The following is a 115,563-nucleotide window of genomic DNA, read 5'->3' as shown; positions in this document are numbered from 1 at the left end:
CGTCACTCACCTGGGGCCATCTAACCCGCTTGGCCCCTGTAGGCCCTTGAGCGTGAGACCCTAATGGCACCCGACACCTCATTTTACAGGTGGGGAAACTGAGGGACAGACCAGGGAATGAGCCACAAACAGCATCGGCATGTTTGTACTCCCGCCCCCCTCCCGCCGCCCAGAAGGCTTTGCAGGTGTTAGAGGAAAAGGGAAGGAGCTCACGGCTGAGGTCAGGAACCCGTGCCCGCGCCCCGCGGGCGGAGGCGAGTGTGGGAGGCGTGGCGAGGAGAGGCCGCAGACACGGAGGGCACAGAGGGCTGTGACACCAGGACAGGGACGCGTGGCGACGAGATGGGAAGACAAGGCCCGCGCTGCTGACGGGAATGTACAACGGTGCCCCCCGCCGCACCCCGCCGGACCCCGCAGGGCCGCTCCCGGGGGAGGATTAGAACACGGTCCCCCAGAAACGGTGCGTGAGTGCGAATGACAGCCCTGATCACAAAGCTGGAACGTGGGAACAGCCCGATGTCCCGCGCTGACACGGGCAGGTCACAGAACGACACACGACACCCGCAGCGACGCAGCCGGGCCTCACCGGGGTGCTGCGCGAGAGGCCACGCTTCCCGCAGGGGAGCCCCCGGAACAGGCAAACCCACGGAGACGGAGAGGAGGTGGGGGAGGGGGCGGGGCGGGCCGGGGGAGGGGCGGAGGGTGCCGCCGAGATAGTGTCCACTGAGGCAGGCGAGAGTGGCCCGGCCCGGGAACATAATACACCCGGTGCCTCGTGTGCTTTTGGCGGTGAGTGCTGTGCAGGTGAATTACAGCTCAGAGAAAGGGGCGTGGGCAGCTCCCAAAATGCTTGCTTGGCGGTGGCGGTGGCGGTGGCGGTGGCGGTGGTGGTGGCGGTGGGGGCGCAGAATGACTCTGAGGCACGGGATGCTCATGGCTGACACTCATGGCATTCACATGACAGGCTCCGTGTTAAGGCTTTACAGGGATTAGCGTCCTCGAGATGGATGTGTGCAGTCAGGCCATGGTCAGAGCCCTTCCCCACCTGTGGCTCGGCCCAGACTCAAACCCGGAGCCCCTGCTCTGCCACTGTGGCAGCCAGCTTCGGTAACGCTGGGGCTGTGTGTGCATGTGGGCGTGCACATGTATGCGCGTGTGTGTGCACTTATGTGTGATTTGTGCGTTGTGTATGTGTTGTGCATATTTGTATATGCACGTGTGTACTGTATGTGCATGGTCCATGTGTGTGTACATGTGTTGCGTGTATGCACATGCCATGTGTGCCTGTGTGTGCGTGTCTCGCACACCCTCGAGAGGAGCCTGAGCACCTGCTAGGGAGGCTCTGGTCCTGGCTGCGCTGGGTGGTTCCGGGAGGGATGGAGCTGGCCGAGAGGATGACAGCTGGCCGAGAGGATGACAGGGCGAGATGGGCCGGAGACTGGTCAGGACCAGAAGCCCTCCCTGACAGCCCCTCCCCCTGAGCTTCCAGACCAGCCGAGGCCCAGCTCCGCCAGAAATCCCCACACACTCAGGCTGGCGCTCTCCACCCCTGAGGCTCCCCTGTCCTCGGCTCAGGCAGTGACAAAGCCTGGAGGCTGGAGGCTGAGGCCAGGTGAGGCAGCCTGGTCCTCCCCTCCCCCCCACCCCAGGCTGAGGCTGAGGCCAGGTGAGGCAGCCTGGTCCCCCCTCCCCCCCCCCCCCCCAGGCTGAGGCTGAGGCCAGGTGAGGCAGCCTGGTCCCCACCCCGCCCCCCAGGCTGGAGGCTGAGGCCAGGTGAGGCAGGCTGCCCCCCCCCCCCCAGGCTGAGGCTGAGGCCAGGTGAGGCAGGCTGGCCCCCCCACCCCCCCCAGGCTGGAGGCTGAGGCCAGGTGAGGCAGGCTGGTCCCCCCACCCTCCCCAGGCTGGAGGCTGAGGCCAGGTGAGGCAGCCTGGTCCCCCCCCCCCCCCCCCCAGGCTGGAGGCTGAGGCCAGGTGAGGCAGCCTGGTCCCCCCCCCCCCCCCAGGCTGGAGGCTGAGGCCAGGTGAGGCAGTCTGGTCCCCCCAGGCCTCTCTCCTTGGGTGTGGACGGCCGTCTTCTCCCGCCTTCCGTGTCCTCACATGGCCGTCCCTCCGGGTGTGTCTGTCCTCATTCCATCTTCTAAGGACACCCGTCGCATTGGATCAGGGCCACCCTAGTGACCTCATTTTAACTTAACCACCTCGCATCCCCAGCCGCAGCCGCAGCCTGTGGTCCGGGGTCAGGACTGGGACCTGTGAGGTTTGGGGGTGGGGTACACAACTCAGCCCGTGACACGGGAGAAAACAGCTTCCGAAGACGGCGTGGGCTCTAAGCCACACAGGCCGGGCCACACCTGGCGCTGGTCCCCTCCCTGCTGTGGGCCAGTCATTCCTCTCCCAGACCGGTCCCTCCTCTGAACGGTCAGTCACAGGAGAGTCCAGAGGGTGCCCTCAGGTTTTCTGCCACTGACAGCCCCCTGCACAGCACGCGCTGCATGAGGAACACGCCCGCGGGTGTGGATCTCCAGATGCCTCTCTGACCCCTGCACCCCCGCCCGGCCGTGCGAGTGAGGGAGGCACCCTAATAGCTGCACACTACCTGCAAGGAGACAGAGGCTTACCAAGGTCAAGTCCTTGCTCAAGGTCGCCTAGCTGGGAGGTGGGGGTGGGCAGCCGGCTGGGGGGGGGGTCAGGTATGTCTGTGCCTGCCCTCTGCCCTCTGAGCTCTGGGAGGGCAGAAACAGGCTGATTGTCGCCCCCAGTCCCAGCAAGGGGCCTTTGTGAAATAGCTTCTCCACCCTCTGCCTCAGGCGGGAGGTGGGGGTGGGGGTGAGGTGGGGGTGGGGGAGGGGGAGGGGGAGGGCCAAGACATTTGCTTTGTGCTCCGTGTCATCCTGGCCTCCAGAGGTTGTTTCTGAACCTCCGACAATGACCCCTGAGTGTGAAATGAAAACACTTTACTGGCAAAAGAAGCGACCGTTCGACTGTTCGACTGTTCGACTGTTCGACTGTTCGACCGTTCGACCGTTCGACCGTTCGAGGGAGCGGGAGGCTGGGCGGGATGGGCTGCTCCGCTCACATACAGCTGTTTCCCCACAGCTGGATGGTGCGGCCCCGTCACCTGCTCCTGATGCCACGGGGCGGCGGGTACGTCTCGGCTTTCGTCCCTGGAGCTTTTGCTGAGAATCAGACCAGCTCTCAGCCAGGAGCCCGGGGTGGCCCGGCTCGGGGGCTGCCCGCAGATGGGACCTCAGCGAGCCCAGTGTCCCCACGGTAACGGCAGGGCCCCTCGGGGTCCGGAAGCCAGCGTCCTCCAATGTCCGGTGTGGGGAGGGGGACCCCGTCTGCCTGGGGTTCACCAGTCGCAGGCGCTGTTCCCAGGGCACGTCCTCTCCCCCAGCCTCCACAGCTGGGCGGGGGGGGGGACAGGGGGGGGGGGGACAGCACTGCTGCCCCTCTTACAGCAGCGGGAAGTCATCAAACACAGATCTGAACCGAGCACAGCTCACCCCAAACCACGCTGTCCCCACCTCGTCCCACGGGCCCGACCCCCGCCCAGAGTTCAGAGACTGGAGGCCCCTTTCCCTCTCCGGAGACCCGACAGACAGCCCCCCCCCCCCCCCCCCCCCCCCCGCTTCCCGGAAACCTGCCCGCAGGCGCAGCCGCACACGCCTGCAGGGTGCGTGTTGTGTTGTCCCCGAGTGACTGGGGAAGCCACAGGACCTGCCGGGGGTCACCGGCCCGGGTCAAAGGGCAGACGCAAGAAAGCGTGGACTTGTTTCTACCGCCCTCAGCGCCGCTGTGCAATACACTCAGGGCGCTGTCCTCCCTCCTGGGGGTCAGGCCGGCAGCTTTAGGGAGCCTGGTACCCCCCTCCCCAGAGGCTCATAAATGTGATAGAGAATTTCCTACAGAGGGGGTCCCCCTGGGCCCCAGGACTGAGACTGCTTCCCACAGTCGGGCCTTAAGGCCAACTATTCCCCTCGGGGCCTCCCCCGCCCCCCCCCCCGCCCCGCCCCGCCTCTGCCCACCACGATCCGTGCCCAGCGACCCCATCCATGCCTGTCTCCGTGCAGGGGGCGAACAGAGCCAGGCCGTGGTGCAGCAGTGGGCGCGGGCAGCCTCCGCTCGTAGGTGTCTGGCGTCCAGTGGTGAGACAGGTCTGAAAACCAGGGAGGGCGGGACCGTGCCGCCTGCTCCGTGTCCCTCATGCTTTCCTGGGACACCGGTGAGAGCACTGATGCTGGGATGTCGTCAGCCCTCAGGAAGGAAATAAATGAGCAAGTGACGCCCTGTCTTACGCCCCGTCCTCCACGCTGGGGAGGAGAATGCTACCTGGTCAGGCTTCTGGGGGAGCATGGGGGGCTCAGGTGGGCGAATGAGCTTTGTGATCTGCCCGTGCTTTGAAAATGCAGGTGCCCAGGCCCCGGCTCTGCTCACGGTGAGGGCTATGCCGCCATCTGGTGGCTGGACGGAAACCCCACACGAAACAGCCAGCGCGGGGCTAGGTCTCCGGGTCAAGTGGAAAAGAGGGCACGTCTGTGGAGCCCCGCTGTGCGCTGTCTGCCACCCCAGAACTGTGCGGGCCTTCACCAACACGCCGGGCTGGAGGAGCGACGGCACTGTACGTGGGGACTCAGAGTGTCGATGTTAACACTTTTTCTGTTTAAAAGGAAAGACAATTTGCTACGTGAAAAGGCAAAGAAGTGACTGACAGTGTTTCAGCGGTGCATTGATTTGTGTCTGATCGGAGAGGCACCGTCTGGAAGGAAATACCGAGATGGAACAGAGCATCACCTCCCTGGGTGTTGAAGGGGGTCAACGAGAACGCACATGACACATCCGACAGTTCGCCGTCCCAGCCGGGCGCCCGCACACCCCCCAGCCTCGCCGTGGGAGGAGGGAGGAAGGAGGGACAAGTTCACAGGAGACCTAGGTTCTCCCCTAACTGGCTGCGTGGCTCTGTGCAAGGCGCTGTGCCCCTGACCTTGGGCTCTGTCTGCTGCCTGGGCCTCGCTGGGCTGAGTGCAAGGGCTGGTGGGAAAACCAAGAGTCCAACCTGAATCTGACGTCAAAGCTGGCACTCTCATCTGCAGCCATGCTGCTTTTCTAAGAAACCCCGCCCCCCCCCTCCCCCGACGTCTCACCGGTGGCCTGTAATTCTGAGTCAGAGCGAGAAATGACAGGGTTTGGGATGCTTTCATTCTGGTCCTTCGTGCAGCTTTACAGGCAAGCACCTTGCTTGTGCCACAGGTAATGCTTTTCACATGCAGGTCCTGTTTTGAAACCACAGGGCAGGACTCAGTCCCCCACAGGCAGCAGGTGTGCGGGGGGGGGGGGGGGGGGGCGGCGGGGGGAGGGGGGATGTGTTTAGGAAGCCGACAAGCGGCCGGACCTGGGCAGCAGAGCCGTGGGCGAGGGGTCATGGGACGCTTGGAGTTACGGAGACGCTCATCTCAGACTAGAAGAGAAAACCAGAGAAGGCGGAGGCTCAGAGCCCGCCACGGCCTGGCCAGCGAGGGGCAGCCAGGACGCGCTCAGTTCTGATGGCGTCTGAAGCCCACTGTCCCAGGATGGCCGGGCAGAACCAGGACCTGTCCTTAAAGGGGGAGCCCTTCCTTTTGTTACTACTACGTCTTTAGGTTAATAAAAATGCTGGAGGAAACACATTACATAGCAAGGCAAGTTTCATTTATTCCAATTAAATTATAGTATGAGTTTCATATACAAATAAAATCTGTAAATAGAAAATGCTATAAATTTCAATCACGTAAAAATACTTGTATTATACATATGTGTGTGTATATATATGTTTTCCCTTTAGCATGACCACAATGTACAGCAGCTGCCCCCAAGTCCACACGCCATCATGCCAACGAGTCAGTGGACGGCTCCCCAGCTCCCCTCTGGCGTCTGCTTCTACAGTGAGCCGGGCCTTTCCGCCCAAGCCCCACGCTCAGGCGGGTCCCAGTTACCGGCTGTCAGGAGGGACCCGCCCCCGTGCCAGGCTGTGAGAGGGCGGCGCAGGGGCGGCTGCCTCCTGGACACCGGCCTCCGGGACCAGCGTCCGCAGCTGAGCGGTGTCACAGTGTTGGTGTCACTGGCCCAGCGCCACGGCACCAGCGTCGCTGGCGTGGCAGCGAGGCGCCGGCATCACTGGTCCAGCTCGCCCTCGTTCTGCAGCGTCTTCATCGCCAGCCCCCACAGAGTCATGCTGGAGAAGAAGGGCCCTTCGGCGTTCCTGTGCGCCGCGCCCGACGCCCGGCTGCCCAGGGGGTCGCCACAGTGATTGTCCAGAGTGGCCAGAGACGGGCGGCCGATGGCCATGCTGTCCGTGGGCGGCGGCCCGTCGCCGGGGGAGGCGGCGGCGGCCGAGTGAGCGAAGGCCTGAGGCTGCGTGTGCTGCCCGGGGGCCTTGGCGAGTTTGCCAGGGTCCGCACTGAGCTTCCCCGGGTGGCCGAGCCCACGTGGCTGAGGCGTGGACCGGAACTTACAGTAGGGGCCGGCAGAGTGGCCGTCAAATTCTGTCTCGGGCTCGTCCACCGGGTGGATGGGGAGCTTCACAGACACGGGCATCAAAGCCACAGACACGTCCTGGGAGAAGGAGTCGGAGCCGGGAGCCCTGTCCAGGTTGGAGGCCTTGAAGGCGTGGGCGAGCTCCCGCAGCGCGTCCCGGCCCCCGTCGTCCGCGCGGCAGTGCATCCGCCGGTGCCGCCGCAGCACAGCCGAGCGGGTGAAGCACTTGTCACAGATCTCACACGTGTACGGCTTCTCCCCGGTGTGCGTGCGGACGTGCCTGCGGAGGTCCCCGGACCCCCCGAAACTTTTCCCTGCACAGAGAGAGGGGTCATCTCAGAGGTGGGCATTGGGACGAGAGTGGAGTGGAGCCTGCCACCACCCGCTCTGCCAGTCTCTCCCCTCTGCCCCCTGGGTGTGGGGCCTCTCAGTGCCAGCCTCCTGGACCCTATCTGCCTGCACAGGAGCCCCCGCTGGGCAGGCAGCGGCCCGCCCTGCCGGCTGGTGGGTGCTGGAAAACCCTGCCAGTCTCGTCTAAATTTCTGCGAACCTAGAGCAGCCGGTCTATCACAAGAAACACTCCCCTCACGGCATCTGTGCACGCAGCTCTCACTACAACTCTGCCCGTTTCCCCGGGTTCCAGTTCCTTTCCCTGCGCACAGCATCAAGGTGGGGATTTGTTCCCACAGTCAGAGTTGGTAAGGGGTCAATAACCTTACAGAAGTCATACGTCATTACAAAGGAGTGAACACTACGCACGTATGTACACGGATGTTTAACTGCTCCCTCGTCTGCATGTCACTATCTGAGTTCTCGGCTCTCCAGCCCTGGTCAAGCAAAGGTGGGCTATCTAAAAAAACTGCCTTTGAACAAAACTAGATGTCGATGCCCACGTGTTATATTCTGGGGGCTTTTTCTGTTAACCTAAAAATAAAAGGCCTTTCAAAGCAGGAGGCAACTGGCATTTAAGTGAGACCTGTTAAGAATTCAGGAAGCACCGAGAGGCAGAAGCCTGCCTGTGTTCTGATGGGGGACAGGCGATGGCGTGTACGAGAAAGGGAGGGGACAGGGACATCATGGAGGGAAGGCGCTGCTGCTGGTGCAGACCAGCTAACTCAGGGGCGCTAACTCTAAGCCAGGTTTTTAATTTTCAGTCCAGTGGTCACCAGACCAGCAGTTAGAACAACCGCGTCCTTGTCTCTGCAAACGGTTCCCTGGACAGTGTGGCCCTGGGCCCCGTCCAAAGTTACCACACGGGACGGGAGGGGAAGGGAGGGGACGGGACGGGACGGGACGGGACGGGACAGGCGGCCTGGTCTGTGCGTCACTCACCGCAGGCCGTGCAGCTGTAGGGCCGCTCCCCCGTGTGCCGGACCCGGTGCCTCACCAGCTTCCTCTGCATGTTGAAGGACTTCCCGCACTCGTCACAGGTGAACACCTTGTCAGCCGTGTGTGTCTTCTTGTGCTCCTTCAAGTTGCTGAAGTTACTAAAGCCTGGAGAGACCACGACAGGGTCAGCGCATGGCCCGCACCCTCCAGGCAGTGCCCCCGGCAGGAAAGGAAAGCGCAGCCATACCTCGGCCACAGGTGTCACACAGGTGCGGCTTCTCCCCCGAGTGGATGACGATGTGACGCTGGACGTCCCCCGAGGCTGCAAACCTGCAATGGATGTGAAATGCAGCTGAGAGCCTGGGCAGCGCGAGGCACGGAGGGCAGCTGCCCGCCTTCCTGGGTGTAATCAGAGCGCCTGACTTCATGGAAACGGGCATGAAAAGTATCTTTACCTTTCCCCCTTTAAAGGAAAGTGGTGAATAATGCAGGGTTGTGTTTGTAAAACACTTTTTCTACCTAGCTGCCTCCATCTCCTTCAGAGACGGCCACCGATGGCTCAGCTTAGGGAGCCATTCCCGCCCAGGCCTGGGACTGGAAATCCAGGCGTATTCCTTCCCACCACACTAGAGCAGTGGTCGGCAAACCGCGGCTCACGAGCCACATGTGGCTCTTTGGCCCCTTGAGGGTGGCTCTTCCACAAAATACCACGGCCTGGGCGAGTCTATTTGGAAGAAGTGGCGTTAGAAGAAGTTTAAGTTTAAAAAATGTGGCTCTCAAAAGAAATTTCAATCATTGTACTGCTGATATTTGGCTCTGCTGACTAATGAGTGTGCCGACCACTGGCCTAGAGGAATGACAACAGGGAGGCACGTGAGGCTGGGAAGGTTTGACTTCTTGGTTTCTACCACCTGCAGAGACACCCGTTTTCCTGGGACTGAGTCACAAGCAGCCCCCTGGTGTTCCCACCGCGCCCCACTTCCTGCACAGGCGACTGACTGGGCCAGGGCCGGCTCTCCCTCCCGGCCCCGAGCCTGCATGCTGCCGTCACACACTCACAGAGCAGGTGGCCGACAGGCGCTGCCTGGATGGACGGCGAAATGAACGGCTATAAAGCCATGTGACTGGTACGGTCCTGGCTGGTGCCTGGTGTCCAGCGTGACCATCAGGGGAGAGCAGTGGACTCCGATACCTGACCCCCTGAGCGGGGGGCCGGCCAGCGGGCGGCTGTGTGCACGCCGGAGGGACCCTCTCCTCACTGCACCTCCCACCACAGTGAGACTGCGCCAAGTGCCCTGGGCTGAGCTCCGCCTGCCTTCCTGCTGCCGGTTCCCACAGCCTGAGGCCGGGCTGGGCAGCCAGGCTGCAAGGCTCACGTCCCTGCTGGGCACTCACCTCTGTGGGCGTTCATCTGTTTTCATGGCCATTTTTAGAAAGAATGGACATTTCAGTGTAAAATCACTCTGTGTCATGTAAAATCCCATTTCTAAGACTTCTGTCCTGGGTGTTCCTTCTCTGAATGACCGTCCTTGCCCCTTTGTTACTCATGTGTCACATGCAAGGCTCCGCAGAGGGTCTGATGGGCCTGCGCTCCTCCGTGGAGCCCTACGCGGCTTGCGTGCGAGCACGCAGCGCACTGCCTTCCATGGAGACCAGAGCAGAGGGGTCCCTACAGGCGGGGGACAGCCCGGCACTGACCTCTTGCCACAGACTTCGCAGATGTAGGGTTTTTCACCAGAATGCCGACGCAAGTGAGTCTGCAAGTTACCTGCCTGCAACAAAAAGAAGCAAAAGCATGCCAGTAACGCAAGGGTTTTTGAAAAACAGGTCCCATCCATTCAAATGGAAGCCTGGCAGATCCAATAGGCCCCAGTCCACCTTCCAAGGGAGACTAGACACACCACTCAGAAGGAGCCACGTGCAAGAGGAAGGACTGCCCAGTTCTAACGGGGGGTCCGCCCCCCGTTTCCTCCCGTGCTCCTGGGCCAAGGGCTGCGTTGGCTGTCCCCTCGCGGGCCTGCCCTGGGCGCTTCTCTGAAACGGGCGACACAGGGCAGGGTGCTGTGGAGGTTGCCAAGCTTGTACTTTAAACAGACCTTGATGTATTATGTCACATAGTTTTAAACTTGGACCATCTATTTGCAGGTAGCGCTTGCACGTGGCTACTCCCTGCTCGCTGTTTCTCCCTGAGAAACATGCCTTGGTTATAAAGGTCAGAGCTCCCCGAGCAGCACCCCCGCTGCAGCGGCTGCTCTGCGTGGCGGGCTGTCACGCTGTCGTGTGCAGAAGTGCAATCAGGAGTCACTGCAGCCCTCCAGGGCGGGGACTCCAGGCTCCTGGTTTCTGACACCAGCCGGCTTTACCCAGACGCCTTGTTTAGGTGGAGGCCCGGAGCAGGCTGCCAGTGCTCAGCACAGGCCATCAATACGAAACTGCCCGCAGCGAGGCTGCGACTGCAGATGCCTCAGACGTTAAGCACTCGGGCTACTGCTTCCAACTCGGACGCGGAGGCAGAATTTCCCACTGCGGAGACTTCAGTTAGCAGTCTCGGTCTGTCACACCCCTACTTAATTTTTTATAGAGTCTGTTAAAAGTAAACACTGAAATAAGTGAGGATACCCACGGGAAACAAAGCTCGGGCATTATGCACAGAATAAGCCAAGAAGGGGGAGTGAACAGTAATACTGCACCCGGCTGGGTCTGGCTTTGTAAATCTGCATTTTTTTAAAAAATACTTTTTTACTAGAGGCCTCGTGCACGAAATTCAGGGCATGGGTAGGGTCCCTAGGCCTGGCGGGCGATCAGGGCCAATCAGGGCCAATCAGGGCCTTCCAGCTGCCAGCTGGGGCCTCCCTTTGTTCCGCACTGCCCCCTGGTGGTCAGCACATGTCATAGTGAGTGATGGAACTCCAGGTCTCCTGGTCGAACTCCCGAGGGGACAAATTGCTTATTAGGCTTTTATATATATATAGATTGATTTCAGAGAGGAAGGGAGAGGGAGAGTTAGAAACATCAACGATGAGAGAGAAACACTGATCTGCTGCCTCTTGCACTTGCCCTACTGGGGAGTGTGCCCTTAACAGGAATCAAACCCGGGACTCTTCAGTCCACAGGCCGACACTCTAGCCACTGAGCCAAACCAGCTAGAGCTAAATCTGCAGCTTTTTAAAAAAATTAAATGCAAAAGACAGTCCACGGTGACAGGTTTGAAAATGGGTCTGAAGTCCACCTGTGGGTGGAAACGTACAAACGTACAGGAACAGAAACTGGTCGGGATTTTGTTATGACACGGAAGTCTTTCTGTCTGTCAGACACTGAGAAACATGGTATCATACCCTACCTTTTAGAATATGATGCATATGGTTTACACAAACTCAGGTTTATTTTAGGTAACCAAAGAAAAAGAACTTGGCAAAATATTGGGCAATACCCAGCTTTTAACAGAATGACTATGAATAACAATAATAAAGTGACCGCCCAGCCAGTGTGGCTCAATGGTTGAGTGTTGACCTATGAACCAGGAGGTCACGGCTCAATTCCTGGTCAGGGCACATGACAGGGGTTGTGCAGGAGGCAGCTGATCAATGATTCTCTCTCATCATTGATGTTTCTATCTCTCTCCCTTCCTCTCTGAAGTCAATAAAAATATATTAAAAAAAATAACAGTATGAAGCGACAAATGCTAGTAGCAATATATATCTGGTCTACTTAGGCCTTCACACACATTATCATGTTACCCTTAGTAACTGGCACTGAAATCTATTTTCTAGATGAAAACGAGGTTCAGCTAAGGTGGGCGCTCGTTACTCGGCTGGGCCAGGAATTAATGCCGTGTGTGAGCTGCTGTCTTACCTGCGGGGAAACCTGAGGACAGCACATTTCTGTGGCTAAACTAGCTGGTGTTGAACACTCAGTGTGACAAAGTCACTTTGCCCTCAGGAAACAGCTTGCTGGAGTTACGATAACGATAACGCACCACTGGCTTTGTGAGATGAGTCACTTCCAAATTTCAGAAAAGCTCATCAGTCATGTAACAATTCAAACAGCACTGTCTGCTCAGCTGTTAAATGAGATCCCTCTTTTCCAGCTATTTTGTAAACTATGTATTAAGATGGAAATTGTCTCTGAATCATTCCTAGCAATGCTGCATGTTCCCTCTTTAAGTCAAGCATAACAATTGCTTATTTTCCAAGTAAATATAATAGAATGGTCTTCCACTCAATATTATAATAAGCAGAGTGAAAAAATTTTTAAATGTTTCTTTAGGTATTTAATAGTGGAAATGAATAATGGAAATAATTATCTTTCCCCACAAAAAGGAGCACATATTAGTCTAATAAATGATATAAAAGTACATTAAATAATGGAAAAATTCAGGCAAAAATGTCCAATAATGCATTCAGATAATTTATACCAAATTATGTGGCAACCTGGGGCCCAGATTGTTTGACCTTCGTTATGTTTTTAGTTGTAGTAAACTTTGCTATGCTCTAATTATATGCTAAGGACATAGATCACATCTTAGAAATTACCTATATATAGCTGGATCCATGAAAACTCTGGCAAGAGGTAATAACAATAATAGCTGTCAAGTGCTAAGATGCTACTATGAATGAAGCACTTGACTAAGTTGCAAGCAGTGTTTCATGTAATCATCACAATGTCCTTATAAAGGAGTGTTGTTCCCATTTTACAGAGCAAACTGGGAAGGACTGAGCTGCAGACAGCGTCAGGGCCCGGCATCCGAGGGTGAACAGTGATCTTGTTTCAGAAGGAAAAAGAGGTTCCCACAGCCTGCATTCAAAATGTCCTCCACAACATTGCACCTCTAGGTTCCCTTAGGCCTAGTGCCCAGGTCAGCACACAGCCCATCGGACACAATAAACATTGGCTGGATGAGAGATTTAATCCTCCATCTTAATAAACATCAGCTACAAGGTAGCAACAGCAGGACTGAAAACTGTTTGGTCTGTTGTCCAACATCCTAACATCTACAGTCCCAATGGGAAGGAGACTTCTGTCTGAATGCAGCTCAGCCTAATTTGCAGCCTCCAGATGCAGCACAACATGGTTACTGCATTCCTGAGAGGAGATACTAGGATGGCACCCCCCGGGGGAGGGGTGGGCTGTGCAGAGTCCTCACACTTATAAAAAATGGCATGTTTCCCCAAGGTACAGGGTTTTGTTTACTTGAAAATCATTTTCTCCTGATGTAGACTAGAGTCTTTAAGTTACAGATACCTTCAGAGGCTTCTCTCACAATTCCAATGCATGTCTTATCCTAGCTTATAAAGAGGAAATATGCAAATTGACCATCACACCATCACAAAGATGGCGGTGCCCACAGCCCACAGTCGTGGAGGACATTTTGAATGCAGGCTGTGGGAACCTCTTTTTCCTTCTGAAACAAGATCACTGTTCACCCTCGGATGCCGGGCCCTGACGCTGTCTGCAGCTCAGTCCTTCCCAGTTTGCTCTGTAACACAAAATGGATGCACCCACAATGGAGGCTGAGTTCCCATAACGAGCCTTAAGGAGCAATCAGCAGGGACCTGAGGTTGCGTGGCGCTGGGCCGGGGCAAGGGACCTGAGCCTGTGCCCCCTGCCTGGTGGGGCTTGACAGGGGACCTCAGGCCATGCCTACCGCCCCCAGCGCCAGGCCGGGGGACCTCAGGCCATGTCCCCTGCCCTATACAGGAAACCTGAGGCTGCACTCCCCACCCCGGTGCTGGGCCAGGAGATCTGAGGCCATGAACCCCCGCCCGGGGGGTTTGACAGGGGACCGCAGGCTGTACCCCCTGCTCGGCAAGGCTTGACAGGGGACCTCAAGGTGCGCCCCCTGCCCTGGTGGCTGGGCCAGGGGACCTCAGGCTGCTCCCTCCACCCCGGGCCGGGGGATCTCAGGCCGCGACCCCATCCCGGTGTCGGGGGACCTGAGGCTGCGCCCCCCTCCCAGCGGGGCTTGACAAGGGACCTGAGGCTGCGCCCCCCTCTCGGTACCAGGCTGGGGGACCTGAGGCTGCGCCCCCCTCTCGGTACCAGGCTGGGGGACCTGAGGCTGCGCCCCCCTCTCGGTACCAGGCTGGGGGACCTGAGGCTGCACCCCCCTCTTGGTACCAGGCTGGGGACCTGAGGCTGCACCCCCCTCTTGGTACCAGGCTGGGGACCTGAGGCTGCACCCCCCTCTCGGTACCAGGCTGGGGGACCTGAGGCTGCGCCCCCCTCTCGGTACCAGGCTGGGGACCTGAGGCTGTGTCCTCTGCCCGGCGGGGCTTGACAGGGGACCTCAGGCTGCGCCCTTCACCCCGGCGCCAGGCCAGGGGACCTTAGGTCATGCCACCCAACCTGGCGCCAGGCCGAGGGACCTCAGGCTGTGACCCCGTCCTGGCACTGGGGGACCTGAGGGTGCACTGGGGGACCCGAGGCTGTGCCCCCCGCCTGGCACCGGGCCGAGGGACCTCAGGTTGCATCTCCCATCCTGGCACTGGGGGACCTGAGGCTGCACTTCTCTCCCCCCACCCCCCGGCCCCGCGCCAGGCCAAGGGATCTGAGGTTGCAACCCTCGCTCGGCAGGGCTTGATGGGGTGGGGCCGGCGGGTCTGGATCTCGCCCAATGGGGGTGGGGCCGGTTGGGTCTGGGTCTCACGCGATTTTGAGGCACTGCGGGTGGGCATGGACTTGACTCTAGGTCCCACAGCATGCCTGACTCTGACAGGAGGAAGAGTTTCATATACATTTTACTAATTTTCTGTCATCTCTGACACTTCTATTATAGAGAAAGGGCAAATAACAATATTAAAATATTTCCTCTAATTAACCCCCCTTTAATGTGCACGAATTTCGTGCACCGGGCCACTAGTCTACACTAATAAAAGAGAAAGATGCAAATGGACCGTACCTTCACGATGCCTACCAGCCAATCAGGACTATGCAAATTAACCCAACAAAGATGGCAGGTTAATTTGCATACGCAGGCGCCAAGCGGCTGGGGGCAAGGCGGGATGCTTGTGTCATCGCCATGGCGACAACTTGTGTCATCGCCATGGCGACGACACAGGCATTCAGTACCGCCCCAGCCGCTCCGGGCCTCTGTGCAGCTTGGGAAGGTGGAGAGGCAGCTCTGGCTGGAGCGAAGGTGGTGCCGGCAGCCAGGGGAAGGAAGGCCCATTCTTGCACGAATCTTCGTGCATCGGGCCTCTAGTTTATAATAAAAATCAACACTACTAGGTTTCAGGTTTCCAATTATTAACAATAAATAAAAGTATTCCCACCTGAGAGAAATGTTTCCCACAAATGTTACATTCAAAAGGTTTCTCACCTAAAACAAAACAAAACAACAGCTGGTAAAATCATTTGTATTATCTGCACAACCATCTTCTGTTTAAAATGTTTAAACTATCCCGTGCCCACCATTCAAAGCAGAGACTACGCTCCTCGTCACGAGTGTATGAAAACAGGAGTCCACACCTCTTCCCCATCTCTCGTCCTTAGATAGTGGGCAGGGATGACACACTGAAATCTGTGATTAGTTTTCTCTAAAAAATCAAACTGTGCCTTAGCTGGTTTGGTTCAGTGTATAGAGCATCGGCCTGCAGACTGAATGGTCCCAGGTTCGATTCTAGCCAAGGGCACATTCCCAGGTTGTGGACTCGATCCCCCATGTGGGGCGTGCAGGAGGAAGCCAATCCATGATTCTCTCTCATCACTGATGTTTCTCTCTCTCTCTCCCTCTCCCTTCCTCTCTGAAGTCAATAAAAATATATTTTTAAAAAATAAAATTGTTCTCCAGATATAAACCTATGTTGAAGTCCAACTTAACTTGTTAGCATTCAAACCCTGCCTAGGTTTTGGGCTTGAAAATCAACCAGGTTTGCTGAAGGGCCCAAACCTGTTACAGTCCCTCAGCCCGACTCCTTACTTTCCCATCAGCTCTTAAGAGAACTGGAGTCTCGTTCACACGTGTGAGGTGTGGACATGGCCCAGACCGAGAGGGACCTCCTGAAGGTGGGACAGGGCAAAGCCCTTCCCCTGCATTTGGCCTTGGCTGACCATGCTCCCAGGGGAAAACAAGAGGACATTATGGGAGCCACGTCTGATTTTAGAAACTCTAAGTAATTACACTTTGGTATAGAATAACCTGTGGAGAATGGAACTCTGCCAAGAAACCACAGCAGCCCTGACTACAGTCTCTAGAAAATGACCATTTTAACAGTCTACTTCCAGGTGCCACCTTGAACCTAGGTAACTAATAAACAGGCTGGCAGACCAAGAACCTTCTGTTTCCCCTCCCCCTCCCACAAGTGGTTCACTCTCTTTTAACAATGACAACACCCCTTCCTTCTACATTGCTGGCTGCTAGCTTTCTGGGCTCCTGCCAGGCGACTTTTACTTTTGCTTTTTTCATGAAACTGTTTAATAGCTTCTTCAATGGCTTCTTTCTGGAGCAGGCAGAAAGCTTTTGACTGAATAATTATAATCATATTACTTCTGTATTTTGGGACAACATTTATGTCGGAAATTATGGGGAGAATGGATAATGTTAAGTTAAAGCCCCCATTATGCGATCCAAGAGTTTGAAAAAAGAGGCCACTGGTTATTAAGACTCCCAAGTGGCCAGAATTGATAACCTTCCTCCAGTGGTTCTCAAATGCTTTGCTCTCAGGATCCCTTCACACTCCTAACTGAGAACCTAGTGTGTGCTTATGTGGGCTACATCCGTCAGCACAGTCCATACTAGAAATGAAGACGGAGTGATTTTTAACCCGTGACTAGACATCTCACTGGCTACCCGAGTGATGACAGCCTTTAGCTGACTCCACTGCACTTGTGGGAGAAGACAGACAAGGCAAGTAACATCCTACATGGTGACAGAAATAGTCCGGCCTCACAGACCCTGCGAGAACTCCTCAGATAGTAAGTCGAGGACCACTGCTCTCTCAATAGAGTATTTACATCCATGTGAGCATTTCTGCCATAATGGATGACATTATTGTTCAAAAGAACAAACAATTTAATTTTTAAAGCTAAACAGACACGTTTCTCAAAAATTATACTGATCATGAGGCCCTAGGAAATTTAAGCAAATGGAATGACCTAAATTAAGTTTTTTTTCAGGGCAAAACTGAATCAGTGATACTGCCTTCATATGAAGAATACTTCTGAACTACTAGTAACAATAAAGGTAATACTTTATATATTCAAATACATTACAATTTATAAAGGGCTTTCATAAATATTTAAGTAAGTCTCTCTCCACAATGCACTGGGGTGGTAAACACCTAGACCAGTGATGGGCAACCTTTTGAGCTTGGTGTGTCAAACTTCGCCAAAAAACTGAGCATAACTCAGGTAGTGTGTCACTTTGAGGAAAAAACTAACTCCAAGACTCTAGTCGCAAATGTTTCATCCTCAGGAGCAGCAAATGTTTCATCCTCGGCATGCGGCCGCGTGTCATCAGAAATGGCTACGCGTGTCAGTGCTGACACGCGTGTCATAGGTTCGCCATCACTGACTTAGACACACCAGGAGTCAGTGACAGCAGAATGTCACATCAATAATTGCAAATGCACAAACATCTTAAAAGCAGTTACTCTGGAAGCATCTGTAGCCCCTCACTTCTCATGCCTATAAGGTAACTGCCAATCACCTGTTTAAGTGCAGGAAGTAATACATACGTACTGTATAAGGCAGGCGTCCTCAAACTACGTCCCGCGGGCCACGTGCGGGTGTTTTTGCCGTTTTGTTTTTTTACTTCAAAATAAGATATGTGCAGTGTGCATAGGAATTTGTTCATAGTTTTTTTAAACTATATTCCAGCCCTCCCACTGGAGGGACAGTGAACTGGCCCCTGTTTAAAAAGTTTGAGGACCCCTGGTATAAGGTAACGTGCATGTGCTGTATAACACTTTTAAAAAAGCTTTTGGAAAAAATAAACTTTTTGGAAAGGGGAGGAGGTATGAATTAAGGAAATAAAACTTTGAAAATTCAATGTTCAAAATGGAAGAACTTTCATTTGAAAATATCGAATGGTTAAAGCTGATCCTTATTAAAAAGCTTACCTCCCACCTTCCGAATCACAACCTTTAAAATCTGATATTCACACTACTTTCCAGAGAACTTTTAGAATTACTCAAAGTAAATTATTTTAATCTGAATTGACCTACATTACGTTTTTAAAGAATAAACTTAATCTAATTCTAAAGAGACATCTAAATATTGCTTATCTGTTTTAGAACTTGAAAATTTCAATCCATCAAAATAATTTACTCTACTTCTTTAGAGATGGAAAGTTTGTCATAAAAACCTAATTAAAATAAAAATGAAGTGTGACATCTTTTAAAACTGGCTCTATGAAAGTATCTATAGGTTACGCTTTAAGAGGCATCACCAAAAATATGAAAAAATAGTTAACTCTCAATCTTGATTATTTTTGTGTGCAAATGTCAACGCAACAGCAAAACTTCTTACAAAGAGGAGCAGGCACCGTGCGGTCTGCGCTCTTCCCTGGCCGGGCCCGCGGGCACCGGGTCAGTGTGCGTGTACCTGTATGGGACCGTTTGTGAAGCTCCAGGTTGCTCGGGTGTTTGAAAGGCTTCCCGCACAGGTCGCACGCGTACTGCCACGGGGACTGCGGCGTCGGGGACTGGTCCTCGGGAGGCTCCAGGGCTTCGGGCCGCTCCGTTTTGATAATGCAGGGAAAGCTGTCGGAACTGCCGGGCCCTTCGTGTTCCTTCTCCCCAGCGCTCTGACTGCTGGCTTTCTCTATGGTGTCACTAGCAGGGCCGATCCTCTGGGTTAGACCCTCACCCGACGTGGGTTCAGCAATGTGCTCTGCAGATGTCTGTGACTTCAGGAAATTGAGCTTCTTAAGGTGAATGGCCTTTTTGAGCCTCATCTGTTTGGTGGGCGGCTGGCACGTGCTGTCTGACTCAGGGTCTGGGGCAGGTTCAGCCAGAGGCTGGGCCGGGAAGCTGGGAGGCAGGTGCTCCGCGGACTGCAGGGCGCACTCGGAATGGCTGACAGCACAAGGCTGGTTTTCCACGGCGGCCGGGCCTGTGGGTGGGCTGACAGCGAAGGGCTGCTCGGTTACTCTCTCGTGACTGGGACAAGCGGCTTGTTTATAGTACTGCTTGCTGTACAAGTTCCTGAGTTTGTAGTAGTAATTTGGCTGCTTGAGTGGCAGTTCTGTGCAGCTGCCGTCTAAAGTGTCAGGGCCTAGTTTCGACGCTTCGCCTGCAGGGTGATGAAGGTGACCCGGCGGTGGCGCCTGAGAGGGCGGCTCGTCCAAGGCCTTACTGTGCTGCCCGTCCGCCGCACACGCCGGCAGTGAGTGAGGAGAGTAGCTTTCGCTGAGAGCACAGCTGGTGTCCGGAGCCAGAGCGCCCTGCGGGGAGAACGCACCACTACAAGACATGCCGGGGGGCTGCTCCACAGGGGCTGACTTTAAGAACGTGTGACACAGACTGAGAACGTTCTGGACCTGCAGACACTGTGCTGTGTCCAGCATCAGCTGCACATTGTCCTGGTTCAGGTCCAGGTGAGACGTGTACATGAAGTCCAGGATCTGCCCAATGCCGCTTACATTCTTAATATCCAAGTGAAAAACGTCATTCTTCTGGCCGGGAGAATTCTGGAAGAGGCTCCTGACAAAACAAAGATGCCTGTTTCAGTGTTAACAATTCATACATGCTCTTAACTTTCTCTTACAAATAACACTCATACCAATATTCAAAACTGCAACACTTCTATAAATGCCAGAATTTTTTAAGTAAGTGAGCTTTAACTCTTTTAAAAAAAATCTGGCAAGTCATCCAATAAAGCAATTCAGATAATTGAGTGTGATGAATATCCAAACTTCCAAGGAAGATTTTGCAATATACTCATGGCTCTTTTATCAAATGTAATTATCCAGATGCATTAATATAGAGTACAGAAAACTAAAGGACACACATTTTTCACTACTTCCTGTTTGTAGTCTGACAAATCATGTATTTTATTTTAGGCATAAAACACATATAAAAATATTTCCATATCTAAGTGCCTTAAAAAGTCTAAAAATAAAAATAGCTATAATAAACTAACCCTCAGTATACATTCATTTTGTTTATTAAATACATTTTTATTGATTTCAGAGAGGGAGGGGGAGATAAAAACATCAATGATGAGAAAGTATCATTGATCAGGTGCCTCTTGCACGCCCCCTACTGGGGATCAAGCCTGCAACCTGGACATGTGCCCTGACCAGGAATCCAACAGTGACATCCTAGTTCATAGGTCGAAGCTCAACCACTGAGCCACACCAGCTGGGCTACACTCGCTTTTTTAATCTTAATTTTTAATTGTGAAAAAATTACCTAATATTAAATATTTTATTATGGTTCAAATGGTAAATTCAGTGGCATAAAGTACATTCACGATGTTGTGCAACCATCACCTTTATGCATTCATTCTTAGAACCTTTTCATCATCCCAGAAACTCTGTTCCCATTAGACACTAACGCCCATTCTTCCTCCCCAACCCCTGGCACCACCATTCTGCTTCTGTCTCTCTGAATGTGACTGCTCTAGGACCCTGATACGCGCTCATTTCGCACTTAGTCATTCCTCTAGCTGTCTAGCAAGCCAATGCTCCATACATCAGCAGAGAGAAAAGCCCTATGAGTTAATGCAGGAAAAAAGGGCACATTTCCATAAAGCCCACACACTTTATTCTGGGCACAAGTCAATTCACCGGGGAAGGAATCTGTATGGTGTAAAATACCAAGCTAAGTTAGGTAAGTTGTCTTGCAACGTTGTGGGAGACGTTTTATCAGATGCAGTCACCTCTTCCCCAAACAGCCCAGGTTGTGGGTTTGATCCCCAGCTGGGGTGCATACAGGAGGCAAATGATAGACGTTTCTCTCTCTCTCTCTCTTCCTCTTTCTAAAATCAATAAAAACATACTCTCTGTACAGTGAGAAGAACAAAGTCTGACATCGCACCTGAAGTACTGGCTGAAGGCTGCGAGGACGTTCTTGTGTGCTTTGAAGCAGACGCCATTCACCACCAGCATGCAGTCACACAGCAGGCCTTGGATGCGCTGCTCGTGCAGCTGCTGCAGGAGGTGGCAGCTGTGCGTGGCCACCGGGTCCATGCTCGGGCATTCAGGACACCTGCACACGGACGCAGATAAAACATGAGCTTCGATGACAAGACTGGGAACTAAACGGCACCAAGTCCACGGATTGATCTGTGGTTCACTGTCATGAGTCCCTGTCACAGCAGCTTAAAAATCAAACATGCAAACAAACAAAAAAGTCGTTTCTTAAGCATCTTAACCAGTGCTGTTCAACGGAACTACCTGTGAAGATAAAAATGTCCCTAGAACGCTTCTGCTCCTCTTACTATGGCCCTAATCTGCCATACTTCCTCCCCGGCAAGCCCCCAAAGGTTACCGTCCCTTAACACTCAGCACTGAGCCGGCTTCGCTTTCCCTTGACAGTCACAACTATCTCTGGCCTTCATCTGTTCTAAGCAGACAAGTCCTAAATTTGAAACTTTAACTTTAACCACCAGTTGCAAATGTCCAACTTTCTGCTAAACATCTGTAACTGTGTGACCCCACAACTAAGAATCTCCAAAACCTATCCCCCATTATCTCGCCCTCAGCTCGGCACCTTGTTCTGACTCCCCTATTTCTTTATGGAAAGCTCAGTTTCTGTATGTGGATTGGGGTGCTGGCATGATCTCCTGGTTTGAGATCAGGGTGGCATTCAGAGGACACCGCGACGAGAGGCGATGTCATCTACAAAGAGCCCCACTGCCGCACAGGGCGTGGCTGTTTCCCAGAGGGGCACAGAAAGGGGGGCCTCAGCCAGGCGGTGGGCACTGTCCCTAGTGCTGAATCCTCCGAGGTACGGAGCAGCCAAATGGCTGAGTCATCAGTCACCCACCCTACCCCACTGGCTGCCAGGAAAGAAAAGGCGTCCTGCTTTACTATGATTAGTATCACTTATTGACCGCTACTACAGGCCGGGCACTGTGCTAAGCATATTATATACGTCAAATAATGCACTAAGAACCATTATCGCCATTTTACAAGTCAGGAAATTAAGAAATGGGAGTTTAAGCAACGTGCCTGTGATCATAAAACTTACGTTCCAACGCCAGCATTTAAATCCGGGTTCCTAAACCCGGCAGTCAGTGCTCGTGGGCGATGCTATTGCCCGTGAGAAAAAGGATGTTAGAAAACACAACACAAAACCTGCCTCCGGACTTCAATGCTGAAATGCAGCAAATGTTCTGAATGGACACTGGACGTTTTCTAGCTATACTGAGGTGACAAGGGGAACAATTCTTTGGAATGACCCTCAGAGTTATGATGATCTGCAAAATCATGAACTATTCCATAATTTACTTTGACAATAAAAATCATAATCAATCTGCCCTGGCCAGGTTTGCTCAGTGGATAGAGCGTCAGCCAGCAGACTGAAAGGTCCTGGTTTCGATTCCGGTCAAGAGCACATGCCTGAGTTGCGGGCTCGATCCCCAGTAGGGGACATGCAGGAGGCAGCCAATCAATAATTCTCTCTCATCACTGATGTTTCTATCTCTCCCTACCTCTCCCTTCCTCTCTGAAATCAATAAAAATATTTTTAAATCTAATAGTTTCACCATGTTAATCCTGTAAGTCCCTTATAAAAAGCCTCTAGAAAAAGAATTGGTAATTTATATTTCTTTTTTTTTTAAATATATTTTATTGATTTTTACAGGGAGGAAGGGAGAGGGATAGAGAGCTAGAAACGTCGATGAGAGAGAAACATCGACCAGCTGCCTCCTGCACACCCCCCTACTGGGGATGTGCCCGCAACCAAGGTATATGCCCTTGACCGGAATCGAACCTGGGACCTTCCAGTCCGCAGACCGACGCTCTATCCACTGAGCCAAACCGGTTTCGGCCGGTAATTTATATTTCTTACTAGAGGTCTGGTGCATGAAATTCATGCACAGGGGAGGGGTGAGGGGGGTGTTCCTCAGTTCGGCCTGCACCCTCTCCAATCCGGGAGTATGTTCAACTGCCTCTCGCAATCTGGGACTGCTGGCTCCTAACCGCTCGCCTGCCTGCCTGCCTGATCACCCCTAACCACCTCTGCCTGCCTGCCTGATAGCCCCTAATTGCTCCCCTACCAGCCTGATAGCCCCTAACTGCTCCCCTGCTGGACTGATCGCCCTTAACTGCCTCTGCCTCTGCCTCGCCCCGCACCCAGGACCCAGGATTCCCTCCTCCAGCTGGTCACAGGCACCGGGACCCAGGCTTCCCTCCCTCTGGCCAGGTGCAGGCACCCAGGACCCGGGCCAGCCACAGGGGACCATGGGCGGGCAGCTTCACCTGGGCCACAGCCGCTGGCGCCTGGGACTGCAGGGTGTGCAGCTTGTCCCTCCCAGGCTGCAGGCGCAGGCACAGCTGCTGGTGCCCGGGACCGCAGGGCGGGCAGCTTGTCCCTCTCCTGGGGCGCAGCCCGGCTGGTCCCCATTCCTCTCTCGTGAGCTCATCTGTGCCTGGCTGGTCCCCATTCCTCTCTCCCCAGTGTTGAGTGTCTGAGCCATTACGGCATGAGGGCGTGATGACCATTGCATATTAGCTCTTTATTATAGGATGTGTCTTATGTGTAACAACTATAAGTAACAATGTATATATCTAATAAAAATGATAACAAATATATATAAAATGTTTCCTGTATGCTACCAGGCACTATCCTAAGCCCTTTACAAGTCACCTCATTTAATGATCAGAGTCACAGTAAGAGAGGCTGAACTGTCACCCTCACTCTGTACATGGGGACAGCGAGGCACCTGCAGGTGGCAGATGGCCACAAGTCTTCACCCCTCCAAGGGAAGCGGCGGCTGTCTCCCGCCCTGGAATCTGCGCAGCCTCAGCCCCTAATCCACAGCAGTGTGTTTGCAGATGGGGGGGGGGGACCTTTAAAGGGGTGATTAAGTTAAAACCCTAATCCAGGCTGCCTGACGCCCTTAGAGGAGGAGGGAATGTGGACACAGAGCCCCCAGGGATGCTCCTGCCCAGGAAAGACCAGGGGAGGGCAGCACAGGGCGGGGGGCCCACGAGCCCAGAGGAGCAGCCTAGGAAGAAGGAAGAAACCACCCGGCCGAGCCCTGGGCCTTGGACTCCTCACTCCCAGTCTGTGGTTTCGGCCACCCAGGCTCTGGTGTTTTGTGAGGGCGGCTCTAGTCTCTTCCAGGCCCGGCACTTCGCTGCCGGCCAAACCCTCCTGGTCGCCCCCACACGCCCCCCTGGGGACATCTCTCACAGCCTCCGCTCACACCCCACTCAGCTTCCACACAGAGCGACCACCACGGCACGCCAGCCGGTCCGAGGACCGAGACCGGCTCAGGATCAGCGGCAGCCCCTCGGCGGAGCGCTCCGCTGCCGCCCGCTCCGAGAACCAGGCGGAGCGGGAGGCCGGCGGGGAAGCGGGCGGGGTTTCCGGGCCGAAGAAGCGGCACGAGGGCGAAGGCCCCGCTGCAGGGGCGACACCGGGTCTGAGTCCCGGAGCCAGCGCTCGGCGCCGCCGCGGCCGAATCCCGCACGACCGGCAGCTCTCCGCCGGCCCTCGCGGCGCCCGGGAGGCGGGGGCGGCGGCTCCATGCCCGGCCCTGCCCGCCTCCTCGCGGGCCGCTTCCCCCCGGCGGCACCCGCACGCCCTCGCCGACCGGCCCCGCGGCCACCTTACCCTCGGACGCCGCTCTCGGCCCCGCCGCCTTCTCCTCACCCGCCGCGCCGCCCCCAGAGCCGCTCGCGGGGCTCCCGGGGCTGCGGAACCATCCCGACAACGCCCCCTCGGTGGCCCGGACCCGCCCTCCGGCTTCCGGTATCGTCACTTCCGCCGGGGGTGTGTGGTCGCGGCGCGCATGCGCGGAGCAGCTCAGAAACGAATTCTGCGCCGGGAAGCGGAGGCGGGCGGCGGCGGCTGCGCTGGGCTGGCGGGCGGGCGGCCGGCGATCCCACGTGCTCCCCGCGGCCGGTTGAAACCGTTGGCGGACGCCGGCTGAGAGGTGAGGAGCGGCGACTCAGAGGTCCGGCCTGGGAAGCCGGGCTCAGAGAGTGAGGGGGCGGCGTGGCCGTGCCTGCGTTTTCGCCCTCAGGGTGCCTGTCCGCACGGGAGGAGGCCACCCCTTCGGATCCGATTCGTGCTCCGGGGAGTGGAAGGCGTCCCGGGCTTAGAAGGGCCGGCTCTGCCCGGTTTTAAAACCGAATCCCTCTCTGCTCGGGGCAGAGCAGACGCTGCCCCCGCCGGGCTGGGCTCAGGCTGGCTGCAAGCGGGGGACAGGCTCCTGTCTGCTCGGGGTCGGGGGGCTCGGTCCGGAGAGAGGCGGCCTCAGGGCGGGCGGGTGAGAGCTGGGACCTCGGGCCAGAACCACAGCGTGCGGATCCAGGTTCGCCGCCAACGGCACGCGAGACCCGCTGCGAGTTCCTTAGCCTCGCTGTGGCCCAGGGTCCTCGGCTGTCAAGAGGGAATAACGCAGAACTGGCTCCGGGCACTGTGTGCGGGTCACAGGAGCGCACGCGCGTTAAGCCGCTGTGGCGGGGCTTGGACCTGTGGTGCTCGTTCTGCGGCTCCTGCGTGTGGGGAAGGAGGTGGAGTGTGAGTATTTGCAAGGCTGACCTTCCTGCAGAGAGGGGCCCCCCGGGACTTGTTGACACAGCTCTCCCCCAGCCCCCCGCGCCCAGCACAGAGCCTGGCAGGTAGGAGACGTCCACGGACGGTTACTACACCAGTGAAGGGAGGCTGCTGAAAGCAGTACCGGGGATGTAGTGTGTGGGGCGGGCATGAGGTTGGGCTGGCTTCTCCTCGCCTCGGTTTACCCACCGGCGAAGTGGAGATGGGTGTGCCTACCTACTACCTGTGCGTTTTCTGCGAAGAGCAAGGGAGAGGTCCTGCGTGAATGCACCCCACATGCGGGGGCTTAGGTGGGACGGTGGACGGTGCCTACTCGATGGACAGCCCGTGCTCGCCTGGCCTTCCCTTGCACCATCCCGGTGGTTTCTTGGAATTCTCCTGAAAGGGGCTCAGGACGGTCTCGTTGGCCTGACCCCGTTTCACAGATGGGAGAACTTGGAAGTTCAGGGGAACAGTGACTAGCTGAGGTCACAGTGCTCGTGGGGACTGCTGAGGTTGCCAGCCTGGCCTGTCACAGGGCGCTTTTGGCGGTGGCGGTGGGGTTTAGGTCTGTGTGTATGTGTGAGAGAAACCCTATATAATAAAAGGCGAATATGCTAAGTGTCCGGTCCTCTGGTCAGCCCTTCAACCGATCAAAGTGTAATATGATAATGATATGCTAAGGCCGCTCAACCACTCGCTATGACATGCACTGACAGCTAGGGGGGAAGGAACTCCGACCAGTAGGTTAGCTTGCTGCTGGGGTCCGGCCCATAGGGACTGAGCAAGGTGGGCCGGACACGCCCTGGAGCCCTCCCGAGGTCCCTCCTCAGCTGGCCAATCTCCTGCGTCCCTCCCTGGCCCCGTGCACTGGTGGGATCCCTCAGCCTGGCCTGGGCCCTCTCGCAATCTGGGCTGAGGGACACCCCCCCCCCGCCCTCCCCCCCCCCCACCTCCAGTGCACAAATTTCATGCACCAGGCCTCTAGTGTTTTTTTTTGTTTTTTGTTTTAATATTTTTTTATTGAGGTATTATATGTGTACATATCTTACCATTACCCCCCCACCCCACACCCACACATGCCCTCCCCCCAGAGTTTTGCGTCCATTGTTTATGCTTATATGCATGCATACAAGTCCTTCGTTTGATTTCATAACTCCCCCACCTCTCCCTAACTTTCCCCCTGTAATTTGAAAGTCTGTTTGATGCTTTACTGTCTCTGTATCTATCTTTTTGTTCATCACTTTATAATGATCTTTACTATCCCTAAATGAGTGAGATCATGTGGTATTTTTCTTTCATTGACTGGCTTATTTCACTTAGCATAATGTTCTCCAATTCCATCCAGGTTGCTGCAAATGATGAGAATTCCTTCTTTTTTATGGCAGCATAGTATTCCATTGTGTAGATGCACCACATTTTTTTGATCCAGTCATCTGCTGATGGGCACCTAGGCTGTTTCCAAAGCTTAGCTATTGTAAATTGTGCTGCTATGAACATAGTGGTGCATAAATCCTTTCTGATTGGTGTTTCTAGTTTCTTCGGATATATTCCCAGGAGTGGGATTACTGGGTCAAATGGGAGTTCCATTTTCAGTTTTTTGAGGAAACTCCATACTGTTCTCCACAGTGGCTGCACCAGTCTGCATTCCCACCAGCCTCTAGTGTTTTAAGAATAGTGAATGTTGCTGAAACCGGTTTGGCTCAGTGGATAGAGCGTCGGCCTGTGGACTCAAGGGTCCCAGGTTCGATTCCGGTGAAGGGCATGTACCTTGGTTGTGGGCACATCCCCAGTGGGGGATGTGCAGGAGGCAGCTGATTGATGTTTCTCTCTCATCGATGTTTCTAACTCTATCCCTCTCTCTTCCTCTCTGTAAAAAATCAATAAAATATATTTTTTAAAAAAGAATAGTGAATGTCATTTTTTAAAAATATATTTTATTAATTTTTTTACAGAGAGGAAGGGAGAGGGATAGAGAGCTAGAAACATCGATGAGAGAGAAACATCGACCAGCTGCCTCCTGCACACCCCCTACTGGGGATGTGCCCGCAACCAAGGTACATGCCCTTGACCGGAATCGAACCTGGGACCTTTCAGTCCGCAGACCGACGCTCTATCCACTGAGCCAAACCGGTTTCGGCAGTGAATGTCATTTTTGTAAAAATGTAGGGGCGGGGGTTAAAAATCACCACAAATCTAATCCCAGAAGGAAACCTGCTATCAGGTAGAGTAGCACCCGTGGGGTGGGGAGTGAATTTATGAAGATAGATGGGGGGATTGAAGGTCATCTTTAAAGAAGTGTGGGTTTAGGTGGGGACCGGGTGTAACAGCATTGATGTGCAAATCAAATCCTACCATTGGGGAAGGATGAGTCTTTCATAGCTGGTATCTTATTTCACGTTCTGCACAATGCTCTTAAGATTTTATGGGTGAGCATTAAAGTTAGCGCACTTTGAGGTCATTTAGTTTTCGATTGGCAGGTGTGGGCTGCAGCCCAGATCAGTCCAGGCCCAGTTCAACAGGACATGGCTACATGCTGATCAGTTCCTCAGGTCCCAGCCCCTGGCAGATGCTGCCTTGGCCCCTCAACTCCGCACCATTTCCCCACACCCCCCCTCCTCCCTGTGACCCGGGTGGTTTGCTCAGTCCTCATATTTAAGATTTAAGACTTAGGGTCCTTATATTTTAAAGTGGAAGGTCATTTGTAGAACCTCTTGAGTTTTTGGGGATGAGGGCCTCAAGATCCCAGATGCCAAGGGATGGCCAAGGACAGGGCAAGTCATGGCGGAGAGACAGGGCAGGCGTCTCCAGGCAATCACAGCCGCCCGGAGTCTGGGTGGTGGTGCCGTTGTGATCACCAATGGGAAATGGCTTTGTGGAGAGCTAATGGTTGTGTTCGTCATTCCTCACCCTTTTCTCAGATCATAGCACGTGATGAGAACTCGGTAAATTGCCCAGTCAGACGAATAGACAGCAGAAGCTCACACAGAGGACCTGGTCCACATTTTTTGGGAGGGTTTGGGGGATACCTGGGTGTGGGTGGATCCCAGTGCACACTTGGCATTCAGTAAATTCTGCTGAGTTGAATTACAGCGACTTATCTGGGACGAGGACCCCCATGTGCTCAGCCAGTCCACTTGCCCTTCTCTAGAAGGAAGGACACAGCATCGCTGGCTGGATGGGGACCCAGCCTTGGGCCTGTGAGGCGCCAGGAAGGAAAAGCGGGCTCTGGGTTCTGGTTTAGGCTCAGCCCGTGGAGAATGCCATCTTTTTACACTTGGAGCTAAACACCGAGGGTTTGACGTCGAGCCCCGCAGACGGTGTCCCAACGTCTTCATGCAGCGTGTTTCCCGCTCCCCTAATTTCTGTGAGAAATTTACCATTTCTGTGTAATTACTTAAATTTCTCTAACATTTATTTCGTCTTGTGAAATGTTAATGAGTTTAATTTCTTGTTTTAGGCAATGCTTGCTATCTTCAGTTGGAGGGGCTGACTTTTCACATGGTGTATTTTTGTAAGTGTCACATTTGCACTTCTGAAATTGTTCCGCCTGCACGGACCTTGGCCTCCTTCCTGTCTGCTGTGCAGTTAGGGCGGCTTTCAGCTTGCTGTTCCTTGCAGCACCCCCCCACACACACACACACACACACACAGACACACACAGACACACAAGTGCGTCCTGCATAATGACAGGTGTTTCCCCAGGGGGCTGGGCGGGTACGAGGCCTGATCAAGGTGACCCTCAGCTGGTGCTGGGATGTCCTCCGGCTCTGAATAAGTGAGGGTAAGCTCCCTGCGGCCTCATTTATCTCCCTAGCAAGCAGGTGGCCATAGTGTCCCCATTGCATATCGAGTAAAAATGCAGCGTAGGTTCTGACTCACTGTGCAAGCCCCGCGCTCGGCCCTTAAAGGGAAAGGAGCACATCTCCAGATGCGGGCATTGGCTGTACAGACTGAGGGAAGGGGCTGGAGGTGTGTGTTTTGGTGGACACGTGATCAGACTAACCCCCTCCTGACTGGGGTTTACACTGCGTGTGGCTCATCCCCAGAGAGAGGACGTTTTGCACAGGTGTTCCCAGCATCTTTTTGTCAACGTCACGGGCTTCTTTCAGTCCAGCCGGTGTGTTTCCACCTGTCCTTCCCAGGCCTCTAACTCCGCACCTTCCGCGATGACAGACGGAGCCTCCCAATGGGATCGCACACTTGCCGAAGCCCGTCCCCCCTCTCCTCCCCTGTGATCAGAAAACAGGAGACCTCAGCAGGGAAGGCCAGAAAGCCCTTGGCCGTAGCTTCACGCTGAGGGAGTGTTTTTCATTGTTGAGTTTCGTTATGAAAGAGCTTACACATTTCCAGCAGATAAGTGGCTTATCGCTCTGCTTCTGCCTTGTGTATAATGGCCTTCGGTTTCTCGAGCCGAGTTGGTGGTTTGCCCTTGTCCTTGTACCAGAGTGCCCCTCCAGACTATTGATTCGGTTGGGTGGTGCTGGCTCTTGTTCCAGCCCTTGTTCTCCCTGCGGGGCGGGCAGCATCCGTCTGAGCATCCCTCTGCCGTGTGCACAGTGCTAAGCTCGGAGGAGCTGCGTCCTAGTCCACGTGATGCCAGCTCTCCAGGCGGGCAGCTGTGTCACACGTCTGCACCATAACCAGGTGAGAAGATGGTGTGGTTGCTGCACATCCTAGAACGAACAGCTGTGTTGCTTTCCTCTGGATTCGGTGCCAGGCTGTAGCTGACCACATGCCCTCCCTTGCTCACTGACCCGGATGGCGAGCTGAGGAGGGGACCCGGGACCAGGGCGTTTGCGCGTAGTCAGCAGGCACGCTGATGTCCGGCAGTGCCGGGGAGAGCCAGAGGCTTCCATGAGAGATCAGCTGGGCCTTTGTAAAGCCTGGAGCTGCAGCCAGGATGTACATTTCCATTCAAGGCTGAGCGGGCGTGAGCAGCCCTGATCTCTGCTCAGGAGTGACCGCGGCAGTGACCGGCAGGGCGGTGGAGGAGAGGGACGCAGGCACGGGCATGCCCTGGGAACCAGGAGGTGCGCCTTTGTGCTGAAGGATTTGGGAAGAAGTCTTGCCCTGAAGCGCATTGCACCCATTTACTTGATCTTTGCCTTAATTTTCACAGCGAGCAAGGAAGTGCCAGGTTCAGCAGTTCTCAGTCGTGTTGCTGTGGAGCTTAGATATAAAACAGCAGTCCTCTCAGATGGAAAGTTACTGGGACTCTGTCACCCTTGCAGATGGGTTTGTTTTTGGAGCACAGTAGCAGCTCCATGAATTTTTAAGTGGTTATGTATCTGTGCAGACGCAGGTCATGTTGACACAGTGCCGGGGACAGCAGGGTCTGTGACCGCCCTCCAGTGACCCAGTGCCCAGCAGTTAGCACAGCTGCAGGTTCCGTTTCCCCATCGATCCCACAAGGAGCCACAGAAGGAGGCCCCTCACCCTGTCTACTCAGCCTGAGGCACCTCCTCCTGTGTTAACACTGAGGACGCACAGCAGTGCCGCCGTGAATGTTTGTGTGCCCTGTAGAAATGATCTGTAGGCCTCTTCTCGACTCTAAAGCTCCCTGCCCTCCTCCTGTGTTAACACTGAGGATGCACAGCAGTGCCGCCGTGAATGTTTGTGTGCCCTGTAGAAATGATCTGTAGGCCTCTTCTCGACTCTAAAGCTCCCTCCCCTCCTCCCCTCATTATGCTCTTCCTGAATTTGGGGACCTGAGATAATTTGCAGGGCACACCTAAGTGTGAGAGAGGGAAGGAGGGACAGAGGGAGAGAGAAAGTTATTAGAAAATGTAAAATATTTTACTTAATGCCCCCAAAACTTCATCCTTAGAGACAGCCTGCCAAGTTTAAATCCTGATTCTACTGCTGTGTGACCTTGGGCAAGTTACTTAATCTCTCTCTGCTTCAATACCTCATGTAAAGTGTGAACAATAGCTTTTCCCTCATAGGGGTGCTGTGAGGATTAAATAAATTAATATGTGTAAAGCTCTTAGAGGGCCCAGCAAATGGTAAGCATGCACTCAACTTAGCCATTAGTATCACTGTTAATTATAATTTTGCTTACATGGTGGTAGAGTTGTATATAGATTGTTAATCAACTTTGATTTTGTTATTTATATTTTCATGTGAAATTATGGTTGAAAAGTTAGCTGTGTGATCATTTATTGGGAATAAAAACTTCAGATTATAATGAAAATTATCTTTTTTTTTTTCCTTTCCTTTTAATCTTTTTAGGACAAGACTTAAAGCCTATCTTGGATAGAGAATATTTAATCATTTAGCTAAAAATGGTATTTTTTACATGCAATGCATGTGGTGAATCAGTGAAGAAAATACAAGTGGAAAAGCATGTGGCTGTTTGCAGGAACTGCGAATGCCTGTCCTGCATTGACTGTGGTAAAGATTTCTGGTAAGTTCCAAGGAACTCCTGTATCCACAGGAAGGTCCAGGCCAGTTTTGGAAGCAGTTTCCACAAAGCTTTAAAAAACAGAAGCATGCCCTCTCTGGTGTGGCTCAGTGGATAGAGCGTCAGCCTGTGGACTGAATGGTCCCACGTTCCATTCTGATCAAGGGCACATGCCTGGGTTGCGGGCTTGATCCCCAGTAGGGGGCGTGCAGGAGGCAGCCGAACAATGATTCTCTCTCATTGATGTTTCTCTCTCTCTCTCCCTCTCCCTTCCTCTCTGAAATCAATAAAACTATATTTTAAAAAAAAAAATCAGAGGCAAATTTGAGGAAAGAAATTATGAAAAAAATTAAAAGTGGGTTACAAGTCCATCTGCCTGGTCTGGATGATTAAAAAGAAGACAGGAAGGGAATTGAGGTGATCAGAGCATCTGACCCATCAGTGGCGCTTGCTGTCATCTCGTTGCCACCATTCCAGACCCTGGGACGGAACCCTAGAGTGAGGTTTCAGGGTATGGGGTGCTGGTCACACTGAAGAGGGGGTTTATAAACCAGAAAGAAGTTTGCTGATTCACAGTGAGGGGGTGTCTGAGAGGGAAGCCTAAGTCCTTCCCAGGAAATTGGAGGTGATGCTGGGGTTCCACTGGGGGAGGGGATGTCTCTGGAAAGGTGAGGAACTGGGGGAGGGGCAGGACAGGCCTTGAGTGTTCATCTGGCTGCATCTCCAGGGTGGTCCGATGCTGGCTAACCTCCTCCATCTAACCCCCCTTAAGCCTCAGAGGCAGCCAGTCAAAAGGTGCACGTGCATTTGAGAGATGTTTGCTAACAGTCTGTTTTATTTTATTCTAGAGCAGTGATATTTATTTATTTTTATATTTTATTGATTTTTAAAAATATTTTATTGATTTTTTACAGAGAGGAAGGGAGAGAGGTAGAGAGTTAGAAACATTGATGAGAGAGAAGCATTGATCAGCTGCCTCCTGCGTGCCCCCTACTGGGGATGTGCCTGCAACAAAGGTACATGCCCTTGACCGGAATCGAACCTGGGACCCTTCAGTCAGTCCACAGGCCGATGCTCTATCCACTGATCCAAACCGGCTAGGGCTTGAGCAGTGATATTTAAAAACTGTTTTTGGAAATGACTAAAGTCTTTGCTTGTACCTGATCCTAGGAGGAAGATGGATGATAAAACAGGTTCTTTCCCTCCAGGGAGTTTGTGCCTGACCTTGCCCACACATTTCCTTGAGGGCCCCATACAGCTTCTGAAAGACAGACAGAATTGAGTTTTCTTTTTTCTGACTCTGAGACCCAGAACTTTTTAGTGACCGGATAATCCCTATTTAGAAAATATGTATTTATTGAAGTATAATTGACATATAACAAATTAGTTTCAGTTGTACATTATGATCAATATTCCTGTTGTTGAAAAAATGCATGGAAAGTTTGGTGGTGGGTTTCCTATTGAACACTTTGGAGCTAGGAAAATGTGTTTCTGCAGCAGGATGTGAGCACAGTAAGTGAAGTAGGTGGGGGGCGTGCGCAGTGGGCCAGCGTGGACTGCCGAAGGCAGGAGCAGCGTGCTGACATCACACAGCCTCCGCTGAGAGTGCACCTAACGGTGGGACCTCTGTCACCTCACAGGGGCGAGGACTATAAAAACCATGTGAAATGCATAAGTGAAGATCAGAAGTACGGCGGCAAAGGGTATGAAGGGAAAGCCCACAAAGGCGATATCAAGCAGCAGGCGTGGGTGCAGGTACGTTCTGAGTCATCTAGTGGTCTCAGCTGACCCTTCCATTTTTCTTTGGAAGCCTAAGAAACCAAGAATAAATGCCTCGCCAAGCAGACAAGACCCAGAAACAGCACGCCTTAGCTAGACAAAGGGTCGTGTTGATATCTTAATAAGGCTTCCAGCCCATGAACAGTTCCATTTATCTGTGTCTTCTTTCTTTCAGCAGTGTTCTGTAGTTTTAACTCAGTATTACATACATTCCTTGCTTAAGTTCTTAGTTTCCTTTTCAGATTGTCCGTTTGTAGAAATGCAGTTTGATTTTTGAGTGCAGTTCTCCTGAATTTGTTTATTGGTTCTAAAGGTTCTTTTTGAAGAATCTGTAGGGTGTTCCACATATAAGACCATGTTGGCTGAAAACAGAAATAATTTTACTTCTTTTCAAATTGGATGACTTTTATTTCTTCTCGCCTACTTGCTCTGGCCAGGGCTTCCAATGCTATGTTGGATTTATAAGAATAGACATTAATACAAAATCGGGACTTGACATGTGGATTCTGTAGTCCTGGCTACATGAAATGTATGTGTCAGTTGTTTATTATTTTTGTTTTGTCTGTCTTTTTTGTAGAAAGTTAATGAATTAATAAAAAGACCTAATGTCAGCCCCAAAGTGAGAGAACTTTTAGAGCAAATTAGTGGTTTTGACAACATTCCCAGGAAAAAGGCAAAATTTCAGGTATGTATTTGATATGGCTCCCTGACTGGGGACATGGGCCATCAGGGACAGCTGTGTTTACTGTTCAATGAGACTCCCCCCTCCCCCTTTTTTTTTTCTTATAGAATTGGATGAAGAACAGTTTAAAAGTTCATAATGAATCGATTCTGGAGCAGGTGTGGAATATCTTTTCTGAAGCTTCCAGCAGTGTAAGTCAGATCTAATTTTAGATTTGTCGTGTGGCAGACATGCTGAGTAAGAATGCAGTGGGAATTCTTATTTTTGGAGGTCAAGACAGCCTTCTCTTTCAGAGAGCCTCTTGGGCCTTCATTTATGGGAAGGAATAACTGAATGCCTTGCAGAGAAGAGTTCTTATTGTGCACAGAAAGGCATTTAATCCCCATATTTGACAATGGTAGCAGCTAACCTGGAACGATTTGCTTAGAAAGCAGGCGGTGGACGTATCGGAAAGAACAGGAGCTCTGGGTGTCTGACAGACCTGGATTGAATCCCTGCTGCTCTCTGCCATATGTTTGATCTTGGGCATGTCACTTACCTTGTGAGCCTCGGTTCCTTTTCTTTAAAAGGTGGATCATATTCATTCATTCATGTATTCATTCATTCAGTACTTATGAGTGCCTGATCTGTGCCAGGCCGTGAACAAAACTGAACTAGCTCAGGTGGATAGTGCCATGAAGGAAGAGAAGCAGGTGAGGACGGAGTGCCTAGGTGGTCTTCTAGGTAAGGGGAGAGGGGTCACCAGGGCCCGTACCTGCTGTCGCTTTAAAGTAGATGAGACTACAAAAGCACCCACCTTATGCCCACCTTTCAGCGGGCACTCGGTAAGCACGTATCTTCCCTTCCAGTGGAGGGAGAATTCTGTGGGTTTCAACTGCCTGTCAAAAGGTTGGAAATGCGAGTCCTCAGATGTGGATACAGGTGCAGGGAGTCTGGGTTTGATATTGTGTAGCCACAGTGTTGGTTACATTGCTAATTTGATTTTATCACCTTAATTCATTTGCACTAGCTTCCTTTTTGGAGCTTAATATCCCATTCAGAGAGTTATATCGTTAGTAGTTTTTTAAATGTGGAACGCTTCACGAATTTGCGTGTCCTCTTGCACAGGGCCATGCTGATCTGTGTCGTTCCAAGCTTAGTGTGCGTGCTGCCGGAGTGAGCACATCATTAGTAGTTTAAGAAACGACAACAGTGGGTCTGGCTGGTCTTTTACTTTGGTCACATTGTAGGGAGTTGATTTGCTTTATACAGAGAGAATAGTTTAGGCAGCAAATTTAGATAAAAGTGAAACTTTATCTTGGCAGTATATCTAGCATTTGTCTCAAAATACACACATTGGGCCTTTGAAATCTTATAACCAATCATTGAATTGGCCTTTATGTGGCACCTATTTTTTAAAGGTTATTGCCATTATTTTTACTAAAAATCAAAGATTGGAAATGACTTAGCTCAACTGTAGTTTGTTTTTTTTAAAGTTCTTTTGAAGCTGTGAACATATTAGGAATTAATAATCAGTAAACAGCTCCTGGTAACCCGAGCTTATTATTGGTTTGCCTATGTTCCATGAACAGCACATCCCAGTGTTTGGTGCAAAGCAAGGGGTCCTGAGGCCGTTAGTTCATGCCTGCAATTTTATCCCTCCCTTTACTCTGTGCTGGGCATTAGGTTGGCGGCTTCCTCTTCTACATGATACTTTTTATACCCAGCACAACTCACACCAGGTCACTGGATGCAGCTGTAATCAGTCCTGCCCTCATGCAGCTGTATTCTCGTGGGGGAGACAGACAACTATATGTGTGGGTTTTTGCTATAATATCAGGTTGTGATAAGCATTAGGAAGAAATAGAAGGCAGGAGGAGGGACAGAGAGCAAAGCAGGGTGCTCTGTTAGGTAAGAGCCAGTGAGGGTGGTACTGAGGAGACCACATTGGAGGAGAGCCTGGCATGAAGTAGAAGACAGAGAATGGATTGACCAGGAACTGTTGCGTGGGTGTGTGGCTCCTGCCTCCCCGCTCCTTCCCCTCTGTGGGTTGGGTGTGGAGGCAAAGCACCATCAGAGACTTGGTCTGGATTGGGCAGATGGCAGGCTGAGATCTGGGGCCGTTGGTGGTGATGATAATAACGGATACGCAGATGAACACAATTACAGGGCAGGAGGGAAGCTTCTTTGCCCCTTCCTCCTGAGAGTATCTGAACTCATTCTCTGCTCCTTGCCCCCCGCTCCGTGTGCCTGGACGACTTTATTTCTCTGAACTGCTACCGAGAAACCCCGATTTAGTTAACACTCTTCTGCCAGAGGGTGAGCATTGATGTCAGAGGGAAACATGACTTCCTATTGTACTTGAGTTAAAGCCAGTCCTTTATTTGGTGTGTCTTGGGGGACAGTAGCTCCCTTCTTGTGACCTAGTCTCCGGAGGGTGAAGACTGGAGGTGACTTGTTGAGTAAACTGGCTGGTAACTTACAGATGGAACTTGGGCCCGGTCTGCGGACTCATAAGTCTCAGGATTTCCCGGAGCTGCTGCCACTGGCCCTCTCCCTGCCTGACAGGCACCTTACGGCCGCGCAGTTCAGTAGGTAGCTCTGCGCCAGCTCGTGGGCAGGGCTGGCGTAGAGATTTCGAGTCACGGAGTATAGCAGATAGTGGACTTGCTCTGCTGAAGTTATTTTTAAAAATAGGATCCAGCCGTAGCCAATTTGGCTCAGTGGCTAGAGCGTCAGCCTGTGGACTGAAGGGTCCCGGGTTTGATTCCCGGTCAGGGCACATGCCCAGGTTGTAGGCTTGATCCCCAGTGTGGGGACGTGCAGGAGGCAGCTGATCAGTGATTCTCTCTCATCATTGATGTTTCTATCTCTCCCTCTCCCTGCCTCTCTGAAATCAATAAAATCATATTTAAAAAAAATTAAAATATGATCCATGTGCTGGTTTGAATAAGGGATGCAGTGAGTGGGAGGTTCTCCTGAACCCAGCGCATGTAGTCAGTTTTCCGTGATTCCTTAGCCACCATTCTATACTGCCCAGGTGTCCCTGCCTGCCTCTCGGGAGCCACCTAGTCTGAATGACGGTTCCATTGGGCCTCTGGCTGGCGCTTGCTCGTTTACAAAGCCCTTCTCGTGCGTTGGGCTGGCGCACTGAGTGCGTGGCGTTTCCAATTCTATCTGTCTTTGAACAGTATGAGGAAGGGTTCCTGCCTCCCATGTGCAGATGCGGGGACGGGTCCGGAGCAGGTAAATAATTTGCCCCGAGTCACCTGGTAATTGGCAGAGCTGGAACTTGAACCCGGGCCTGCAGGGACATAAACCTAGTTTCTGCCCCACGTGAGTGCTCTCCTTCATTGGAAAGAAAGGTGAATTGTGAGCCATAATTAAAGGTCTGGCGGAAGTGATTTAAGGATTCTTTCCTTTTCCAGCGGGACGAAATGCCTGTTAAGTGCAGAGAGGGGGCCCTAATTGGTTTGGCTCAGTGGACAGAGCATTGGCTGTATACCAAAGGAAACTGGGTTTGATTCCGGTCAAGGGCACATGCCCGGGGTGCAGACTCGGCCTCTGGTAGGGGGTACGCAGAGGGCAGCTGATTAATGATTCTCTCTCATCATTGATGTTTCTGTCTCATTCTCCCTTCCTCTCTGAAATCAATAAAACCATTTTAAAAAAATATAAATAACTAAAATGTTTTAAAAATGCAGAGAGGGGTGTGGGCTGGGGGAGTTCTTCTCATTTTGTGTATTTACTGCTACATTTTAACTGGGGGCGTCACAGTTCTAAAATGGTAAGTAATAAAGACTTTTTTCTTGGAACAGTGTGCTCAGTAGATACATGCAGATCGTGAACAGGTGTGTGTGGAAGATAATACTTACGTGTTTCTTGGTTTTGCTTCATAAAAAGGAACCAGCCAGTAAAGGGCAAGATCAACAGCCACTCAACCCAGTGGCAAAGCCACCTGCGGAAACCACCACCACGGTGGCACCTGCCAAAGCCAATGCCACCACGCCAGGACCAGCAGAGGCAAAGAAGAATAAGCGAGAAAGGAAGGAAGAGCGGCAGAAGAAAAGGAAAAAAGAAAAGAAGGAACTAAAATTAGAAAACCACCAAGAGAAGTCCAAGAGTCAGAAGTCTAAAAAGCGCAAACTGAGACCTGAGGCCGAGCCGGAGGCGGGAGGGGAGGGCGTCCCCGAGCCCACGGGCCCCGCAGGGAACAAGAGCCAGGGGCCGAGGAGCGCGGGCGAGTGTGGAGTGAACGGAGCCGTGGACAAGGAAGAGACAAACGCGGGAAAGAGGAAGCGGAAGCTTTCCGAAGGTGTGTGGCGTATGCTGCAGGGTTTGTTAAAATGGGCATGCTCTGAATTTGGGGTATGTAAAATCTGTTAGATCTTACATTTTGAACCAAGTAATGCAAAGAGCATAAGCTGTGGGGTCAGGGCAACCTGGGCGGAGTCCAGGCACGTGACCTCACCTCTCAACTCCCAGTTTCCCCACTGCCGGGAGGAGAAACCCCACGGGCTGGGTTGCTTGCCGGGCGGGGAGGGGGGGGGGGCGGGGATGAGCAAGATGATGGAAGGAAGGGGCTGGCCATGGACGATGCATTAAGTATAGATGTCATCAGAAATGCAAAATCTCTATTTTTTTTTTTTTAATCTCTACTTAGTTGAAGCGTATTCTAAGAAGAAGATTAAGTTCCCAGCACTGGCTGAGGGCGGAGAACCAGAAAACCATGAAGCTCCTGCAAAAGGTAGCACATTTGGAAAGCTCTGTTCTCTGGGTTGGGAGGAGGAGGTGAGCCAAGTTCTCTAGGGCGTGAGTGACTCCAAAGTACCCAGAGGGCTGAGAGTCACCATACAGCGTGTCTGTCTAGCTTTAAGGATAAAGGGAAAGCCGTCTGGATTGGAAATAGGCATTATCTTTGGAACTGTAAACCCGCGTGCTTTCCCAGACCCGGACCCCTTCCTGTCTTCCAGCCAGACCTGGCTGTTCCCCTCTCATCTCTGGTCTGTCCCTGGTGCCTCCTTGCTGGCATGTGTGTCCTTGTCACAATCCAGTCCCTGGCCTGGGAGGCGCCTCTTCAGGCTGCCTCCTCCACACAGCTGCTCCCGTTCCTTAGGCCCCAAGCAGCCCCCGGGGTCCTGCCAGTTACGAGATCCAAGGACTCCTGGGAACTGAGGCTTTATTGATGGAGGTTCAGTGACTGCCCGAGTTGGGTTAGATCTCTTAGCTTGGAATCTTCCCGCTCTCAACTTTAATTTTTTGAAGTATTTACTTTGAGGTAATTATAGATTCACATGAAGGCTGTGAGCCTTGTGGCCCATGTGTAGTGATGTTTGTGGCTGTCCCCTCTCGTTCAAGGTTAAACTTGTGCTCCCCTCTGTCTTGCTCACTGTGCTTAGCCCCACGATCTCCGTGGATGCTTAATGAATCTTGCTGAGGTCCTCTGAAGCAACTCTATCTTTTTACAGGAATTTGTAGTGGTGGTGCTGTTTATGTTGCCTGCTTAACCTGCTCACTCAGAACAAGAACGGTGAGGGTAGCGGTGCTTTTAGGCCACTGTGATTGGACAGTGTGATTGGAGCAGGCCCAGTGCCTGCTCCACGGTGTTCTGTACCCTGCCCATTCAGGACTCATTCCTTTCCCGGGCAGCAAATAGATGTTGCAGAAATCATTTCCTTTCACTTCTGGTAGAACAACAAAACACAGTGTTTTGCATGTTATTCTTTGTATTGTAGGTAAATTCAATTGGAAGGGGACTATTAAAGCAGTCCTGAAGCAGGCCCCAGACAATGAAATAGCAGTCAAAAAGCTAAGGAAAAAGGTATGCACACGAACCTAGGTACACCAGCTGGGGAGAATCGGTTCTTTATTTTAAAACCCCTAAAATACTGTAAATGTGTGTGTGTCTCACTTACAATGCCCTGGTGACCCCTCTGCTCTCGTGGGGAGGGAATGGGGCTGACTCCCATCACTCAGTCAGAGCAGTGCGTGCGTGGTTTTGAAAGTATTATTCTAGATAGTTTGCTATTATTCCAGAGCAGTGCTTTCTTCTTTAAAAAAAAAAAAAAAAATCTATCTTATTGAATTTTAGAGAGAGAGAGAGAGGGATAGAGTTAGAAACATCGATCAGCTGCCTCCTGCACACTCCCCACTGGGGATGTGCCCGCAACCAAGCTACATGCCCTTGACTGGAGTCGAACCTGGGACCCCTCAGTCCACAAGCCGACGCTCCATCCACTGAGCCAAACCGGTTAGGGCTGCTTTCTTGTTTGGTTTTGAGTTTTTTATCGACATCTGACCCACATGCAGCCAGGCGCTCACATGTGCCACGGCACAGATTTCACAAGCACAGCCCCTGTGCGGCCAGCACCTGGGCTGCTTTCATTTCTTACCGTCGCCCTCCTTCTGGGTTAAAGAACACGGTGGGTAGATCTTCAGGACAGTGACCCTGTTTGACATCGTTCTCCTTGGTGAAGGTTCTAGCTCAGTATTACGCGGTGACGGACGAACACCACAGGTCCGAGGAGGAGCTCCTGGCCATCTTCAACAAGAAAGTCAGCAAGAACCCCGCCTTCAGGTTACTCAAGGACAAGGTCAAACTTTTGAAGTGAACATTTTTATATTTAATAAACTGAGTCCATTCTGTTGATTTCTTCCTTTCACTGCTGTTTGTAAAACATGTAATAATAACAACTCAAATTGTGCTTTCTTACAAGAGAATATATATTTTTGGTAGATCTTTCATGAGAAAATAAACTATATATTGTCCTCAACCCTCCATAGCCTCGGTGCCTGCTGTTCTTGTTACCCTCTTGTCCTTGAGACCGTTCTCCATCACAAGGATGGAGGACACAACCCCAGAGTGCCCCGGGTGGGTGTGCGTTGTCTTTAGGGAGGGGACAGGCCACCTGAGGTAAGCGCGGTGAAGCAGCATGGGGGGGGGGGGGTGTGGTTGTAGTGTGCGCCCAGAAAGGGAGTGAGGCCTCCCGCCCGGAGTGGGGACAGAGGTTGTTAGGTTAAGGCCCCTGGATTGATTCTTGAAAGGTCTTACCAACTTGCTGTATTGGGGCGTCTTTCTCTTCCTCCTGCCACCTCACCCACCCACTTGCACCCGCAGACTCCCCGCCCCCCCCCCTCCACATACCCATGGGGGAGGCAGTGGGCAGTAATGGGCTCAGAGCAGGGCTCCACGGTACTACGGTGAGACGTGACCGTGAGTCTGGCTTTGGTTCTTCCATAGCCTCCCTGAGCCGCGGGGTTTCTGTCTGTTAGGCTGCCTTCCTGAGGTAACAGAGTGATGCGCACAGGCATCTGTAGGTAGGAGGTGTCTGGAATGTTCCCTCCTCACGTGCATGAGTGCGCACAGACTGCGGTTTACCATGGGCTGCGGCGCTGGCTGCAGGGAGGCCCATCCCCCAGACCCCTCGCTTTTCCGGCAGAGTGGCAGCATGCTTAGTGCAGAAATGCACTTCCGTTCTGAGGTGATCCTCCAGTTCCCAGTTAACGTGTAACCATTTCTCAGGACACTGGTCCAGTCATACGGTCCATTTTTCAGATGTAAACTTTCTGCTGAAGTATACATACAGAAATGTGTAAAAACCTAAATGGACAACTCGGTGCACACACCTGTGCCAAATCTAAGACACGGGCTCTTTGTAGCCCAGCGGCAACCGGATCCTCACCATGTCAGCGTGAGCTCTATGTGAATGGTGACACAGGGCACGGGCCCTTGGTGTGTGGCTTCTCTCTCAGCATTCCCGGGGTCCATCCACGTTGCTTTGATGCTGTCTTTGTACTGTACAGACTCACCCCTCTACTGTTGAGATGCTGGGCTGTTCCGAGGGTGGCTGGGTTTCTGAGGAAATGGACATCTGTCTCCTGTCCGTATGTGCTCTCATTTCTGCCGAGTGCATGCCTGGGCGTGGAACTGCTCAGTCACCGGGGGTGTCTCGGCTTTGACAGCCACAGCCACACGTTTCCCAGTGCTTTTACCTGTTTCCACGGCTGCCCTGTGTAGGAGGGTAGATGGGGTTTATGTTGCCCCCAAATGCACTGAAAGTTAATATTCCTCAAGTTTCCATCTGTATCTCTCAAGGTAGTTCTGTTTTTTGAAACTGTCAAGTAAACTTAACCACGGGGGCTTTGCACTAGACTAGATTATACAACTGGAAAATGGTACCTCCAGGTTTTCTCAGCAGATTGCCGTCTCAAGTGATGCTAAAAATAAGTTAGAATAGCAACTCCCCGGCGTCTTAGATACTCTACCATGTCCTTAACAGTGAAAGGAGCGCAGGTCTTGCTCAGCCCCCTTCTCATTAGATTTGTGGACTCCTGTAATTTGGGCTTGGAGCATCCTGTGTTGGTTACAAAGCAGCGAAGGCCCCTGGGAAAGCGGATGTGCTGGTGAATGAGCAGCTTTGTTTGAGTGCGAGGCTCCTGGAGCTACTTTTTGCTATGGGATCTAGGCGAGCTTTAATTTATTCCCTTTGATAGAAGCGATCAAGCTGTCCCTGCGGGAGAGCGAGTTGTAATTGCTGAGTAAATACATATGTCAGAGTTGAGAGGTCAGACACTGCTTGGAAGGCGAGGCCTTTGTTTGGCCACAGAGCGGGTACTGTGAGCTGCCGGAATCCTACTTTTGCCGCTCTGCCCACCTGGTGACCCCAGGCCGACTCCCGGAGGCCGGTGGTAGTGTGTGGATTGGGTTTCTCCATGGAGATCAAAGGCGGGGAGAGCCTCAGCTCTCCGGGTGCCTCCCCACGGCACTGCTCTTGGCATCTGCCGGCAAGTTTGCATCAGGCGCTAATGGAAACCTGACAGGACGGCCCGGCTCCAGCCCAGGGTATCCGAGCGGAGACATCTCATAGCTAACGGAAACGGCACTCTCTCCTGGTTTCAGGGAAGTTAAGGTAATAGGGTTGTCTCCGCATTAAGGGGTTTCTGCATAAAAGTTAACCCTCTTGGCACTTGTTGCTGTGCAATTCTAATTTAGATGCCATGGGAGTTGGCATCAACTTTTATAGCACTTGGTTGTTGTTTTTTTTCACTTAATTGATCCATATTCCATGATGTTCCACAGAAGTGCCCGATGCTCTGCCATTTGAACATGTTTGAGAACCGTGGGTCTGTACGGAGAGCCAGTGGTTCCAAACATTGTCATGACACGGTCACTGTGTCAGGAGGGCTCTCTGTGCCAGCTCATGGAGGGCCCTAATCCAGGCCTTCTGGCTTCTTCAGAGCCCTGACGCCATGATTGGCGGTGTGGCCGCTCCTCCCTCACAGCCATGCACTCTGCTCTCGGTTGCCAACCTTAAGGTCAGGTGTTTGCTCTCTCCTATTTTGTGGTTTTTAACTTGAGGGCCCATGGTTCCCTCAAGGGTTGTGTATCAGGGATGAAGTCCAGGGAAAGCTTGAGTCCAAGTGACCTGTGTGTGCAGGGATTCGCCCGCCAATACCACCTTGTGATGCCTCGATGTGCCTGAGGTTGGCAGGGGCTTTCCCTGTGGGCTCTGTTCAAAATGTGCATGTTTGCGTATTTACTTTTGTGATTTTTAGTACATTGAGCTGAGCAATGGAAGGACACACAGATTCTTTGTGGCATAAAAGCAATCCTGTCTGCACTTCTGTCCTGTTGCCTGGCGTGCCCTGAGCCCTCTAGCTGGGGACAGTGACTAGATGTTCTCTGACGTCAACTCCAGTCAACTGGGGGTGCTGTTCGTGATGCGGAGGCCCTGCTCCCGCTCTCAGGAGGGGAGACGTGCTGTCACTGATTGTGTGAAAAATCTGTCCACAGAGAAAAGAAAGTTAAAACAGCAGATTTTTCCTCAACCCAATGACGAACTGGGGAAAATTTACCAGAATGGGAAAGCCAGCTGTTGCACATGTTCCGGTGTCTCCTGCCGCCTGCTGGCGCGAATGGGAAGTACGACAGGGTACCCTTCCTGGTGTTGGTGTGAAGAGAGCAGTCAAAAGCCTTTCCGATGTTCAGATCTTTGCACCTAGAATTCCAGTTCTACAGCTTTTGTCAGTGAAGTGGGCTGTGTAAAAAGGGACGCATACCTCACTGTTATTTATATAATGACAGGGAGTTTTGAGAACTGGCTTTCTTCTTGAATGAAGGCCAGTGTCCCAGTGAGCGATAATACTTCCGAGCATGTCCCCTCTGCTGGGTGCTTTACTAAGGGCTTTGCATGTATGAACACATTTCTGCAGGTGCTCAAAGTCCAGCGGGGCACTGCGGGGGCAGCTGCCGGGCACAAGGAGAGAGGAGGGCTGCTGCAATCGGTCTGGCCTCAGGGTTGCAAGTGCAGGAAACAACTCTAATTAGCGTTAATTTGAGGGGTAAAAAAAAAAATCTTTTTTTTTTTTTTTTTTTTTTGCTGAGATATCTGTGTAGTCTTAACAATGGATAATAACAATGGTTGAGACTGAGAGCTTCCTACGGGCCGGGCACTTTGCATGTCTTAATACTGTTAACCTTCCAATCCTAGGAGGTAGGCACTATCCTCAGTCCCATTTTGCAAGTGAGGAAACTAAGGCAAAAAAGAGGGTAAGTGGCTTCCCCAAGGTTGAAAGGGCCAGTGATACAGACCAGCAATGACGGCCAGCCAGGCAGCTGGCTCCAGAGCTCAATCCTTACCTAGGAGACCTCGGCCTTAACTAGGTGGCTGGATTCAGGAGTTGAGACGACACTACCAAGACCTCTTGGCTTGGCTTGCTCCATGTGTCTCCATGGTGACAGCCCCAAGCCCACACTGACCTCACAGCTCACCATAGCAACAGAGAAGGTCATCCCAACTCCCACCCAAGTCCTGGGGCTGACAGATCTGGTTCAGGTCCTGTGCCCTCTCCCAGCCTCCTGAGAACTCTGCAGGACTCCTGCAGGAAGGAGGGAAAGTGGTTTCTCAGAGGAAGGATGCTGAGCAGACATAAGTATGGCCACACGGAAAGCCAGTCAATGGTGATCAAGGGCCAAAGTGAAAACCAGGTAATGGGGGGCTCCTACTACATGCAAGGCGCTGGGGAGATACTAAGACATGGCTGTTGCCCCATCAGCTCGGGAGAGAACAGGCAAAAGGGAACTTGCAACAAAGAGTCACTGGAGCCTGAGAGCAAGGCCTGGCAAGCCCAGTTCAAAGCCGTAATGAACAGCAGCTACCACCGCTTGAAGGCATACTGCATGCCAGGCACTATGCTAAGCAATCGCTATACATGTTGCTAAGGGGAGGCCAGCAAAGGTCATGGTCAAATTCATTTCCCCCCACAAGTAATGCACATGGAAAAGGAAAATTTCTTGGTTGGTAGCACGCTGATATCATGTACCTGTCGTTAAGGTGCACAGCGCACACATTTAAGAACTCATTCAAGGGGCCCCGACAATGAAGATGTGCTCATTAGATACTGGATTTTTTCCAGCCTGCTTTTAAGTGTCACCAATATGGCGTGCAAGTAGTGCCATTTAAAATAGCGGGGGACAAAGCTGGAAGGATTTCAGATCCAAATACAAAGGCCCTGGAACCACCAAAGGGGAAACCAGACCTGACTTGAGCACACTACATATGGAGACCCCGGGGCTGCTGCAATGCTCTGGGAGTATTCAGTTACCAGGGAGACCCGGCACTGACCTTTCTGCAGGGAGACAATCCACAGAAGACTGTTTGACAAGAGGAATGCGCTTCCTGTTAACAAGGCACTGCCCCTGTACAAAGGGGGGCAAAGACCCCGTTGGCTTTGAAGAGATGAACCCTGGTTCTTTAGGAGTCTGAAAAAAACAAAATAAGAAAGAGGAGGTATTGTGTAGAAAGGCCATATGAGCCACCCAGCTGTTAAATCCTTTGCTCCAGTGGGTTTGCTAGAGAGGCTGAAGAAATGATAGAAATAAACCAGTAAGAACTTGACATTCTTAATACATTTCTTTTGCAAATACCCACGGCATATAGAAGGTATGAGAGTGCCAACTGATTTAAATTTTACTTCCTGGGTGACTTTCTTTTTTTTTTCTTGTGACTAATGTGATTTTTTTTTAAATTTCTTTATTGATTAAGGTGTCACATATTTGTCCTCATCCCCCCATTCCCATCCCACCCCCCTCCCCACGCATGCCCCAACCCCCTGTTGAACTTAACCGTTGGATAGGCTCATATGCATGCACACAAGTCCTTTGGTTGAACTCTCCCCCTTTCCCCACCCTCCCCTATCCTCCCTCTGAGGCCCGATAGTCCGATCGATGCCTCCTTGCTTCTGGTTCTGTTCTTGTTCCTCAGTCTATGTTGTTCATCATTTCCCCTAGATGAGCGAGATCATGTGTCACTAGATATATACTTATGAGAACTGAATGTGAGACAAGCAATAATAGTTATGCTGACAGGCAAATGAATCAGTCTGTAGTGAGTTTCTTTCTGGACCAACAGTTCTTTTGAGACCCAATTTCAATGTCCACCAGTTCCTTATGTGTACATGTCAGCACTGACCCCTCAGCTATGGATGGTGGACAAATGGTGGTAACAGAGGTCCGACTCCCTCTGGTTTGGTCTCGGCCGGACCCAGGGGCACGGCTTCACCCGGACTAAGGGGCACGTGGCCTCACCCATACCCAAGGGGCGCGTGGCCTCACCCGGGCCCTGGGACCCAGCCTCACCCGGATGGATCCAGGGGCACACGGCCTCACCCGGACCCAGGATCTGGCTTCACCCGTACCCAGGGGCGCAAGGCCTCACCCGGACCCAGGGGCACATGGCCTCACCCGGACCCGGGGGCGCGTGGCTTCTCCCAGACCCAGGGGCACGTGGCCTCACCCGGACCTAGGTGCACGAGGCCTCACCAAGATCCAGGGACACGTGGTCTCACCCGGACCCGGGGGCGCTTGGCCTCTCCCAGACCATTCCTGGGTGACTTTCTAGGCTATCTGACACACCTCAAGCCACTTTTTTTAAAAAAACCTTATTTTATTTTAGCACACTCTATTTAATGTTCTCAAATAACATGATTTTAAATATAATTAGTGTAGAAATGAAATATAATTACAGTTTTGATTTAAAGACAATAAGCCCAGATATCTGAAGTCTTAATTGTGGGATGTTTTTAGTTTACTTTGTGTTGTTTTTCTTGCGTCTTTTTTTCAAAATTTATCTTTATTGTTGGAAGTATTACAGATGTCCCTCTCCCCTCCTCCCCAGGCCTACAGCACTCTTGTCTATGTCCGTGGGTTATGCTAATATGCATGTAAATTCTTTGGTTAATTTCCATGCTCCCCACACCCCCCAGCGGAATACACTACCCTTTATTCTGTGCTCCCATAGCCCTACCTAGTGCTCCTATTATGTGAAGTTGTCTCCTCTCGATTGTCACTTACGTCTGGCCTCAGCATTTTAGCAGCTGCAGCTGCTCAGAAAGTGTCTGCTGACTTCATGAACTGCTTCCATACATTTACCGACACTGCAGGACACTGCAGTACAGCTGTGGTCATCCTTGGCACAGGAGCTTCTCAAGTGCAACATATCTTACTCATCTCCCCCCTCCCTCACCCACCCCCTTGCCTAGCATGGTGCCTAACAGTTCCTAGCTCAGTGAACGTCTGAATGGTGAAGCGCATTCAACACATGGCAGGGTAGGAAGCGGGTAGGAGAGTAATAAATAGGATTCTTAACATAGAAAAACGTGTGAATTAATGACAGTCTTTTCCGGCTTATGAGCATGAACGATGGGAGACGGGAGTTTCCTGGGAAAGTATACATTCAGTTCCCGCATTCCCAGCTGGTGACATTTCTCAGAAGTTGGACAAAGGGGGTTAATAACAACATGCAGGTGCTTCGCATGTAAGCCCACAGGCAGGTATAAGCCCTGGTGCAGGGGAGGAAAGCGGGCCAGAGAGGTTTATTTCTGGCCCAAGTGCACCCAAATGGTGGCTGTCCTGGCCCTGCGGCCCTTCCTCCTCCGAGGCTGCGATCGACCCCGCTGGGCGCCACGCGAAGAGAAGAGAGAAAGGAGCTGGGCGCAGAGTCGGGGCCTGCACGGGGCACTCCTCCCGCACGGGCACTTCTCCTGCACGGGCACTTTTCCGCACCGGGCACTCCTCCCGCACCGGGCACTCCTCCCGCACGGGGCACTCCTCCCGCACCGGGCACTCCTCCCGCACGGGGCACTCCTCCCGCACGGGCACTCCTCCCGCACGGGGCACTCCTCCCGCACGGGCACTCCTCCTCACGGGGCACTCCTCCCGCACGGGGCACTCCTCCCGCACGGGCACTCCTCCTCACGGGGCACTCCTCCCGCACGGGGCACTCCTCCCGCTCGGGGCACTCCTCCCGCACGGGCACTCCTCCCGCACGGGGCACTCCTCCCGCACCGGGCACTCCTCCCGCACGGGGCACTCCTCCCGCACGGGCACTTCTCCTGCACGGGCACTTTTCCGCACCGGGCACTCCTCCCGCACCGGGCACTCCTCCTCAGGGGGCACTCCTCCTCACGGGGCACTCCTCCCGCACGGGGCACTCCTCCCGCACGGGGCACTCCTCCCGCACGGGCACTCCTCCCGCACGGGGCACTCCTCCCGCACCGGGCACTCCTCCCGCACGGGGCACTCCTCCCGCACGGGCACTTCTCCTGCACGGGCACTTTTCCGCACCGGGCACTCCTCCCGCACCGGGCACTCCTCCTCAGGGGGCACTCCTCCTCACGGGGCACTCCTCCCGCACGGGGCACTCCTCCCGCTCGGGGCACTCCTCCCGCACGGGGCACTCCTCCCGCACGGGCACTCCTCCCGCACGGGGCACTCCTCCCGCACGGGGCACTCCTCCTCACGGGGCACTCCTCCCGCACGGGGCACTCCTCCCGCTCGGGGCACTCCTCCCGCACCGGGCACTTCTCCGCACCGGGCACCTGGGAACCAAGGTCGGCTCCGCACGCAGAGGGCACGGAGGAGGGCGCGGCGCCGCGGCCCCCGCATCCCCTTAAGCTCCATCCTCCCGGAGAAAGAGGGCTACTTCCGGTCTGGAGAGGACCAGCATTTTGAAATTCAAATCACGTGGCGGGTTTGAGCGCGAAGATTGCGAAACCCGTCCCGCCCTAGTTTCTCACCTACTAAACCTCAAAGACAAACCGGATCCACCGCTCCTAGAAGGAGACCCCTCCGCCCGCCCGGAAGCCGGGGCCGGAAGTTCCAGCGGGTGACGCCACTTCCGCCGCGCTTCCTGGAGGCGCCAAGATGGACGCTGCGCGGGCCCGGGAGCAGCTCCGGCGGCGGTACCTGTTCTCGCCCGACGCCGAGGCCTCGCTGGACGGCAGAGGCTGCGCCGGGCCGGGTAGGCGCTCCCCCGGGCGCCCCGAGCCGCGCCGAGGTCCCGGGCCAGGCGCCCGGACACAGCCGGCCTCGCGGCCCCCCACCCCGCGCCCCGTCGGGAGGGCCCGGCTGCCTTTCCCGGGGTTTGCCTGTAGTTTGCAAGTCGGGTGTTCAGTGTCCTAAAGGGCCCCTAAAGCCACGTGGCCCTGCGCCCTGCCCCCGGGGCTGCGCTCCAGGAGGCCCGGGAAGGCGGTCTGACACCGGGTTGGTAATACCCGTTCAGAGTGCGCACCGGTCCTGTTTTTAAGGATCGGCCAGACGTACTCGCGCAGGTACACGCGGGGGGTGCAGGACTTCTTTCCCCTCGGCATCGACTGACTGTCCGCCGCGGAGAGCTGCGTAGACACCGAGGCCGACTTGCGGGCCGGGGGGACGGTGTCCGCTGGGAGGCGCCGGGCAGGGTGTGGCGTACGAGCGAGCGGGAGACCGGCCGTGTGGGGTGTGCTTTCCTGTGGACGCGGGGAGGAGAGAAGCAGCAGGAGGTGATACCGATGGTGGCTTCTGGGCAGGGGACCCCGGAGAGATGGGTTTCACGTTAGGTCTTGTTGGCCTGCATTATGGAAACCGTTTGCATTTTATTACGTTTTAAACATAAAACACAGAAGACATCATGCGCAGGCGTGCTGGTTTCTCCGTTTTGAGGGTCTTTGTATTGGGAACAAGCTTGTCAGGAATTCTCAAGGGTGAGGACCTCAGCTGTGTGCCAGTGGTTCTCCCGGGAACGGAGAGGGGGCGCGTCCATCGCGTGGGGGAACTTGGAAATAACTCATTTGATCCAACCCCCGCCACCTGTTCTGTCAGATGGAGTCCCAGGTGGAAGAAATCTGGGCTCCTCACCACCTGTCTAGACAGCACTGTGCCCATTCCACTTTTGAGCTGCCTGAAAAGGTTGTGTTTGCTTAAAATAATTAAATAGTTATAAGTAGTATTTTTGGAAAATTGTGTCTGTTTTGTGCTCTGACATTTGCCTGTGGCATTTTCCTTAATAGGACTTATTACTTCCTAGATGAAATAAGAGACATAATATTAAAATTCCGACACTACTAGATGTTGTCATTCTTTCTGAAAGACTGAATAGGTAGATTTGATTTCAAAATCCATTTAAAGGAGAAAGGTTGACTATATTGAACATGTTTTATAGTGGGTTCCTAGTAATTATTTCTGCAATATAAGCCTATTTTGGTGGTTTCACAGAAGAAGTTTGTGCTATGGTGGGAGAGAATCTGGTTCTCAAAAAGCTCTAGGAAATTTTTTTGTTTGGCTTAAAAGAGGTTGATTTTTCCCCATGCACTTTATGGTAATTTAATAGGTTGAAATCTCCTTTATTTGCAGGAGCCTCTGCAGCTGTTGAGAAAAAGCAAAAACCTCTTCCAAGACTTAATGTCCATTCTGGATTCTGGATATTGGCATCCATTGTTGTGACCTATTATGTTGATTTCTTTAAAACTATTAAAGAAAACTTTCACACTAGTAGGTAAGAAAACTTTCCTGAATATCACATGATCTCACTCATTTGTGGAATAGAATGACCAACATAAACTGATGAACAGAAACAGATCCAGAGACAGAGAAGCATCGATCAGACCATCAGACCTCAGAGGGAAGGTAGGGGAGGTTGGGGGTAAGGGGGAGAGATCAACCAAAGGACTTGTATGCATGCATATAAGCCTAACCAATGGACACAGACACCAGGGGGGTGAGGGCATGAGTGGGGGCTGGGGGGGGGGCAATGGGAGATAAGGACACATATGTAATACCTTAATTAATAAAGAAAAAAACGTAATTAAAAAAGAAAACTTTCCTGGTTCATAAGTTAAACACCCTTGTCTTATTTTTTTATGTTTTATTTTGTTAGTTGAAATTTTTGTTGTTAATCCTCACCCGAGGATATTTTTTCCATTGATTTTTTTTAGCGGGAATGGAGGGAGTGGGAGAGAGAAAGAGAAAGAAAGAGAGAAACATTGATGTGAGAGAGAGACATTGATTGGTTGCCTCCCACACACACCCCGACCAGGACCGGGGATCGAACCCATAACCCAGTGTGAATTAACCATCTTCCACATTGATTTTCAGCATTCCAAGAAACCTGACTTAACGTGGAGGAGTTAATGGTGCCTGTTTATTACTGTCACACTCACAACTTCAGAAACAAAAAAAAAGCTGCTCTCTTTCCTGAGTTTTTAAGGAAAATGCATAGCCGTAACCGGGTGGGTTGCTTATGAGCACACACATGCATGCATGCCTGCATTGAAAGGCTTACTTTTTCATCCTCTTGTGGGTCTCAGGCTCGTCCTTTCTCACCCATGTCCCCGTAGATTGAGACTTTCTGAAATCTGGAATCCAGTGATTGTGGGTCCCTCTGTGTTCCTCTTCCAGCTGATCTTCTTGTAGAAACAGATTTTTAGGCAACCGAGGAAAACTTGTAGGATTTCGTCTGGTTTGCTAAGAGCTGTCAATCCTGATGACATTTTTGTCTCTACAGTTGGTTTCTCTTTGGCGGCGCCTTGTTGCTTGTGAGCGTGTCCATTGCGTTCTACTGCATTCTCTATCTGGAATGGTATCGTGGGATTGAAGATTATGATGTCAGGTATCCAACCCTGATACCCATCACAACTGCTGCTTTTATCGCGGCAGGAATTTGGTAAGTTAACTTCGAAATACTGGTAGAAATGAAGATGTTGATCAGGTACTGATGTACCTGGTACGAATTTCAAAGGAAAAAAAAGGAATAATGGGGAAAAGAGTCTCCCTGTCATTTCTAGTCTCCAGTTTCCTTTTCAGTAACATGTTCTTTATGAATTTAATTATTTAAAACACAAATGGTGACGTACTATGTGTATTCTGCAATTGGCTTTTTAAGTCATTTTCTATGAAGTATAATACATACAGAAAGTGGAAAAAACAAAACTACAGCTGAATGAGTCATCGTGAAATGAGCATTGGCGTAAACCCCTCCAGGTCTAGGAAGAATTGAGCCAACACCTCGAAATCCCTTTCCCGCCTCCCCATAGCCACTGCCCCAAGGAAACACTGTCCTGTATGCTAATTCCTCTCGTGCACCTCTTAAGTACTCTGTTCTGTCTATTTTTTTAACTTTATAGAAATGGACTCACAGCATCTCTTCTTTGATGTTTGCTGTTTACACGTATGATTCATCCGCATTGTTGTGGGTAACAGTTGTTCATTGCGGTCGTGCAGTCCAGCCTGTAGCTGAATCCCAATTTCTCTTTCTACTATTGATAGCATTTGGGTTGTTTCTAACAGAGAAATGCTTTTAACCATCTTTTTACAGTAATGGTTTGATAGTGTGGGAGGTTGAGAGCAGGCGACGGCCATTCTAGTTCATGTCCCTTTGCAGACCCCAACTTTAATCACTTAAGTTCCCCTTAACCTTTTGCACTTGGATGTCGAGTGTGACTCGACACGGTTAGCATCGGTAGCAGGAATCGAGAAAAAAGCGAGTGCAAAGGGTTAAGCCAAGCCAGCCCGCATTAGAAGACCTGTGACTCTAGTCCAAGTACCTTTTGAAGAGATTGTGATAGTTCCAATATTTGTTAGATCACATCTTTGAGAGAAAAAAAACCCACATAATGTTGGCTGAATGAACTTGCCCAAACTGGGTAATAACAGTCCTCCCCCTCCAGGTTCCACAGCAGAAGGTGCGTGTGCAGATTGTAGCTGGAGTGGTCAGCCTGTGGTCTTTTCCTTTCAGCTTCAACATTGCTCTGTGGCCCGTGTGGTCGTTTTTCACTCCGCTGCTGCTGTTCACCCAGTTTATGGGCCTCGTGATGTTCGTCTCACTCCTGGGGTGATTCCTGCAGGTAAGCTCCCTGGAAAGGTCATGTCGTTATTGACCTCATTTGAAAAGCATCCTTCACGACAGTTTTCAGGTGCTCCTTGTGACTTGGTTCATTTGTGTTCACACCGGAGCTGTTTACACTGAGCTCAGATAGCAGGGACACAGAGCCTTCCCTTTTGTGTAATGTGGTTCTGACTCGGAGGGCACCCTCGCCTCCACAGGGCTCACGGAGATAGCACTTGCACCTTCCGGTATAAATACGCTAACACCTGGGACCAGTCTTTATTGAAGTCAACAAATGACTATGGGTTAGATTGTGCTTAAGGAATGGGAATTTGGGGAAAATGAACAATTTTACCCAATTGGGGGGAAACAATTCTGCCATTTTTTAAAATATATTTTATTGATTTTTTACAGAGAGGAAGGGAGAGAGATAAAGAGTCAGAAACATCGATGAGAGAGAAACATCGATCAGCTGCCTCCTGCACACCCCCCACTGGGGATGTGCCCGCAACCAAGGTACGTGCCCTTGACCGGAATCGAACCTAGGACCCTTCAGTCCGCAGGCTGACGCTCTATCCACTGAGCCAAACTGGTTTCAGCTAAATTCTGCCATTTTCTGACTATTCTGGCTGCCTCATAAAAATCTGATGGATGGTACACCAACTTTTCCCTTCGTCTTATGTATGGAACTTCTGACTCCCCACAGACCCCTGCACCTCCCCGGGCCTGTGGCCCCACACGGTGGGGTCTGCTTGCTGAGTGTCAGATAGCACATTTATTAAACACGTGTGTGTTCAAAGGACTCACTCAGGGCTTAGGGACATGGTGAAAAAGACAGGTGGTCTCTCCCTTCCCGTCGCTTGTATCAGAACTGGGTGGAAGTTGACTCCATATATCAGTTTACAGGATGAAAATTAGGCCCAGAGAGGTACAAGTTATCGGGGTGCTAATGAAAATGGACATGTCCACAAACAGACAGCATGTTCTCCTTCTGGAGTTTTAGAGGGAGGTCAGTGTAACTAGGAAAGAAAGGTACATAGCCTATGTTGCCAGCACTTCCATGACCACAGCCATGCTGATGTGCAGAGTCAACCCCCACACACACTGCCAGCCCATCCATGACCACGGCCACCCTGATGTGCAGAGTCAACCCCCCCACACTGTGCCAGCACATCCATGACCACGGCCACGCTGAGGTACAGAGTCAACCCCCCCACACTGTGCCAGCACATCCATGACCACAGCACGCTGATGTGCAGAATCCCCTCCACATTGCTTTGGGGGGCCCCTGGGATTCTTAGAGTGCGCCCTTTATCCTGTTGACATGTGTCACTTCGTCTGACCATGTCCCCTGCTTCTCCCCTTGTAATGGTGTTAAGTCTTGGTCAGTTTTGAGTTTTTCCCATGTCAGGGAGCTTCGACTCCCTGCTGACATGACTTATCAATGGTCATGAAAGCCTGGTAGACTGAACTGCTTCCTCACTACACCCACAGCGCAGTACATTGTCTCACTTGGGGCATAAATGCTGGCTTTCTTTCAGGTTCCAGGGCCTGTAAACCGAACCATTAAACATCCAGTTGACTGGCAGCGTTCCAAATGTGGAAAAGCTACAAGGTGTTTCTGCATCCGGAAGTGAGTGGTGTTCTAGGAAGAATTGTAACTTCATTGATCTGTGGTTGAAATCAGAATAAATTATATTTTATTTGCATATTCTTAAACTCAGATCATATTTCAGATTCAGAATAGGAATATTCTCTTTAAATAGAAATAACTAAGTTGCAATGTGAATCTGTTTGACCCCTGGAGAAAGGATTGGTGTGGACGTCTGAATGAAGCTTCATTATAGATGCGCAGTACTCCCGGTGTTGTAGGTGGATTGCTCGCTCTTCACTTGTGAGGTGACGGACGTGTCCATGTGCCTTTAACCCATTAGCAGTGACTGTGGACCTCACTGAGTAATGCCTTCGTTAGTGAGAGGACCAGCCGAACGTATTCTATGCATTCCTATTTGGATTTTACCGTTCTATGTAAATTATTAGGTTTTCAGCATGTTTAACATATGAACTTTTAATGATTTTTAAGTATGTATGATTATTTTCCTTAACATTTAAATAAAATATTTTTATAACTTTCTTGTGATTTTGTTAATACAAACTTGGGAATAGTTTGTTTTCGCTATCAGTGCTGGAAAGTTACCTGTAGAAATGAGGTTTGTTTTCAGAGAAAGCTGCTGTGCTGTTCAGCCTGGTGTTAGGACTCACCACCAAACCACCACTCGATACTGCCTTTCCCTACAAACCCACGCTGACTTGAGCTGAGGTGGTTTTTATGGAGTCTGGGCACTCCTGGAGCCCCTGCCATCTGCCAGGCACTCAGCTCTCCCTCCCTCCCTCCCTCCCAGGTTCCCCAGGCATTTGACACAAACCGGGCTCCATCTTGTCCCCAGGTCTCCCACACCTGGACAGGGGCAGTGCTCAGTGCACATTTCTCAGTGGATTAAAAAAAAAGTTGGATGCTAGAGAGCAGGGTGAATCAGAGTCCTTGCCTTTAGGGAGCTCAGAATGTTGAAATGACACGTGGGTGATGGAGGGATGGACAGTGGACAAGTCCACCGGGGCCACAATGACTAAGTCAGTGTCTTGGTTCCTGGGGCGGCCATGAGAAGGACTACAAACTGGGTGGCTTGACAACAGAAGTTTATGGTCACAGTTCTCAAGACTAGAAGTCCGAGATGGCGCTGTCGGCAGCATTGGCTCCTGGGGGCGTGAGGAGAATGTTGCAGGCCTCGCGCCCAGCGCTGGTGGTCGGGTCTCCCTTTGTCTCCAGATGGCATTCTGTCTGTGTCCTCACCTCTTCTTCCTTCTATGTGTGTGCCGTCACATGTTCCCCTTTTTAAAAGGACAATCATATTGGATCAGGGCCCACCCTGTATGACCTCCACTTGATCACTTATAAAGACCTTATTTCCAAATAAGGTCACACTCCCAGGTCCTGGGGGTTAGGACTTCATCATCTGTTAGGGGGACACCAGTCACACTGAGACCTACTGTGTGCTGAAAACCACCCATCTACATCCTGCACAAGACAGCAGTGGGCAGGACAGGCACCAGCCTCCCCAGGGGGCAGCCAGGCCTCAGACGCACATTCCAGGGAAGGGCGTGTGCTAAGAGGAGAACCAGGCAGGGCTAGAGCACGGTGGGGAGGACGCGCCGCCCCGCCCCGCCCCGCCCGCCCCATGCCCGCACTGACCAGATGAGGCGACAGGCCCGCTCACTCATGCAGACCCATCCATGTGTGCATTCAGTGCCGCCTCCGTCTAGTTACTGAGCATCCACCTGGCTTGGCTCGAGGGACATCAAGATGATGGCCACGTTCCCTGGTCACCGCCTGCCTTTCCACCCTCGTTTCTGTGCACGTGCGCCATCCTCTCTGGGGGACACCCTCCCCCGCCCCGCCCTGCCCTGCCCCATGTCACCTGGCCAGCTCCTACTCCCCGGTACAGAGGTGCTGCCTTCTCTGGGAGCCCCTCACCCTGCCTGGCAGACTTGGGCTTCCCCAGGCATCTCCTCCAGGCAGCCCTGCCCACGGGCTGCTGGCTCGTCTCACCCAAAGCCATGAGCTCCTTAGGCAGGGCTGCGCCTCTCCAGCCTCCCAGGGAGGCCTCCACAAACACTTGCCCGTTGAACATGTCTCTACCAAAATGTCAGCTCACAGTCCGTCCCCAGTGCCTGGAACAGAGCCTGGCCAGTGACACAGAGCTGAAGGCAAGGCCAGGTCCCCAGGGTAGCTCCCTCCTGGCCCAGGGCTCCCGCGCCAGGAGCCTCTGGCCGCCAGAACTGGCTGTGTGTTTTGCCGGATCCACTGCAAAATGAACGGCAACAATAGAGCATTAATCCAGGGGCGGGGCCCTGCCTCACCGCGCAGGTGGCTGGCGCGGGGGCCTGTCCCCAGGACTTACTAGTGGCATCTTAGCGGGGCATTCAGGTGGACTGCGCCAGCTTGGAGCAGGCTGAGGGTCTGAGGGAGGGGCTCGGGGCAGCTGTATCAAGGACCCCGGCCACCCCACCCCACCCTCAGCTCCTCTCGTCCCGAAGTAGCTCCCCATCCCTCCCTCGTGGGAGGGAGAGAGAGGATCTTTGCTTGGGAAGTGGCTCCTGTCTGTCCGCATCTGGGCGTCTCCTTGCAGACACACGGGGACACCAGCCGGACAGAGACACGAAAAGACACGCCCTCCCCCTATTCATAGATGTAGGGACGAGCGACAGCCTGGGAAGCCGCCGGCCTGACTGAGAGACCCGCACAGAGCAAACACCCCGCAGACATCAGCAGGGAAAGGACAGACGGCCGGACAGGCGGCATCGCGCGCACGGACACTCACTTCCAGGCTCACCTGGACCTCAGGGAGAGCCCGGGACAGCGCACGCCCCCGCGGATCCCGGAGCTCGGCTGGGCCGCAGCCACGCCCCCGCGCCCACTCCCCCCGCCCCCGGGCTGGCTCAGGGCGACCCCGTCGCCCCCTCGCCCACCGCAGGAGCCGGGGGAGGCCCCTGTCGCTCGCCTGGGGGCCGGGCGCCCTGGGACGGAGCTGGAGGACGCGCGGGTGGGCGCCGGGGCAGGGCTGAGGCATCAGGGGCGGGAGCGGCCCGCGTGGGTCGCGGAGGGTGGGAGGGCTGCCCCAGCAGCGCAGGGCGAGGGGAAGTGGGCGGTGCGCACCGGAGCGCCAAGTGGCCGGGGGCAGCCCGCTCAGCCGGGTGGGGGCGGCGGTGCCTTGTCTGGGGCGGGAGAGGGGAAGCTGGCCTAGGAGGGTGACCCGGAGGTGGGATTGGAAGAGGGCGTGGGGCCAGCGCTCAGTCAGGGGCGGCAGGTGGGGGCCGGGGCAGCCTCTCCGGGACTAGACTCCGCGCGGGCCGCTCAAGGATGCCCGAGGGCCAGGGCGCGCCTCCCTCTCCCCGGGCGGCACGGAGCGCCCCGGACAGAAGGTCGTCGGAGCCCGCGCTCTGCCCGCAGTCTCACGTTCTGGCCCCTGGGTCTCGGGGGTTCCCGGGGTCCCCGGCCCCGCGGCGGGGCGCCGCCCACAGCTGCGTCCCGCAGAAGCTGGCCGAGGCGCGCAGCAGCCAGTACGGGCTGAACGTGTTCGTGGCGGGGCTGCTGCTGCTGCTGGCCTGGGCCGTGCACGCCGCGGGCGTGGGCAAGAGCCTCCTGCTGTGCGCGCTGACGGCGCTCATGCTGCTGCAGCTGCTGTGGATGCTGTGGTACGTGGGCCGCCGCGCCGCGCTCCGCCGCCTCGCCCGCCTCAAGGACACGCACGCCGGCGCGCGCTGGCTCCGCGGTGAGTGCGGGAGGGGGGCCGGCGAGGGCGCGGGCCCAGCCTGCTCGCCCGCCCGCCGGCTGCAGCCGGGCCGCTCCGTGCCCTCCGCCCCCCACCCCTGCCTGTTTCTCTGTTCTGTCTCCGTCTCCTGTGCGTCTTTCCTGGCTCTCCCAGCCCGCCCTCCCTGCCCTCCGGCCCTCCCCTTTCTTGGAGAAGCCTGGATGGCTGCAGCAGCCTCCTCTCTACCCTCAGGCTCTGGCCTTGCATCCCATGGTCAGAGCTTCCACTGACCCCAGGATGGATGCCATGCTCCCCATCCTGGCATTCAATAACAACAACAACAACAACAACAATAATAATAATTATTATGTTGGTTAATCCTCATCCGAGGATATTTTCCATTGATCTTTTTAGAGAGAGTGCAAAGGAGAGGGAGAGCCAGAGGGAAACATTGATGGGAGAGAGACACATCAGTTGGTTGCCTCCTGCACGCACCAGACCAGGGCCAGAGAACAAGGTACATGCCCTTGACCGGGATCGAACCCGGGACCCTTCCCAGTCCGCAGACCAACGCTCTATCCACTGGGCCAAACCCGCGAGGGCCCCGGATGGCCTCTTTAGTTTTAACGCGGTGCTCCCGTCTCAGAGGCTTTTAGGTCCTGTCACGATATTGGGTGTTTCCATGACTTGGCATATTCTGTTCCCTCCTCGTGGAATGCCCTTTCCCCCACCCCGCTCCCTTCCTCCCCAGTGTGTTCCCAACCTCCTCCCCCGCCCCCTTTGAGGTTCTGACCGCACACCCCCGACCCGGTTGTGCCCTGGGTGGACACTGTTCTACCTGTTGACACTCTTGTCCCCTCTACCAGGGGGGAGAGCTGTGATGTTCGTCTCTTAGTCCTGGAGCCATTCAGGGCCCGGCACAGAGCAGGTGCTGAGAAAATGCAGGCGGGTGGGTGAAGGGTGGGGCGGTGGGGGACAGAAGCACCTGCTGGGCACTCACAACAAGTTGATGGAAACTTCATCAAGACAGGAGCCCTCCCCATCCTCCAGGAGCTTCCGCCCTTGAAAGGGAGGTAGACACGATGCGGGTCACAGGGGAGGCAGTGGGTGTCTGTGGAGAAGGCCCGTGTCTGAGAAACCATCATGAGAGAGGCCAGGTCCACACATCTCACACCTACTTGAACGAACGCTCATGTTTCAGTCTCACTTAGTGCGCCTTTCACTTCCCTTGCTTGACCCCCCAGTTTCCGCCCGTGTAGCCCGGAAATCACACTTAGTAGAACCGATGACTGCCGGCGACGGGTGGGTGCCCAGCACTCATTTGTCCTCCTTCCCACCCTCCTTCCCTTCGAATGCCTGCCCCCAGACCCCTTCACCCACCTGCTCACTCCCATGGGGCACCCGGCTCTCCATGGGGAGCCATCGGGTGCAGGCCAGGTTCTGCCTTGTGCTATGACTCGTCGGATATGAGCCTTGTCACGCGGATGAGATTTTCGATTTCTCAGGCTCAGGGACTGTGCCTACTAGTAGTTCATCTTGCCTTTGGAAAAACTGGACCCAGCTCCAGGGCGGCCCAACTTCCTGTTCGGAAAATGGCTGTGTTAGGGAGGTTCTTGGTTTTGTGACTGTGAATGGCAGTGGTCTGGCGCTGTATCAAACAAATAGAGGTGAAACGCTGCTTTGAGGATATTGACTTACACAGGCTAACAAGCATTGGAAACACAGGCTTTTGACCTGTGCTTCCTGTAGCGGAAGGACCCTTTCTTTGTCCCCCGCCACTTCCTCCCTCCTCCCTCCGTCCGTTCTTCCTTTTCTCTTTCCCTCCCTCCTCCCACTTCCTCTTCCTGCATTCCTTCCTTTCTCTGTCATCCCTCCCCAACCCCAGCTCTCTCCTCCCTTCCTTCCTCTCTCCCTCTTTTTTCTCACTTTCTCCCTCCTTCCCGGAAGGCTCCAAGCTCTGGGGCCAGGGTAAGTGGGTGGATGGTGCTGCATTTTGGAAGATTGGGAGGACAGGGAGGAGCAGAAGTGAGAATGTGGAGCCAGGTGGCCATGGTGGCCATGCTGTAATATGAGATGTCTATTGGACACTGAGCAGTGATAGGATAAATGAGGCAATAGAGAGAGAGCACACAGTAGGTGCTCACTAAATGGTGGCTGTTAGACACTCAGCAAGTTGCCCCATAATAACATAACCATTTGGATGAGGCGTGTGGACCATGGAGATGGAACTGGCGTGGAAGGCGTGGCTCGCTGTCTGGCTCTATCACCATCACCTTTATTTTTTTTTCTTTTCTTTTTTAGAAATATATTTTTATTGATTTCAGAGAGGAAGGGAGAGGGAGAGAAAGATAGAAACATCAATGATGAGAGAGAATCATTAATTGATTGCCTCCTGCACGCCCCCTACTAGGGATCGAGCCTGCAACCCAGGCATGTGCCATTGACCAGAATTGAACCCTGGGACCCTTCAATCTGCAGGCCGATGCTCTATCCACTGAGCAAACCCAGCTAGGGCGCCATCACCTTTCTGGGTACGGTTTGTTCATCAGTAAAATAAGAATCCCGGCCGCCTCTCAGGGAGGGGCTGGGAGATGTCACGTGAACGCAGTTTGCAAAGCGTGTCCATCCCTCTCAGTGGGCTGGGGCTCGTCAAAGAAGTGAGAGGCCAATTATCCCACAAGAATGGCGGAGGTCACGGTGCCAAGGGAAGTGTCCTCAGCCCTGTGTCTGAGGTTTCCCTGGAGCCCGAGCTGGAAAGACAGGTTCGGCCTCGCTCTGCCCTGGCCGCTGTGGCCGTCTCAGCTGTCTGCGGCTCGAGAAAGCCCGCCCGCCCGTGGAATGCCTGCGGTTTTCCAGAGAAAGTGTTTGGGTCTCAGTTGTAAGGCTTTTCCTTGAGCAGGAAGTATTCTGTTCCATCTGCTGGGTGTGAGGCAGTGAGAACTTCCGTTGGCTGAGCACAGAAGTTTTATCCAAGGGTCTGAGAGTTTGCAAACTTAGAACGCAGGTAGACAAAGCCCCAGAGGTGTTCCAAAGAAGGGTGAAAAGCTCACAGTTCTTAAAGTAAAAACTATATCCTTGAGGATGACCAGCCCTGCCTTGTTCGCTCTTTATAAAAATATATCTGTCATTGATTCTTTTTAAAAAAAATATCCTTTTTTTCTTTTTTATTGATTTGAGAGAGAGAGAGGAAGGGAGAGGGAGAGAGAGAGAGAGAAACATCCATGGGAGAGAGAATCATGGATCGGCTGCCTCCTGCACGCCCCCTACTGGGGATGGAGCCTGCAACCTGGGCCTGTGCCCTGACCAGGAATCAAACCATGACCTCCTGGTTCATGAGTCGATGCTCAACCACTGAGCCACGCCGACCGGGCTAGTTTATTGTTATTTTTACTCGTTTCTGCCCTGTCTGAAGCCCAGAGCAGTGTTACTAACACAGAATGGTGGGACTGGCAAGGAGAAGAGCAGCCATGCCTATCGAGTGCATTTGGAATGCCGGGACGTTGGGAGTGTTGGCCCAGCTATTAGACACAGCAATTCTTTTTTAAAAATTTTTATTTCTATTACATTGATTTTTTAAAATATATTTTATTGCTTTTTTACAGAGAGGAAGGGAGAGGGATAGAGAGTTAGAAACATCGATGAGAGAGAAACATCGATCAGCTGCCTCTTGCACACCCCCTACTGGGGATGTGCCCGCAACCAAGGTACATGCCCTTGACTGGAATCGAACCTGGGACCCTTCAGTCCGCAGGCCGACGCTCTATCCACTGAGCCAAACTGGCTAGGGCACACAGCAATTCTTTCTTGTGTATGTGTGTGAATACTCACCCTCAGATTGACATCTTGTATGAGATGAGCTTTTTACAGAGTGACTTTTTAAAAAATATATATATTTTATTGATTTTTACAGAGAGGAAGAGAGAGGGATAGAGAGTTAGAAACATCGATGAGAGAGAAACATCGATCAGCTGCCTCTTGCACACCCCCTACTGGGGGTGTGCCCGCAACCAAGGTACATGCCCTTGACCGGAATCGAACCTGGGACCCTTGAGTCTGCAGGCCGACGCTCTATCCACTGAGCCAAACCGGTTTCGGCGAGTGACTTTTTCTTCAAATGAGGCACACCATACATTGCATCTCTGTGCAGCCCTTGACCGGAATCGAACCTGGGACCTTTCAGTCCACAGGCCTACGCTCTATCCACTGAGCCAAACCAGTTAGATCCGCATGCTCCTCTGACTGTGACCGCCTCTTCTCCCGCAGACGCAGCCCCTCCCAGACACGCCCAGCTTCCTTGTTCCGTCCCAGGAGTAGCATCCGTGTGTCCCGGCAGCTCTCAGTTCTCTGTATGTAGCAGCTTTATTGAGATACAGCCACCCAACTCCATGAGCCACCCGTCTAGAGTGCACAACCCCGTGGCTTTTAGCATATTCACAGGTAGGGTCAGGGTAGGGGATGTTTCTGTCCTCTCAAAAAGGACCCCTTATCCTTCAGTCACCACCCCCCTACACCTCTGTTCGCCTTGTAAAGTTCTCAATGTCACAGCAATTCTTGAGGTGGGCGCTGTTCCCTGTGTACACCAGGAAGCCGAAAGGGCCGAGAAGGAGGGTTGAGCCCCCCTTGCTGGCAGCATTGGGATAGAGTGAGAAAGAGAAGAGGAACCCGCTCCTTGCTTCGGGCAGAGGGTGTGATATGAAGGGTGACAGAGAAGGCATGGCCCTACTTTCATCTCGCCTCTGTCTTCTCCATCGAGCGGGAAGGACTGGAGGAACTTGCAGAGAGCAGCAGAGAAGGCAGCCACGCCCACAGCACGGGGAGGAGGGGGGGCGACCTCGCAGTGGCTGAGCAGAGCCTGTGTTCTGCTGCTTTGGTTCACGTGCTGGACTGAGTTCCCACTCGGTGCCAGGCACTGGCTGGGCGGTAGGGGGTGGGTGATCAGGCATGGCCGGCCCTGCATCTTGATTACCCAGACAATACAGGCAGCCGACAGGATGGCTAAGAGCATAGCCCCCAGGCAGGGCGTGGACAGCTCTGCACCAAGGAGATAGGCCTTTAGAAATCATGTGCTCCCCTCTGCTTGCTCCTCTTGTCCCCCAGTCCCCATCTCTTCACCCCGAGATCTTTGAAAGGCAAAATCTCTGCTTCCCACCAGTCCCACTCCAACTTTGTTCTGTGTCACAAGTCTCTACTGAGCCTGTAAATCACACATTTCCAGACAGTATCTCTTTATCCCTTTGGATTTAATGCCTCTTACTTATTTTCTCTTCTATTAATCTATTTATCTCCATCCATCCATCCATCCATCCATCCATCATCCATCATCCATTTTCCTCCCTTCTTCCTTTGCTCCCTCCCTCCTTTCTTTCCTGCTCTCCTTCCCTCCATTATACATCCATCTGCCTCTCCAATTTGCCAAGTGTATTGCTCGCTATTGCTCCCTCTCCTCTTCACCTTCCCTAACTGTGAGGACTGGTTGTTTGGTTAAAGCCCTTTGTCAGGCGAGTTACAGGGATGACATTTCTCTCTGACCCTCAGTGTGTTTTTCTGACCACCCGTCATCACCCTCAGTTCTCTTCCAGGCTCTGCTCTTCTCCGTGTACTTAGAACATCCCACCACTTCTTCTCTATTCATTTATTTGTTTGTTTTCTGTCTTCCCCACCAGAATGTTAAACTCACTGAGGGCAGATACGTTTTTTTGTTCTGTTAATCCTCACTCGAGAATACTTTTTGCATTGATTTTTAGAGAGAGTGGAAGGGTTGGACGGGGGAGAGAGAGAGAGAGAGAGAGAGAGAGAGATTGATGTGAGAATGGCACATCCATTGGTTGCCTCCCACACATGCCCCTACAGGGGCCGGGGATTGAACTTGCAACCCAGGTACATGCCCTTAACCAGGAATCGAACCCATGACCCTTCAGTGCATGGGAAGATGCTCTGATCATTGAGCCACACTGGCCAGGGCTGGGTATTTTCTTTTATTGCCCTTCTTATATCCCCAGTGCCCATGACAGTGCTTGGACCATAGTTGTTTCTTGACAAATAGTTGCTGAACAAATTACATTTTTCATGTCTTCAAATATCTTCCTGTCTTTTGCCCTGACAAGAGGATGCCTTGGTGGAAAGAGGAGGGTCCTTGAGCTGCAGTCCTTCCCTAGCTGTGGGCTCCCTCCCCCAGCCCCCCACCTCACCCCCCCAGCCTCCAGTTTCCCAGGCTGCAGACCAGACGCCTGCTGCCAGCTCATCCCTCTGCCCTGTGCACACCCCAATTTGTGCAACATTCCACCTGTGCATGTTTGTCTCCCCAGCAATCTTGTTGGTTTACCTTTGAGCCCCTGGCAAATGCCTCATGCACAGTATTTATTGTATAAATAGATGGGTGAATGAACCCATGGGTGGTGAAGGGATGGAGGCAGAAAAGACTTTGAGAGTGTGAGAAGGTCCCTGATGTATTCATCACAGCCCTTGAGATGCCAGTGACGGAGATGTTCTAGACCAGTGGTTCTCAGGGTGGGGTCCCAGACCACCAGTATCAGCCCTACTTGGCAGCTTCTTAGAGATGCAAATTTGGGGGCTCCACCCCAAACCCAGTGAATCAGAAACTCAGGGGAGGAGGTGGAGCCCAGCTAGGGGTGTTATAACACCCCCCCCCCCTCCGCCCCGACCCGGGTGATTCTGATGCAGGATCCAGTTTGAGAACCGCTGCTGTGGACGAGTCTCATTGTAGACAGGAAAACCGGGGCTGGGAGCAGGGAAAGGATTTGCCTGAGCTCACTGGACTGGTGCCAGGTCCCCATAGCGGCTGCCTGTGACCCGCCACCCCAACCACCTGCCTCGCCTGCTCTTGCTCTGTCTCTTTGTAATCAACACGAACTATGCGTTTGTCCAGCCAGTTCAAAGCACTGCGATTGAATCTCCTCTTACAAAGGCTCTGGTTTCACCGGGGTTTTCCAGGACTTAAGAAAATGGGACTTAGCGTTGTTTCTATATGGCTTTGAGCGGCGGCAAGGAGCCAGGCGATTGCATTACTGCTCATGGCGGGGGGCGGGGGTGCTCCTTGGCGGGGCTGTAATGTTATCTCTCACTGTGAGGGCCCCTGCCCTTCGCTCTCTCACGCCATGAAGCATGTCACACACGATCCGGTTTCCTCCGTCCGCGGGAGAGAACGTGTGAACGGCGCTCAGCGCTGGCCCCGAGGAGGGATCGGAAACGCTGACGTGGATCAGAACCCACGGTCACTACGTTTTTCTTGCTAATTGCTTCATTTGTTGCAAGTTTCTAGTTCATGTCTTTTGTACATTCCTTTCCAGTCTCTTTCTCATATGCATGTTCTTTGTTTGTTTTTATTTTTGGCCAAAACCACGCTAGATAAACCATCAGAGAAAGTTCCTTCTCTTCTTCATGTCATGCAGCACAGACCCCTCCGTGTCACTGCCATGGAGCCCTAACCGATCACTGAAAACACACACTTTCCATTTTAAAACAGTTTTAGGTTTGTAGATGGGCTGCGGAGATAGTGAGTTCCCGTAGGCCTCTGTGCCTTCCCCTTTCTCCTCCTCCTCCTCCTTCTCCTCCTCCTCCTCCTCCTCCTCTCCTCCTCCTTCTCCTTCTCCTCCTTCTCCTCCTCCTCCTCCTCCTCCTCCTCCTCCTCCTCCTTCTTCTCCTTCTCCTTCTTCTCCTTCTTCTTCTTCTTCTTCTTCTTCTTCTTCTTCTTCCTAATTGACTTCAGAGAGGAAGGGAGAGAGAGAGAGAGAGAGAGAGAGAGAGAGAGAGAAACACCAATGATGAGAGAGAATCATTGATCAGCTGCCTCCTGCACACCCCACACTGAGGATTGAGCCCACAATCCGGGCAAGTGCCCTGACCAGGAATTGAACCGTGACCTCCTGGTTCCTAGGTTGACATTCAACCACTGAGCCAGGCCAGTGGGGCCCTTTATTCTTTAGGGAACAGGATTTTAGGCCAGAGAACTGAGAGTTTTAAACAGAACAGTGACACTGTTAGACGGATCATTTTGGGAGAGAAGCTTCCAGGGGCCTGCCGCTGACTCCGCCAGCCTGTTGGGTGTATGTCCTTTGTCAGACCCCGGATGTGCATGGGGTGGGTACCCGGATACACAGGACACGCACCTGTCTTCCAGTTTCAGCCTGTCAGGCCAATAGTAGAACTTGTTAGCTATGCATATTATTTTTAATTGTGGTAAAACACACACGACCGAGTGTGCCAACGTAATCATGTTAAGTGTGCGGTTGAGAGTGTTAAGTACAGTCATGTTGTGCAACTAATCTCCAGAGCTTTCATCTTGCGAAACTGCACCCACTCCCTCCTCGCCCCGCCCCTCTGTGAACGTAACTGCTCTCAGGAGCCTCGGTCCGTGGAGTCACACAGTAGGGCTTATTTCACCTGGCAGGGCGTCCTCACGGTTCATGCACGTGGTTGCACGTGTCAGATGGGCCTGCCGTGTGGACAGAGCCCGTGTTGGTCACCGGTCCCCTGCTGGTGGGAGCTGCGGTGCTCCCTCCGCCTTTTGGCTGCTGTGAGGGATGCGCCCGGAGCGCGACTATAGAAACTCCTCTTCCCGTCCCTGCTTCCGGTGTGTGTGGGTGTGGGTGTGTGGGGGTCACCCAGAAATGCAATCTTTTTTGAGAACCTGCTGTACTGTTTTCTATAGCGCCTGCACCACTTTACCATCATATCAGCGTGCACAGGGTTCCAATTCCCCACAGCCCTGCCAGCATTGTTATCCTCTCTCTCTCTCTCTCTCCTCTCTCTCTCTCTCTCCCTCTCTCCTGTCTCTCCCCCACCCCTTCTCTCTCAGAAGCCGCCTGGGAGGGGACCTGGTTTTCATTTGCCCTTCCCTGCTGACGAGGGATGTTGAGCATCTTTTCATGCGTTCATTCACCATTTGTTTCCTCTGGAGAAATGTCTGCTCAAGTCCTTTGCTCATTTTTAAATTAGCTTGTATTTTTGTTGCCGTTAAATCAGAGTTCTTTGTAGATTCTGGAGGCTAACGCCGTATCAGATATGATTTATAAATATTTGATGGTGTCCTTTGTTTTTTTGAAAATATATTTTTATTGATTTCAGAGAGGAAGGGAGAGGGAGAGAGAGAGATAGAAACATCAATAATGAGAGAGAATCATTGATTGGCTGCCTCCTGCTTGCCCCCTACTGGGGATCGAGCCCACAACCCAGGCATGTGCCCTTGACCGGAATCGAACCCAGGACCCTTCTGTCCGCAGGCCGACGCTCTATCCACTGAGCCAAACCAGCTAGGGCTGGTGTCCTTTGTTGTACAAACTTTTTCTTTTCCTTTTGATGTGGCCCAGTTTATCTACTTGTGCTTTTGTTGCCTGTGCTTTTGGAGCGATAGTCAATAAATCATCGCCAAGTCCAACATTGTTCAGATTTCCCCCTACGCGTTCTTCTCAGCGTTTTCCGGCTTTACGTTCTGCATTTAAATCTTAGATTCACCCCGAGTTAATTTTTTGGACATAATCTGTGAAAAGGAAGGGTCCAGCTCTCTTCTTCCTCACCCCCGTTTGTTGAAATGGCTGTCCTTTCTCCAGTGAGTGGTCTCGTCCCCCTCGTGGGAGACCCTCCGAGCACAGGTGCGAGGGTTTGCTATAACCCACTGTGAAGTGCTGTCAGTGAACAGTGACCCTTGTTCGCGTTTCTGCCCCTCGCCCATGCAGGTAGCATCGCCTTGTTTGCCGTCATCACCGTCGTCCTTGGATGCCTCAAGATCGGGTACTTCGTTGGGTTTTCTGACTGCTTGTCCCCCACCGAGGGCGTGTTCCCCGTCGCACACGCGGTGCACACGCTGGTGCAGGTACAGCACGCTGTTAGCGAGGCTGCCTCTGTGTCCCAGGGCGTCCGAAACGGGGCCCGTGCGGCATCGGGAAATGACGGGCCCGGATCGAGGCTGCTTTTCACGGGAAGCACTTGACCTTTGCTCTGGACGCTGGGGTAGGAGCTGTTCACCGGGTGGTGTAAGCAGGTTAACGGGGCGAGGACAAGCGTTCAGGCAACATCCTCAGTTACCGCGCCACCGTTTCCGCCCAAACCTGGAGGCCCCCCTCTGGTTCTCACCCCCGCTCCCGGGCCCTGTCCCCACCGGGAAGGGCTCTGCCCCCGGAGATGAGGAGGTTCGGAGAGCGACTTGCCATGCTGAGGGTGGGAGGCCCCGGGTGCCCCAGCATTCACGCCCCTCCCCCCCGGAGTTTTAGGCCTCTGGGGTGTGCAGACATAGCGATGGTCCCCACTGAGGCGCCCTCTCTCATTTGTTCCCGTCTAGGTGTACTTTCTCTGGGGACACGCCAAGGACATCATCCAGTCTTTCAAAACCCTGGAAAGGTAAAACCGGGACCGGAGCTTTACGCATTGAGCCCGGGGTTCCTTTAGAACAAGCAGAACCCGCCAGTGCCCTCTTGCTGGGTTACAGACCTGAGACCAACGCTCCTTCCATCCCAGCAAGCAGAGCCTTTGCTCCTGGCTGGGAGGAAGCCCTTTGACCTTCAGGCCCTTCCTGCAGGGACAGGGAGAGCGACACACACATCAGTGATGAGAGAGAATCATTGACCAGCTGCCTCCTGCACGCCCCCTACTGGTGATCAAGCCTGCAACCTGGGCATGTGCCCTGACCGGGAATTGAACCGTGACCTCCTGGTTCATAGGTTGATGCTCAACCACTGAGCCAGGCCAGCCAGGCTTGCTGTTTTTGTTTTCTATTTTTTTTATTTAATTTATTTTAAAAAATATATTTTATTGATTTTTTACAGAGAGGAAGAGAGAGGGACAGAGAGTTAGAAACATCGATGAGAGAGAAACATCAATCAGCTGCCTCCTGCACACCCCCTACTGGGGATGTACCCGCAACCAAGGTACATGCCCTTGATTGGAATCGAACCCGGGACCCTTCAGTCTGCAGGCCGATGCTCTATCCATTGAGCCAAACCGGTTAGGACTGTTTTTTTTTTTTTTTTTTTAATGTGGCTACTGGAAAATGCAAGACCACACACGCGTGTCTCGCGTTACCTGCGTGTGGACAGCGCTGCTGCAGGCCGGGTACCAGGCATTTCCCGCCAGGACTTGTCCTCCGAGGGGACTCTGAGGGGCAGGGCGTGTACTGCTCGGCCTCGCTTGTTGAGTGGTTGCACACAGTCTCTCTCTGTCTCTGGCCAGTGAGCGGTTTGAACCAGGTACGCACACAGCTGGACATGCCCTGTTTAGCTTGAAGGAGCAAGCGTTCAACGTTCCTGAGTTACTTACCACCTTTAGGTTTTAGGTTTAGACTTTCCTAGGAAACCGGGAGGATTTGGCAATCCCAGTGTGCTTGGCAGCAACGAGCTGGAGCTGAGCTGGAGCTGTGCCGCCAGATGGGGCTGCCCCTCCGTGTGCCGCAGTCCCCACCCCTCCCTGTCGTGCCCCGACTCGCCTTCTCCATCCACATTTCCCGCCGGCCCGAAGGCTCGGGACTTGCCACCCGGACTTGCTGCTTTCTTCTGCCCTTTCGCGACAATCTCCCAGCACCCCGTGCTCTTAGTACATTCAGGGACCTTCTCTGGATCCAGGAGTTCCTCTCACCGGTTTGAGTCCTTTTCTTTTCTCATGAGTGAGGTTTAGCGGAGCAGTCATTTGAAAGCAGAGTTGAAAACATACGCTGAGATCAGACGAGGCTCATGGAAGCCGTCTCTATTGCGATCTGGGGTCACCGGAGCCTCGTAGGAGAGAGCAGCTGGCAGGAGGCAGTGCTGCCCGCCCTGAGCTTGCAGGGCAGTTTCCACATCAAACCAACAGGCGTTGCCAGCTCACAGGGCGCTCGCCTGGCAGGAGCGTCCGTGCCGGGTGGGTGGCGCCCTCATTACCTCCTCGGGTTGGGGGGGGGGGTCCAGGCTTGGACAACCGCCACTGGGGCCAGAAAAGAGGAGGAGAAGGGGAGCTGTGTGCATTGGGAGTTGAAGAAACACCGGCGGGAGGCAAACGCGTTGCCTGCATTTGTGAAGGGCTCTGTCCCGTGGCCCCGGCACTCTCAGGAGGCCGGTTCCTTCCCCAGGGGCGCCTGCGCATCGCGTACCTGTGACACTCGTGGGAGCTCCAGGGGGGTCAGCTGGGGTTAGAACTCAGAGGAGAGTCAAGGCCAGGGTTGAGGACCCACTTGCACGGTTGTCCTGCAGGCTGATCATGGCCACGCTGTTCTTGGTGGGACAGGGAGGGGCAGACTTCCTCTGGGCCTCTGCTCTCCAAGGAAGAGCCATCCGTACACGCCAGTTTCCAGGAACGCGCCCCCCCCCCCACACCCCCCCACTCACCAGCTACGCCTGCTACATGCCAGGCCCGCTGCTGCCTGTCCTGGAGGCTACCACTATGACTCCGTCACAAACCTGCAGGCAGGGGGAGACGCTGGAGGTTTTGAAATAGGCAGTGACCCCATTAGAACCATAGCCCCTACACATCTCTCCCCTGTTCCCCGAGGCCAGCATCCACCTCCCTTTTCTCCCTTCTTAGGAGGTCACATGGCATAGCGGCCAGGGCAGGTCTCTGGGGTTAGACTACAGCCCTGCTGCTTACTGACTCTTCACACCCCGATACCACTCCTCACTCTATTTGTGACCTCATTTCTGAACCTGTCGGAGACATCAGAAGCTCACCAATGTCGTCACAGACAGGCTCTTTTTAAAAATATGTATTTTTATTGATTTCACAGAGGAAGGGAGAGAGAGAGAGAGAGAAACATCAATGATGAGAGAGAATCATTGATCGGTTGCCTCCTGCACGCCCCCTACTTGGGATCCACCCTGCAACCTGGGCCTGTGCCATGGCCAGGAATAAAACCGTGACCTCCTGGTTCGTAGGTCGATGCTCAACCACTGAGCCACGCTGGCCAGGCCGGAACAGGCTTTTTAATGTTTCCACTCTGCCATCCTCAGTGGGTTAGGGTTTCATTCCGTGCTGGTTGCTTCATGGTCACAATATTGCTGCCAACACTCCAGCCTTCATGTTCAAGGCTGGGAAGAAAGGGAAGAATGACAGTAAGTCTGCCTTTCTTATGCTTATCTTACTCATTAAGAAAATAAACGCTTTCAGTACCTCACATCCCACTGCCACCATGGCTGCGTCTAGCTGCAAGGGAGGCAGACAGCAAGTCTCGGGCTTGGCGCAGGGTGGTCAGAGGTAGGTGGCGAGGCAGAGGGGGCGGATGATGATTGTTGGGTTGGCCAACCAACAGTAGTGGCATTCCCCACTCTCCCGAGGTCCGCTGTAGCCCTGCCATCATCTCCTCATTGTTCTCTCCTCTTCCCCTCTAGGAGAAAGGGCTGGGGTATCATAGGGTTCATTGCCTGCTTTCAACAAATTCCCGTCCCCGCGTCCCTGATTCCAAGACCCTGTTTCTTTTTGTCCCAGTGAGTTAAGGACTGGCAAGGTTCAAGGTTAAGGCAGAATGCCGAGGCGGTGGTTTGGGTAGTTCTCGTGGAACTGCCCCTCCCAGCCAGTCAGAGGACTCACCTAGGGACCGAGTGGCCAGATGAAACCAGGGTCATGGCTAAGAAGGAGGCCTGCGTGTGTGCGCGTGTGTGTGTGCACACACGTGTGTATGCAATGTCTGTGTGTTTTGCAGGTTCGGGGTGATCCACTCGGTGTTCACCAACCTGCTTCTGTGGGCCAACAGCGTCCTGAACGAGTCGAAGCACCAGCTGAATGAGCACAAGGAACGGCTCATCACCCTGGGCTTCGGCAACATCACCATCGGTGAGTGTGCGCGTGCGGGACCTGCAGACACCAGAACGTCCCGAGGCCCGCAGACAGCCCCCACCCCCCGAGTCTGCCTGCTGGCCCCGTGAGTGGGGGTGCTGAGTGTAATGAGAGGGCTCCTCCGTGACTCAGGGCTTGTCAGACCGCAGGGTGGTCATCTGGGTCCCCCTCTGCACGGCCCAGGTTGGCATGGAAATGCATGACTTTGTGTACACCTGTGGGAGATGGGCGGTTGTGTCTGCCTGTGTTTAATTAAGCCCTTACAAGCCTTCAGTTCTTTCTCCTGAAAGTATAGCTTTTAGAAACCCAGGGCCGTCTAATGGTAGGTTTGGGTTCATTGGCTTCAGTTCATTTGAAGTTTGCGTCGAGGTCTCCGTTGCTTGTCCTGTCGGCCCCCCTCGTTCCTCCTTGCTCCTGTGGGAGAGCCTGCAGCACTAACCACCTTTCTGTTTTCTTCCCACGTCCTTCAGCTTCGACACTGGGACCCTGGGGTTGAGAGGAACGTGGGGTAGAGGAAGGGCCTGCGGACTGGGGACTGGGTTTGGGTCTTGTTCCCATCGCATGTTAGCTTTCGTTGTGTATTTCCTCATTTACCTCCAGCAGGTCCCCTCCTGGTATGGAGCGTGTCTTTGTGACATGGCCAGTGCCTTCCAGAAGGTGGTGGGACTTGCCCTCCTGCCGCTGGGGCTGGCGGTGCTGTCTTAGGCCCCACCTGGCGGCATCGGATGGTCTCAAGAGGAAAGTATCTGCTGAGGAGATGGGCCTTCTCCTCACGAAGTTACTTTTTAATAATAATGTTTAAATCATACATGTAAATCACATTCACGCTGAGAGTTTAGGAAGCACAGGGGAGCAACATCGAGAAGAAATCATGGACTCTGCACCATCACCTCACAGGGCTGAGTGTCGGTTGTGTCTCAGTAAAGCTGGGAAAAGGGACGTATAAAAGTTTCCTTTGCTGGAAAACAGAAAAGAAAAACCAGTGGCCATTTTCCTCCCAGAGATGACCATTGTTAGCATTTCCATTTATGACTTTCCCGATTTTTCTATGTCTGTCTCTCTGTCATCCATAGGTCTGTAATTTACTAAAGCAGAGTCATGCTCTGGATGCTTTGGCAAGCTGCTTTAAAAAAAATTGAAATTCTGTTTTAAAATATGTTTTTATTGATTTCAGAGAGAGGAAGGGAGAGGGAGAGAGAGAGAGAGAGAGAGAGAGAGAGAGAGAGAGAGAGAGAGAAACATCAATGATGAGAGAGAATATAGATCGGCTGCCTCCTGCACGCCCCACACTGGGAGTCGAGCCCCACAACCTGGGCATGTGCCCTCACCGGGCATCGAACTGTGACCTCCTGGTTCATAGGTCGGCATTCAACCACCGAGCCACTCCTGCCGGGCGGCAAACTGCGTTTTGGCTCAACGATATCTTGCGCACAGTTGTGCGTGTTGCTAAGTAAATTTCTACATTTCTAATAGACTGATAATATGATATTCCAGTGGAGGGAGAAAATGTGATTCATGTAATTAATTCTCTTATGGGGGTGTTCATGGTTGTCAATGTAGCCAGGATATGAAACGCGATAATGAGCCGTGGAATCAAGCTTTTCATTCCCCGGGGAAACCCCAGCGAGCGTGCCCGCAGCGACAGTGCCTTCGGCTTGTCCATGTCCCCGGGGCCCCTCTCTTCCTAGAGCTAGATGACCACACGCCGCCGTGCAACTGCTCCCCGCCGGCTCTCTGCGCCGCCATCTCCCACGGCATCTACTACCTCTACCCTTTCAACATCGAGTACCAGATCCTGGCTTCCACGATGCTCTACGTGCTGTGGAAGAACATCGGGCGCAGCGTGGACAGCCGCCAGCACCGGAAGATGCGGTTCCGGTTCCAGGGGGTGGCGGTGGGCTCGGGCCTGGGCCTGGCGGTGCTGGCGGCCACCATCGGGGTGGTGGCGGTGTACCTGATCCACATCGGCCGCTCCAAGGCCAAGAGCGAGGCTGCGCTCACCCTCTTCTACCTGTACGCCAGCGCCCTGCTGACGCTCATGGGGGCCGCGGGGCTGGCCGGCCTCCGGCTTTACGGGCTCGACGAGCAATCACCGGACGAGTCCAAAAACCCGGCCCGCAAACTGGACGCGGATCTCCTGGTGGGCACGGCCTCCGGCTCCTGGCTCCTGTCCTGGGGCTCCATCCTGGCCATCCTCTGCGCCGAGGCCCGCCCCGCCTACACCTGGTACAACCTGCCCTACTCCGTCCTGGTCATCGCGGAGAAGTACATCCAGAACCTGTTCATCATCGAGGCCGCGCACCGGGCGCCCGGCACGCCCCGCGAGGACATCAGGGCCCTGCGGGTGGCCGTGGTCTGCAACGGCAGGGACGCACCGCTGGCTTCTTCCTGCCTCAAGAGCGACGCCGTGGCCCGGGACCTGGGCAGCCAGATGCCACCTGCAGCCAACGGAAGTCTGTGCCTGAGAGAAGTCGGTGGCCCAGGGGAGGCGGAGCCGAGCTGGGCAGGGGCCCCGGGCCCGGCCTGCCGTCCCCGCCTCGTGCAGGGCCGCACGCAGAGGAGCCTCCTGAGGAACATTGCAGCCTTCTTGTTCCTCTGCAACATCTCGGTAATCTGCTTCCCTCCTGCCCCAGCCCTGCACCCCCCGCTTCTCTAGAACCTACTGCTGTGTACGAAACGACCCCCACACTCGGCAACGTAAATGCACCCACATTATCTTTCAGGGTGTCTCGGGGTCAGGAATCCAACCCTGGCTGGGTGCCTCTGCTCAGGGCCCCTCACGGGGCTGCAATCATTTCAAGGCTTGACGGTGGGGAGGAAGGGGGCCGGTTTCCAGCCCACCTATGTGGCTGCTGGCAGGATGCAGTTCCTTGCTGACGGCGGTCCGAGACCTCCCGCGGGTCCTGGCCACGTGGCGTCTCCGTAGGGCAGCTCACCACGTGGCAGCCGCTTCCTCTCTTGGGAGAGGGGATGAGCGAGGTGGGTCGCAGGGTCCTTGCAACCTAATCCCAGAAGTGACATCCCCTCACTTTGTCCTATTCCGTTTGTTGGAAGCGAGTCCCTAGGTTCAGCACAACACGAGGGGGCGGGGCTCCATGAGGGGGGTCCCAGGGGTCATCCGAGAGGCTGCCTGCACCGCGTGGGAGGGAGAGCTGCAGAGGCGAGCGGTCCATTTAAGGGGAGGCGGAGGAACAGGGACAGGGAGACTGAGGAGGGGGACCAGTGTGTAGGTTCCACGAGCAACAAAAATAATAGGTTTTGCAAATTAGTTGCCACTGTACTCTCATCGGAGCCCTCTGAGACAGGTGTTGGTGTTCCCATCTTACAGATGAGGAAACTGAGGCTTGGAGAAGTTGTAGCCTAGCAGTAGCAGGAGTAGCATGAACTCAGGTCTGGCTCCAAAGCAGGTGCTTCCCCCCGCCCCCCCCCCGCCCCCCCACCGATCAGGGGGATGCGGGCAGGGTCTGGGCTGCGCTCTAAGCCGAGGACAGGCCAGCGAGGACACCACAGAACTCACAGCCCAGACCGTGTGGCCGAGGGCCCCAAGCACCAGTGTAGGTACGTGCAGGTGGGTATGGCCCCCAGGTGCCCTCGGCTGTAGGTAAACCCTGGGGGTGCAGGGGGCACAGAGGGAGTTCCTGCCCAGACTGGTTGCATCCAGGAGGGCTTCCTGGGAGAGGTGGTGTTTCAGGACTTGGAGGAAGGTAGGATTTAGCAGAGGGAAGCCAGGTGGTCCCTGATAGAGAGAGAGGCAGGAGCTGAGCCCTGAAGACTCGGGAAAGGAAGGCACAGTGGGGACTCGGGAAAGGAAGGCACAGTGGACCCTGGGGCAGTGCCTCAGGCTCCCTGCCCCGGGGGCCCCGGGATTGGCGGGGGTCTCTTCTCCTGGGCGGCGGCCAGGACTGGTCTCCCTTCTCTTGCAGCTGTGGATCCCTCCCGCCTTCGGCTGCCGGCCCGAGTATGACAACGGCTTGGAGGAAATCGTCTTTGGCTTCGAGCCCTGGATCATCGTGGTCAACCTGGCCATGCCCTTCTCCATTTTCTACCGGATGCACGCAGCTGCCTCCCTCTTTGAGGTCTATTGTAAGATCTAGTCTGCGTCCACATGAAAGGCCGGGCGCGGGGTGCGCGAACAAGGGCGCTCCCCGGAGCCACCTGGGGTGGCCAGGCTGGGCAAACATCGCCTCACAGATGCCAGGCCTGCCTTTTGTCTGCCCGGGTTGTGTCCCGTGGGCCGGATGGCCCATCACCCCGGGTGAATGTCAACAAGTTAGGTCAGAATCGATGAGGCGGCTGAAATCCGTCCCTGCTCGTTCATTCTAGCCCAAGCCCATTTTATCTCCTTCCAAACGAGGGCCTCTGTTTTCGAAGAATGGGATCCTCGGTTGGAAAACTGTTTATCCCGTTTGTTTTTCATAAAAACCACCTTGTGTTTGCAATCCATCATGTGACTGCGTTTAGCCTTTCACTACCGTCTGCGTCGGCGAATCAACCCATAGACGGCACCCTCCCCGGAGCGGGCGAATGTCGATACGATCACATTTGGTCTCTATTGTACTTTCTGCCTGTGCTTAATTTTTTAACAAAGTTATTTTTACGGTTTGGATGGGAATTTGTGCGTCGATCCATCTAAAGACATATTTCTGACCTGAGTCTCGGCACAGTTTTCGTTTGTGATCATTTTGAAGTTTTTTAAAAATACGGACTTTACTGTGTCCTCTTTCACGGTAAGCACACACATGCTTTTTTAGAATGTTTGGACAGTCCAGGAGACCAGAGAGACAAGAATCACCCAGAACGCTGCTGGTGAGCAGGCAGCCGCTCTGACATCGTGGTGTGCGCCTTTCAGCTGTGGATGCTGCGATGCTTGTCATCGCCGCCACTGTCGCACTCGCCCGTGACGACGTGACAGCGCCCATTTTGTACGCATTTCCCCCACGTAGCGGTCTGCCACAGACCTCTCTCCGTTGCTACCCACGCTCTGTAAGTGTCATGTTAGTGCTGCGTTATAGTCTGCCCAGGGAATGTGCCGTGGCTGACGGTTTCCTAGTGCTGGCTTTAGTGTCTATAACTTTTTGCTTTTATGAGCGACTCTGTGGCAATTAACCGTGTTTGTAAAGCCTTATCTACATTTAGAATTCTTCGTGCAGGTGTGTACTTACGCTCAGAATGCCTCGTCTAAAGGTTGCGGCTATCGGAAAGCCTTGTGAGGGATACGGACGGTTGGGAGGCCTTCGTATGTGTTTTTTTATACTTATTTTAAAATCATAATAAAGTTAGTTTACTTATTATAAATACGAACATCTTTTCATCGGATTGCTGTTTTTTGTTGTTTTTTTGACAGCACAGGCAATGGGACATTAAGAAACACGGATATTTTTTTTACATGGTTAAAGTACGTTATGTTTATTTTATGAAAAAAACACACAGCTAAAAATGGGCAGATATGCTAAAAACAAAGGAAAACATCACCGAGGGCGGTGGCTCTCCAGCTGTCGCAACCTGTTCCCTAGGGACCTACAGCGATGTTTGCAGATGTTTCCATGGCTACCATTAGGGGGTGTCACTAGCATCCAGTGGGTAGAGGGTTGGGGTGCTGCTGAAGTTCTGCAATGCACAGACGGGCCCCCACCACAGAGAGTTATCTGGCCCCAAATGTTAATAGTGCTGAGCTTAAGAGATTGTGATATAGCCCGGCCGGCGTGGCTCAGGGGTTGAGCATCAGCCTATGAACCAGGTGGTCATGGTTTGATTCCCGGTCAGGGCACATGCCAGGGCTGTGGGCTTGATCCCCAGCAGGGGGCGTGCAGGAGGCAGCCGATCAATGATCCTCTTTCATCATTGACAGTTCTCTCTCTCTCTCCCATCCTCTCTGAAATCAATAAAACTTTTTTTTTTTTAAAGAGGGAAATTGTGATATAGAAGTAATTGCTGTTAATCCTGGGCACCTGGTTAATTATTAGTACACACACACACACACGGATTGTTTTTATATATATTGAATTTGCATGTAACTTGCCTTTTTAAGAAAATATTCCGACCTGCTGGTCATGCTCTTCCACAGCACTGCTGTGTACATTCAGGGCAGAAACACCGGCTGTTGGAGGACGATGGTGGGTGCAGGGTGTCCTCGGGTGAGGAGAGTCCCCAGCTTGAGGGTGGCAGGGATGGCACTTTTCTGGGGTCTGACGGGAGTGATCGTGACCTTCGCTCCCCCTCAGAGCAGGCCCGAGGGGAGCACGGGGAGGGTGAGTGGTGAGAGCAGTGTGTTCATGCTCAGAAGGGATGGACATTCTGGCCTGGTGTTGTAGCCACACTAATATGAAACACCACCACAGTGATGAGAATGCTAGTTGTCCAAAAGATGTAAGTTAAATCGAGTCACCTGCTGAAAACCCGTCCATGGCTTCCCGTTGCTTTTGGAAGAAATGATAAACTCCTAACCGTGGTCTAGGATAAACTCCTACCAAGAGCTGGCCTGATACTCCCTCTTCTCCTGCCAGTCCCTTCCTCTGCCTCCCTCCCCCAGGCACCTAGGGGCGCTGCTGCAGCCACATATGTCTCCCTCACTTCTTTGACTCTCCCAAACTCTTCTGTGCCCCGGGACCTTGGCACGTGCTACTCTCTCGTGGGAGTGTGTTTCTCTGGCTCCTTGAAATGGATCAGTCTCTTTCTCATCCTTTAGGCCCTGTGGGAGGTCCGTACATAATGAGGTGTGCTCTGGCCATATATATATATATATTTTTAATCCTCACCCAAGGATATTTTTCCATTGATTTTTAGAGAGAGTGGAAGAGAGAGGGAGGGAAAGACAGACATATCGATGTGAGAGAAACATATCGATTGGTTGCCTCCTGCATGAGACCCAAGGAGCCTGCAACTGAGGTAAGTGCCCTTGACCGGGATTGAACCCGGGACCCTGTGGTCCGCAGGCTGATGCTCTACCCACTGGCCCACACCGGCTAGGGCTGCTCTGGCCGTCTGCACGCACACACTCCCCGTTACCCTTCACCGCGGCACCTTTCACGGGAGGTGTTTGTTGTGTGTGCTTGTCTCTCCTGGAGAGGACTGTCTGCTTGTGAGAGTAGGGACTTTGCCGCTTTCCCTCCCAGCTCTCACGGCACAGTCACAGGAACACGTGGCTGGCCTCACACCACCACACTGTTGCAGGGCGTGGGGCAGCGCCGGGAACACGGTGGGCACCCGTGATTGGTGAGTTTCCTGGAACAGTCTGTCAGACCTTGGCGAGACTCTGCCAGCTTCTGGTGAACGCCCCGCCCTCCATTCGCCTGTCAGGCACAAGGTGGCGCTGGAAGCCTGGCTGTCAATAAAGAGCTCAGCAGAGCCCGTGGGTGTGGCTCAGTGGTTGAGCTCCGACCTATGAACTGGGAGGTCAGGGGGGTCAGCGCGCAGGTCCTCAGTAGGTGGCATGCAGGAAGCGGTCGATCAACAATTCTCTCTCATCGGGGATGTTTCTATCTCTCTCCCCCTCTCTCCCTCTCTGAAAATCAATAAAAATATAGATTTTTAAAAAAGAGTTCAGCAGAACCCTGAGCTAGAACACGCTCCCCTCTGCTTGCTCCGACGACCAGGAGTGGGGCCACCTCCACGGAGGCTGTCGGGCTCTGCTCCTGCCCTTCGAAGGGAAGAAGCACGCGGTCCCCCAAAGCGAGCATGTCACACTCCAAGGCTAACGGGGGCCCGATGGATGGGGCCTGCGGCCGGCGAGTGTGACATGCTTGCTCCAAAGCCTCTGGACGGGGACAGGATGCCCCCTAGGGAGTGGGGAGGGGGTGGGGCCGATGGAGGGAACATCTTTGTTGAACCTTAACTAGTTCTCATCTTCCCTGTGAGAACTCAGAGTCCCCCTGTCCTCACCTGGGGGTGGCGGCAGCCTTTTCCTGCGGGAGGAAGTGAAGGTCTGACAGCCCAAAGTGCCGCCTGCACGTCTCTGGCAGATGTTTCTGAAACACCAGTTTTGGGAGATTGGTCCACACCAAGCATAATAAGCCCGCCCGCCTTTGCTGGAGATTGGCATCGAGGTGGGCATGTGCATCATTTAGACCAGGTGCTGAGAAACGGTGGCCCACGAGCCAAGAATGGTTTGTACATTTTTTTTTTTTCCAGTCTGTAGTGAGTTTCTTTTTGGGCCAACAGTTCTTTTGAGTCCCAATTTCAATGTCAAACAGTTCCTTATGTGTACATGTCAGCAATGATATTTCAGTTCTGGATGGTGGACAAATGGTGGTAATGCAGGTCCGACCCTCTCTGGTTTGGTCCTGGGCAACCTGCAGTGATGCACAGCTGCTGACTGCTAGTATGGCAAGTCGACATCAGCGTCTTCCATCTCTGACTGCTTCTCTTCTGTCTTCATGGCTGGAGTAGGGTTTGTACATTTTTGAAAAGTTGTAAAAAAATATATATATATACTGAGTGGCCAGATTATTATGATCTCTGAACACATAATAATCTGGCCACTCAGTATATATCTATTAGAGGCCGGTGCATGAATTCGTGCATGGGTGGGGTCCGGCCAGCCTGGCCAGGGCGAGGGGACATGGGCGGTTGGCCGGCCTGCCTGCTGGTCGAACTCCTGGTCGAGGGGACAATTTGCATATTAGCCTTTTATTATATAGGATATACACTGAGTGGCCAGATTATTATGCGTTCAGAGATCATCATCATCTGGCCACTCCGTGTATATGGCCCATAAAGCCTACACTAGTTACTCGCTGGTTCTTTATAGAAAACGTTGGCTGCTCTAGACAATGGGAGTTAAGGGCGTCCGCTGAGTAGCCTGGGAGCAGTTGAAAGAGATGAGGTCTGCCTTCCTTCCTGCCTGACTGTGACTGGGGATGAAGTCCACCCCAGGGAGCCCATGGGAGGGCGAACAGTGCCTCTCCAAGACGTCCTAGTCCTACGCCTGGACCCCGTGAGCATGCCACCTCCGTGGCAAGGGGACTCTGTGGTGTAAGACCAGGATCTTGAGGTGGAGAGGTTATCTGGGATTACCTGGGTGGATCCAATGTCATCACAAGTGTCCTTACAAAAGGAAGGCAGAAGGGGAGGCAATGTGACCACAGAGGCAGAGATTGGAGCGATGTGGCCACAAGCCACGGAATGCCAGCCACCGCCGGAAGCCAGCAGAGGCAGGGGTCAGTTCCCCCTCAAGGCCTCTCTCTGCTGGCCCTGCACACACCTTGATGTATTAGTAAGTCCAGTGAGACCCATTTTGGAGTCTCGCCTCCAGAACTGTGAGATAATCACTTCGTGTTGTTTTAAGCCATCAGAACAAACTACCACAAACTCAATCTTGGCTCCATCCGCTTTTCTCCACTTCTACTCCAGCCAGCCTACTTCAAGTCTCCGTCATCTGCTGATGGGTCTCTTGACGTAGCTTCCTTGTCAAAGGCAACTACGCTCATCTTCCAAGCGCTTCTCATCGCTGTTGAGAGAGAGGACAAACTCCTCACCTTGGCCCCCGGGGTCCTGCGTGGTCCTTCGTGCCCACCCCTCCGGCCTCATCTCACATCACTTCGTGCTTCACTCTCCCCCTGTGCACCCTCACACTGGCCAGCTTCTTAGCTCTTTTAATGTGCTAGGCTCCCTCCTGCCTCAGGATCCTTGCACTCGCTGCTGCTTCTGGCTCCCACTCAGTTCTGCTCATGTCTCAGATCTCCACCTGAACATCAGTTTCTCGGGGAACTCACACTCACCCGAAGAACAGGCCCCCTGCCCCTGTGAGGAGCTCTGGCCACACCAGCTGGCTTTCCTTCACCGAGGCTGTCAGACCTTGTAATCACACACACATGTGTTGGATTGCTTGAGTCGCAGTCCTTTCAATTTTTAAAATTTTTGCCACTTAACTAGAAGCCTCAAGAGGGAGAGATGATGTCTGTTTTGTTCCCCAACTGTACCCCAGTGTGCGGAGGAAGAGCCACAATCATTGGTGAGTGAACAGATGGACATTTAAAGGTCTTTTGAGGTGAAAAATGGGAACTGAGAAATAGTTTCAATACTATGGAAAGCTCAGTTTAAAAACATGGATTCAGCCGAAACCGGTTTGGCTCAGTGGATAGAGCGTCGGCCTGTGGACTGAAGGATCCCAGGTTCAATTCCGGTCAAGGGCATGTACCTTAGTTGCGGGCACATCCCCAGTAGGGGGTGTGCAAGAGGCAGCTGATCGATGTTTCTCTCTCATCGATGTTTCTAACTCTCTATCCTCTCTCTTCCTCTCTGTAAAAAAATCAATAAAATATATTTTAAAAAAATAAAATAAAAACATGGATTCATTGGCTATTTGGTTGTGCAGGTTAAAAAGTTATCTGTTTGCTTTTGGACAAGAGAAACTCAGGCCAGTGAGGTCCCTTCTTCCTGACTCCATGCTAATTAAGCTCTAAAGCAGGCGTCCTCAAACTACGGCCCGCGGGCCACATGTGGGTGTTTTTGCAGTTTTGTTTTTTTACTTCAAAATAAGATATGTACAGTGTGCATAGGAATTTGTTCATAGTTTTTTTTTAACTATAGTCTGGCCCTCCAACGGCCTGAGGGACAGTGAACTGGCCCCCTGTTTAAAAAGTTTGAGGACCCCTGCTCTAAAGGGACTCCCTGGACTGGATGCACAGCTGATGGCAGAGTTAAGGGACTGCCCGAGGACACAGACTGTGCACTCCGGGGATGACACTGAGTCTTCCCTCTAGAATTCCGGTGCTTTGCACACTGTCAACCGGATCAGATGTGTGCAATGACTAATTACGGCACATGCTGTTCATTGCCTTCCCGGTAGTGATTCCTTTGCTTGCTAAGAAAACCCTGATTTTGTTGGGGACGCAAAGTGACCCGTCTCAGGTGATGGGTCATGGTTTGTTTAAGCCAAGCCTGGGCTTTCCGCGCCCTTCGCCTTGCACTTGAAACAGTTTACGGTCTGCCTTGTGGCCAGGGCGGCCATGTGACTCAGTTCTGGCCACTGAGACATAAGGTCCGTCTAAGATTTTCTTCACTGGTGACCGGCAAGAGACACATAAAGAAAAGTCGCTCTGACGTGGCTTCCCTGCATTTTGCTCCTGGAGTTTGGATTTGGTCGTGGTGCCTGAAGCTGTAACAGCCACCCGGCGACCACGAGGCTCCAGGGTCACAAAGCCACAATGTGGATAAAGTAGAGAACTGGGTGAAAAGAGGAAAAAAAAAAAAAATGAAAAGAATCTAGGTCCTCAGTTACATCGCTGAGGTTTTGCACCAGCCCTTGCCTGCTTCCTCTTAACTTTCTGTTACATTAGAGAATTAAATGTCTTTATTGTATAAGCCACGAGCAGTCAGGTTTTCTGATACTCACAGCTGAAGGCATTTCTAATCAATATATTCATTTAAGATTTCTTTTATTCTGAGATAATTTCAAACTTATAGAAAAGTGTACAACCTTCCCAGCCGACCACAGACCAGTAGTGAGAAAGAAGTGTTTGTTGTTTTAAGCCACTAAATTAGGGGGGGGGGCTGCTTGTTATGCAGCATTATGATAACAAAACCTAATACCAACTTGCCATTTCCTAAGTACAGCATGTGATTTATTCATAATAGCTCTGCATAGTAAATATTGATGTTAGCATTTAAAAATTTTCATTTTAAATTACAGTTGACGTTCAGTATTATTTTATATTAGTTTCAGGTGTACCACATAGTGGTAGACAATTAGGTACCCACTTGGCACCATACAGAGTTATTACAATACTAGAGGCCCGGTGCACAAATTCGTGCACGGGTGGGGTCCCTCGGCCTGCCTGGCAATCAAGGCCTATTGGGGGGGCCAGCCGGCCAGGGGGAAGGACCATGGGAGGTTGGCCGGCTGGGGGGAAGTTGGCCAGCCGACCCCCTGATTGGGGTCAATTAGGGGGCTGGCCGAGAGGATGGGCTGTGAGAGGTTGGCTGTGGGAGCGCACTGACCACCAGAGGGCAGCTCCTGCATTGAGCATCTGCTCCCTGGTGGTCAATGTGCATCATAGTGACTGGTCGACTGGTCATTCCTGTCGTTAAGGTAACAGTCACGTAGGCATATATATATATATATATATATATATATATATATATATATATATATATATATATATATACATACTAATAAAAGGGTAATATGCTAATTAGACCAGGAGACCTTCCGGACAAAGCCATGGTGGCCGGGCGAGGCAGAGGTGATTAGGGGCAATCAGGCCGGCAGGGGAGGGCAATTGGAGGCGATCAGGCTGGCAGGGGAGGGCAGTTGGGGGTGAGCAGGCCAGCAGGGGGTGGCAGTTGGGGGTGAGCAGGCCAGAAGGGAGGGCAGTTGAGGGCAATCAGGCCAACAGGGGGTGGTATTTGGGGGCGATCAGGCTGGCTGGGGGGGGCAGTTAGGGGTGATCAGGCCAGCAGGCAGAGTGGTTAGGGGCGATCAGGCAGGCAGGCAGGTAAGTGGTTAGGAGCCAGCAGTCCTGGATTTCGAGAGGGATGTCCTATTGCCCATTTATGATCTTCAGAGATCATAATAATCTGGCCACTCAGTGGATATATGATTATTGACTATATTCCTTATGCCAAACTTTATATCCTTGTGACTATTTTGTAACTACTAATCTGTACTTCTCAATCCCTTCACCTTTTTCATCCAGTCCCCCAACCCCTGCTCCCTTTAATGTTACCATTTTATTTTATTTTACTTTATTTTAAATTACAGTTGAAGTTCAGTATTATTTTATATTAGTTTCAGGTGTACCACATAGTGGTAGACAATTAGGTACCCACCTGGCACCATACAGAGTTATTACAATACTAGAGGCCCGGTGCACAAATTCGTGACCGGGGGGGGGGTCCCTTGGCCTGCCTGGCAATCAAGGCCTATTGGGGGGGCCAGCCAGCCAGGGGGAAGGACTGTGGGAGGTTGGCCGGCTGGGGGGAAGTTGGCCAGCCGACCCCCTGATCGGGGTCAATTAGGGGGCTGGCCGGGAGGATGGGCTGTGGGAGGTTGGCTGTGGGAGCGCACTGACCACCAGAGGGCAGCTCCTGCATTGAGCATCTGCTCCCTGGTGGTCAATGTGCATCATAGTGACTGGTCGACTGGTCATTCCTGTCGTTAAGGTAACAGTCACTTAGGCATATATATATATATATATATATATATATATATATATATACTAATAAAAGGGTAATATGCTAATTAGACCAGGAGACCTTCCGGACAAAGCCATGGTGGCCGGGCCGAAGCAGAGGTGATTAGGGGCAATTAGGCCGGCAGGGGAGGGCAGTTGGGGGTGAGCAGGCCAGCAGGGGGTGGCAGTTGGGGGTGAGCAGGCCAGAAGGGGGGGCAGTTGAGGGCAATCAGGCCGACAGGGGGTGGTATTTGGGGGCGATCAGGCTGGCTGGGGGGGGGCAGTTAGGGGTGATCAAGCCAGCAGGCAGAGTGGTTAGGGGCGATCAGGCAGGCAGGCAGGTAAGTGGTTAGGAGCCAGCAGTCCTGGATTTCGAGAGGGATGTCCTATTGCCCATTTATGATCTTCAGAGATCATAATAATCTGGCCACTCAGTGGATATATGATTATTGACTATATTCCTTATGCCAAACTTTATATCCTTGTGACTATTTTGTAACTACTAATCTTTACTTCTAAATCCCTTCACCTTTTTCATCCAGTCCCCCAATCCCTGCTCCCTTTAATGTTACCATTTTATTTTATTTTACTAGAGGCCCGATGCATGAAATTCATGCAAGGGGCTCGGCCCTCGTAGCCCCGGCTTTGTCCGGAAGGTTGTTCCACTGTTCGGCCATCTGGTCTAATTAGCATATTATGCTTTTATTATTATAGATTATTATTTTTTTTAAATATATAGTTTTTATTGATTTCAGAGAGGAAGGGAGAGTGAGAGATAGAAACAGCAATGATGATAATCATTGATCAGTGGCCTCCTGCACGCCCCGCACTGGGGATCAAGTCCACAACCCAGGCATGTGCCCTTGACTGGAATTGAACCAGGACCCTTCAGTCTGCAGGCGGATGCTATATCCACTGAGCAAAACCAGCTAGGGCTAATGTTACCGTTTTAAAGATGAGGAAACTCAGGCTCAGAGAGGTTAAGTAACTTGCTCCAGGTCCCAGAGCTAGTAAGTCAGAGAGGGGAGATTTGAACCCAGGACTGTCTGACTTGCAAGCCCATCTCCCTTCCTCTATCTGCACGCCTTTGCCACCTTCTGGCATAACTGTTTCCGCCTGCCTGACACGGCTGCTCTCGGCTCCCCGTGCTTCTGAGCTGTGGAGGGCAGGGACCCGGGCACTGACCTTGGGGTTTGCCGAGGCCTCAGGTCACCATCCATCAGTGAGGTGGCTTTTCCAGCCGCATGGTGGATGCAGATGACGGGCCATCTCTATCCTTCTGCCTGGGCTCTGCGGAGCCAGGCTGAGCACGTCAGCAGGGCTGGCGCCGAGGGAGCTCAGGGGTGACCTGTCGCCAAGGAACCAGGCCCATCTGGGTGTAAAACGGCGTGGATTCTTTGATAGCAGCCACAGCAAATCCTGGCTGCTGTCCTATCGATTCAGCCATTTGTCTCAGGGAGACAAATCCCATTTAGAATACGCCTTCGGAGGAAGGAGGATCAACGAGTTTACACAGAAGAATATTTGCCGACCGGATTAGGAAAACCCCGTGGGCTAAACCGTTCTTAGAAAATCCTCTTAGTACACTTCTCCAGGATCCAGGCGTGCGAGGGGATCGCCTCCTGGCTGTGTCCTCGGAAGACAGGGCCCGGCTGGGACCAGGTAAGAGATAAGGAGTTTATTATCGTCTAGGTGGGGAGAGTCCTTGCCTGCGAGGCTGGCTTCTGAGGTTGACTGAAGACACTCCTCGGTTGCAGCTGTTTACTCTGCCCCGCTCTTCTGAAAACCGTGGAGAAGGGCCTGGGTGAGCAAGGGCAGCCACCGCCTTCACTGAACCATCGTCGCCCCAGGCACGCTGCTCCCCGCATCAGGGGACAGACGTGTGCGGCAGCGGCCTGGCTGCATACTGATACTCTGCATGCATAGGGTCTTGTCGGCGGAGAGAAAAGTCTTAGAGTTCTGAAGACCTACCCTTCCCCCATGGAGCGTCGCGCCTCTGAGCCTTTGCACATGCTGTTCCCTCTGTATGGAATGTCCCTCACCCCGGAGTGCTTTACCCGCAGCCCGCGTGTCCTCTCTTCTGTGCAGCCCTATCCCGGCCAGTCCACCCTGTTGCTCTCACGCCGCCATCTGACTAAGACACCTTGTTTATTTCCTGTGCGAGGCAGGGCCTTCTCAGTTGCAGGTGACAACTGAAACTCAACTCAGATGCGTGTCAGCAAAGGTGACTTCCTGGTTTTTGTAACTGCGAAGACCAGGCTGTGCCTGGAGCTAGCGGCTCAGAGACGTCCTTTTTCTCTCGAAGACACAGGTACAGCCAGAGGGAAAGGGAGGCTCAGAGCCACTCGTGGAGGATCTACTTTGGCCTCATCACACTTGCCTTTGAAACTACTCGGATCAACCCATTGTGAAGATGAGGAAACTGAGGCTCAAAGGTACCAAGTAACTTGCCCAAGCTCCCACAGCTAGTAAAGCCGGTTCCTGCCTGCCCCGCCTTTCCTTCTCCCTGTCTTCCCTTTTGTCCACTTCACTGTGATTTCAACCCAAAGAGGGACTTCCCTGGGAAGCCTCCCTTAACTCTCGGGCCTCGGTCAGCCCCTCCTAATGCTCTGTACCCTTCCTTCCCAGCCCTTGGCACAGCTGGAACCTTCTCGGGACGATTCTCGGGTGAAGCCTATCTCCAACACCGGACTATAACCTTGAAGAGGGAAAGGACAATACATACATATATATTTTATACACTCTTGCGTTCCCGGAGGATAAAACAGCATTTGGGACATAACAGGTGCTCGATAAATATTTGCTGAATAAAAGAATAAGAAACTGACATTCAAACCCCGGTCTCCAAAACCCAAGCTCTTTTCTGACCTCGTATGTTGATGTTCTCCAGGACAGGAGGGGGTGGGGCCATCCGGAGTGAGGGGTTACCGTGTGACCCACTAGGAAGATGCCGTGTGTGCACACGTGTGTGTAGGAGAGTGGCTTGAATCCAGGCTGCCTATGGCCGAGGAGGAGCAACAAGAGAAGAAGCAGGAGCACCGAGCAAGGGCAAGGTGATGAAAAGAACAAAAGACCTCACCGGACTGTCTAGGGATCGGGGTCACAGGGAGCTCCCAGGGCTGTCCGTCGGGGGGTGACACGCTCATAGTTATATTTGACAAGGATCACTCTGCCTGCCGTTGAGCGGAGGGTGGACAGAGGCTCACAGCAGAACCCAGAGTGCCCGAACCCAGGACGGTGTCACCATAAAACAGGGCGGGGAGGACACAGTCCTGGACAGGGATGCCAGCGCCGGAGAGGAGTGGTCCAGCGCCTCGGAGATGGGGAGACAGGTGGCGAGTGTGACTGCAGTTCTAGGCGTGGGCATCTGGACAGATGGTCTTGCCTTCCCCCTCAGCAGAGAGCAGGGGGGAGGGGTGTGAGGGGGAAGGGCTGAGCCAGCTGAGTCTGAGACGCTGGGGCCCTGAGGTGTGGCTCCAGGTGAAGTGGCAGGTGGCTCTGAGTGGAGGGGGAGGGTCCAGCCCCTGTTTCTAGACCTCACAGCAGGTCTCAGATGGGACGCTGCCGCAGGCCGGTGCCCCATTCATTTCTCTCCAGCAGCCTTCCCATGAGCTGCACAGGGCAGCGATGGGCGGGTCGCAAGCGGAACTTGTCCGAGGGAGGCGTGGTGAGATCCTGGAACAGGGCTCTGCCTGCCCAGCCTTTCTCCACCTCTCTCTCTCTCTCTCTCTCTCTTTTTTTCTTAATTTTAGCCCTGGGCCACCCATTGAAGCCTCAGTTTCCCCTTCTGTGAAGCACTGAGGTGCTATTAATCCATCCCTCTCAGGGCGAATAAGGAGGAAGCCTGTGCTAGCGCCCTGCAGAGGGGAACCACCCCCCCCCCACAACCGCCCCCCCCAGCTGGGGCCCCTTCCTCTAGTCTCCGGGTTCTCAGCAACTATTCCCCAAAGCACAGAGGCTCTAGAATTGGGGGTGCTGGTAGGGAAGAGGACTCTCTCAAGGCCAGGTGAACCCCCAATCTTAGAATGTGTGTGGAGGGGAGGCTGGGAGACTTTCCTGGGAGACAGCCTCCTGCACAGGGGCCCCGGGGAGGGGAGCAGGTGGGCCTTCCCTGGCCGGTTTCAGGGACCCTCCCACCACCCGCAGGCGTGGGCGTCATTGCCCCATTTTGAGGATGAGCCAAGGCCCAGGGAGGTCAAGTTTCGCGCTCAAGGTCACACAGCCTGGAATCAAGTCCGAAGTGGGACTCAGGTCTGTGAGAAACCCAGAGTCGCCCCCTGTACCCCACAAGCGCTCTTTCCCAGCCTGCAGGACAGTGCTACCTCCCCCCCCTCGCCCCCATCCCTACCCCACCCCACCTTCCTGCTGATTAAACATGGCCGTGGCCAGCACCCGCAGCAGGGCTGGGCCAGGCGCCTGTTTGTCTTCCCGGGCGCGTTCTGCCCGGCGCGCTGCGGGACTCTGGCACTGGGGTGCCTCTAGGACCTGCGAGTTCGTCCCCAGACTCTGCCAGGCAGGGCGCCGGGAGACCCTGCCCAGGCACCGGCCGAGCGGGTGAGCAGGAGAGGGCGCCCCGGAACCCGTGGGGCGGGCGGGAGCGCGGGAGAGCGAAGACGCGGAGGCGCGGGGCAGGAGCGAGGGCCCGGGAGCCGCGGGGACCCGGGCAGCGCCGCCACGCTCGCCTCCAGCCGGCCGCTCCCGCTCCCGCCCTCGCCCCCTCGGAGGTGACTAGCTCCGTGCGTCTCCGGCTCGGAACCAGACCCAGCTCCGCGCGCCGGGGCGTTGCGGGCTCCCAGGAACAGCCCCGCGGGCCCGGCTACTTCCTGTCCCCGTCCCCAGCGCCGGCTCCGAAGGGGCGCACCGCGGCCACCCAGCCGGAGGCGCCCGAGGCGAGAAGAGTCCCCGCGCGCCCCGGGGTCCCAGCGCAGCGCACGGTGAGCGCCCCCCGGGGGCTCTGGGATCCTTGGCCGCGGGTTCCCTCGCGCTACCCCCGGGTGCCCGATGGGGCCGCCCGGGGGGCACAGGGCCGACGTTTGGAGCGCACGCAGCCCGCCCCTGCCGCCGAGTCCGACATGCTGCCGCGGGGGCGCAGTGGCACAGAGTACCCCGCGCGGTTCGGGCGGCAGCAGCCGGCTCCAGGAGGCGCCCTGGAGGGAGCGGAGGAGGCGGCGCCGCTGGGGCCCGCGCAGGTGCTCACCGCCGGCCTCCTGACCCTGCTCATCGTCTGGACCCTGCTGGGCAACGCGCTGGTGTGCGCGGCCGTCGTGCGCAGCCGCCACTTGCGCGCCAGGATGACCCACGTGTTCATCGTGTCTCTGGCCGTGTCCGACCTCTTCGTGGCCTTGCTGGTCATGCCCTGGAAGGCTGTGGCGGAGGTGGCCGGCCACTGGCCCTTCGGCGCCTTCTGCGACGTGTGGGTGGCCTTCGACATCATGTGCTCCACCGCCTCCATCCTGAACCTGTGCGTCATCAGCGTGGACCGCTACTGGGCCATCTCCAGCCCCTTCCGCTACCAGCGGAGGATGACCCGGCGCGTGGCCCTGGGCATGGTGGGCCTGGCCTGGACCCTGTCCATCCTCATCTCCTTCATCCCGGTCCAGCTCCACTGGCACAGGGACGAGGCAGGCTCCCCGGGCGCCGTGGACCCGCCGCCAGCCGACCTGGCCAACGGGACGTCCTGGGGGAGAGCGGGGGACCCAGAGGTGCGGGAGGAGAACTGTGATTCCAGCCTGAACCGCACTTACGCCATCGCCTCCTCGCTCATCAGCTTCTACATCCCCGTGGCCATCATGATCGTGACCTACGCGCGCATCTACCGCATCGCGCAGGCGCAGATCCGCAGGATTGCCTGCCTGGAGAGGGCGGGGCAGCGCGCGCAGCGTTGCGGGAGCCCCGTGGGCGGTGCGCCGGAGCCCGGCCTGCGGGCGTCCATCCAGAAGGAGACCAAGGTGCTGAAGACCCTGTCGATGATCATGGGGGTCTTCGTGTGCTGCTGGCTGCCCTTCTTCCTCCTGAACTGCATGGCCCCCTTCTGCAGCCGCCGCCCCGAGGGCGCCCGCGCCGGCTTCCCCTGCGTCAGCGACACCACCTTCGACGTCTTCGTCTGGTTCGGCTGGGCCAACTCCTCCCTCAACCCCGTCATTTACGCCTTCAACGCGGACTTCCGGAAGGTGTTCGCCCAGCTGCTGGGGTGCGGCCGCCTCTGCTCCCCGCGCACCGGGGTGGCCACGGTGACCGGCAGCCACGAGCTCATCTCCTACGACCAGGACACCGTCTTCTCCGGGGAGACCGCCGCCGCCTACAGCCACGTGGTCCCCAGCGAGGTGACCCCCCGCCACAGGGCGGGGGACCAGGAGGAGGAGGAGGAGGGCCCTTGGAATCACATGGGCCGGATCTCTCAGGCGTCCCCAGAGGGTGACCCTGCCGCCGAGTCCGTCTGGGAGCTGGACTGTGAGGGGGAGACTTCTTTAGGCAAAACAACGCCTTTCACCTCCAGTGGGTTCCATTAAACTGCATACAAATGCCCTTCGTGGACCTACAGAGCTGCCCAGACACTGCAGAGCACGGAGAACACACACACACACACACACACACACACACTTACACACACACACACACACACACACAATACACACACACACACATTTCCCCCCCCACACACACTTCCACACATACACACACACTTCCACACACACACACATACTTCCACACACACAGACACACACAGACACACACACACACACACAGACACACACACACACACACACACTTCCACACACACACACACATACTTCCACACACACACAGACACACACACACACACTTCCACACACACACATGCACACACGCACGCACACATTTACACACACACTTCCACACATACACACACACACAGACACACACACACGCACACACACACACACACACTTACACACACACACACACACACACACACACACACACTTACACACACACATTTACACACACACACACACACACACACGCGCACACACACACACATTTACACACACACACACACGTCCAGTGTTGCCCGGATCGTCATCGCTCCTCGCTCTGTGTAGTAGCGTTTGTGCTTAGAAACCTTACCTGATTGGTTTGTTGTAAGAATTGGCAGAAGCAATTGGGACAAACTCAGTCTAATATACCCCAGTCTGGCAGATGTGGACTGATGGTCCTTTTAGAGGTGGTGTTTGGTCCTTAAAAATAAAAAAAGTGGGACTTGGTCTTAAAAATATATCCTCCTCCCTGCCCCTTTAAGCCAACGGGTGGCTCAGTGACTTGGGCTCGGGCGGCTTTTTAAACAGGTTCAGTGTGTGCGCAGCGCTGACGGGGCGGGCGGCCCTCCTGTATCTTGCTTCCCGGGGCCTGTGTTTAAGCAGCATCTGCTCTCCGTGTCCTCCGACGGCTGAGGAATTCTTCCCGACTTGTCCTGGTGTCTAATAAACACAGATTACGTGTGTGATGGGTGACTCTCTTGCTTTTGCCAGCTTGGTCTGCAGGATGGCTCCCGCAGAAACCATGAACGCATCCTTTCGAAGTCGGGAGGACCTTGCTGGGTCTGGAAGCACATGTTCCGTCTCTTTCCTTTACAGACAGCTTGGCCTTAAAGAGGCACGCAGGGCCGAAGGATCTTTTTGTTTGTTTGTTTGTTTCTTGTTAATCCCCACCTGAGGATATTTTTTCCCATTGATTTTTAGAGAAAGTAGGAGGGTGGGAGGAAGGGGGGGAGAGAGAGAAACATTGATGTGAAAGAGACACATCGATTGGTTGTGCACACTCTCTGGCTGGGGTCGGGGAACAAACCTGCAACCCAGGTACGTGCCCTTGACCGGGAATGGACCCCTCGACCCTTTGGTGTGCAGGCTGATGCTCCACCACCGAGCACCTGGCCAGCGCATGGGCCAGGGCAGTGGTCGGCAAACCGCGGCTTGCGAGCCACATGCGGCTCTTTGGCCCCTTGAGTTTTTAGCAAAGGCCAGCTTAGGAGTACCCTAATGAAGTTAATCACAATGTACCTACCTATATAGTGTAAGTTTAAAACATTTGGCTCTCAAAAGAAATTTCAGTCGTTGTACTGTTGATATTTGGCTCTGTTGACTAATGAGTTTGCCGACCACTGGGCCAGGGGATCTTCAAGAGCTTCCGATGCCTCAGAATTATTTTTATTAGACACAGACATCTGGAGTCTGTGCTGAGAGCTAGCTTCAATGCCACGGCATCAAACACGAGCACCCCAAGCCTGAGATTCTTTTGATCTGATTTGGAATCCTCGTTTTAAAAGAACGTCACACAAGACAACTCTCTGATTCCTAGACGGGTCCTATCAGTTCAGGGAGGCGCTCACGTGGCATGGCGGCGAGATCTGGCTCAGCCTCGGCTGGAGGGTCGAAAGGCACGTGGCTTTTGACCAACCGTGCGTCCTGAGGGACTTTGACATGCTGACCTGCTTTGAAAAGCAAATCCCAGTTTGAACCAGGGATTTTCATTTGCAGACAAACAAGCAATGAGGGAATGCACTTTAACTAAAACGTAGGAGCGAGAGATGACATTTGAATGAACTTGAAAAACCTGTGCATTGAGGGGCTCCCCAAAATGCCCAATGAGGTCCAGTCATTTCCCTTCCTCCCACTGCAGTCTGCACAGGAAGGGAGGGCGTCATGTTCCAGAATCATCCCGGTCAAGATCAGCGCGCCGCCGTCGGAGCTAAGTCTGAGCGCTGCTGGCGCAAGCGAAGGAAATGTGGATATGCAATTCCGTGCAGCCGGCCTCCCCTTTGAAGCAGGTTTATCAAGACCCAATCGTTCCACTTGGCCCCTGTTAGGGATCACCATTGTTCGAGTCCACTGGCCAGCCAGGTCTCGTTCACTGTAAGATGTGCAGTGCCCGGCACGGGATGCGTAACCGGTCGTTTGCTGAATGAACAAGTGACTGTTCGGGAACGGCGAAATGGAAAGCAAACCCTATTTGGAACACTCATTTTCATATGTGATTTGGAACATTTCATTTTCCTATATGATTTAGTCAAATCGATGTTGGAGTCTGAGTTCCGTTTCTGACCTCCTGTGAACCGAGAGCGAACTGGGCCCCCAGGGAAGCACTGGGACGGAGCAAGGTGCCTGCTCTGTGGTTCAGGAAGTGGCTGCGTGACCTTGAACGAGTGGACGCAGCTCCCTGGCCTCAGGTTCCCGCTGCGTTTGTCCATTGCCCTCCGCGGTGCCGATGTGAGTGGATGGAGTCCAGGGGGAACAAGGCTCAGTGTCCGTTTCCTCCCGGGGCGGCCTGGAGCGTTCCCTGCGCAGCGAGAAGCCCCTGCATTGTTTCCCACTCTCTGCCCTGGTGAACCCCTATTAAAAGGGGAATTCCTTATTCCTGGCTCTCCGGAGACCAGTGTCAGGGAACCCAGTTTGAGAAACTCCGCTTGATCTGGACGTCTCGAAAATGCAGCTGTTTTAGACAGGCTGTTAGAAGCCAAAGCTTTTGTGGCAAACATTGTTCTAGACCCCCGTTCACATCGTTTCTGTGTCGGGAAGTATGGGTTATGTGAGGATTTTGGAAGCCCCTTCTGAAAAATACCAGTCAGTTCGACTGTTCACACGACCGTGTGGTGGGCACTGTTCTAGGGATCCAGTCACCCACCCGGTGCTCGGTGTCCTGAGCTGCTTTGTAGGGGGAGAGACACGCAGATGGGCCGGACTGGGCCAGGCTGACGGCAGTGCGTGGCCCTGTGCAGATGGAAATGTCCCGCCAGGCGGCCATGATCGATGTGACGCCACAGGAAGCAGCGAGAGCAGTGGCGAAGCTGTGTCACCCGGGGTGGTCCAGGAGGGCTTCTTGGAGGAGGCTGGTGGAGAGAGACCCAGATGAAGCCGTCGGGGTTGGAGCAACTCTCATGCCAGGAGGAAGAGTGCGCCAGACAGAGGGGCTGGCTCCAGCTCGGGCCTGGGAATGGGACGGTGCCTGGCCCCTGGGAGGAGAGAAAGGCCGCTCCTGTGGCTGAGGGCCTGGCAGGTCGGAGCTGTGAGGTGCTATAACGCAGGCCCTGTCTTCACCAGCTCGTACAGCTGATGCTCAGCCCGGGGGCAGGCACTTTATTCCCCGCTCACAGATGAGGCGATGGAGGCATGAGGAGGCTAACTCACCAGCCCAGGACCACAGCTTAGGAGCGGCAGAGCCGGGCATGAACCTGGCAGCCCGGCCGTGGAGTCTACACCGCCCGGCAGTGGTGAGAGGGGCCGCAGGGCATCCCCCGTCAGACACTGCACTACACCTGGACCAGAACAGTCCTCCTTCCCGTGTTAGGAGCTGGTTACCTGCGGCGTTCCCATAGCCACCTTGCCGGCGCACCTGCGTTGGAGGGCGAGCAGCAGGCGGCAGTGGGGCAAAGGGCCGCGTCCTGAGCCCGTCCGTGGTGGATCCTCATTAGCCCCACGTGCTAGCATTTTCCCATTTTACAGATGCGGACCCTGAGGTCCAGAGAGGGTAGTTGGTTGTCCAATGTCCTGTCACTAGGAAGTGGTGGGACCAGGGTGTGCACCTGGGCCAGTGGTTCTCAATTGGGGTGACTTTGTCCTCCGGGGGCCATTTGGTCATTTTGGGTTGTTGCAACTGCGTGTGGGGTGCTCCGGCCGTCTAGTGGGTCGTGGCCAGGGATGCTGCCAAACCCCCTACTGTGCACAGGATGCCCCCCCTCTCCCCCCCGGCCCAGGACTATTCGGCCCTGAGAGGGCTTGACCCAGGCTGGTGGAGTCCAGGTCCCAGCTGCCTGTCTACAGAGCGCACTGCCCAGGCTTGGAAACAGTCCCCCAATTAAACCACAATGAGACATCCCCTCAACCTGTCAGAATGGCTACCGTCAACGAATCAGCAAACAGCACGTGTTGGTGAGGGTGTGGGGAAGGGGAGCCTCGTGCACCATGGGTGGGGATGCAGACTGGTGCAGCCACTGTGGAAAGCAGCGTGGAGGTGCTTCAAAAATTAAAAATGGAACTGCCTCATGACCCAGCGATTCCGCTTTTGGGAATTTATCTGAAGAAACCCCAGACACTAATTTGAAAGAATATATGCACCCCTATGTTGGTAGCTGTGCTACTCATAATAGCCAAGATTTCAAATCAGCCCAAGTGCCCATCACAGGAGTGGATAAAAAAGTGGTGGCACATTTACACAACGAAATACTACTCGGCCATAAAGCAGAAGGAAATCTGACCATTTGCACCAGCATGGAGAGTCCTGGAGAGCACTCTGCTGAGTGAAATAAGCCAGCCAGAGAAAGGCAGGTACTGTATGATCTCACTCATATGTGGCATCTAATGAACAAACGGAACTAACAAGCAAAACAGAGACAGACTCATAGATCGAGAGCAGGCAGACAGCTGCCGTTGGGGAGCGGGGTGCTGAGTGGGAGAGTGGAGGGATTGAGCAAAATAGGAAAAAGGAAAAACCTATGGGCATGGACAATAAGCATGGTGATTGCCGGGGGAGGGCAGTGGGGGCAGGTGGAGGAGGGTTTGGGGGATAAATGGTGACAGCTGGAGACTTGACTGGGGGTGGTGAACACACAATAGTGTAGAGATGATGTGTTGTGGAATTGTGCCCCTGAGACCTGTGTAATTTTGTTAACCAGTGTCACCCCAATAAATCCAATGAAAAGAAACAACAAGAAACTCCACAGCCCCAAGTTCAAATTCCAGCTCCCCCCCGTTTAGTGGTTGTTTGGATCTGGGCACCTCTCCTAGCTTCAGTTTCTTTATCTGAGAAATGGGCTCATCAACCCCAAAGATTTGGGGGAGGATTAAAACTGGATGTGTGAGACACTGAGGTTATTGTTGTGTTGTTCTCTTCTTTTTCCTTCTCTCTTCCCCTTTTTATAAGAACTCTATGGTCTGACACATTTGACGGGGCCTTTGGGGTTCCTAGCTTGGGTAGAGCTACACTGTCCTGGAAGCTAAGGGCCGTGACAGCCGAGACCCGTCTCAGCTCTGCTTCCTCTCAGCCTAGAACAGGGGTGGGTGCCTGACACGGAGTAGGTGCTCTCTAAATGTCAGCCTCTTGACCTCGGTGTCTCTCTCTCTCTCTCTCTCTCTCTCTCACACTCACTCACACACACACACAAACCCGTCAGGTGTTTACACAGCGAGTCCCAGAGTGGTGTTGCCCATGGGAGGTGGTCCCCACAGTTGGGGCTGATCAGAGGCCTGCAGGGCTGCAAGCCACACAGGAAGTGTTATCATCACACAATACACATAAATGCTCTTTTATACCCAGCAGAGTGTGTGCAGTCTTCCCCCAGGGCTCACAAACACCTCGAGGCCCTTCCAGTCTGCCCATTGAAGAGGAGAGACAGGCCCTAGTCGGTTTAGCTCAGTGGATAGAGCGCCGGCCTGTGGACTGAAGGGTCCTGGGTTCGATTCAGGTCAAAGGCACATGCCGGGTTGCGGGCTTGATCCCCAGTAGGGGGCATGCAGGAGGCAGCCGATCAATGATTCTCTCTCATCATTGATGTTTCTCTCTCTCTTTCCCTCTCACTTCTTCTCTGAAATCAATAAAAATATATTATTAAAAAAATGGACACACACACATACACAAAAGAAGTGACAGGTGACCCGGGGCGGGGCCCAGAGGCTTATCAGCCAGAGAGACTCCCCCTGAACTTGGGGTGGCTTTCTTTCCTGCACCCTGTCCAGCTCACGGGGCACAGAAGGGACATGTGAGCAGGTGAGCCGGGAGCACTTCCTTAAACTCGAGACTCACTCTCCTCACCCTATTCCGGGCTCCGTGTGATGGCAGGAACGACTCGTCCCCACTTGGGGAAGGTCCATGGCTTAGTTGGCGAGACACGAAGTGGCAACTGAAAAAATGACGCTTTGTCCTAGGGAACAGCCAGGGCCCCTCAGCCATTCCTGCCTCCCAGAGGCCTCCCTCCCTGAGGCCTCTCCTGTGTGGGGGCTTCGGGGCAGGTGGGCTCCTTATAAGGGCTCACAGCTCACAGGTGTGCACCCGGGGCCAGGAGAGCCAGGTGGGCCCTGTGTCTCCTCTATGACTGGCCTCTGCGAACCACAGACGTGAGTCCCTGAGGCCAGACATTGGTCAAGGGGGGACATCAGACCCCGCTTCTTGATGGGAGGGGTGTCCAGGAATTCACAGATGTTTTACATTTTCTGTTTATTGAAAAATTATCCTATCTAATAAAGACGGAATATGCAAATTGACCACCACTCCACAATAAAGATGGCGGCGCCTACAGCCAATAATGAGGGAATATGCAAATTGATGCAACAGAGGGGGCCAGGCCTCTGGGCAGTGCGCATGTCGGCAGGTGCGGAGCAGCCGGGGCAGGGCGGGACACCTGCTCATGAGGGGGTGCTGGGGGGTGGTGGAGGGAGTTACAGGAGGGCCCGAGTGAAGGCGGAAGACGGCGGCCAGAGTGAAGGCCCGGGTCCTGGGTGCCGGAGGGAAGCCGGTGCCGGGAGCCAGGGGAAGGAAGGCCTATTCTTGCACAAATCTTTGTGCATTGGGCCTCTAGTTCTGATATACTATCAGACTTATAGAAAAGTTGCAAAATATTACAAAGGAATTTCTAAATGCCCTTGATTCAAGTCCCCCAAACATTAACATTTTAGTATGCTACTTGCTTTGTTCCTCTCTCTTTTTCTCTCTCCACTTAAGACACAATGTCCATTTACTCTCAAATATTTCATACTTCAGAGCATTTTTTTCTACAAGCAAGGAGTTTTCTTTCTTTTTAAAATATATTTTTATTGATTTCAGAGAGGAAGGGAGAGAGAGATAGAAACATGAATGATGAGAGAGAATCACTGATTGGCTGCCTCTTGCACACTCCCCACAGGAGATGATCAAGCCCACAACCCAGGCATGTGCTCTGACCGGGAATTGAACCCATGACCTACTGGTTCATAGGTCAATGCTCAACCACGGAGCCATGCTGGCTGGGCAGGAATTTTCTTATCGAATCTGCAGACCTTATTCAGAGTTCATGATGATGTCCTTTAGAGAAAAACCTGAGACCCTGTTGCACTGAGCTGTTACATCTCTTTAGACCGTCTTTATTCCGAAACAGCTCCTGCCCGTCTCTCGTGACATTGACTTTCATGAGGAACACCCAGCCAGGCACTTGGGAGAATGTCCCTGCTGTTTCCTCCTGACGAGAGTCTGAGCCTTGGGCGGGGACACCACGGAAGCGATGCCGAGTTCCTCCCAGAGCATCGTGCCAGGGGGTGCGTGCCGCCAATGGATCTTCCATGAGCAACCTTCGCCCCCCAGAAAGCTCCGTGTACCCTGTGCAATGCGTACGCATCCTTTGGAGAGGTACTTGGAGGCTGTGGGAATACCCTCTTCATCTTCCAACTTCCTCCCGTTGGTTTAAACATCGATGAAGGACCCTCCCCCGAGGCAATGATGATTGTGGTTGCCAAATGGCGTTCTTGAAAAATTCCACCATCTTTTTATTGTGGGTCTTCTACTGTAAGGCAAGGCATTTCTCTCTTGCTCTTTTGTTTTCAGCAGCAGTGTAGATTCTGGGATGCCTGACTTTTTCAGCAGGTTGTAACCCTTCACTCTCCATGTTTATCATGATGTCTTTATGGCCCCAGGTTTGGCCAGTGGGAGGGCCTTAGCAGTCAGCTCCTGTGTCCTTCATTGTTCTCCGAGCCGTTTGCTATTTCTTGGTACAAGACACCTTGTGTATCCCCTGCCTGAGCCCTGGAATCGGCCATGTCTCCCACACACCGATTGTTCTCAGCAGAGGGAGGTACGTAGGAATCTAACCCTGGGCACTGGGGAGCCATTGTCCTGGGGTGACATAGCTGCTAGGCCCCCTCAGAGGACAGAGCTGGGAACCAGATACACTCCTATGTGCATCTGCTTGGACCCATAAGCACCCGCGTCTATTTCTGTGCCTCGCTGTATACACATATTAAGTCCCATGGGTTCATTCTGATCCTTTATGGGCATATTTTGAAAGAATGACCCCTGGCTTCAATCTTTACTTCCTTCATTTCTTAGTTCACGAGACCAGGAAGTTAAAGGAATTCAGTTACCTGCCAAGGTGTGTTTTTCCCCTCCCATATTAAAATGGGGGTAGAAACTTGTAGTTCATTGGCAGGGATAAGTGACATGACACGTGGCACGTGTGAGGCTATGCACGCAGTGAGAATTCGGAAACCGTCAGCTGTGTGATCGGGTCTCTAAGGCCCGAGAGCAAGGGCAGGCCCGCTCTGTGTCCGGGTAGCTCAGGGCCTGGAGCTCAGGGGCCAAGATCTAGGCGAGGGAGAGAATGAATCAACAGCAGCCCAGACTCGGCCACACCTGGAGCAGGAAGAGATGCCAAGCTTGATAAGGAGATAAACGGTTGGGAGCAGGGAGGGGTCAGAGGAGAATGTCCTGTTCTTCTTTTTGTTAAATTTATTTATTTGAGAGGGAGAGAGAGAGGAGAGAGAGAGAGAGAGAGAGAGAGATGTGGATTTGTTGTTCCACTTACTTATGCATTCTTTGTTTGCTTCTTGTATGTGCCCTGACCTGGGGATTGAACCCACAACCTTGGCCTATCGGGATGATGCTCTAACCAACTGAGCTACCCGGCCAGGGCCTAAAGGAGGATGTTCCTGAGGCCAGATGGAAGCCCTGGAGCTCTAGGCCAATGTGAGAAGAACTCACAGGAGCATGAGTGACCCCACTCACAAGTGGGCACAGAGCTGGTACCAAAGTGAGAGGAGGCGTGTAGGGAGGGGACACGTGCTTTTTGCTTGTAGGAGGGTCGTGGCTGGTTGTGTGTGGAGGACAGACCGGAGGCAGCCTCTGCGAGGGCCTCCAGTGACCGCTGCCTTTGGTCTTCTCCCTGAGTAATTGCCTCCACTTGAGTGTGGCTGAGCCTCATGGTTTGTGTCTCATGAACAGAATATGGCCAACGTGATGGATGGATGCCACCTCTGAGTTTAGGTTCTGAAAGGACTGTTCTTTCCATCCCACCCGCTATTTCTGGCTCTTTCTCCTCTTTTTTTTTTTTTTTTTTTTAATAAGTTTTTATTGACTTTTAGAGAGAGAAGAAAGGAGAGGGGTATAGAGAGAGGAACATCTATGAGAAACACCATGGATCGGCTGCCTCCTGCACGCCCCCTACTGGGGATTGAGCCTGCGAACCCGGGCATGTGCTCTGACCAGGAGGGACGCTCAACCACTGAGCCACACCGGCAAGGCTCCCTTTCTCTTTCTTGTTTGGATGGAAGCCGGCTGCAATGCTGTGAGCTGTCCTGTGGGGAGGGCCGGTGGCCAGAAACGAAGGGAGGCCTCTGGCCAACAGGCACCCAGGACCCGAGACTGCCCTAGCCACGAGGGTGAACTTGGAGGGGAAGCCTCGGCTGAACCTGTAGCCCGGCTGGCACCCTGACGGCCGCCTGGGAGAGACCCTGCCTGAACCAGAACACCCAGCGCAGCACGGCCTGGGCTCCCGGCCCACGGGAGCGGGGAGATCATAAACTCCCGCTGTTTCCGCGGCTACGTGTTGCGCTGATTTGTTCCTGAGTCATAGATGCCTCGCTCAGAAGACAAGGGAGGAACGTGCTGTGTGCCTTCGAATTGGGGGTCAGAGAGAAGGGTGCTCCCTGTCCTTGGACATCCGTTTCCAAAGGAGACCACCAGCCCAAAAACGTTCCTCCCCAGTCACTCCTCCCGTGTAAATGACATTGGTGACATTATGCTTTCCCCACCACGCCTCCCGTGAAGATGGAACATCGTTCACTTGCTTTTGGATTAAATAGAGACGCTCAGATGCTCAGGACTTGATTAATCCTGATGGAAAGAAGTGTGGAGAATGGCAATTTACAACGGACAGCTGTGAGCTCCTGGGAGGACAAACCGGCATTTCAAAGGCCTGGTCTGTGTCTGCTTTTGGTAGTCCACGAAAGAGAGCAGTTTTGTCTTGTTTTCTGTGCCAAGTGGCAGGAAGCCATTTTCAAAGAAGAGTGAAGGGGGAAAAGGAGATTTCAAAAATGAACTGAAAACAAACTCAGGCACTGGGTCTTCATCACGGCAAACTCCTGCGGCGAGAGAGGCTGTTCAACTACAATCCAGAATCGAAGCAACTTCTGGTGAAATGATTGGGACGTTTCGGGCAACAAAAAAGGAGTGTCGGGCAAGGAAGCAGGATTTTGGGTTTGAGACCAGTTGTGTAATTTTTTTCATTTTTATTTATTTATTTATGTTTTTAAAAGATTTTTTAAAATGGATTTTTAGAGAGGGAGGAAGGGAGAGAGAGAGCAAAACATCGAAGTAAGAGGGAAACATCCATCGGCTGCCTCCTGCATGTCCCCTACTGGGTTATGTGCCCTGATGGGAATCAAACTGGCGACCCCTTGGTACATGGGATGATGCCCAACCAACTGAGCCATACTGGCCAGGGCCCCGTTGTGTGATTTTAAGTAAATGATTCAACATCTCCTGAGTTTGGTTCCTCACCTCTAATAATGAAAACCATCATGCCTACATCACAGGGCCATTATCTCATGGATCCTGTGGGGGTCAGAACAGGTCACCCCAAGGAGTACCTCTGTGGCATGTGGATTATTTTGAGCTAAAGGTAACCTAAACCCTGTGGCCTCAAGGGAAACTTCTGCCCTGTCTCTAAGTACCTAGGATAATTTGAATTAGGGCCTTGCCCATAATAAGAGATGGTCAGAGATAACCTTTTGAACTATCTCTATGGTAGGGCAAACTACAAATTACTGAACATCTGTTCTTCTTATCGTTAACATCCTCCCCTCAGAAGCCCTAAGGTGCCTTACATCATCCTTAGCTCAGAATGTCATAGACACCTCATTTCCCCTTTCTGTCTCTGAGCCTGTCAGGTACGTGGGGTTCCCATACAGACACATGTAGTTACATTTGGTTACTTTTCTCTTGCTAACCTGTCTCATTAGAGCAGCTGAAAGAACCTCAGCAGGTAGAGGAAAGTCTCTTCCTTCCCACAATCCTTTGTGGCAGCTTGCTGTGGTCTAAATGCTTGTGTCCCCCTCCATTTTATACATTGGCATCCTAACCCCCAAAGTGATGGTATTAGAAGGTGGGGCCTTTGGGAGGTGCTTAGGGCAGGAGGTCAGAGTCCCCATGGTTGGGATTGGTGCTCTTATAAAAGAGATCGGAGGGAGTTCCCATCCCCTCTGCCACGTGAGGTTGCAGCTACAGCAAACACAGAGCTGTCTTGGAAACGAGCTCTCGCCAAACACTGAATCACCAGCACCTTGACCCTGGAGCTCCCAGCCTCCACGCTGTGAGGGATGAAGTTCTGTTGCTTACAAGCCACTTAGTCTGCATTATCTACACTAATAAAAGAGAAATATGTAAATTGACTGTACCTCTGCAGCACCCCCAGCCAATCAGGAGTGAGTATGCAAATCAACCCATCAAAGATGGCAGGTTAATTTGCATACACAGACGCAGAGCCAAGACTGAAGGCTCCAGCCCAAGCGAAGACTGAAGACTGAAGACGACTGAAGACTGAAGAGGCTTGGCTTCTCTGCTGCGGCCGGAGCGAAGGCCTGGGTCCTGGGTGCCGGAGGAAAACCAGTGCCGGCAGCCAGGGGAAGGAAGGCCTATTGCACGAATCTTCATGCAATGGGCCTCTAGTTTTGTTATAACAGCCTGAGCAGACTGAGACACAGCCCTGTGCATAGGTGTGCTCATTCCCATTGTACAGCTGAAGATGCTCTACAGAGAGGTTCAGAGAGGTCATGCTGCTTGCTTCAGGTCACACAGCTAAGAAGTGGTGAGGTCTGGCTTGACACTATCCCACATGGTAAGAATGTGATGTGCAAATAAATTGCAAAACCAAACCAAACCCACGAGTCCCAGAGACGTCCTGCCCTCCTGTCCTGTGCCCCGTGCCAGGAGCCCGGAATTAAAGACCCATCGGCAGCGTATTCTGTGGAGCCCTCAGTGGTGCTGGAGGAGGAGCCTGGTGGTGGTGGAAGGTGAGATGATGCTTTTATTATTTATTTTATTTTTTAAATAAATCTTTATTATTCAGATTATTACAGTTGTTCCTCTTTTTTCCCCCCATAGCGCCCCTCCACCCAGTTCCCACCCCACCCCCTGGGATGATGCTTTTAGACTCAGCTTCAGACTCGTGTGGCAGCTGCATGGGGGCCATCCAGGCGGGTGTATGAGGGGAGGACAGAGCAGAGGTCTGGACCTGGGCCCCCGGCACCAAAGATGACGGCCAACATTGGCCGCTTAGTTGGTGCTGGGCACTGTGCCAAAGGTTTCGGGGTGTCAACCCAGTCAGTCCTCAGAGTGGCACAGGGACATGGCTGCTCTCGGTGTCCCGGCTGTGCAGAGCAGCGAGGGGACCTGCTTCTCAACCACATGCAGGCAAAAGCGAAAACCTCAGGGAGAACAACCTCGGACGTCCCAGGCCTTCCTCTTTGGGGGTTCCGGGCTCAATCTCGCCCCTCCAGCTCCAATGTCCCCTCTACTTGAACCACTTTCGGTCCCCTAAGAGCTCCCGCACCGTTGTTTGCTTCACGTGAGTTGTCCTGGGCGCAGTGTGTGCCAGCACTGTTCTCCCTGAGAGCTGGGAAGCATTCCTCTGGTGGTTGGGCTCAGGGACCCTCAGGAAAACACCTTCGCATGCCAGGAGGAGGGCCGGAAGCCTCACTTCCGGATCCGAAAGACAGCAGGAAAGGGTTGCCACCAGGGATGTTGAAGGAGGCGCTGACTGCCGGGGCCTGGCACAGGTCCCCCGCCCCGCCTTCAGTTTCCCTGCACAAGGGCAGGCCATGTTCATGCTCTCCATCCCCAAAGGACCAGGGCCACGAGGGAGCGCCCTGAAGGTCATGAGAGCAGTGCTTTATTGGGTCCGCACTGCTCAATGGCTACACGCACAGGCTGCGTGCGAAACAGTCTATAAACATTAATTCATGCGATGCTCACCACAAACCCAGGAGGCAAGTGCAATGAATAGGACCGCGTTGCAAATGACAAGATTGAGGATTGGAGAGGTTCAGCGACTTGCCCAAGGCCACACAGCGAGTGTGGCAGATCGGAGTCCTGAGGGCCCAGGGGGACCCTCATATATCCCATCAGGCCACACTCCGTACCCCAGAGCCCAGTCTCCGTACCAAACACCTGCCTGTCGTGGCTCATGCTCCTGTGTGGGAGGGGGAAGCCCCCTTCTCTTGGTTCTAATGGCTGGTCGAGTAATTAAAATAACATACAGTGGATTAACCGGAAAAAAATAGAATATAATACCTATGCACAGGGAACTCTCATGAACATGACGAATTACAAAGACAGTGGCTGTCCCCAAGGCAGAAGGAGGTCTCTATGTCACTGTGGACTGAGGAGAAGGAAGTAAGGCAGTTTACAGGGAGATGAAGAGGGTTAATGTTTAGTAAAAACTGTTCGCTGGGCCTCGTGGAGACAATGGGCTCCAGAGAGGACTTTGATCAAATGGGCCTGTTGAGGCTCCCCCCGCCCCCCTCCCCTCCCCGGGCCTGCCACACCTAGTTCAGGTGAGATCAGCCGGCCGGCCTTCCATCCACATTCTTTCAGGCAGTTAGGGGGAGGCCAAAGGTTCTTCCTGAGCCTCCTGGCCCTTAAAAATAACCGCTTGAAAGAATTGATTTCCCAAAGAGGCATATTTGGGGGTGGCCAACTCTGCTCCCCTTTCCCTCCCTTAGGCCTGAGTCCTGGGGCCCAGGGGGACCCTCATATATCCCATCCGGGCACATCCATCCCATCTGTTCTTGAGCAGCCCTGGTCACAACCCTCTGAGGTTAGTAAGAGCGCTTTTCTGACCCTGCCATCGCCATCTGTCGCTGCTCCCCAGACCCATTCCCACGCCCACGGCTGTGCTAGGCCTGTGATCCTCGTGAACGCAGGGGCCCTGGTTCACCTGGAGGCACCAATGCAAAGGAATGACATGAGTGGGGTTGACCAGATGCCTCGCTGGAAGGTGTGTCATCTGTGGGCTCCTCGGCCACCCCACAGGAAGTCTGGGGCGTTGACCAGCTTTGTCTCTAGACCCGAGGCAGATGGTTTTCCCCTGGTTCTGAAACTCTGCCCCCACGTGCCTCTGGGTTTGGTTGTCTGGAGGCAGCAGAGAGAGCGAGGAGGTCAGTCTGGCTGGAGTGTGCGGTGCCGGAAGGAAGCCAGCCCAGGGAGGCAGGGGGAGCTGAGTCATGTGGGCTCCCTGCCAGCCCAAGAGGTCGGGACCGGGGAGCTGTGGGAGGCAGCTAGACAGACAGGAGCAGAGCGAGGACGATGGGCCAGGTCCAGAAGGTCACCAGGGCGGAAAGCCCCGGGTGCCTAGCAACAGACAGACAGTTGTAGGGTGGGACCTCGTCCCCAGGTTGGCCTTTCCTCCCTGGCATATCGCTGGTGATGGGGTTTAGACCCCTGACCTTTCCTCCCTAGGATAACATCTAGGCCTCTGTTGTGTTTCAGCTCCAGGCCCAGAGAAGAAGCAAAACCAGACAATTAACTCCACGGCTGACCTCAGGACCGGCTGCATTAGATAATGGCCCCCTGCCCTGGCGCCAACCAGTGGAGACCCTGACCCTGAAGGACCCACCTGGAAAACTGCTGAATATTCTATTGAGAACTTCCCTGGGGACCTCCCTCCCCTACACTCTCTGCCCTTAAACCCTCAGGATGAGGACCCAGCGTGCTCTCCCTCCTGGGAGTTCCCCTGGCCTGTGCCTTCCTTCCCCCCTCTCCCTCCCCCACCCCAGGCCTCAATTTCACCTTCCTCACTTCTAAGCTCCAAGGGCCCGTCCCCTCCCTCTACAACTTGTTTTCTGTGTCCATTTCTTCTACACATTACGTCTCCACCTCTGCGGCTTTCTAAACAAGTGTTTGAGTCTTGGCTCTGAATTCTTCCCCAGCCAGAACTCAAGTACCGCGCTTGCTGAACCCAGGGCCAGTCTGACCCCACCGGTCTAACACCTGGCGCCTTTCTCACCTCCCCCAACAGAGCCCCTGAGGGTCAGGCAGCAGGAACGAGCACAGCATTCGGATTCCTCTTCAGGCAGATACCCCGAGCAGGGCACGCAGAGGACGGAACAGAAGAGTAAGAACTAGGACGATGGGAGACTGTCCCTCTGGCCAGATTGACCTCGTGATGGGGCACGTGATGGGGAGGCGGCTGCGTTTGAGGACTGAGAGCACAAGAAGCCTGGCGGTGCAGAGGGGCGGCTGCTGACATAGCCTTGGTTACCGCGCAGGCTGAGTCCTGGGCCCCAAAGATGTTCACATCCCAGTTCCCAGGGCCTGCGAATGGTACCTTCTATGGCAAAAGGGGGGCACATTCCCTTATACGGCAAGAGATGTGATGAAGTTGAGGATCTTGGGCTGGAGGGATAATCCCGAGAGGCCAGGTCATCACGGGGCTGAGCCGGCATCTGCTGGCTGGCTCCTGTCTCTGCCGCTTCTAACGGTGCCGCAGGCTGTCCCGTGGTGTGACCGGGACGCCTGGCCCGGCTGGGTTGGCTGCCGCGTTGCTTCTCTGTCCTTGTAGCCCTCTTCCCAAGCTTCCTTGGCCAGAGCAGTTGAGAGTCTAGTGCCATAAAGCAGACCATAACAAACACGAGACCCCAGAGAGAAGTCGAAATACATCCCTCAGAGGCTGCGGCCGGCTGGCTGGCTCCTTTAACTCGCACAGGTCTGGGGAGAGAGGCTCCTTGCCCTGACACCCAGCTCGGAGAGCCGGATTCCCACCAGCTCTCACCTGCACTGCGTGCCTCCTCCCTCAGGCCGCCCTCTCGGCCTCCTCCCACCATCCCAAAGTATTTTTAGCCAGAAGACATGGCAATTAAAAACTCTATACACGACAGCGTTCCTTTCCCTCACCTTCCCTTTTCTGTTTTTAAATCCTCACCCCAGGACATTTTTTTCCATTGATTTCTAGAGAGTGGAAGGAAAGGAGGAAGGAGGAGAAACATCAACCGGAGGGAGACACATTGATTGGTTGCCTCCCTGGCTGGGCCCAGGGAATTGAACCTGCAACCCAGGTATGTGCCCTTGACTGGGAATCGAACCCACGACCCTTCGGTCTGCAGGCTGATGCTCTCACCACTGAGCAACACAGGCCAGGGCTTCCCTCACCGTTCTAGTAGACGTGCACTTGAGCTGGAGCGCCCGCTCTGCCTTATCTCCTGTTGGCCGTGGGATCCTGGCAGACGCCGTGCTGAGCGCCCTGGTGGTAGACACGCCCGGCTCTTTCAAGAAAACCTTGCCCGTCTCCCACTATCCACACGCAGCTGTTTTCCCACATGAAGGGGTCGTAGAGGCTGCTGAGTCCACAGGAGGGCGGGCAGCTGAGATTCAGGTTGGTCCCCATCCCTCTCTGACCCTTTGGAGGGACTTTAGTCCGGGGGGGGGGGGGGGGTCTGTGCACGGGAGCACCAGTGTCCCAAGGCTGCAGGCACGGGGAGTAAGGCAGCTCGGGGCACCTCAGGACGCTGTGGCCGTGGGCATTTCCCTCCTGAGAAGCGCCCTGGTGTTTGCTGGGTCCTACCTGCTGCTTTAGCGTCAGCGCAGGTCCCCCTCTGTGCCCAGCTGCAGCCCAGTGGTCAGAAGCGGCAGCTTCCCAGTCAGTCGAGAGCGTCTGCACCCTCACAGACGGCCACGATATCCGATGTCCCGCATCCCAACACCCACCACTATCAGGGTCTTCGGAGGAGCCTGATTCCTTCGTGGGCTATTTATAACCAAATCAGAGCGGGGTCTTTAGGTAAAGAGGTCCCTCCCTGCCCTCCCTCCAGGGGTTGTCAATCTCTCCCCCTCATGAGACGCTCTGGCTGCAGTAATCCGACTTAATGAATGGACTCGTGAATTGGAAAGTGCTGAAGGCAATGGAGTCTTTGACTCATCATCCCCTTCCCGTGCACTGAGGCCAGCTTCAGTGTTCTCTCTGGTTGGCTCCGGACTCCCTCCCTGGTTCCAGAGGGCTCTGGAAGGGTTGTCAATCAGTGCCCTGTGCCCCGCCTACCACTTCTGGGTGGGGCATATGAGCAGCTGGGCCTCTTTTCCAGTCTCTGGGAAGTTGATGCCTGCACTTGGCAGGTGGTGGGCTGTGTGCAGGGCCGGCCACAGTCCCCCCAAGCTGGCCACGTGACTTTGGATGCGTCCCAGCAGGAGGTGAAATCTATTTCCCTTCCCCCTGAATCTGGGCTGGTCCTAGACTTGCTTTGATCAGGGGAGGGGTGCCGTGTGAGTCCCCAGCGTCAGCCTCTAGAGACTTTGCAGGTTCTGTTCTCACCCTCTTAGAACGCCGCTGCTCTGTGATGGCCGGGGCCCTCGCTGAAACCGAAACACTTCATGCAGAGTCCACGCAGAGAGGGGTCTGCCGGCCTAGCTGCTCTAGCCATCCCAGTCGAGGCCCCTGACCTGTGAATGGGGCCTCCTGAGGCCCCCCGGCCTCCAGTTAATACCACCTGACCACAAGTGCTGGGGTGGGGGTGGGGTGGATCCAGAAACACTGCGTGCACCCAGAGAACTGCCCAGTTTGCTCACCCACAGAACTGTGGGCAGGAAAATGCCCTTCCTTTTTAAAAAAAATATTTGTATTGATTTTAGAGAGGAAGGGAAAGGGAGAGAGAGAGAGAAACATCAATGATGACAGAGAATCATTGATTGGCTGCTTCTTCACACCCGCTACTGGGGGTCGAGCCCACAACTCAGGCAGGTTCCCTGACCGGGAATTGGTGGATGCTCAACCATCGAGCCAGAGCCACGCCAGCGGGCTCAACACAGTTCCAATTAAATGGAGACCCGGGACATGGATATGTCCTATCACTGCTGCATCCCCAGCATTTACCACAGTTTCTTGCACATAGTAGGTACTAAATAGAGCGCTGCTAGATGAGCAAATTAATTGTGAATAAGACAAGCTTTGAAACTGGGAGATTTTGACAGACAGCGGAATTAAGTGTAAAGATGTTAGAAATCACCAGGCCAGTGCAATTCGGCTGAAACCTAACGGCACGGAACACACCCAGCAAGTGAATGTGTATCAGTCAGCACACTCTCTGGCAGGTGACCAGATTCTAACTCATGCGGGCTGAAACATTTTTTTACATGAAGCTTTTCACTCGCTTAACTAGGGAGTCTGGTGAGGCTGGATTCAGGAGCTCAAATAATGCCCTTCGACGTGCCCCTCCTTCTTGGTGCTTCGCGGTTCTCCTGGACTCTGCTGGGCTTGCCACCCACTGGGGACAGATCTCTCTCTCTCAATGCATTACCTATTGCTCTGGAACAAAACACCCCCAAATTTAGAGCCTAAAAGAACAGCATTTGCCCGGCTGGTGTGGCTTAATGGTTGAGCATCGATAAAGGCGAAGGGAACAAGAGCATGGGTCCCAGCAGGAGGTGTGAGTGGGAGGACGGAGGCTGCGTTTCAGAGCCCGTGGACACCCTGCTCCAGCGGTTCCAGCACCACGCACCTCTCGGATGGAGCGGGCACTTCTCATCTCCTCGCTACCCATCCCTTGGCGATGGGCAACATCGCAGTCCATGTTGGGGCTAGGCACAGAAAAGAACCTCTGAGAGAAGGCATTTTCAGGGACGGCTTAGAGTTTTACCCACGAGTGAAAGCAAATATTTTCCTGCTAGAATCATGTTTGGTATTTTCACACATATAATCCCCTCTGGTTCCCACAGCAAAACTGCAGAGTAGGTGTGCACACCTGCCGGATGTTGGGCATCATTTAACGCCGGTAGTCTTGATTCTGCATCTAGAAGGGTTCAGCAATCTGGAGAGGGGGCTGTGTGTAGATTAAATAAGAGTCCAGAAACGAAACATAATTTTGAAAGGCATATTGGGGGAGGCAGAGGAGCTTGGCTGAAGAAACCAAGTTCTCCTTGTCTCAGGACCCCTTGCTTTTTATTAACACAATTCGTCCTAAGGCAAGGTGGAGATATACACTTCAAAGGGTAGGGTTTCCTCTACAGAGTCCATTGTCAGATTGGGAAATTGCCTGCGGCTGTTCAGGTGTTTGGCCAACAGGAGGTAATAACATGTAGATTAAGATGCCCTGAGCTGTCTGGCAGCAAACAGTCAATTTATGTATCCTTTTTAGGTTTGGGGAAATGCCTTTAGCCATTCCAGCAGGCGATAACATATGTGACTTAGCCCTTGTTGAGTCCCCAAGTTCCATCAACCTTTCGATGAAACTCTTGCAATTATGATATGATGGAATTGGCTTCCAGCACACACCCTCATAATGTCCATTTCTTTTCCTTCTTGGAATTCAACACAGTTCTTCTTCTTTTTTTTTTTTTACTTCCAGGCATTTTGAAGAAGGGGTTCTGGTGCCACACTCATGATTTTTCACAGTCTAGACCCAAACCACCAACCCGCCTGACCTCCCGCTCTCCCCTCATATCCACACCAACAATTTGTTATTCTCGGAATTTGCCATTCCCACATCATTGACCCTTTTGTCTTCAATTCCTCCTCCCCCTCTTCTCAGTCAGAGGAAACTTGAGTGTGCATCTGAGAGGCGGCTCACCTGCGGCCCTTCAGAAGCATCTATCCTAATCGCCCGAAGCCACAGCCATTCTCTCCTCGGTCCCGCACCCTCCTCATGTTTCCATCATGGTGTTTAGTTATTGAACAAATATGTCATGAGCACTTACCAGGAATGCGGGGTCCTGAGGTGAATCGGCCGTTTTCTCGTAGGATCTCAGAGTCTAGTAGGGAAGGCTTCAGGTGAACAAAGGTCACCACGATTTCAGCCATGGCCGGTTTGGCTCAGTGGATAGAGCGATGGCCTGCAGACCGAAGGTTCCCAGGTTCGATTCTGGTTGTAGGCTCCTCCCCGGCCCAGGCAACCAATCAATGTGTTTCTCTCACATCCATCTCTCCTCTGTCTTTGCCTCTCTCTTCCACTCTCTCTAAAATCAATGGAAAAATATTCTCGGGTGAGGATTTAAAAAAAAAAAATCACCATGATTCTAATGCAGCGACGAGTCCTCAGTAAAGGGGAACCCAGGCTTCTGTGGGGATGGGAAGGCCAGAACCCGGCAATCCTGGGCCCACAGGGAGTGTTCTAGCGGCCGGAGGGCCTCAGCGTCCTCGTAACAATGAACGGGAGTTCTCCACGTGGAGGGAAGGAGAGCGGCAGAGGCGCTACCAGACTTGGCTGAGCATCGGTGGTTTGTCTTTCCAAACATCTTCTCAGCCTCTTGAAGGGAGGGATTGGTGTCCTCCATCTCTGCATCCCCATGACCTAGGACAGGTGTAGAGCAGGTGCTCAACAGACGTTCGCGGGGTGAATGAGCTGGACTCCACTCCAGAGAATGTCAATTCTGTCCTTGTCCGGGGCATCGTCTCTGAGCAGTGCCACCTAACTCACCGAATGAGAACGTGTAGCCAAGAGGAATGGGTCTGTGTCAGCTGTCTGTGCACGACTGAACAAACTGCCCAAGCTCGGCAGCTTGAAGCAACACTTTCTTTTTTAAAAAATGTATTTTTATTGATTTAATAAAATAAATCACACGATGGCGTCAGCATCTAAGAGGGAAAGCCTAGAGCACAAGCCCCCATTGAGCTTCTGCCTGTGTCACATTTTCTGAGTCTCAGTGGCCAAAACACGGTGTATGGATTCCATGCGATGGAAGATGACACTAGGGCTCTGACGCTTCGGTCCACCACAGGTGAGCGGGCGGCGGGCTGTCACCGTGGAAGGGATCGATGTCCGGGTGGGGTTCCCAGGTGGAGATGCACATCAGAGTGGTTGTTCCGGAGACAGGGGCCTGGGCCAAATTGCTGAGGTCCTGTAGAGCAGTGATGGGAACATTAAACTTGGCTGGACCTAGGGGGGGGGGGGGGCACAGGGTGTGGATCAAATGAAAGGAACCCAGTAATGTGTACTTCATGGGTTTTCTCTCGCCTCATAGGCGATCCGTGGAGGTATTTTGCAAACTTGAAAAGAACAGAAATGAATCTTGTCAGGCAGGAAACCCAGGTCAGCACCCCAGACAGCTCCGAGGCAAAGCAGCTGCACCGAGAGAATCCTGAACAAGAGTCCCTCTGCTTAGTTGGACGTACCCGGGTTCAAGGAAGCAGCTTGCCCAGAGTCTAGACAACTGGATCGGCTCGATCCATTCTCATTTGCCGGGGCTGCTTCCTGTGGTGACTGTATGAACAGAGTTTAGGTTTGGTCAAGAGTATGAGAAAGCCCAAGTGAGAGGGGTTCTGACTCTCGTAAGCGAAGGCCGTTGCTAGGCAGGTCGGGCTGTCATGGCCCCTCTGCTCCAGGAAGTCCAGACCCTGGCTCCTCACTGCTCGCTGCCCCGCACCCTTAGGGGGGCCCTTCAGCTTCATGGTCTAAGGTGGATGGCCAGTGTGCCTGTCACTGCACCCGCATGTTTTCATCGGCTCCTCCCTCCAATGAAGGCAATTTTTCTGGTGCCTAGTATGTACCAGAAAGAGGCTAAAGCCCGGCCGGTGTGACTCAGTGGTTGAATGTTGACCTATGAACCAGGAGGTCATGGTTTGATCCCCTGTCAAGGGCACATGCCAGGGCTGTGGACTCCATCCCCAGTGTGGGGTGAGCAGGAGGCAGCGATCAATGATTCTCTCTCACCGTTGATGTTTCTATCTCTCTCTCTCCCTCTTCCTTCCTCTCTGAAATCAATATTAAAAAAAAAAAAAAGAAGCTAAAAGGTGTATATGTGTGGCAACAAAAAGTCAGCATTCGCCCTAGCTGGTTTGGCTCAGTGGATAGAGTGTTGACCTGCAGGCTGAAAGGTCCTGGGTTCGATTCCAGTCAAGGGCACATGCCTGGGGTTGCCGGCTCGATCCCCAGTAGGGGGGCGTGCAGGAGGCAGCCGATCCATGATTCTCTCTCATCATTGATGTTTCTATCTCTCTCTCCCTCTCCCTTCCTCTATCTAAAATCAATAAAAATATATGTGTGTGTGTTGTTTTTTTAAAGTCAGCATTCTTGGGATTCTGAGGAAGAGAGGAAGAGAGAAGCTTTTTGAGACCTCGTGTGGAGAGGCAGCCAAGATGAGCCCTCGCTAGCCTGGGCGGGGCAGTGTTTGAGTCCGACACCGGCTACCTGGTGTGATTGTGCTTCAGAAAGATTGGGGGTTTTTGCAAACAGAAGGTTTGCGGCCACCTCACGTCAGCACGTCTATCGGCACCATGTTTCCTGGTGAAGACGCCGTGGCGATCAATGAAATGACAGCTAACGATTGATAACGTTTAACACACTTTGTTGATAAACAGTGGCAGGGTTGGGGAGGACTGGCTCCCATTTTGAAAGAAGTTCTGCTGTGAATAAAACGTTACCACCCAGCATCACACGCGACAGAGAAATCGTGCGTGAAAGGAACAGTCGATGGGTGTGGCAAGCGTCTTTGCTGTCTTAAGAAATTGCCTCCCAACCTTCTTGCCTCCCCAACCTTCAGCCACCACCACCCCATCCATCACAGCCATCAACCCCGAGGCAAGACCCTCCACCAGCAAAAAGACTGACTCGCATCTGTAATAACCACCACCACCAACGGAAAGACTGCGACTTGCTGAAGGGTTCAGAAGACGGTAAGCGTTGTTTTTTTTTTTTTTTTTTTTTGGCAATAAATAGCTTTTAATTAAAGTATGTACATATTTCAGACATAATGCAACTGCACACAAGATAGACTACCACAGAGCGTACAAATAACTCTTATGTGCACCAGGAAACCACATGTGTGTGACTCGTTTATTGTGAGACCTGCTTTCCTGTGGTGACCTGGAGCCGAGCCTGCAGACCCCGAGGTGCGCCTGTGTGTATACTTCTGTGCCTCTGGAGAACCCTGACTCACACGCTGTCTTCCAGCGGAATCTCTTCCAGGATCGGCAACCACGAAGCACACGCGGGGCAGCCAGC

General features: G+C 53.4%; 5 protein-coding genes and 1 pseudogene across 7 annotated transcripts; 4 read left to right on the top strand and 2 right to left on the bottom strand.

Moving 5' to 3' along the window:
* Window positions 1-5,670: 5,670 nt before the first annotated feature.
* ZBTB49 (zinc finger and BTB domain containing 49) lies at window positions 5,671-24,666 on the bottom strand. Its single transcript, XM_008150882.3, has 8 exons — window positions 24,570-24,666; window positions 20,823-20,993; window positions 18,385-19,484; window positions 15,114-15,160; window positions 9,541-9,614; window positions 8,090-8,172; window positions 7,846-8,007; window positions 5,671-6,827 (listed from the first exon to the last, which is right to left on the bottom strand). Exons 2-8 carry the CDS (start codon window positions 20,972-20,974, stop codon window positions 6,151-6,153), a joined length of 2,295 nt encoding a protein of 764 aa, XP_008149104.2. The 5' UTR covers window positions 20,975-20,993; window positions 24,570-24,666; the 3' UTR covers window positions 5,671-6,150.
* A 108-nt stretch (window positions 24,667-24,774) lies between these two features.
* On the top strand, window positions 24,775-41,120 carry LYAR (Ly1 antibody reactive). 3 transcript variants are annotated; one of them, XM_028159659.2, is made up of 10 exons: window positions 24,775-24,891; window positions 28,957-29,010; window positions 31,731-31,905; window positions 33,543-33,657; window positions 34,259-34,366; window positions 34,471-34,554; window positions 38,246-38,657; window positions 39,006-39,089; window positions 40,078-40,163; window positions 40,819-41,120. In XM_028159659.2, the coding sequence occupies exons 3-10, from the start codon at window positions 31,784-31,786 to the stop codon at window positions 40,951-40,953; spliced, it is 1,146 nt and encodes a 381-aa protein (XP_028015460.2). In that variant the 5' UTR covers window positions 24,775-24,891; window positions 28,957-29,010; window positions 31,731-31,783; the 3' UTR covers window positions 40,954-41,120. The 3 variants fall into 3 exon arrangements, with proteins under 3 accessions (XP_028015460.2, XP_008149103.2, XP_054564146.1); XM_008150881.3 differs by lacking the exon at window positions 28,957-29,010; XM_054708171.1 differs by lacking the exons at window positions 28,957-29,010; window positions 34,259-34,366.
* Window positions 35,427-35,526, bottom strand: LOC114234918 (U6 spliceosomal RNA; annotated as a pseudogene).
* Window positions 41,121-49,498: 8,378 nt separating the features above from the next.
* On the top strand, window positions 49,499-55,614 carry TMEM128 (transmembrane protein 128). The gene is made up of 5 exons (XM_008150938.3): window positions 49,499-49,641; window positions 51,012-51,153; window positions 52,162-52,320; window positions 53,392-53,500; window positions 55,023-55,614. Exons 1-4 carry the CDS (start codon window positions 49,545-49,547, stop codon window positions 53,489-53,491), a joined length of 498 nt encoding a protein of 165 aa, XP_008149160.1. The 5' UTR covers window positions 49,499-49,544; the 3' UTR covers window positions 53,492-53,500; window positions 55,023-55,614.
* Window positions 55,615-58,399: 2,785 nt separating this feature from the next.
* On the top strand, window positions 58,400-76,633 carry OTOP1 (otopetrin 1). The gene is made up of 6 exons (XM_008150880.3): window positions 58,400-58,811; window positions 68,483-68,619; window positions 69,085-69,143; window positions 72,406-72,536; window positions 74,228-75,147; window positions 76,463-76,633. Exons 1-6 carry the CDS (start codon window positions 58,400-58,402, stop codon window positions 76,631-76,633), a joined length of 1,830 nt encoding a protein of 609 aa, XP_008149102.2.
* A 14,090-nt stretch (window positions 76,634-90,723) lies between these two features.
* DRD5 (dopamine receptor D5) lies at window positions 90,724-92,160 on the top strand. The gene has a single exon (XM_054724180.1). The coding sequence runs from the start codon at window positions 90,724-90,726 to the stop codon at window positions 92,158-92,160; it is 1,437 nt and encodes a 478-aa protein (XP_054580155.1).
* Window positions 92,161-115,563: the final 23,403 nt, after the last annotated feature.

This window comes from Eptesicus fuscus, chromosome 2 (genome assembly GCF_027574615.1).
Source record: "Eptesicus fuscus isolate TK198812 chromosome 2, DD_ASM_mEF_20220401, whole genome shotgun sequence".
Taxonomy (NCBI): Eukaryota; Metazoa; Chordata; class Mammalia; order Chiroptera; family Vespertilionidae; genus Eptesicus; species Eptesicus fuscus.
Note: the sequence above shows the minus strand (reverse complement) of the source record. Positions and strands in the feature narration are given on the sequence as shown.

Coding starts and splice junctions, on each gene's coding strand:
- ZBTB49 (XM_008150882.3), bottom strand. CDS start 20,974: ATGGACCCGGTGGCCACGCACAGCTGCCACCTCCTGCAGCAGCTGCAC. Junction 19,485..20,822: donor GCCTTCAGCCAGTACTTCAG/GTGCGATGTCAG, acceptor TTGTTTTGTCAG/GAGCCTCTTCCAGAATTCTC. Junction 15,161..18,384: donor TCACAAACGGTCCCATACAG/GTACACGCACAC, acceptor GTTTTGTTTTAG/GTGAGAAACCTTTTGAATGT.
- LYAR (XM_008150881.3), top strand. CDS start 31,784: ATGGTATTTTTTACATGCAATGCATGTGGTGAATCAGTGAAGAAAATA. Junction 39,090..40,077: donor CCATGAAGCTCCTGCAAAAG/GTAGCACATTTG, acceptor TTTGTATTGTAG/GTAAATTCAATTGGAAGGGG. Junction 40,164..40,818: donor TCAAAAAGCTAAGGAAAAAG/GTATGCACACGA, acceptor TCCTTGGTGAAG/GTTCTAGCTCAGTATTACGC.
- TMEM128 (XM_008150938.3), top strand. CDS start 49,545: ATGGACGCTGCGCGGGCCCGGGAGCAGCTCCGGCGGCGGTACCTGTTC. Junction 49,642..51,011: donor CAGAGGCTGCGCCGGGCCGG/GTAGGCGCTCCC, acceptor CTTTATTTGCAG/GAGCCTCTGCAGCTGTTGAG. Junction 51,154..52,161: donor GAAAACTTTCACACTAGTAG/GTAAGAAAACTT, acceptor TTGTCTCTACAG/TTGGTTTCTCTTTGGCGGCG.
- OTOP1 (XM_008150880.3), top strand. CDS start 58,400: ATGCCCGAGGGCCAGGGCGCGCCTCCCTCTCCCCGGGCGGCACGGAGC. Junction 69,144..72,405: donor TCTTTCAAAACCCTGGAAAG/GTAAAACCGGGA, acceptor TGTGTTTTGCAG/GTTCGGGGTGATCCACTCGG. Junction 72,537..74,227: donor CTTCGGCAACATCACCATCG/GTGAGTGTGCGC, acceptor CTCTCTTCCTAG/AGCTAGATGACCACACGCCG.
- DRD5 (XM_054724180.1), top strand. CDS start 90,724: ATGCTGCCGCGGGGGCGCAGTGGCACAGAGTACCCCGCGCGGTTCGGG.